At 37.8% G+C, this 144,179-nt stretch overlaps 1 protein-coding gene across 2 annotated transcripts; it reads right to left on the minus strand.

Moving 5' to 3' along the window:
* Window positions 1–13,453: 13,453 nt before the first annotated feature.
* Window positions 13,454–120,511, minus strand: nlgn4xa (neuroligin 4 X-linked a). Of its 2 annotated transcripts, XM_079852593.1 has the most exons (7): window positions 120,136–120,484; window positions 113,481–114,242; window positions 88,883–88,942; window positions 79,790–79,942; window positions 27,073–27,258; window positions 20,991–21,780; window positions 13,454–15,993 (listed from the first exon to the last, which is right to left on the minus strand). In XM_079852593.1, the coding sequence occupies exons 2-7, from the start codon at window positions 113,941–113,943 to the stop codon at window positions 15,105–15,107; spliced, it is 2,541 nt and encodes an 846-aa protein (XP_079708719.1). In that variant the 5' UTR covers window positions 113,944–114,242; window positions 120,136–120,484; the 3' UTR covers window positions 13,454–15,104. The 2 variants fall into 2 exon arrangements, with proteins under 2 accessions (XP_079708719.1, XP_079708720.1); XM_079852594.1 differs by lacking the exon at window positions 88,883–88,942 and having other exon boundaries at window positions 120,136–120,511.
* Window positions 120,512–144,179: the final 23,668 nt, after the last annotated feature.

The following is a 144,179-nucleotide window of genomic DNA, read 5'->3' on the forward strand; positions in this document are numbered from 1 at the left end:
TTTGGTTGTCAACATCCTGAATAGCCGTCTCATGAGGGCCTTCTTCAGGTGTCTGAGGTCCAGGATGGGCCTGAGGCTGCCATCCTTCTTTGGAACGAGGAAGAAGCGGCTGTAAAAGCCTGACTCACTCAGTGACAGGGGAACAGTTTCTACAGTCATAGACAGTCTACAGTCGCCTTTCACGTTTTAGCCACAGGGCGGGGCTGAGATTCCGGTGGCGCTGGCTTTGCTGGCTGAGAGCGTTTCGGCAAGAAGTGACAAATGGCCTGCGACGCCTTCTGTGCTTTGGTGAAGCGCTCGGAGAAGCCCTTCACAGCAGGACCAAAGAAGCCAGTGTTAGAGACTGGAGAGTCCAGAAAAGCAGTCTTGTCTGCGTTCTTAATCTCCGTCAGGTTTAGCCAGAGGTGGCACTCTAGCACAATCAAACTGGCCATACACCTTCCAATAGCCTGGGTGGTGGTTTTAGTGGCATGCAGGGCTAGATCAGTGGCACTGTGCAGGTCCCTAAAAGCCTTGGGGTTAGGTCCAGACTCGTCCATGGAGCGGAAGAGTTTAGCTTGGAACACCTGGAGGACCGTCACAGGGCCGATGCAGCTTGGCCAGGGGCGGTGTAAGCTCGGCCAGCGAGAGCTGAAGTGGCTCTGCAGGGTTTCGATGGATGAACTGCCTTGGATCTCCATCCAATAGCAGTGGGCAGGCAGAGGTGCATGGCCACTGCTTCCTCTGGAGGCAGGGCAGCTTCTCGTATACCTTCTCCTCAGCGCCGTCAACGGTGGAGAGCATTGCAGAGGTGGATGTTCTCAGGCGGGCCGAGCAGGGGGCGCGCCATGATTTAGTCAGCTCATCGTGTACCTCAGGAAAAAACGGTGCTGGTCTTTGACGAGAGGCCTGGTGGCGTCCCGGCAGGGACCATTCATCGGGCCGGCTCTTAGTGGGCTTCTGGGGCGAAGACCAATCGAGCCCGAGGTCTTCAACGGCTTTAGTGAGGAAGCGGAGGAGCTCTGAGTCCAAACATGCCCTCGCGCCTCCTTTACTGGACTGAGATGAGGGGGCGGGGTCAGCCGAGCCCACTCAATCCTCGCACTCAGATGTAGCCAAAGACAGGCTGTCATCTTCCTCCTCTTCTGATCCACCGAAAGAGACAAGGCCTGCCGCTCGCGGAGAGGGGCGCTGGTCCGTCTGAGTGAACAGAACAGGTGAAGGGGTTTCCGCTGGAGAGAGCAAGGCACGCGGGGACATGGCCAGCGTGGGCTCGCTCGTCTCAATTCGCTCAGGCATCCTCTGGCCCCGTTGTTTCTTCCTCTGCGGTTCGAGGAGGGCAGGAAACGGGAGAGCGCGAGGGGTGGGGTCGCCTTCTCTGAGAAGAGATCTAGCCGCGAGCACAGCATGGAGATCGGCATACTCTCACAGTGAGAGCAGCCGCCTTTGCAGAGGGGCTCTGCATGACGCACAATCCGGATGCGCCATTTGAAACAACGCCAGTGTTTTGAAATTTTTGTTCGTGGCAGCGAACACACTGTAAAATGCTTTAAAAAGATATAGGCTTCTCGCCGGATGGCCGCAGGTGAACGGCGAATCAGAAGAGGCGTCAAGTTCTAGCGTGTAGATTGTGAGGCCGTCGTCCGCTGAGCTGCTTGCTGCAGGTCGCTCGTTCCGCTGCTGGGGCTTGTCGACGGCGTTTCACACATACTCCGTTTGCAGTGCGTATGCAGTGCGTATTTTTTCCACACCTATTTTAACAGGTTAGAGCTTTCACACTGCACGCAGATGCGGTCCAGCGATCCGATCCAGGTGTGGTGCGTATACAGCAGTGCAGCGATCATTTCCACACCGAGCCTATTTTTGCTGTGCTGCATGCGCTGAATTAAAGTGACATGGTTCATGGTCAAAATGAACACAGATTGACATGAAAATATAATATTCTCACCATAAATGCATTTAATTAAATAAAATGTAGTAATCTTACCATAAATGTATTTAATTCTGCTATTTTACACAGTCATCTTTTTTACTTTAAGACCGGGGTAAAGCAAGGAAAACTACAATTTACCTCAACAAAGCGACATAATGAACAACACTCGTCTCATTCATGGAGGTGGAAAAACAAGTATTTGTGACATGCAAGATTTATTGTATTAAAATTTAAATGCAAAAGAAAAGGCACGAGAGTCGGCTATTTTTGTCAATTTTAAGTTTTAATTTAAAATATTTGCGATTTTAATATAAGTAGGCTACATGGTTAAATATTTTACTTTGCTTGAGCAACTTAATATATAAATCTATATAGAAGTAGCACAATAATATATTGTTTAATTTGTGTTTAAACATCTATTAAAGAGTGTATACGTGTACAAAGAGAATCGCAATGCTGACAAAACTTTTTTTAAATAAAAGTTGCTGATAACTTCTGGATCTGAAATACAAATAGTGAGTATGTTTTTGTGGTACCGCCATGGATCAGTTACGCACTGCAAATGCATCATATGTGAAAGCACTATAGCGTGTGCTGCTCCTGCACCGCATACGCACTGCAACACGCACCGCATACGCACTGCAACACGCACCGCATATGCACTGCACACGGAGTATGTGTGAAAAGGGCATTAGCAAGAGAAACAGCGAAGTGAAGAGTTCACTGAAGGAGATTAAATCTGAATCCTATGGCGAAATGGCCTGCTTATATAGCCAGAAGCCACACCCATTCTGGCAGGCTTCGGCGTGCAAAGCACCATGATTGGTTCATGCGCGTCAGCCACTTCGCCATAGGTTCGTGCAGTTCCCGCAGCACAGCCAATGAGTGCACTAGTCAGCTCTATGCTCGCTGTACTGCATTTTAAAATAAAGGCTTCAATATTCTTGAGAAAAGGAGTTTTACCATAGCGTATAGCAACGCAATACAAGAGACCGTTCTCTAAAGGGAACTGGAATCTAGTCCGTCACTAATCTGACGCAGATTTGCGGGAACATATAAATCTGTCTAATATATTTGGGGAAATTATTTCAGAATAAGTCAGAATAACTTCAAATGTAACGATTTATTGACCAGGTAATAAAACAATAATTCAAAGTCCAATTCATAGAATAACATCATTGGTCAATCATATACAATAGCAACAATTCGGAAACCGAGGAATTGTAGAAATATTTACCTGGCTATGAAAACTACACACAGCGATCGTGTGGGAAATCTACTTACAGACTCCTTGAACCTTTTGCCAAATTTCCTTATATACCCAGATAATTTAATATGCTTACCAAATAGTGGTGTCTGTCATTATAATTAGATTTTGGTCCCCTATTGGGGGGTTCACAACTGTGGGATCACAGTTTGTGATTTAATGGGTTCTTGATACCTGTATAAGAGAATACTTATTTACATACAGGAGGTAGTTTGAATGGAGGATCTGGGGGAGGGCACACCTTTTAAGGGGCACACAATATTTATCATATTCTAGAACTTCTTGGAGCTTTGTATTATAGCTGGGAGAATGAGACCATTTTACCAGGCACACTGAGACATGTTAAATGATACCAAACATGTATAGTGTAACGGTGGCTGTTTCAGTAAAGACAGGGCATTGTATCCAGGTGCAGACATGTTTTATTAACAAAACAGTCAGAATGTAAATCCAGACAGAGCATAACAAGAAAATAGGAAGAGAAAAAAATCCAAATAATCCAAACACAGGAAAATCCAGAAACTAAAATGACTCACACGGAACATCCAACAAAGGACAACACCAGACAAAGAACATGAGAAACACTTGGGTATATATACACTCAAGGGGAGATTGGCAAACAAGACACACTTGGGAACAATCATGAACTAATCAACAAGAAAAACTACAAAGGCCTACAAAACATGGCACAGAACAGGAAATAACACAAGTCTACACAAGACAGGAATCATGACAGTGACATGACATGAAAGTCTAGGAGGGTGGTGGAGCGGGGGAGGGAGACTGCGGTAGGACTGGAGGCCAGGGCGGATCAGGCTGTGCAGGCGACCAGGGCGGAGCACGCTGTGCAGGTGACCAGTGAACTCAGCAGGCACTGGGTGGAGCTCTGTGGCTGGAGCCGGCATTGGGCGAAGCTCTGGGGCTGGAGCCATCGCTGGAAACTGGTCAGGGGCTGGAACCGACGTGTGTGCAGCCCAAACACAAAAGATAGTTGTGGCCCATATGGAAGCTATATATGAAAAATTACAAAGGAGTACAAACATGGCACAGAACAGGAAATAACATAAGTCCACACAAGACAATGGGAACACAAGACAGGAATCATGAAATATAGTTACATATTGTATACACTTAACATTGCATAGGTTATTTGTCAGAAGAAACAGAGGATCCACGTGCAAAGGCAAGTTCTTGCAATAGTCTTTAATGAAGAATTAACATAGGCAGTCTGTCATGCAACGACACAGAACTGGAATAAACTCAAAGTCAGTGTACTTTAGAGTAGGTCAGCAGAAACGGAAGACTCCTGTCTTGGTGATAGTTTGCAGAGCTGGTAATTCACGTAGGGCAGTAACACAGTCCTTGTAAGTGGCCACAAAGCCGCAGAGAGAAGACTGGTAGAAGGCCACAAGCAGCAGGGTGACAGGGCAGATAAAGAACACAAGACGAGCACAACTCCTCTAGACTAGACAAGATAATACAAGGTAAATCTTCATGGAGATAACATATAACACAGGCATGACTCACATGCACACGTAATAATCCAACAAAGAACAAGGGGAACAAGCGCTAGAAGTAGAGAGAAAGTAATGAGACTAAAGTGAGGACAGGTATCACAGAGAAGCAGCGCAAGCGCTAATTGCAACGATGAACAGGTGGGAAAATAGACAGAGAGAGAGAGAGAGAGAGAGAGAGAGAGAGAGAGACAGAGAGAGGCTACGTTTACACGTGGCCGGCTATTTTCATAAACAGACATTTCACTCTCTCCGTTTTCAAAAATAACATTGTGCACACCTGTCAGTTTTCAGAAAAGTGTTTGTTTACACGAACCCGTGTATATATGCGGTCAAGAGCATGCCAAACCTGTAGGTGGCAGTGTAACGAGAAGCTCTAGCCCACGTTAGCCAATCAGAATCCCGAAAATAGCAACAACAGCAACGAATCACTTCCTCTTTCTGGTCGCACTTTTGAAGCAGGTGCAGGTTCTTTCGCATACTGTGACGTCAGCTGCCTAAAACTCAGTTTTTCTCAGTTTACATGAAAACGTGCAAACGAAGTTTTCCAAAATCTCCACTCTGGCCGGAGTTTTTGGAAAGAATCGTTTTCAGAGGCGAATTCTACGTTTGCGTATAAACGAAGGGCACAAACGAAGGGAAATGTCTCCGTTTTTCAAAATAGCCATGTACGTGTAAACAGAGAGAGAGAGAGAGAGAGAGAGAGAGAGAGAGAGAGAGAGAGAGAGAGAGAGAGAGAGAGAGAGCAAACCCAGCTCATGACAGTTTTTAGTGAGTTTTAGGTGAGGAGGAGAAGAGGGGGAGCAGGGGGAGATGATGAGACTGTAAAAGTGAAGTGTGAGCTGCACTTTGTGGTGTGTCTCGGATGTTGCTGTTACATATGCAAGAGAGAGTTCAAATGTTAATTCTCAGGAGAGTCTTTTGTTTTCTCGAGGGGTAGCCCAGACTTCTGGCATCCACCTTACAGTATCAATGGCACTAGGCCTAATGTACTCCATCTGTCTCAAGAATGTGAACCTCAATCAAGTTTCCCCAAAACTGTGTTTTCTTCAAAAGTTGTCTGCCTGTGGTGAATTTTATGAGAAATAAACATAAAAGGAAAATATCTCAATCCAGGACAGTCTCATAAGAAAAATATCACTCTTTTATCCTTCACATCATTGCTATTTTGACATTCTCACCTCAGTTTGGAGGATTCCATCAAAGCTTTGATAGTTTTCTGATATGATTTTGCATGATGCAAAACACAGACATTTAACTGCAATGTTTTACTATATTTATATGATATAGTGTAATTCAATTATATATAATTTTTTTTTTTTTTTTTTTTGAGTGAGAACCAATGCCATTTGACATCACTGACGTCAAACCTGAAGTAGCATAAATCATGCCTAGGTAAATCATACTTATGACAAAAATGTAATAGACATAGAAAACTCAAAATTATGATAAACTAAGTAATTAATATGAGATAATAAGTAAAAATAATTGTCTTCTTAAATGATGACTTGTTATCATTAGAGAAATTTATGAGATACAGTTTTTTTTTCATAATTATGAGATGATTACATTTTGTCATAATTATGACTTTATCTAAGAATTTTTACTCTTTACCTAATCATTTCAACTTTTTATCCCAAAATTGATTTACCAATTTAAAAAAAAAAAAAAAAAAATTTCTTTCTGATGTTGTGCAAATGGGCTTCCATACATAATGTTTCCTATCGAAGCATCATGTTAAAGTGAGTACAATATTGAAGTGTTATGCCAGAGGTTTGATTATCAGTGATAATGGACTTATGAACCTGCATATTCCTCACACAAAACTATTGTATTAATTCATAAGAATTAATTAATTAAAATAATAAAAATAATCAAAAAAAAATGAATAATCTGAAAGTTAACATTTTTATTTAAAGAGACTTACAAATGAAAGTGATTTATCCTAATAAGGCAGTAACACGAAAGTCCTTATTGAAGCCTCAGCTAAGAGTTTTACATGTCGTTCTACTGATGCCTGCATTGTAGTTTTCTGCTTCCTCTTCACTCTCCCGATGAATGATGCAGGCTGGATTTTTCCAACACACTCATATTCGCTAATGATCAGTGTTGATCAGTGGTGTCTTGTCTATTAAGATGGAGACTGACTTGCTTAAAAGACAAACTGCCTATTTTTGGGGCTTTCCTGTAGCTCAAACAGTAGAGCATTGGCGCTTGCAACACTAAGGTCATGGGTTTGATTCCCAGGGAAAGCAAGAATTGATAAGAATGTAAATGTGTACCTTGAAATGCAATGTAAGTCGCTTTGGATAAAAAGTGTCTGCCAAATGCATAAATGTAAATGTAATTGTTCATTGTTCTTTCTAGCACTACACTGGAGAAATTAGTCATCCATTTACGTAAAGAGAGACTGAGCACCAGTAAGAAATTCTCATCTCTGAAAAAGTTGATGATGTGGTTTTGATAGGAGGGAAAACAGGGAAAGGAAAACAGAGGAAAAAGTTTCTCTGTGCTTTATTCATTACTCAGGCAGGGCGGCACAGATGAGTGTTCCTCTCCACTTAACTGTTCAGCATATATATTGGCTCAGAAGATTTCATATTCATCTATTAAGGTCTTGCCACTGAGGGAGCAAAGGCAATCAGCTGAATTCGATGCAGAGGTATTTACCTGAATCTTAATTTGTGTTTAGAGAAGGAGAAGTGCAGAAAATGGAGGAAAGAGTGAGTTTTTTGGAGTGAGATAATAGGTGTGTAGAATTATTATTCTTCAAAAGTAAAATAAAAAATATATATTTCTTTGTTCATCTGTTTGCATACATTTTATTTGTGGATACACATGACGCTACATTCCCTTACCATACCCCAGGTCTCTTCCCTTCACACTCCTCCTCTTTGAATGGCTACCTTGTCACAGCTTGGATCGATATGCCACAGTAATGACTGCTTAGAAGGGCCCACGCATGAATGACAGACAGGGGGCAGGGAGAGTGATGGAATGCTGGAGCTGGCTTAATTAACTTCCAGTTGAGTCAAGAATATTCAGGCTCACTCACTCCTCCTTTCTCTTGCTGCTCTTGCCTCTGATAAACAATAAGCATGGTTTAAGGTTAGGGATTTGGTTGCCTAAATCTGAATACCTTCACGGATAATGGCTTCAAAACGAATAACGAATTCTACCGAATAATAGGAAAAATATTCCTCAGACACTCCTCGTGTTTGCTGTATAAAATTAAGAAATTATAAAAATCTTATAAAAATAAGATTTTCCATCTTAAAAATATATCTAAATTACGCCATATGCTCTCATTGACAAATGCGTTCATGACCTCAAGGTTAGATTATTGTAATGCTCTACTGGGTGGTTGCCCTGCACGCTTAATAAACAAACTACAGCTGGTTCAAAACGCAGCAGCTCGAGTTCTTACCAGAACCAGGAAGTATGACCATATTAGCCCGGTTCTGTCAAAACTGCACTGGCTCCCTATTAAACATCGCATCAATTTTAAAATATTGCTGATCACTTACAAAGCACTAAATGGTTTAGCTCCGCAGTACTTGAGCGAGCTCTCAACGCATTATAGTCCTTCACGTCTATTGCGGTCTCAAAATTCCGGCCAGTTGATAATACCTAGAATATCAAAATCGACTGCTGGCGGTAGATCCTTTTCCTATTTAGCACCAAAACTCTGGAACAGTCTTCCTACCATTGTCCGGGAAGCAGACACACTCTGTCAGTTCAAAGCCAGATTAAAGACACATCTCTTTGACCTAGCTTTCACATAATACATTATAGACTTCTATAATTTAATGTTAGGCTGCATATATTAGGTCAGCCGGAACCGGGAACACTTCCCAAAAATCCTGATGTACTCGTTACATCATGAGAAGAATGGCATCTACGCTAATTTTAGTGCCTGTGTTTATCCCGAGGTTTTCCTGCAGCCTGCCGGATCCAGGCCGTATCCAGATCTGACGAAGGACCTTCGCCTGGACCAATGACAACGCAGTGCTGAAGTGCCAACTAGTCTCTCCCTATGGAGGATCCCACTACCACTCTACAGATAAGGCGTTGTCGGGAAATTCGTTTCGTGTTCCTACCCCAAAGCAACAAAATAAAATAAAATTCTTTATCAAAATTTATAGGGAAAGACAAGTACTTTGTTTAGGCTTGGCTTGTAGGGAATTCCAAACCTGCGTATTTTCAAATGCACATAACTATAGAACCCATTCTAAATGCTCATGTGAACGCCATCAGTGTTTCTCACAGGTTCGCGTTTAAAGTCTGTGTAGAGGGAATGGTGTCGTCTTAGCGGCCCCTAATTTAATAACAAATGATCATTGCGACGGAAGCAAATCAATCAAAACTAACTTTAGATGGAAATAACTTAACTCTGCTGTAAAGCCGAAACAATCTCTGTTACCTTAAATTATACGCTTATCTCTGTAAAGCTGCTTTGAAACAATCTACATTGTTAAAAGCGCTATATAAATGAAGATGACTTGACTTGACTTGACTTATAACTCTTTCTAGGCCATTATTGGATTTTTCCATCATTTATGAGACAACGCTTCCCTGCCATTGACAGAATTTTCCAGCTTTCTGTGTTTTCACTGTTATGTGGTAGGGGGCACTATTAGGCATCTTCTGAAAGAGTACAGTATCTCCAGATCAAAACACAGGTGAAAAGAAGCAGAAACAATCAATAGCGTAAGCAGATTCATATGTTCATTCACATCTCTCTCTCTTCCTGTCACACTATAAATTATAGTTAATGTAATTTGGTGGAATTACAATGTAATTAAAATATAACTATGCAATTGCTGTGTAATTCTAAAGAAACTACACATACTTGATATCTAATTATTTGTAGCTGCTTATGATGTGTTGCACTTTAGTTTACAATACGCACACTTTATAGTGTACTTTCCTAAGAAAGTACTGGTTAATATAATGTAACGGGTTAAGGTTGGGGGTAGGTTCAGTGTTAGTTATTGTAATAACTAAAATAAGTATAGTATGTGCATGGGGAACATGACAATATATGTAATATCTGTTACAGGTACAGGAAAATACAGTAGTAGCTTGTCCGTTTAGTTTTTGAAAAGTATTTATTAAACAAGAAGTTCATTACAAAGGCACAAGGTGTCATAGCCTGCTATTTGCTGGTAGACTATGCCCTTAAACATGACTAGGTCCAAAGAATCCATTATATTCCAGTTCTGTCATGACAACTCTTAATGAGATTGACATGGTAATGTACATGGCAATGGTAATGTTTTGGTCTTGGTGGAATAGATCTACGTTGCTGCTGCTGCAGCAGAGCAAGTACAGGCTTGCTACTGCTAATACATTTGCAGACATGCTGATGTAAGCATCTAGATAGAACATCAACATACTGCTGCTGCACATTTAACATACATTAAATAACCCCTGTAGCAGATCTATACAGGCGGAGCTGGGGAAGGTAGAGGGTTTCTGAAGCATGCTGCAGACTACTAACAGCAAACAATGGCAAGTATTTGAATGTTGAGCAGCAAGCTCATTGGCTGCTGATGCAACAGCGACCAATCAGCCGCGCTATGTACTGTAGATAACGACATGATTGCTAATGAATTGAGTTAAGGACCTATCAGCCTGCGTCATCTAAAGTTTCATGACAAAGTTTCATGTTTTTAATACGCTTCATGACGAACCATGTGCAAATTTATTAGTCAACACCATTTGCTAAATATTTTCTCCAAAAACTGCAGTGAACCAAAGACAGTCTCAAAAACACGGTTTGAAATCACTGGTGTTTCTGACGTCACAAACTACCTTGTTACCAATCACGTCAACGTGATCGTCAACGAGTGGATCTCTTAGCTGGTGTGAGTGAGTGGAGGCGGGGCTAATTTGCATATTCATAGAACCATGTATACTAAATGAGGCAAGGGTGTTCCATTCAAGTTATTTTAAGGCATGAAGAAAACATTTTCAAGAAAAAAAAAAAAAAAATTAAATATATCATTTTGGTGATCAAAGATGAGTTTTAAGGGGTTACGTTTTTGACTACAGGGGGACTTTAAAGACTCGACATGGAATGTAGGGACATCTATCATGCCTGACAGCCTGAGTAACTGCAAATAACTATTTAAGCTTTTGATTTTTCTCCTGTCACTTCAGTTTTAAGTCAAAAGCTAATTTACTAACATTATTTTAGGAAAAATCAATAACAGCAATAAAAGTGAGTGGAAGAATTTCAGAGCAATTTATTGCACCTCAAGATGCACTCCATGCTGATTCCTACAGGGAAACATAGAAGGCTCAATTTGATGTATAGTGGCTTAAAGGTCCATATGTATAGTTTATTTATTTATTTATTTTTGTTGTTTTTTCTCAACCAGCTATCGTAACCAATCACAAAGTCTGTTGCTTTAACCACTCAATTTAGAATTAAATTTAGTGTTCTGAAGTTCCAATGGCTAGATTGCCAGAGTTGATAAACTCTTAGTTGAGAGCTCAATGAAGTAAGAACAGCGAGACTGATTTCTTCTCCCTTCACCCTGCTCTCCTTATTTAGGTGTTAATATATGGCATATACAACCATTAAGCAAGGAAATTAAACATGCTACAAAATAAAAGTCCCTGTTGAGAAACGGGTGATATTTGGGGTAATTAAATGATTAGATGGTTACCTCTGGTTTTTCCACATTTTAAATTAATCCGAGAAAGGGGGGATTTAAAAAACAACAACAACAACAACAACAACAACTGTTCACTTCTTGAAATCCACTCTAAAGCAGGGCTGGGGAATTCTGGCCCTTGAGATTCACTTTACCCAACCCTGATCAAGCTCGTCTGCCTGTAGATCTAGGCCGTGTTTGAGTCCAATATTGTGTGCCCTTCCCTCGCTAACTTCCCTCCTTCTCGTTCATGGGATGTACATCATTGCTTACATTGCATGAGTGCCCACTACTGGCGGAACCCTTGAAATGTGTTTAAATGGAACAAACTAAGCCCTTGATAACTTGGAATCTGCTATGGAGCTGATTTGTTATTTAGTTTATTTTGTCGTTATGAATTTGTTTCGTGCACCCTGTATGTATGCTAAGGCTGTTAATATATTTTAAATATTTATATTAACTATCAAATATAAAAAAAATACACAAAAAAATGATAACAATACAATAAACTATAACTTAATGTAGCTTAAGGTAGCTACAAGTATTAAATGCATTTAAATACCAAATAACTCCAATATCATACACTTGATTGTGTGGGGTCAGGCTAAATTAAGCGCAATCTGCTGTGATGTCACAATCATGGTGCATTGTGGTCTATGGATCTGTCTGAAGTCTTCATGTTTAATAGTCCCGCTGTCAACATTGAGGGGTCGAGGATATGTCCAAATAAATTTGACTAAGTTGAATGCACTTCAAAATGGTGGTAGGGATTCCCCCGAGGGGAAGTGGTTAGGGAAGTTTGCGAGTGTATGTCTAAAAGTGGAGTTAATCGCAGCCTAGTAATCTTGATTAGCTTGTTCAGGTGTGTTTGATTAGCGCTGAAGCTAAACTCTGAAGGAAAGTGGTTCTTGAGTGCCAGAGTTGCCCACCCCTGCTCTAAAAGCACCTGTGATGGTTATTCCATATTGACAGGTGATGCAACTAAGACACTACTGATGTAGCACTTTTCCGTTTTCCTTTACTATGCTACACACTTAATACTCCAATATCATATTTTGCTTTCAGCCACAATACATTCAGAAATGTTAAAAGAAAATGGAAGGCTCTACCAATTCATGTCCTTCTAAATCCCTCCTTATCTCAAAATCTGAGTTGGCTGTTGAACAAAAGGAAGTGCAAATTGGAAAATGAGGATTGCTCTGGCACATGAACAGATGAACTGGCAGTAGGAAAAAATATGTGTGGACTATGGGCAGCACAGCTGATCAGTCGTTTAAAAGTCGTTGTGCATCTAGCAATGTTATTCAAAAACTATAAGACAACTTCCTGATGAAAAAAATAAGACTTGACTGAAGCTGAAGGACAGGGGACAAGAACAGCAGAGCTGTTTGTATATTCATAGAATGTTAATGAGAAATATTGTTCACATCACTTGTCAAGACGGATAGGGGGAATGGAAATTGAATAACAGGCATTCACGTTTGTTTATTTGTTCTCAGCTGTCATAGTTTGATATAGGAGCAAATGGCTAAAGAATATGATTTTGTTTCGTGTGGGATGTTTTGGTAAGACAAGATTACACAGGACCTATGTCTCATTGAAAGGCTTTACTTCTTAAATGAGAATATGATAAGAGGGAAGATAAAGAAAGCAAGGGTTAGCATGAGTGAGTTTTCTCCCCCCTACTGCTGTCTAATTGATTCGGATTTGCTTGACATTATTGTGAACTTTTCAAAGAACAGAAGTCATCAGTTTATCTTATAACAACCACAAAAAAGGAATCATTTTCAAATATTGATCATCTAAAATTAACAAGTTGTGTTCTGGGATTAAAAATAAATAAATAATAAAAATCGAAGTGCTATAGCCTTTAGAATTGTAAATATCAAGTTAACCACAAGCTGTAATTTAAAACACAAAACAGAGTAGGATATAATTTGAATGGTCTTATCAATTATAAGAAGGCAAGTATATATATATATATTTTTTTTACTAATGCTAAAATGTGTGATTATTGTGAAAGGAAACAGCTTCACATTGTTATCGTCTTCCTGGGTGCAAAGTCAAATAAATCTGAAGACACGTTTTTAGAAAATACTGTGATATTTTATTAAAAATGCGGCAGAAAAATTTTATACAGGTGGCCAGCCAGAAATATCTATCACTTAAGGCAAAAACTGCAAACAATATAAGACAAACTATTATTTAGAATCCTACATTTGACCCTTGTACTGACAGTTCAAGAACCAAGGGTTAACATGTATCATGAACTGATATAATATACAAATGTAACTTTATGAACTAATTTATTCATTTATTTTTAAATTCTTTCCTGCGCTTTCAACATCTTTGTTATAGGATGCAGAACTGAAAAATATCAGGGTTATTTTTTTATTTTTTATTTTTATTTATAGTAATCATAATTATTTTTATGTACACTCATTCACTTGTGTTTTAACCCAAAATATCACAAGCCTGGCACAATACTTTACATATTGCTAGCATTTTACGAATAGAAATATCTAACACATACTTCTTTACAAACATATCCAACTAATATAGATACCCAAATCCACTGCCTGTGTTATTTATTTATAGATATTTTTAATTATACAATGCTGGTCACATCTGTAGCTCAGGCAGTGATGATACAGAATAATAATAATAACAAAAAAATAGATTTATGCAGTAAAACAAATGCATATGGGATGTGGGTAAAAGTTGCTCGATTTACATCCACCCTCCTTCATCAAACCCCCAAATGATTTAAAAAAAAAAAAAAAAAAAACCTTACAACCAGTCTCTGAACAGCTTAAATAGGCAAATTCACCCAGCTCTGTAATGTAATTAGATGCAGTCTTTCATTTTTAACATCTGTATGGGGTCACGGTATGAGGTTATCAAATGTAAAGTAGCAGTCAAACATGCAATATTCGTCAAACATCGGGACAAAGGAACACTCAAATGACTGAAATGGATATTTAGAGGCTTTGGAATAAGAATGCTGTCCTCTCTTTTATTTCTTTTTCAGGTGTAAAGGCTGTTTAGCACAGACATGATTTCAAAAAGAAAAAGAAAAGATAATGACTGATTTATTTACACGCACCTTAACGAAAGCGTAAGCTCATTAATAGTCATATTTTGAACTAAACAACAATAAAAGCTTTTGTAATTCTTTTAATATTTGTATTTGACTCACAAGTATTTACATGTTGTCACTTTTACAAATTTTGTCATTATTACATTTCAGGCTGGGATTTTTGAGATCAGTCCACATGTTCGGTATGTGACACTCTCAGAAAATAATATTAATGTGTTCGTCTGAAATATAATTCTCGCATAATATCATTGCTCTCATTGTTGCTCTTGGTATATGACACATGTTATGGCACATACAAAGCTTTGTTAGATCCTTTGACCTCTGTCGTTTGTGTGTATATTGTCTATGCAAGCAAAAAAGTCCTTCAGAAAGAGTTCTTGTCTTTTGGTGTAAAGTCCCCTGCCTTTAACAAGCTTGGCTCCAAATAAAGTATTACTTTAGTAACATTCATTTTTTTTCGCAAGTAGGTCATTTTTGACTTTGATATATTCTGCAAGAAGGCTTCATAGGAAAATAACATCTCATCCACCATGATACGTCTCAAAGTGGAACAAAGTCAGCACAGTTTGCCATGACAAACAAAGGTCCTTAACCACCAATGCCTTAGCAGACCGCGTCTTTAGTACTGAAAAGGATCTTTCAGAAGCTATACCCTGGTGGTGGAGTGCCCATGGGGTAGGTTGGTACTGTTCTGACTACCTCCAAAAGTGTTGAAATTGTGCAGGGGCTGCATTCCGGCCAGAGAGTTAGGAATCATTGTTATGGTACTTGGCGTCATCAGCGGGATGTCATCGGGCGAACGTCGCAGAGTAAGCGTATAATCGGCCGGGCAGGTGAGACGAAGTGTATCGTGGGCCTGTAGTGAATCACACTCATGATGGTGCTCATGTTCCATCTGCTGCTGTTTCATCTGAAGTGACATCAGCTCCTCGCTCTGCAAATGTGCTATGTCATTAGTGTTAGCCACCACATTAGCCGGAGCAGAGTTCCTCTGCGGGCTGGGCCCTCGTCGATTGGATTCGTGACGACGCTTATCCTTCTTGTAGTAAAGTGCTGCAAAGGCCAGAATGTTGAGGAAGAGGAGAGATGCACCCACTGCGATGGTCACACTGAGCTCAGTAGAGTAATCTCGCTTTGTCTCGATAACCACCGCTGAGTCGTCACCCAGATCATTCCCTTTACGCTGGTCTGTAGTTTGTTTGGTGTTGGCGGGAGGAACACCAGGATGACGAGTGGTGGACGGCCATGTTTTACCTAGTCTCTTAGTGTATGGGAATGGTGTAGTATCCTGAGGAGGTATCTTAGTCGTGGTCGAGACATATTGAAAAAGTTCATTGATGTTATGAAGATGAGGTACCAGCTCTAACCAGAAAGCAACCTTAGTTGCGCGATAGTGATCTCTCACCCTTGGCTTCAGCCCAATGTGTAAGTAGAGCTGGTCTTTGGGGTTGTATTTAGACCAGGCCACTTCCTCGAAACGGTTAGGCTTTGTGTGGATGAATTTGGTGTCCTGTGGAACTGGTTGATTTGGATCTCTAAAACGAGAATTAAAAAGAAAACATCAGTATTTGCCTGACAATTTAGAAGCAAAAAGTTTTTTAAATGCAGTGTGTGCTTTAACATTGCTGTGTTATAGAGTGATTGAAATCACCTTTATTTATATGGCGCTAATTGATTGTTTCAAAGCAGCTTCACAGTAATAAACAGGAACATAACCATCAAATGCAAACTTCATCATATATGAGACAAATTCCACTGTAAAGCAGCTCTACAGAAGACAATAGTGTTGTTATTCAGCTCAAGTCAGTTCAATAACAGTGTTGATGTTGCAAAATGTGTCAATCAAATTGTCTATAAGGCAGCTAGATCTACAGAAAACAGTGGTGTCATCATCCAGCTCAATTAGATTTGAGTTTTATTCTAATTCAATAGTGCCAGTGCAATGAATCAATAATATTACTTAATATTAAGTATCTGTTAAACCCCAACTAAGCAAGCCAAAAAGGACATCTCATCTGGCCAAATGTTGATCCTCTAATAAATGTTCATGAATAAATAAATAAATATATGATCATATTAAAATGTTTCATGACATTGACATGTTCTAGGTTATGATGCCTCTCCATCATTATGTTCATTCAGTTTCATAACAAACTGAATTCTGCTCAATACAATTTCATAACTGACACACTTGAACTAAAAAATACAGCATTGGTCTGTATTTGAACAGACATTACTGGTATAGCTTTCCCAGCTACAAAAAAGAACATACCTAGAAAAGTTTTACCCGGAAAGCCAATTTACCACTCCTACACATTATTCAGTCTGGGAGTAGCAGACAACCTAGCCGGGCATAAAAGGTTTCTAAATATGGAGATGAGGTGGTAAAAAATGAGCCAGCGTTTCTCTCTGAGTGCATTAGCACTGTCAAGGATTGTTTCTGAAGCAATAGCTTCACTTATCCACAGATTTTGCTCAACATTTGTTTGTTTATAAAATTGGCCTCAGTAGTCATCTTTTGTCATTGGGCTTTTTACATAGCTTTGCAGAGCACAAATATTTTAACAACAATTTGGTATGACAGAAAGAAAAATAAGTTGACTTTGCAGTGGTTTTAAAGGTATTGAGAAACATGGTTTTGAATGCATGAACTTAAACTTATGAGGGGAAATTTACCTTTATACTATAATTTGCTTCAATATGAATGTGGAGACAATAGAAATAATAAATACAAAATTAGCAAGAAACATGTAGCACAAGCAGGGGATTTTAGAAACTATACAACCCCATATGTGGCCATTTATGCCCTCCCGAATGTGGTCATACCCTGGACATGGTGCCCCTGAACACATGCCCAAATGCGCATATGGTTAATCCAACCATGGCAGGCCAGGCAGCGAGGTGGAACGCACGTCTGACAGAGCAGTGTGGTGTCCCATAGAGAACAGTGCCACTCTGGGTGAATATGGCGACTCCAGCAGTATTATTTTTTTTTTTTTTTACTATTTAGTATTTTTATTATTTGTACTATTTAGTTAGTACATTCAAAGAAAAGAGTCAGGCCATATTCACACAGCAGCGTAATTCAGTTGTCAGTCATGTATTTGAGTCCTTAATACAGTTACGTTCATACACAGTTCAGTTATTTACAGGAGTGTAACACCCGTAAATTTTCAGGACTTACAACCACATTCTCAAAAAAAAAACAGCGTAGTGTGAACAGACGCGACTCGACGACTAGTTGTCTGTTAGTTCATTCAGTTTAATTCTTAATATAATTAAGAATTATGTTCACATAACTTTTCTATTAAGTGCAATGAGTAATGCTTAAGTGAAATGAACTCATTTGACTATGATAATTTATGATCATAGAGCTTTGTCATGATGTAGGCTAGTGAACTGTCATTTCATTACATTTCATGAGTTCACACTTACAAATAAGTCAGATAGAATAAATGCGTATTTGGCGTGCTGTCCGAGGAGAGGGCTCCGGGCTCGGTATTTGGCCCGAACCCAGAGTACTCCCCCCGTATTCCTGACTGTGAAAGAACAAGCCAAGAGTGAGGAGTCAGGGTGGTGGAGGGATGCTGAAAACTGTCAAGGAAGTTAGGTGAGTTGACAGAGTGAATATATATATGCTTCCTCTCATGCTGATAGGGTAGACATGGTAATTGTTTGATGAGTTGATTGATTGAATGATTGATTGCTTGATTATTTGAACGTGCTCCTCCCGAACTTTGTTAATAAAACATCATTTAAAGGTGTTGAAAAATATGCATGAGATATTAAATATTATATATATAATATTATATATTGTTATTATTTTGATTATTTATTTATTTATTTCAGCCACTATGACAGCCACTATTTTAACAGCTGAAAGGTTGGGAACATAATTGTATAATTTGAAAACAGAGACTTACTTTTTTCATTCAGCCCATATTTTTATTTATTTTTATTTTTTTATGTTGGAACAGCTTAAAACTGTTCTGAATGGACATGTGGTCAACCAACAGTTCTGATATTTAGTACATTACTGTGATGCTTCATTGTTTGTATCACTCCATTTGTCTGTGTTTGCAGCATTCCAAACAAGCTGTCAGTCTGTGTTGCTTGGCGACATCAAAAACTTTTACATACTGCATGGCCTCGTGCATCACAGCCAAGCTGATATTCAATAAAACAGCGCTGCTCATATTATTTAATTATTGCCTGCAGTATACAGTCTTCACAGGCTTATATTCAAATTGTTCACATTCTAGCCAATATGATACTTCCTTTTGAATACAAAAAACATTTCCATGGTTAAATCCACTGTATCCTTAGACAGCATGAGGGAATGTTATGCTTTATTTTCAGTGAGTATACTTGTAATGCCTGATATCCATATTGATTTTCACTTTCATTAACAGATTTGACTCTCCCAGCCAGAATTTGGCAAACGGCGTGATTCCACAATGCATAAATATTTACTTAAAGATACACTTAATGGTGTGTGCAAAATATAACTGGGAATAGTCATTTTTCCACATTTTATTTTATGCTTCTTGGAACTAATATCTGTGTAGGGCCATTATCATCATTTGTAATGTAATGCACAATATTGACAATATTTCATTGCTTGTAAAGCTAACTGCTGTGTTAACCAGTAACAATAAACAACTGAATTGCACAAGCATTCAGTCTGGAAGTGGCAAATAAAGAGTCATTTACATCACCTCTTATATCGTATTACTCCTCTAAAACACTCAGTGGAAGTATTCTGCCTCCAGTGAGAGACAGACCTCTTCTGAGGTTTCACTGTCAATGATGCGCTATTATTTCAACCCAAATGCTTGGTTGAGGGTAAGTCTTTGGGTTATTTTTTTTTTCCATTGTTGGGTATGTTTTGTGTTACCCAGCCGTTGGGTAAGTGGCTGGGTCATTCTCACTGACAGTTGGAACAATACACTCCTCCAACACCCTCCGACAAAACAAGCCAGCGGCGGAGTTACTAGAACACAGCTGTTGAGTTACAGAGCTTTTTGTATCTTCTTCAGGAGAGAGCAGTTCTCTGTGCCGAAAAATTTGTGCATGTCCTCTGTGAAATAAAGGTTTGTATACATATTATTTAATCTATAAAAAAGGTGAAAATAGCCCTTGGTTGTGTTTGCTCATGTTTGATTGAGCCATGGGATGCAAAACAACCTAAATTGGGTTTCTTTCAACTAACATTTTAGTTTTTTCCTTCTTTCAAGGAAAGGTTCATCCCAAAATTAAAATTATGTCATTAGAATGTACCCTCAGGTTGTTTAAAAAATGTATGACTTTTATGTTCTTCAGAATAAAGAAATAGGCCTATACCAAATTAATTTTTTTTTTTTTTTTTTTTGTGGACATAAACAGTTGTGAACTTTTTTCAAAATATTTGCTTTTGTGTTCCTCAGAAAAAAAAGTCTGTTGTTGGTGTAATAAAATGTATGTGTACAATATATACAACACATCAAATCCACAAAGCCAGCATTGCAAAAAGATGTGTCCACTTGACATCCCGAGTACCAGTGCATGTTCATTTTCCTCATTAATGACCCATGTTGCTCTCTCCAGTCTGAGCATCAGAGCTTGACAGTCATTGCAACAAAGGAAGGTTTACAAATGAGACATTACGTTCTGCACATTTTCCTCGACGGTATTTATTCACCCTGTTTTTTTGGAAACACTCAGAGAGGCTGATATCATCAACACTGGAGTGTTTACCAGAGTCTGGAGTGACTCTCTTGCAAAGCGAGCATTCTCCAAGTGCTGCTGAAATTGCTTTCGTTTTTCCTCCTCTGTTTTAAAGTACTCGCGCTGAGAGAAACACTTAGCCAGCGAAGGAAGAGCAGCCTGACGTGAGGTACTGATGAGCCTGCCAATCTATCTCCTGACACATAGGTATCAGCTGGAGTGGTGCCAAACAGCAGAGGCTGTTCTGCCTATAAACTGTGAATGGAGCCCTGAAAGTGTGAGTAGGCCCCAGTCACTTATATCTGGAGGAGGTTTGGGATGAATTGGGCTTGCACTGAGTACAGTGATGCTGTAGGGAACGAAAGCAGATAAAGTACCCCATAACTCATGGCTACTTAAGAGCTGGTCTGATAGCATAAAAAAAAAAAAAAAAAAATGATATGAGTGACAATGTTGAGTCTTTAAATTGTGATATGCAAGGAGACCGCAAAGGCCTCTGAAGATTGTGATCTGTGGCTATGGCAATTAACAACAACAATTCTTTACAATAAGAATCTTAAGATATCTTAATGGACATTTAAACAGAGTTATAATGCTAAGGAAAAGCAGAAAAAAAACAAAAACATTTTCAATATATGTACGAGTTCATATTTTTCTTCTTATGAAGAAAAAAGAAAAAGAAAAATGTGTATAATGTTACTGACCTTAATAACAAATGAAAAAGATTACAAATAATTTTTCTGCAAACTTTTGATTGGAGCCTTAGTTCAGCTATGCAGTGTATATGTTTAATTAACAGAACAGAAAAATAAAGGCTTTAACTTACCCCGTTTTAGCGAAATTCGTCCAATAAGTCATTACCACCGCTGAAAGCATGACATCGTTTTTGGAAAAATTGCAGTTAAAGAGATCAGTGGGGCCAATCATAGGAATTCCAAACACATAAGGCACCTCGTCTCCATGTGCTGAATCAGACCAGCTAGGTTTCATTTCACTCTGACAATGGTGGTAGAATGCATAAAAGTACGTTGGAGATCCGTACTGAGCATGAAGGTCTGCCGTAGCTACCGCTGGTGCCACCCATTGGTGATCGGTGAAGAGTGCAACCAGAGTCTTTCGTCTGGTCTCCGGATTCTCTTTGTCAGCCCAGTCGGTATACATGAACTTGATGGTTTCTCGGAGCGTATCCTTGCCCTCCGGATAACCATAGAGGTGGTCCACAAAATCAGACACAGCAAAGTCAAAATCGTTTGCAGAGACACCATCCTCACTGTCCACGATGCCATCCACAAATTTAAAACCCTCACCCTGGTTGACGCCAAGCATGATGTCATAGTTGAGGAACTCTCCCTGCTCCATCAGAATTTGGGGGTCATCGGGGATGACGTCACCATCGATAACTGGACCAAAAGCAATGTGGTACTTGGCCTGTGTAATGTACTGTTCGATCAGCTCCTTGTAGTTTTTGTTCTGTAGACATTCCACCAGATCTATAGTATCTAGCATGTTGCAGCCCACCTTCTCAGCTAGAATGCGGGTGTATTTGGCTGGCTGGTAGTTGACGGCCCAGCTTGATAGAGCAGTCCCACTCTGGATAATGGCTTTCTGAAACAAATCTGAAAATAAAAATAAACAGAAAGAAACAGCAATTAATATAAAAAAATTAAAAAAAACAATTTGCCCAAAAATTTGAATTACTTGACGTGCGAGAAACAAGTGAGGTTTGTTTCTTATGTGTCACACAAGCACGATTATGCTTCCATATGAGATGTGCTTTATGCATGTGCATTGATCAATGTTTTATGCAAATAAAAGCCTAAATTAAATCTGATAATGAATCAATCATGTCTTTTTAGAAGACTTGGATTAAACTACTTGATTCATATGGATTACTTTTACAATGTCTTTTAATCAATTTTTATAAGCATAGTTTTGGGTGAAAGGACTTTTAAAGGAAGGAACATAAATCTATCAGGTGTAATTAAAAATATCTTCATTTGTATTTTAAAGGTGAATGAAAGTTTCATGGGTTTGAAATGACATGAGAGTGAGCAAATGACACATTTTTCATTTTTAACTATTCAAAGTGAGAACTGAAGGAAAACAATGATCACAACAATAGTAAAATTGAAAAAAACAAATATCAAGGTGTTTGTTTATTTCATATTTTATAATACAATGTCTCATTGGAGACTTCAGTTGGAAATGAAAGAGCATGTAGAAAATAATGCTTTGTAATGAGGCCTGGGATTTTTGTCCCGTCTTATTGTTATGGGTAAGTAATATCAGTCAGACGCCAACTAATATGCATGTGTCTTGTAGCTGTACCTTTGTCAGCTCAGCCAGGCGTGGCCATAACACGTTGACACAGATTGTGTCCTAGAAAATAGCAATACCTCAGGGCACGGACCTCACTAGGCTGAACCAAGGCTTCTGACGCACTGACACTGAGAGAAAAATAGCCTTCACTCAAGTTTATAATGTCAAAAATATGAAAATATATCAAGAGAAAAAAGTCAGTACTGTCTAGAGCTTTTTAAAATATTGGGCATTAAAAATATTAATATCAATGCCCAGACAGTGGGGTTTAGCAGACCCTTCCCATAAAGCAAAGACTTATAATATGTTTTAAACTGTAAAAGTAAGTCCAAATCAAGCCCAGGTCTATCATGGGTTTGTCATGCACATTGAGATGTACATGTGGAATCTTAACATAATGGCAAGAATAAAAATAGGAAATATCTGCATTTTCTTTTTGTTTTAAAATAAGCTTTTTGTAGATCAGAAAATGGTTTGATATCCTGAGGAATGTATGTTTAATTTTCTTCTTCGTCTTCTTATAAGTAGTATCAAGCATAAAATTAAAGTTGGTTACATTTACTTATTGCATATTGCAAGATGCATTGCAAAAAATGCTAATGGATGAACATCTATGTCATATGGCAAACATAAAAAAGCTCAAGGCATTTTCTTATGGTATACCATTATACTCTTTAGAGTGCCTGACATGTATCTGAAGACAAAGGGCTCAGATGAACAGCAGGAGTAACAAGTGAAAATAAATGCCTTTGCTTATTTCACAATTTACATCATGTAATTCATTCATAAATCATGGCCGACCTTTTAGACCGGAACACCAGGAGAGAACTGTACATCTTGTCCTGTTATTTTGATCAAATATGGCACTTCCTTATTTGGTGTTGTGTTAGTGCAAGAGTAACTGTAGCCAGAGGTCATTTGATCCATTACTAGATTTCGTCTGCTATCTAGCCAGGCTGGACATTGAATGTAAAATCTATTTTTATAGTGGAACAATTGAGTTTCAGATGAATGCCTTGTAGGGGTTGATGTTACAATGAAAATGGCATGCAGCCAGGCACATTGGGACAGAAGATTCTACCTCAAAGAAAGAGAGAAACAAATCGAAACACTTTACAAAAAGGTCTCATTAGTTAACGTTAAGGATTGCATTAACTAAAAATGAGTAATACATCTGTTACAGAATTATTATTTGTTGTTAATGTTAGTTAATAAAAATTCAATTGTTCATTGTCAGTTCATGTTAGCTCATGTACATTAATATGAACAGATATTACATTTTATTTTATAATGTATTAGTAAATGTTAAAATTAACATTAACTAAGATTACCAAATGCTTTATAAGTGTTTTTCATTGTTAGTTCATATCACCTAATATAGTTAACTAATGTTAACAGATGGAACCTTTTACCAAAAGATAATTGCAATTTAGGATATTTTCATAACTTTTTGTTTGTTCGTTTTTTTGTTTGTTTTTATTTTCAAAGCATGGATTAAAAGGGTTAAAGTGTTTTTTTTTTTTTTTTGGGTTTGGTTTTCTTTAACAAGGCAACATGCATAAATGGACTAAAACAGGAGTGTCCAAACTCGGTCCTGGAGACCAACTGTCCTGCAGAGTTTAGCTCCATCTTGCCTCAACACACCTGCCTGGAACTTTCTGGAATGCCTATCAAGACCTCAATTAGCTGGTTCAGGTGTGTTTAATTAGGGTTGGAGCTAAACATTCCAGGGCTGAATCCAAAATTCCCCCCTAATACCTCCATTAATATTCCCTACTTTAGTCCACTAATACAGTTCACTTGAAGGAGTGAATAAAAAAGAGTGAGCGAATTCGGACAGCCGTTGAAAGTACATCAGCTGTACACCTGTTATTGTGGTGCAACACCAATGGCTTTCCCCACAAATTATGCCAGTTTGGACACCCTTGGACTAAAATGTATTAATGCAAGTCACAAGTGAGTTAATGGCTCTCTCATTGGTCATAAGTGCTCTGTTTATGTTTGGGGGTTTCTCTCATAGTGGGACAACAATTCGTTGTTTTTTTTTTTTTGTTTTTTTCTAAAAATCATTACTTATATGTATTAATGAGTCTGGACAAAAATTACAGCAATGTTTCAATGCACCTATTAGCAGAAGAGCAATTAGATGGTATTTTCAGATAAATATGTGCATATTGATTGATTTGCAATGACGTCCTAGTGCACATATTTTACCTCATCTTTGCTCCAGTTTATCTGATTCGTTCTTGCTAGCGAAACAAACAAACAGTGTTGTATGTAATACAGTAAAGTTCATGCATAAAGAAATTGGTTCTTTCATCTGCTGAGTCAGACTGCTATCTCACCAAATGTGAACCGCTCCAAAATTTGTCTTCAGCCGGACTGAGATCACCTGAAGAATTGTTTGATCCAGATCTGAATTTGATTGTCATCTTAAATGAACAAAACTATGAGAGAAAACGCATCATGTTCCGAAACAAATGCTCAAAACGATCCACGTGTGATATTAGTCTTAATATCTCTTATTAAATGGCTCTCTGAAATGCTTTATTCTGATTGATCAGCCATGACATTCCAGGATCTGTTATTCCCCGATTGTGACCATCGTCAATATACGCTGTATAATGACCACTTGTCCCGGTATTTGAGGCCAGCTCTTCTTTCATGTTTCTCTTATCATACCATAGACTCACTATCTCTCTTTTCATTCAGCTGATGCCATCATGTGCCTCAGTTAATGACAGTATTTACTGTAAATGAAACTGTATTTTGTAGTGTCCGTCTTGTTTTCAGTACGATTATGTGCACTGTAATGGATTATGAGGTAATAAACAGGTACAATTTTAAACTGGCTTCACAGGGAAAATCCAGGAAACTGGGTCAGAACCATTACACTGGAAACCAAAGAGAGCACTCAGACATGCTGTGTGACACTTACAAGACTTCGCAATGAATGAGTGAATACACAGGGCTTACAGGCAGTTAACAAGGGTATTGACACACAGGTGAAAGTCCGGACAATGGATTTTGGGAAATTCAGTCCATGATGAAATAACAAAAACAGAGGGAGTGCCCTCTGGTGGCTATCATAGGCACTCAGGCTGGCAGGTGTGACAACAAGAAAATAGGTAACACTTTACAATAAGGTTTAATTTGTTAGAAGATCAAGATCAAATGTTGTATTCGTTAACATTAGTTAATGCACTGTGAATTAACATGAACTTTTTTTTATTTACTAACATTAAAAATGTTAATAAATGCTGTAAGAATATATTGCTCATTGTTAGTTTATGTTAGTTAATGCATTAACTAATGTTAACAAATGAGACCTCATGTTAAAGTGTTACCAGGAAATATGTATTTATTTGTGATAACAACGGGCTAGATGTTGTCACGGCGGTGTGTAGACAGACTGAAGAAGCAGGCAGATGATGAAGTATAAACGCAAACTTTAATAATAATCCACAGATAATCCACATACGGGACAAGAAAACACATCCTACCATTAACGTGACCAGAAATAGAATGAGCGTGAGGGTACATTTTAGGGGCTGTTTGCACGACACTGTTTCAAATAAAAACTTAAAACTTTGTATGCGTTTTGGCCGTTAATTTACATGACAACAGTCTTTTGGGTGCCTGAAAACGCAAGTTTTTGAAAACGGTCTCCATGTAAACAACAAAGAACGCAAATCTGTGGAAACGATGACGTCATGCACATGCATATAACGTGTTTAGCCTATAGTGTTTCATCGCCATCTAATGGTCTGGCAGCAGAACACAGGGTTTTTAGACGTTTTCGCGGATTCGTCTTAATGGGGATCATTTTGACAATGATGTCGTCTATCTATACGCAGAAAACTCTCCGTTTTAAGCATATCGTTGTCATGTAAACGCACCCTCAAATAGGAATTCAAACAAGATTATTAATTCAACACGGTGAACGTGATTTCACCAAGTACCACATGTTCCTGGATCAACATCTTTGTTGATCCTGGAACAACTTTCCAATCACCCAATCAGATTTGAGGAACACGTTTACAGTTTATGTCAAGTTTAGGCTTAAAACCAGGGTGAGGTGCTTCAACATCAGTGTTATTCACCTATCATTTCCCTCTGATTTTAGGGAAAAGTTTGGGTAGGGTTAGGTTTAGGGGTTAGGATAGGGTTAGGACTAAATTTTGGGGCAGGAATGTTATTCCAGGATCAACAAAATATGTTGACATGTCTTACTTGGCAAAATCACGGTGACCAATTGAACACAGCTGAAGTAAACAAACTCATAATGACCGAAACCATAGCAACCAGAAAGTGCGGGAATATAAACAAAGGAAAACAGGAACTGAAGAAATACTAACTGAACAAAGTCCATGAACTAACCTAAACTGAACATAATGGTGACACATGTACATTATCCCATCAATTCTGACGTTATATCTCACAATGTGACTTCATTATTATTTTATCTCACAATTACCCATTTTATTGTTTTGCTCCAGGTCAGAAATGGGTTTGATGGTTTGATAACAAAATGGTTTAATAACATTGTACTATGTCTAATTGTCAGTTTATTACAAAATGCTTTTTACCTTCTGAATAGTGTGACAGGGTCAGCAAGCTTACACAGGATGCCCCAGCTCCTGATCCAAATATAGTCACCCTTTTTGGGTCGCCTTTGAAAGCCTGGATATTCTCTTTGATCCACCTGAGTGCTTGGATCTGGTCCAATAGCCCATAATTCCCTTTGGCTGCCTGGTCACCTGTACTCAGGAACCCTAGTGAGACAACAAACATACAAAATAACAATTATTTATTTTCAGAAAAAAAAAAAAAAAAAACAGCAGAAAAAGCTTTTAAATGTTTTACGTTCAATTAATGCATTGTATATTTTCATCCATTATTTAAATAAAAAAAATTGTTTTTCCCCTCTCCTTTTTTTTTTTCCTTTTATTTCTCAGGGTTCTGTAGGCCATTTGATTAAAACTTGTTTTCATTCTAATTGTCTTTCACTTGGCACCTTCCCTCCCACTCAGAAACACATGTACACACAAGAATCACCACACTTGACATCTGAATAGGCCAAGCACAGAATTCTAAAAAGAGACCCTTAATGGCATGCCATGGTTACTTCATGTTAAGGGCACTAATGGGTGCCCTCGAAATTGTCTCATTATTTACCTCTGGACCCAATCTGTCCCACTACCCTTTCACTAAAGTCATCATTGTGAAGAAAGAATCAAAAAGACACCACTTTGGGTGCAAGAGACATGCTGTTAAGGAACAGAGGGTATAGTTCAAGGTTGCATTTTAGACTCTAATAGGGTTATTTGACTGCCTTTATGGAAAATGCTGAGGTTACTTCCATGTTAATTGATACAATTTATCTGCTCATTCAAAGTTGAATGTGGAGGTGCCTATATTTACATTGGGTTAAGGGTAATTCACTCAAATGACTTACAGTACAGGCTTGATGCCATTTTTGCGGAAATCTCTGTGTGGATGAAAGCAAGATTCTAATCAAAATTGGCATTTGGATTGCTAAAGGAGGGCAGTCCCTTCTAATTAAATGGTGATTTGTCTTTAGGCTTTGTTTGACAAAATCACTCCTTATTTGAAGAGACACGACATCAAAGTGACAACATACAGCAACAGATATTTCCTCAAAGACGTTTAAATAAACCAAATTGCTCCGATCAGCTTACAGTATGCATGACAACCTCTTTTAACAGGCTTGTCAATGTGTACAAAATCACAAACAGGTTGACAAATTAGCTGACTGTCTTAAACCCATTAGCAAGACCCAGAAAAGCCTCAATGGTCTCAATTCTGTTCCTTTGCCCGGTCTTGGATCTCCGATCCTGGCCTTTGGCAAAGGCACTTTCCTCGCAGACCCGCTTAGGGGCTGGTCCCAGACAGCTCTGGACAAATAGGATGAGAAGCATAGGAAGCAAAACTAGCCACTGTAGCTTTTTGATAGAGGGACAGATCCAGTTGGTCATGCCTACACAGAAGGGGCTTGATGTGGTAGAGGGATTACAAAGCCCTGAACAGTGTGGGTACTGTAGCTCAACTGGATAACCCAAGGCAATGGTCACATACATAATGTCAAAATGACAGTGAGAAAAGAATAAATAAAAAAATCAGAAGAATTAATCTTACTGTACACCTTTATAGAAATAGTCTGGTAAGAATTGGAAAACACAGTATGTCAGTGTGCAGATTATAAAGAATCTTTCCTCAATACAATCATCATGATCCTACAGCTAGCCCTCATTCAGTTTCATGATTCCAGTGAATTTGCCAACAAAATGGAATGATGCTGGCAATATGATGAGGCACACCTGGTGCACACTGCACCTTGTCCACTATTGTGTCTCTCCTAATTTCAACCAGATTTCACAACAGTCTATTCATGTGTTACTCAAGACCACCTCTAAGCCTGAGTCTTTGAACAGACATCATAATGCCTGGATAAGTAAGGACGCTATCACTAGACTGAATGCATACTGAAAAGGACCACAAAGGAGATAGTGAGATACATCATGAAAATTGTATTTTCTTTGAACATCTGAAATGAAGTTTGATGAACTAAGGGATACAGTTATTTTAACAAATCAAAATGTTCTACCTAGCATAAAAATGAAATTTATTTTGTATATATAAAAAAGGAAAAATTAAAAGGTTGGAAGCCTTTGTTAATTAAAAAAAATAGTTTAGGGTTCAATTCTCACTATTAACTAGCTATTAACTATGACCTTTGTGTCAATAAACTCCTAATTACTGATTATAAGGTAGTTGATAAGTTTAGGTACTGGGTAGGATTAAGGGATGTATAATGTGGTCATGCAGAATAAAGCATTAATATGTGCTTTATAAGCACTAATATGTAGTCAATATCCTAGTAATATGCATGCTAATGAGCAACTTTAAATATAGTGAAATATAAATGGCAAGAATTGCACCCTAAACTAAAGTGTTACCGTATACAACATTAATTCCATAATGACTATATATAAATCAATCAATTCTATTTATTTTTCAATTGATTTGTGGTATCTGTCAGGAGTTAGTAAGCAGCAATAAAGCTACGGGACAGGAGTAGTGAACTTCATTCATCTAGTTTACTCGTAACTTCTGTTCTCCATATGTTAAGTCATTACACAACAGTTCAGACTTCCTTTCAAAACAGTAGTCCACAACACAATTCACTTATAAACCCGCCATAATTGTTTTAATCTAAAGTATTAATAGGCCTAGTATTTGTATTAATGACAGCAGATTAAAGATTTCATTTTTTTTTTTTTTTACATTAAAATATATCTGTCTTCTAATTTAAATTGTAATAAACTTATTATCTAAAACACAGTTAATTGTGACTAGATTAAAGTGTGACCCTGTATACTAAAATATACAGTATATTTTCCCCAATAGTTCTTACACAGTAATAGGACAGAACATAATGTCACTTTGTCTATTAATGTGATTAAAGAAGGAATTTACTAAGGAAACAGAGAGAAAAATGAATCATGGTGGTGATTAATTGATTTCAAAAAGGATGTTCAAGTCTTCATTTTATTTGTGAGGAAACATTTTAAAATTACATTTGTAGTGAACTGAGAAATAAAACAGTATGTCACAGCATGGTGCGCAATAATAAGAGCCGTGATTCAAGGCATTCAATGGAAAACTGCAATAAAAATGCTGACAATAAGAATGGGACAGTCGACTGGCATGTCAATTCTGCACTTTTGTGTTGATCTCCAAAAATGTTTTCATTGAACTTGTATCTTCTGCAATGTGTTTTGCTGCAGACATCACAGACATAAGAAAGTCAGGAGCTTTTCAAAGGGCCAGAAATACTGAATATTACATAAAGGTCAACAAGCGCAACATGCACCTGTTCATTGAAGGAGCCCTACTGGCAGTCCCTGACTTGGTGCCCTACGTGAGATAAAACCAGGTTGGGGAAAGGAAAATAACATAATAATTAATGATGACTTAGTAGTTAATATATATATATATATCAGTGGCCGTGCACTTCACACCTAGGTCTGCAGTGGTGTCCTACCTAAATGAATAACTTTTAATAGTGTAGCAGCGCACAGACTCTCTATGTTGTGAAATTGCTGTTTTTATTTTGCACCGGCAGTTAGAGGGGTTAATGCGGTGAGTTGGTGTAACACATGCTGGGGTAAGTTGTAACAATACACAAAAGAAGTAAAAATGGATGCCATACCATATGATATTGTTCAAAAACAGATTTATTGAAATAAATGTCTTTGTCTCTCAATAACAGACTATGTCTGTTTGACTTGCATGTGTGTGTGTGTGTGTGTGTGTGTGTGTGTGTGTGTGTGTTTAAATTTGTCTACTAGAAAAAAACATACTTAACAGTACACTTAATAATAACACTAGGCTACTACAATGTACCTAATTAAATAACATCTTTGTACATCTTAAGGTCTAACAACAACAACAACAACAACAAAAAACCTGTCTGTGTGTGTAAATTAATCTACTAAACAAACGTACTTAATGGTATGCTTAAAAAAACACTACTACAATGTACCAGATTAAAGTGGTGGTATAATGCCCTTTTCACAAGATGTAAAATAAGTCTCCGATGTTCCCAGAGTGTATATGTGAAGTTTTAGCTCAAAATACCCCACAGATATTTTTATATAGCATGTTAAAATTGTCACTTTTTGAGGTTGAGCAAAAACGCACCATTTTTGTGTCTGTCCCTTTAAATGCAAATGAGCTGCTGCTCATAGCACAGAAGGCGTAGCTTCAATAGCTTGCACTCAAACAGACATGCACTGAACATTTCTAAAACTTTTAGCCTTTTATGTTCAAACTGGCGTCAGACAATGATGGAGAGACTCAAGAAGAAGTGACAACATGTAGAATCCAACAGGGCATTTCTGAATGGTTAGTTGATGAATTTATGTAGCTTATGTGGTTATTTTCTAGTCATTGATTAGCATATTCTGTCTTGATAATCTATAAATCGCATTCCCGGGGGTGGGTTTATGCAAATTTTAGGGTTAGTGATGTCACTAACCTGGGAGGAATGTCATATAGTCCCTACCAGCCGTTTGTTGTAGTCCTAAAAAAGCAATTTCTTTAAAAGAGAATATCTCCCTTTGCTTTGAACTTTGAGCATTGTAACTTTGCAGATCTTGTTTATGCTCAAACAGCAACATGGCACAATAAATAAAGTTAGAAAAGTGAAATCATAATCAACAAAAGAACATCTTTGTACATCTTTAAGTCTAACAAAAAATAACGTCAATGTGCGTGTGTGTCTATGTGTGAATATTCTTAATCAGAGTCACAGTTCTGACAGATGAATGATGCTGGTAATCCTAGTATATATATATATATATATATATATATATATATATATATATATATATATATATATATATATATATATACACACAGTATATATTATTAGGAACACCTGTTCAATTTCTCATTAATGCAATTATCTAATCAACCAATCACATGGCAGTTGCTTCAATGCATTTAGGGGTGTGGTCCTGGTCAAGACAATCTCCTGAACTCCAAACTGAATGTCAGAATGGGAAAGAAAGGTGATTTAAGCAATTTTGAGCGTGGCATGGTTGATGGTGCCAGACGGGCCGGTCTGAGTAATTCACAATCTGCTCAGTTACTGGGATTTTCACGCACAACCATTTCTAGGGTTTACAAAGAATGGTGTTAAAAGGGAAAAACATCCAGTATACGGCAGTCCTGTGGGCGAAAATGCCCAGAGGTCAGAGGAGAATGGGCCGACTGATTCAAGCTGATAGAAGAGCAACTTTGACTGAAATAACCACTCGTTACAACCGAGGTATGCAGCAAAGCATTTGTGAAGCCACAACACGCACAACCTTGAGGCGGATGGGCAACAACAGCAGAAGACCCCACCGGGTACCACTCATCTCCACTACAAATAGGAAAAAGAGGCTACAATTTGCACGAGCTCACCAAAATTGGACAGTTGAAGACTGGAAAAATGTTGCCTGGTCTGATGAGTCTCGATTTCTGTTGAGACATTCAGATGGTAGAGTCAGAATTTGGCGTAAACAGAATGAGAACATGGATCCATCATGCCTTGTTACCACTGTGCAGGCTGGTGGTGGTGGTGTAATGGTGTGGGGGATGTTTTCTTGGCACACTTTAGGCCCCTTAGTGCCAATTGGGCATCGTTTAAATGCCACGGCCTACCTGAGCATTGTTTCTGACCATGCCCATCCCTTTATGACCACCTCTGATGGCTACTTCCAGCAGGATAATGCACCGTGTCACAAAGCTCGAATCAATTCAAATTGGTTTCTTGAACATGACAATGAGTTCACTGTACTAAAATGGCCCCCACAGTCACCAGATCTCAACCCAATAGAGCATCTTTGGGATGTGGTGGAACGGGAGCTTCGTGCCCTGGATGTGCATCCCACAAATCTCCATCAACTGCAGGATGCTATCCTATCAATATGGGCCAACATTTCTAAAGAATGCTTTCAGCACCTTGTTGAATCAATGCCACGTAGAATTAAGGCAGTTCTGAAGGCGAAAGGGGGTCAAATACAGTATTAGTATGGTGTTCCTAATAATCCTTTAGGTGAGTGTATATATATATATATATATATACAGTAGAGAGAGAGAGAGAGAGAGAGAGAGAGAGAGAGAGAGAGAGAGAGAGAGAGAGAGAGAGAGCTAGAGAGAGAGATGTATAGAGCTCATTCTAAAGCTTAATGTGACATTATTTTCTTTCTTTTATTTTTCCCCTTTACAAAGTATTACATTAATACTTGGCCACATGTTCTGGACAGTTTTGTATTAGTGTTTGGATAGACACTACGTAACATTCAACAAGGATTGATGCAGTTCCCGGTATATTGTTCAAAGTAAGACCCTCACTAATCCTTTGCTGTATTAAATGGTGAAGCCAGTGAGAACTGCACGCTGAAATGTAGGTCACCTCTCCAAATACTATGGAGAGATCAGAAGGCTGAGCGACAGTAATAAAAAGATCTTGCCAGACTCACAGCAAGCTGCTGTCGCTAAAACACTTCCAAATGTATTCCAAACACACCTCAGCAGGACGTATGGAAGGAAAGGAAGCTCACGCTGATGTCACCACTGCGATGTAAGCAGAACAATTATACACTATAACAACAATTCCCAAATATGTCTGCAATGACAGTTATGACTTATAGGGGGGCAGTAAAGTAAACAGGAAACCTAAGAGCATGAGAACGTAGTTACTTGATAAGAGTAGTAAAAAAAAAAAAAAAAAAAAAAAAAAAAAAATCTTAGGATAGAAGTGCTTGTTTATTTGGTAGAATACAAAGCAGACATTAAAGAGATAGTCCACCCCAAAATTAAAATTCTGTCATCATTTATTCACCCTCATGTCGTTCCAAACCTGTGCATGCATTCATTTTGCTGCATAACGCAAAAGAAGATATTTTGAAGAATGTTGGTAACAGTTTCAGTTCCTATTGACTTCCATTCTTATTTTTTTATTTTTTTGTCCATACAATTGAAGTCAATGGGACCCAAAATTGTTTTGTTAACATTCTTCAAAATATAATATTTTACATTCTACAGAAGATCATCTCCTTGTTCCATGAAAGAGTGAAGATCATATAGGATTGAAGTAAATTATGACAGAATTTTATTTTTTTGGATGAATGATTCCTAATACACCAAAGCAGAGCCGATCAGCCCTATACGCACACAACGCAAGTTATGTCAAAGCGATCAAACTTTACAACATCGATGAGAAAATTAAGCGAAAATTTCCTTCTGGTCAAGAAAGAGAGGTATAAAAATACAATAAGAGTGGATTGTGGGAACAGCAATAAGATAGACTTGTGTTCTCTCCTCTCCAAGTTTGATGTCAGCAAAGAACAGTACATTTAAGTAGATGTGCATCTCTCTCTAGTCTGTCTGTCTGTCTAACCCAGCTGGGCATTGTCTTGCTTGCTAATGCCGGCCACTTCCAGGGCTGTGTTCTGTGACTTTGTGCCTGACAAAAAAAAAAAAAAAGTGAGAGTGAAATACAACTATTTATTACATTTGATAAATGACAAAGTGCAACGGTATTTGTTTATAAACTGCAGCTCGGAAAAGATAACCGCGCATTGCGCGTTAACATGCATTCATATGCGCGTGCACAAAATAAAACGTGCACTTTCCAGCAGAAACATCTGTGGGGACCAATACAAGATGGTACTCCTTATTATAGGTGCACATACTTTTAAAACAAGACAATGATAATCTAGTCTCCAAGTCAGTTTAGTTACAACTCTGCAATAAAGCAAGATGGAAAGCAATGTATAGACACTGACTATTGATTTATAGGCTATATTACATTTAAAATGTTGATTGGCTGGACATACTGGTCAATATGGATGCACATCCCTCAGTAAATAATAACCATCAAGTATAAAGTATTGCTTTTATCATTTAAAGCACAGTGGCATGCTATGGCAAGCCATTTTAGCTTTTATTCATTCACAGGATGCATTTTTGATCTCAATAATTAAATTTGTAATATTTAAAATGTGAATTCTTGATATTAAGAATGTACTTTTTCTAGAAACAATGTCTATTTCTGATATCAGGAATTACATTTTCATTAGTACTAGTTAAAGGAGGGAGGATTGTAGTGGGGGCACTGGGCTGTCAGGTGTGACTGTGTGGCAATGGCAAATGGTTTACATGGCTCATGGGTCAGGTAGGAGGGCCCCTTAACATAATTTTGCTTAGGGCCCCAGGAAGGTCAGGATCGGCTCTGCACCAAAGTTAACAAAGGATTAAACTATTGTGTGAAAAATAAACAACAACAGCTTTGGCTCAAGCAATCAGCCAAAACTAAAACCTCAGGAATTTATTGTAACACAGTCACATCATCTTTTATGTACCTTTTATACTGGCCTGTAAGAGGATGGAGGATATAAGCAACCATAAACTATACAGATAAAACTCAGGGGAGGAGGAGGAGAAAGGATAAGAATAGTAGTAATCTCGAGGCTGAATCAAAAGTTACACATTCTATGTGAATGTATTGGATAATATTTGTTTTCTGTTATAGGATGTTACTGCCATACTTGGAAACAAAAGGGACTGTACATAATCTCTATTTATTTATTTATTTTTAATAAATATTTATTTCTGTACACATACAGGTATATCGAAAACCAGCTATTGCTTTTGTCCTTTAGATTTTTAATGACTTTGGGAGCTAAAACATGAATCGAAAACACCTTGTAGCTAAATCTTAAAAACCTGACAGCTCAGAACTTTGTACACATTTATTGAAAAGTTTCTGCAATATGTAATAGCTCTGTTTACTTCGTGGCTTGCCAATGACCTGTGACATTTATGACTATGAGTTTCATAAACATAGCTTTAATCAAGACACAATCATGCTAGAACTTGAATGCTTTCTATCTTAACTACATCATATTCAAGAGAATAACTGTGAGAAAAATAATGTATATTGATTTCATTTCTCTGTGATGACACCCTCTAACATAATGACTGAATAATAACAGCCACAATCATCAAAACTTGTCTTTAATGTCAAATCCTCATTTTGTCTTCAATACGTACATTCAGCAGCAGTCATTAACTAATGTTTTTTAATCAAAATATGCAAAAGAGGGGAGAGAATGGAAGGATAAAGGAAAAGAAAGCCTGTATTCTGACAGGCTGATGGTAATAGTGTCTAATTGTGCTCACTGTCAGGAATCCCTTTGGCTCTCAGATGAAATGTTAATTTTCTAAGAAGGAGAAGTGAAAGGAGCGTTCTGGGTTAGCTCAATTGAGGTCAGGTCACGCACATACACAATAGCAAGAAGTTTATTCAAGGATTTATTGGTTACTGTCTTTGTTTCAGAATGACATATGAAGAGCGGTAATAAAGTCTGGTACAGGATATCTAAGGTGCAGGTGCCGGTTATAATGATCACTATTAGGGCTGATGGAACATTAACCTCGGTCCATCAACTTCTATCAGTACATTCACACTAGACCTCAATCTCCAATTGAGATTATATTTATTGGGATAATTATTGCAAAAAGTGTTCTCAGTGAAATAAGAGAGAATAACCAATGCTTGTTTGACTATACTGTGGAACACAAAAGATGAATAAAAAATATATATATTTGGATACTTTTTTCAGTGTGATGAAAGTGAATGTAGTTATTTTGTTTATGGGAGAAGTAGTTATGACTGTTTTGTGAATGAATAGTGCTTTTGAGTCAGAGGAATCAATGAATCAGTTGATCCAGTTCACAAAAACGGTCTGACTAATTAGTTCACAAAATGGAATGTTACGGTTCTCAAGTTCAATTCACTGACTCAATGATACGGTCACAGTGATTACAAACCCAGATTCTGAGTGAATAAAGACTTAAAGGAATAGTTAATCAAAAATGAAAATTCTCTCTTCATTTATTCACACTTCCATTCAGAACCAGTTTTTTTTTTTTTTTTTTTTTTTCTGTATAATATAAAATATATTTTTACTCATTTTGAACAAATAACTAATCTAAATAACTAAATAATGACAGAATATTCATTTTGGGGTGAATAATCCCTTTAACTCTTTCCCTGCCTGATTTTTATTTATTTATTTATTATTATTTTTTATAAGTTGCCAGCCAGCGCCAGCATTTTTGGTCATTTTCAAAAGACTTTCTTGGCGCCCAGAATATTTTGTTGTATGAATGTCTGAACAAGCAATATGTCAAAAGAATGAACAGAATGTCTGCTTTTAAAACATTTTAAATGTGGGTAATTTCATTAAAAAAGCTATATTTCGAACAAAATCACTTTTTTTTTTTTTTGTCATATAGACTACATGGGATTCAGAACGATGATCAAGGAAGGGGGAAGAGTGGAATGTCATGCAAAGCTATTGTATGGCTTCAGAAGACTTTATTAAACTTTTATGGTACTTTTGTGTGTTTTTTTACTCTTGAAAGTTCCAGTCCCGATTTAGTGTAATCGCATGTACAATAACAACACCCAGCACTTTACCCAAATGTATCATTTTGTGTTAAGGTCCTTGCACACTGAGTCCGGAATTTTTAGCCGAAATGTTCGCACATTAAAAAATAAATACGACCTCATGTTGTGTTAATCACCTTTTCACACTGCCTCCAAAACTTTCGTCAGTCATAAAACAATAAAGCACTTTGAGAGGTGTTTTGACATTTCAGAGCCACCGAATAACGAATATGAAAAAACGCATATGAAAATTTGTGCAAGTACATTTAGAAAGAAATCCCACCACATGACTATGAATGATTGTATTATTTCCTTTGTTCTTTTTGTTGCTGAACTACACCTATAATTGGAAAAAAGATAGTTGGAAAACTATTAAAGGGGTGGTTGATTATGATTTCACTTTTAACTTTAGTTAGTGTGTAATGTTGCTGTTTGAGCATTAACAACATCTGAAAAGTTACAATGCTCAAAGTTCAAAGCAAAAAAGAGATATTTGCTTTTAAATAAATCACTTTTTAAGGGCTACAACAAACGGCTGGTAGGGACTATACGACATTCTTCCCGGGTTAGTGACATCACTAACCCGAAAATTTACATAAACCCACCCCCAGGAACGCGATTTATAGATTATCAAGACAGAATATGCTAATCAATGACTAGAAGATAACTAAACATAAGCTACACAAATTAATCAACTAACCATTCAGAAATGTCCTGTTGCTTCTACATGTTGTCACCTCTTCTTGAGTCTCTCCATCATTTCCGATTCCGATTTGAACATAAAAGGCTAAAAGTTTTTGACATTTTCAGTGCATGTCGGTGTGAGGTAAAAGGGCATGAGCTCTCTGTTTGAGTGCAAGCTGTTGTAGCTCCGCCCTCTGTGCTGGGAGCAGTAGCTCATTTGCATTTAAAGGAACAGACACAAAACTGTGCGTTTTTGCTCACCCTCAAAAAGTGACAATTTTAACATGCTATATAAAAATATCTGTGGGGTATTTTGAGCTAAATCTTCACATACACACTCTGGGGACATCAGAGATTTATTTGACATCTTGTGAAAAGGGCAGTATACCACCCCTTTAAATAATCTCTGATTCACTAGACCGGTGTTTCCCAACCCTGCTCCTGGAGGCACACCAACAGTGCACATTTTGGATGTCTCCCTTATCTGACCCATATATTTCTGGTCTTGGAGTCTCTACTAATGAGCTGATGAGTTGATTCAGGTGTGATCAATTAGGAAGAGTTGGAAAATGTGTAGTGTTGGTGTGCCTCCAGGAACAGGGTTGGGAAACACTGCACTAGACGCATGTCAAGAAATAGTTTGCTATTAGTGAACAGCACATTAAATCAATGTATTTTTTTATTTTTTTTTATTCCACAATGATTGTGATCGAATGGCTTATAAAACTGATAAAAAGACTGACAATGTGTTACTTTGAGATCCATATTGCTCCTTACATAAATATATAAAAAATAATATCTCTGTTCAATGTGCATTTATGTTTCAGCACAGATATGCATGAGTAAATCATGTCTGGTAGATTATTTGTTATTCATGTAGAGTCTCAAGCAAACAAAGCGATAAACACTTGGCTTTTACAGAAATCCTTTTTTTTGTCTGTTTGATAAAGAAGCGCCTTAAAGGGTTTATTTGACATTGCTGCTTAGTTTCTTTATCTGTGTATTTGAAGCCTTAACAAAGCCCATCTTTTGTGCACAGATACTGGGAGAAAGATGAGCAAGATCATAAACAAATAAATAAATAAATAGTACATTAATTTGTATGTATACTTGTTTCTTACAGCTCAAACAAAGTATCTTAATCTTCTCAAACCTTTAGCATAATCATAATGCAAGACAAAATCTATTTAATGTCAAATCTGCCAAGAGAAACAGTAAACAATCATTCATTATGTACTGGCCACAGATATCATTGCTGAGTGGATTACTATTAATACTCACATATTTTTTCAACATTACTGTAAGACTACCGTGAGAAAACCAAAGGACTGGTGTCAAAGAAAAAGAAGAAAATAAAATAAAAGAAAAGAAAAAGCATTGGATATCTCAGTGGGTGTATTTAACATATAGCAAGCTGCTATTTACAGCTTTGGGGAAGCTTTCAAATTGCACATAGTGAAATCTGCATGTATTAGGACATTGGTACAATGAAAGCTGGATTACAGTTCACACTCCAAATGGAAAAGTTAAAACAACACTGTAAAAAATCTGTCATTTTTACTCAAGACAAATGGCAGCTGTGGTTCTGTAAAATAATACAGTAAACAGATTTACAGAACAACCTGTCATTTTTAACATTTAAAACTGTAATTTACAACAAAAAAAAAACAGTATATGAAACACATTTTCTGCTGAATTAGAAAGGCCATTCTGCTACTAAAATCCGTTTTGTACTTTTAACATATACTGACATCCACCATAATGACACTAGTGGTAGAGAGAAAACCACATGGTCAATCAAAGTTCATCACAAGTAGCTTTTCCACAATATGAGGGAAATATAGAAGTTGCAAACAGTGTAATGCAGACAAATACAAAACACCATCATGGTAACAAATATGACACTAAAATAATGCAATAAACATCAACATCATAAGATGTGACAGAACCTAAATGTAACTGATAAGAAAAAAACAAAAAACAAAGAAGAAACATATTTATTGAAGGTGTCCTATATGTCCTTTTACGATGTCTTGATTTTGTTTTGGGGGTGTACTGAGATATGCTTTCATGGTTGATTGTTCAAAAAACACATTATTTTTACAGCACATCTCTCCCCTATCTGGACCGAACGCGCCATTCTGAAATATGAAATGTGCTGTGATTGGTTAGCTGGCCCAGTGTGTTGTGATTGGCAACGCTTACACGTGTGTTCGGGAAATGTCACGCCCCTTACCATAACCGCGAGCTCTACTCAGATATAAAAATAAAGCATGGTGTCAATTTCAAACCAATTCAGGCCTGATTCAGACTTAAGAATGCTAATAAACAAGAGGATCGTCCAGAACAGATTTCCTGCACGGACTTTGCAAGCACGAATTTCTCAGACGTTTTAGAGTGGTATGTTTATATATATATATATATATATATATATATATATATATATATATACAGGTGCTGGTCATAAAATTAGAATATCATCAAAAAGTTGATTTATTTCAAGAATTCAACTTAACAGGTGAAACTAATATATTATATAGACTCATTACATGCAAAGTGAGATATTTCAAGCCTTTATTTGTTATAATTTTGATGATTATGGCTTACAGCTTATGAAACCCATGAAATCAAAATCCCAGAAAATTAGAATATTACATGAAATCACACAGTAATTACACAGTAATCCCATGGTCACTGAACCAGGTTTTGGTTCTTTTGGCAGTGTGGGCAGGTGTAAATCCTGCTGGAAAATGAAGTCAGCATCTCCATAAAGCTTGTCTGCTGAAGGAAGCATGAAGTGCTCTGGACATGTCCTGGTAGACGGCTGCGTTGAGTGGACAGCACAGTGGACCAACACTAGCCGATGACATGGCTCCCCAAACCAACACAGACTGTGGAAACTTCACACTGGACTTCAAGCATCTTGGATTGTGTGCCTCTCCATTCTTCCTCCAGACTCTGGGACCTTGGTTTCCAAATGAGATGCAAAATTAGCTCTTATCAGAAAAGAGGACTTTGGTCCACTGTGCTTTATTAAATCTAGAGTCAACGCAGACGTCTACCAGGACATTTTCAGAGCACTTCATGCTTCCTTCATTTTCCAGCAGGATTTGCATCTGCCCTCACCACCGAAAGAACCAAAACCTGGTTCAATGACCATGGTATCACTGTGTAATTACTGTGTGATTTCATGTAATATTCAAATTTTCTGGGATTTTAATTTCGTGGGTTTCATAAACTGTAAGCCATAATCATCAAAATTATAACAAATAAAGGCTTGAAATATCTCACTTCGCATGTAATGAGTCTATATAATATATTAGTTTCACCTGTTAAGTTGAATTCTTGAAATAAATCAACTTTTTGATATTCTAATTTTATGACCAGCACCTGTATATTCATTTCTAAATGTATACATTTTAGATACATTATATACAACTGAATCATGAAATTTGTCAGACTATGAACTATGATAATACAAACAGTAATCGATCCCAAAACCATGGTTAATTTTCCTAAGAGGGGGTGAACAGTCTTACAAAAGCGAGAGCTTACAAACGCTACAGTGAACACTATATCGACACAATATAAGTGGATCGGAGGCAAAGCTTTGTCCTTTGTTTACATCATAGCAACTACATAAAACATACAATAGGAACTGTTAATAGAAAACACAGCTACAAATAATAAGACATACTTACAATGCCTGCATTGTACTCATCATAGGCTCATCATAAGCTGTTCTCCTTAAAATGTGCAGCACACAGATAAACGCTGGGGTTATAATGTTCAGGAACAGTGTTTAAAATCAATTTTAACCACTCTCGTCAGCCTTAGGAAGGTCAAACAAATTTTTGGAAAGGGGGTGGACAAAGCAGCATCTCTTTGACTTGCAACACTGTCTTCTCTAATGCAGCTCAGCCAGGTCTCGTCCCCCTTTTTGCATATTCCATGGGCGTGGATTATTTAAATGAGTAACATTATGACTTCACAAAGCCCGAAAAATTAAAACACGTTGTAGTCCAAACAAGTCGATCGTTGTAGTTCTTGGAAAGTGGATTCTGTTAAATAAAATATCTCCCTTTGGAGTGCACTTTGAGCTTTGAAATCTTGCAGACCTTTTTTATGCTCAAAAAGCAACATTCCAGACTAACTAAAGTTGAACATCAAATGTAATGTGTCACACAGGGAATTCACGGAATGTCAGTTTACAGTTTACAGTTTGAACATTATAAGTTGATTAGCTCTTTTTACCTCAAAAAACAGTGCCTTTTTACCTTTTAACAGTGCTTTCCTGTAATGTAAGTTTTTTCTTACTGTTTTTCTCCGTATATAGTACATGAATTGTTAATCACTTAACAGGTTTTAACGGTCACATTTTTACAGTCTTTTACAGTTAAAATTACAACTTTTTTTACAGTGAAGTCTCTGACCAATCTTCTTCCCACTCATTGCGATTACGTAAACTGCAGTCTGGCACATTATTTGGTGAATGTTTATATAATTTTTTTAATCAAATGGTTTACGCCACTGGCTCTGAATAAACAACAGGATACAGACTGTCACTTTGGACTTAATGTAGAACTGTGCCATCAGCCTGAGGTCCTATTCTGATGATACGCTTGCAGGATGTCAGACTGCATGATTTAAATAATTTATGACTCTCTGTCTCAAATGAGAAATTCAGATTTTTTTTGGCAAGAAAAAAAGCACAGGCTATACCATTCCTGTTACTTGTTTTACAAAGAAGTACGCCACTTATGGTAATTGTCTAGCCGCAAGTGTTTCTGAGCCTTCCTTTTTGTTATTTACATTTCAGTATTACAGAGCATCATCTTCCCTGACTCAGTTGCAATTGAGTCACTCTGTCACAATGTTTCATCAAGACTAATCTGGACCAACATCTTTGTTAGTGTATCGTGATTCGTGACCATTAAAGATTTGTCTGCATATCATAATTGTCTAAACAAAAAAACAAACAAAAAAAAAAAAGGTTTTATGAAGATGTAAATGTCAGTTGAATGGTGTAACAGGAAAAAAAATAGAGCTCCATCACACCTACTGCGTGAAAGAGGCACAGTGATTAAAATGAGCATGTGTAATTATCAGTGAGTCTGTCTGATGTGTAGTGAAAGTACCATCTGTTCTTTATTTAGTGAGAATTGTGCAGTTCAGAAAGTGTCTATTTCTCTACCACCAGTGCTGCTGTCTGTCTGCTGTATAAACGTTTATGATTTTGCAGGAAATATGCTCCATTTCTTCTCCACAGCTATGCTGCATCTATATACAAGGATTGAACAGTCTTAGACATCCACTGAAAATGCTTCCATGTTGCTTGTTTCTACATTAATCCAATTTCATTACAAATTATATTATAAGTATAATAGTTTGAGTAATTACAACAATAATAATAATTTGTTACACTTTTCTTGGCACTCAAAGTATGGAACATATGGAATGGGGAATTGCCTCAACCACCACCACTGTGCAGCATCCACCTGAATGATGCAACGGCAACCATACTGTGCCAAAACGCTATAACCACACACTAGCTTATTGGTACATCCCTGCTCTTTCCGAAAGACATCCTAGGATTTTTAATGACAACAGAGAAATTCGGTCTTCTCATAATGTTAATATTTGTATGCTTTGCTTTAATGACAGAAGCATTCGAGCAGGCATAGCCTTCACAAGTTTATGTAAAACCTGATGATCATCCTTTCCAGAATGATGAGCAAATGATCCAAAGAACATCTTCTGCTTTCATTTTCACTGTGTTCTGTTCCTGTTTGCTTATATTCCCTTTGCTAGGTTGTCTCCATGGTTATTGAGTTATGCATTCTGGTTACCTTACTTATCTCTGTGTATTTAAACCCTCATTCTGATTATTTGTCCAGTATTGTCTTTATGTGGTTGTGTAATACTCTTACTTCTGAAATCTCCTACGTGTTCTTGTTGGATTTATTGAAAGCCACACCTGATAGGTGCCAGACGTTTGGACACCACTGTATTCCTCAATTATATATAGACAAAGGGATATATAATAAAGTAGTACCTTGAGCATCAAAGTACCATGAAACAAAATCCCGGTTCACTGATCATATTACATTATTAATCGTGAAGCCTGGCACACTATATAGTGAACTGCCTGCATTTTAGATGAGTGCACCTGGCTGGCTGCCCTCCTGAAGTTATTCAAGGTCCATATAAGCAAGGATTCCTGCCTTTCACAGGCCATCTAGACCCAGGAAGCGGTATAGGACTGTGTAAGGTTTGGGGGTATTGATGGACGCGATCTACTCCGCCTATGTTTTAATCATCGTTCTGAATCCGATCCAGTCGTATTCTTTGACAAAAATGTGATTTTCTCAGAAATGGTCTATAAAATGTTGTGGAAAGCATCTTGATTTTTAATATGACCTCATGGTATAGTAACCTGAGTATTGTAAATAGAGCCAAGCTGTCCAGGATTGTGAATGAGGCAAGTAAGATAATGAGGCAAGATGCAGAGACATTTGAATGATCTCTATAGACGTAAAGTCAAGTAAAAGGCTTTAAAGATAGTTGAGGATGGGTCTCACCCTCTTCATGGCGAGTTTCAATTGTTGCCATAAGGGAGATGCTATAGGCAACCACGAGCGACAAGGAACGTTTACCAAGTTTATGCTTTGTGTCCAGTGCTGTAAAATTTTTAAATGTTAGTGACTGATTGATTTTTTTTTTTATTTATTTTTTTTTATTGCATGTTTTTCTTATGTGTATTTATGTGGTGATATCTATATGTACTGTGAAGCCAGAGACAATTATCCACAACATGGATAATAATAAAGTAAAGTAAATAAAGTTGCATGAAGCTGATTATTTTATTTTAATTTTTTTAAGGAGAGGCTCTGTGCTTTCTTTTGACATATTGCATGTTCAGATATTCATAAAACAAAATATTCTGGGGGCCTAAACATACACGTTTTGTGAAAATTATTAAAATGCTGGCACTGGCTGTCAACCTTTTTTTTTTTTTTTACGCTGGCGGGGAAAGAATTAAAAACCTATTTCATTGTTACTGCTTGAGGCAATTTTTTTTTTTTTTTTTTTTTTTTTTTTTAGTTGCACATCCATTGTGGTCCAATTATGACAATAACTGTATTTAATATTGATAAGTTCTAAATTTTCTCTAAAATGTCATACATAGGTTGACAGCAAAAATCAAAAATTGCTATCAAAAATGCAAAATAAATAAATAAATACAATATTCCTTATGCAATACAAATATTTAATAGCACAATATAACAATACTTTTAGTCAGTGTGTGTCTTTAAAGTGACTCTAGAAAAAGAAAAAAAAATTGAGACAAAACTCAAATGCCATAAGGTCTAAAAACTGCATGTTATCAGTCTGCCCTTCCTGAAAGTCTTTTTTTTTATATATATATATAGAAAGGGAAGGAACATGATATGTTTCCATACTGTAGAGTGTTAAGTAGAGAGTCCTATGAGCAGTCAGATCCTGGCCATTTCAGAAGAGAGAAAAACTACAGACGGCGGGGAACTGCAGTGCCCTTCCCCACTTAGAGCATGACATATGCCTGCCAATTTCTCTTTCTTTCTTTTTCTGAGTAAAATCCTCATAGACTTTCATTGGGTTTAAAAGGATATAGTGAGGTAATACATACAGAAGGTCTCGTGTGAAGTGAGTCCTCCAGCTCCTCTAGTCCCTCTGAACCGTGACGAGTGCAATTGGTTACACATCCTTGGAGCCAGGCTATGCCTCCCATGATCCATTAGCGTATGTTCATTTAATTCTGTTGAGGTAATTAGAATCTATTTGACACTCCTAACAGAAGGACTGCAAGGCTTGCAGGATCCTAAGGTAAAAAATAGCTCTAAAGCTGAGGGAATGTACAGTGCATAACTCTTAATAAGTTCTCATGCAAGTTCAGGCAGAAGTTTATGTTTGTGTGTGTGCGAAAGTCTGAGTTAAGAGGTGGTTAGACCTCAGACTGCACTCACTTGGACCAATTTGTGGTACGAATGTAATTGGATTCATAAATTTATGAACTAATTTCCATAGACGGTTATACAATTAGCCACTGCAAGATGTTGAATCTTTACCCCTCATGGGTAGGTGTTTTATCTTTGGCCCCTGAGGCACAAATAAGTAAGTCTTTAATATATGACTCTATTAGACTAAGTTCTGGCAGCATTGTGTGAGAGTAGGATAAGCTTCAGGGGCATGATGTTGTAGAGGACAAAATATTCCCCATCTATCAGCAAAAACCTCAGCGGTAATTGATGGAGTCCTCTTTCTGCTCCACTTGCTGCCATTCTGCCATTGTCAGATAGACATATTTTGATGGATGATGTCTTTTTCTGGACCATGATATATTTTTAACATACTCTCTTTTTTTCTTCCTTTCACTCTATTTTCTCACACTGAATGTGGTTATTCTCAAGACGTCTAAGGTAAAATACATCTAATGCATACCTGTATGAATCCTCAATGTGCTATTTACTGTCGTTTGTTCAGAAATAATACATATATTATTATTCAAAAGTTTGGGATCGGTAAGATTTTTGCTCATCAAGGGGACTGTCACGGCTGCCATGTAGTTTAAATCCCAAGGAAAGTCTGTGATGCAGATTGACAAAAGAACAATACTTTTAATAAACTCCAAACGACTAGAAAGTCAACACAACAAACCATAACCTTTAAAGCAAGACAGTGAACTGAAGAAAATGAGGGCTTCTGTGTTGAAAAGCCTGTAACACCTTTGGTGTTCCCAGTCAAAAATGACTGGCCTTTTAAAAAAGTGTCTTTAAAGGGGTGGTATAATACCCCTTTTTACAATATGTAAAATAAGTCTCTGTTGACCCCAGAGGGTGAAGTTTTAGCTCAAAATATCCCACAGATAATTTTTTACAGCATGTTAAAATTGTCCCTTTTTGAGGGTCAGTAAAAACACATCGTTTCATGTGTGTCCCTTTACATGCCAATGAACTGCTGCTCCCAGCACAGAGGGCGTAGCTTCAAGAGCTTGTGTGTGTTAGCAGCTCCGATTACCTCATGCAGGCACGCACTAAAATGTCAGAGACTGTTCTGCCTTTTATGTTTAAACTGGAGTCGGAAAATGATGGAGAGACTCAAGAAGAAGTGACAATGTAGAATGCAACAGGACGTTTCTGAATGGTTAGTTGATGAATTTATGTTGCTGATGTGGAGTATTTTCAGTTAGCATATTCTGTCATGATAATCTATAAAATCGCTTGTGTGTGAACTGTTGTAAGATGCCTACAGAGTGACATGCTACTGCATTTGTGTTACGTACTGTATTGCATGTGAAAAGATGGATGCGACAGCTTGAGCAGATCCACAAACGTGCTCTACTACAACAACTCTTCCTCTTCTCAACATGGCCTGCATGTTCCCGGGGGTGGGGTTTATGTAAATTTTAGGGTTAGTTATGTCACTAACCTGGTAGGAATGTTGTGTAGTCCCTACCAGCCGTTTGTTGTAGTCCTTATATATATCTTCTATTGCTTTGAATTTTGAGCGTTGTAACTTTGCAGATGTTGTTTATGCTCAAACAGCAAAAGTACACACTAACTAAAGTTAGAAAAGTGAAATCATAATCAACCAGCCCTTTTAATTGCTCGTTATGCTATATTTTCACCAAATACAAAATAATGAAAACGTGTGTGAAATGTTATGAATTGAAATATTCACATCTTAAATATACAACCATGTTGAATTCCAGCCCATAAAAATGCAAGCCCTAAAAATACAATGCATTAAAATGCAAGCAGGATTAATGCAATACATATTTTTTCAAGTAGTGCAGTCCCGCCAGTCCTCTGTAAACTACAACGGCAGCAAGTTTAAAAAAAAAAAAATTGTATCCAACCTTATCGTGAGATGCGGGGCGGAGCACACGAGAACAACGGAGTCTTGTAGCTGCTCGCTTAAAAGATCTTGCTCACCTCAATCGTCCAACGGTTAAGCACTGCCGAATACACTCAAATGAGATCGACTCAGACAAGACATCAATAAATGTACACGCGTGTCACCTGTACATCTTCTTTGTTGCATGCGCAAATTATGATCACTAATACAAAATAAAACATTTTATTCACAAAAATGTCTCTATTTGTACAAATTGCTAAATTTTGCATGCATAAGTTGAAAGCAATTTGTTTGTGGATAGTAGCCTAAAACATATCAAAATAATGAGATATTTATGTTGAAATAACGAGATATTATGTCGAAATAACAACTTAATATCTCGAAATAACGAGATACGTTTTTTTTCTTCCGTAATAAGAACGCTAAATGTGACTTAATGCATATTAGAATGACCCCTTATTATGTTGAAATAGCGAGTTATGTTGAAATAATGAGATATTTATGTCGAAATAGCGAGATATTATGTCAAAATAACGACTTATGTCGAAATAATGAGATATTAGGCTATGTCAAAATAACGACTTATGTCGAAATAACGACTTATTATGTCAGAATAACGAGATATTATGTCGAAAAAAATGTCGAAATAACGACTTATGTCGGAATAACGAGATATGTCGAAAAAAACGACTTATGTCGAAATAACGACTTATGTCGGAATAACGAGATATTATGTCGAAATAATGACTTATGTCGAAATAACGACATATCAAAATAATGAGATATGTCGAAATAAAAAGATATTTATGCTGAAATAACGAGATATGTCGAAATAGCGACTTATGTCGAAATAACGAGATATTATGTCGAAATAACGACTTCTTATATAAATAACGGGATAAGTTTTCTTTTTTTACCTTGCAGTTCAGGGCTTCCGTACAAGGCATGACGGGGTGAGAGGAAGGAGAAACAGGCATGAGGGGGTGAGAAAAAGGAGAAACAATGATAAACCATTTACAGCTGGCATGATGGGGTGAGGGGATAGAGAAATGGGGAACAGAGAAATATGGGAATGAAGACCACCTCTCATGTAGCCTTATTCTTCTATGCCTGTTTCTCTTGTATGTCTGAGACATGTATAAAAATAATAAATAAGAAATCTCTTGGCAAAGTAACTGGTGTAGCTTCCTTGATTCAACAATAATGGGGAAAAGCATGATTTTTAAATCTACAATACTGATTTCATTTGATTGGTAACATACCTATTGTGTCTTATTTTTATAAATTAATTTGATTACATTTATGAAATTGACACAAAAGATGATGCATGCATATAATTAGGTTTTAAAAAAATGGCTTTATAAAGGTAAAAAGGCCCACATTTGGTAAAAATCAATTGAAACATATTGGAAAAAATAATTTCTGTCACTGCTGTGAACTGACCACCACACAGAGTATGAAGAATAGCAAAAGCTTTTGGAGTTGGCTGTCCATGACAGTCCTAAACCTGCTAAAGTACCAACACAATAAACACACTCAGCAAAATATCATCTAATAATCGTTATCGAGAAAATCCCAGAAAATATCGAGATATAATTGTTTGTCAATATCGTACACCCCAGTTGATGCTAATCCAATACCTTTGCCAAAAATACAGAGCAAAAAGACATTTTGGGTGAAATGTGGTGCATTTAGTATTTTCTATGAACATTTTTAGTACTGACTAAATACACTTATTATTTTCCTCAGAGTTTTTGTCCTTTTCATCTTGAATAAAATGCATTCTGGCATTGCCTTATCTATGAAGATACATGTGATGTCGCTTTAGAGTCTGGCCAAAATTATATGTTAAAAGGCAGCATAATTTTTGCTACCTACAGTTTCAAACAGTATCTGAGTCAGGAGAGTGCCTATTATGTCTTAAATGCCACCTAGGTTGGCAGCTCAGCTGGTTATGAAATAGAGCTGTTGTTAGAACTTGAACATCATAATCTGCTCAAACACACATTCTTGAACAGGATTGAGCATCTTAGACAGACCTTTAGCACTCTTTCTGACTGCTAACTGCTCACAAAAAAACGGTTATGATTTTAATGGTAACAACCATACAAAAAGAACAGGGTCTGCATGTGTCATGGGAATTAAGAAGAAAACGTAATTTTCATTATACCTGAAAGAGTTCGCTTAACAAAGAAAATTCTATCATCACTTACTCATCCCCAATGGAATTCCAAACCTATGCATTTCACGGGTTCACACTTACAAATAATCAGATAAAGTAAAGAGTAAAGAGTAAACTCTCAGTAAAGAATATGCAATTTTTGCGTGCTGTCTGAGGAGAGGGCTCCAAGTTCTGAATTTGGCCCGAACCCAGAGTACCACACACACACACACACACACACACACACTTACAGTATTCTGAGGGGGATTCAAATCACCATCATCCAGAATGGAGAGGGGCAAGCTAACAAGGATGCTAAGGGACGCAGCCTTTTAGCGTCAGTCCCTAATGCACCTCTTGAGGCCAGGGAAGTGAGGTTCGCCATTACAGCTCAGTTAGCCTTTTACACTCACCTCCCTAAACTGCACTTCTGTCCGGGTCACAACACCAATGTACTGTAACTGGTCCTACTCACACCATGAGCGGGATTCATATCACCATCAACCTATACATGGGATGAGGGCACACTATCAAGGATGCTAAAGGGCACAACCTCTATAATCAGTTGTTATATGCCTCTTGAGACCAGTGGAGTGAGACACAACTCTTTCTAGCTGGCCTCCGTTTACACTCAACTCCCTAAACCCCACTCCCACCTGGGTCACGGCAGCAATATAACCGGTACTCTTGAGTAGGATTCAAACCGCACTGGTACTCTGAGCAGGATTCAAACCGCATCAGCCCGCAGGCATGTGAGGCGGGCATGCTAGTAGGACGCTGAAGACTGCAGCTTTTCCTAGCTAGCCTCCATTAGACAATAAAAGTCAGTGGTGTTCAATATTGTTTGATTTGGGCCCCACTGACTTTCAGTGAATGGCCAAAATCAATTGATTAGCCAGGAGAAAGAAATTGATAAGGGTTCAGAGCGGAATGACCTGGATGAATTTTTAATTTTGGGCTAAAGTTTTCTTTTAAAACTTTCCTGTCCTATTCTCTGGGCTCAACGCTAAGGATTTTTTTTTCTACTGGCCCGGTTCAAATTTTTACTTTCCCTGCCAAACTTAAATAAATAAAATAAAATAGCCCTAGTTATTGTTTTCACTGTTTTTGACCCATAACCTTAATAAATAAGGTTATGATGACACCAAAAACTACTAGCCTAACTCAAATAAATGTCAAATATTGTTAAAAACAAGTAAACCGTCAGTGATAAAAAAGAACAAATAATTAAATTATGAGCAGTAGCACAAATAAATACAAACATACATATGAAACAGTGCTTTTCATATTTTTAGTTTCCTGGTAGAGAAATTGAATAATCAAATGTAAAATAGCATTGCTTAATCTTCACTGTATAAATTAAATATAGATGAATCCTTATTAAAGTTACAAAAGTTATTCAGTCAAGAGCAGTGAGGTTTATTAGGTCAATCACGCCTGTCAATTTAAGAGCTGCACAAATCCAATACACTGTTACACATGTGTTTTACTAAGTGAACTGTTTATGTTCACTCTAGACATAACAGACTATGTTTACGAGGATACGGGCATTTTGTTATAATTTTGTGTGAATATGTCCGCTTAAGATGTGAAGAAGACATGAAAGAGATTTCATTTCAGTATTCGCGAGCTGTCTAAGATGCAGATTTCTGGGCATGCGCTTTGGATGTGTGTTATTCACACAAAACGTATCACACAGCGAGAACTGAATTTGAGTTATCTTTCCCGCCTTCTTGCACTTGAAATTTAAAATTGGCACGGCATAAAAACCCGTGCAAATGCTAAACGTTCATGACGATGCAGCACTGGCCCGAACGGGCAGTCCTTATTGTCGAGCCCTGCTATTTCTCTTATTGTCTTTGCTCTTTTTTGTCTTCTGTTAGACAGCACATCCTTACCCATAGGCCCCTACCTATCATCTTTAGTCTGCTTTCAGTCTGTCTCATACTTCATACTAAGACAGGTGTCCAGTCTACTCAGTTTGACTGAACAAGGATCAACAGTGAGTGGGAGACTGATGAAGAGCCCTTTGGGTGATGGAGTCCAGACACTCTCTGCTCATGAAGGTCTTTCCTGCTCTGATGTATCGTTAAACTGTCACACAGGAATCAAGGCTGTGTCTGGGGGGTGGAGGGTATTCAAAATGACAGGTCACTCAGGTGAAGGGCACCTGTGTTTTTACAGTTGAACAGTGACAGCTCAGCTGAAGAATAGACATGTGACACTGATGGAAAGGAAAGGGGGATATAGTGCATGTTTGAGCTATACATCTTTATTTCTCTCTTGAAGTTGCTCTACTAGCTCAAAATACTTCCCCTCATCACTTGTCATAGGAACGGTCAGAAATCCAGACACGAGTCTGATTCCTCATCCTACACATAAATAAAACACGGCCTGCACTGCATGTTGTCCCAAAGCATAAATGTGAATTCTGATCAAAACTTTATACTCAGGTTTCATCAGTATCTCTGAGTCAAGAGAGCTACAGATGAAACTCTGCAGTGAAAGCTGATTTCCCAAAACACATGAGGGATTTTGTATTTTTTTTTAATGTCTAATAAAATGTGAATTTGCCCTTGGCCAGAACCTGCAAGGAAGAACAGAGGGAAACAGGCCTCCATAAATACTCTGGGATTGAACAGAGGAGAAAAACACATATATCACAGTAGAAAAGAACACATTGTCATCCCCAGGATTCCAACAACCTCGGACAGGGGAAAATGTGGAGACTGCTTAACCGAGATCAGGGTCAGAGAGAATTAAATCCCCCTGTTGTCAATGCATACACACACACACACACACACACACACACACACACACACACACACACACACACACACACACACACACGCACACACATCACCTCAACACAAGCCATCTGTCCTCCAAAAGCATGGCAATCAGATCCATCAGGGTCTTCCAGGTCGCTATCCGCAGGGCAGCAAAGCCCACGTGCCCATGCCATCTGACAAACACACTGTGCTCTTACTAACACCCAACTCTCTGCAAGAGCTGGCAGACAACAGGCCAGATTCTCCAATGTCTGCATATAGAGTACAGCATTATTAACTAGGGTTGTTGCTAGCAGCCAGATCTATGCTGATCTATAAGGACTGAGCCTAGAGAGAAAATGCTGCAGTATACTGTACAGTAAATTAGAACTAGAGTTGGGGTTTATCTAACTAATAGTATAGTGACACTAAAAATAGATACATTTCCAGTAACCTGGCTGTAGCTAAGCGCTTTTTATTATATACAATATATCTCCAGTTACAAGCTACTTTTGCAAAGTATTAGAATAGCAAGACTCACTGATTCATTTTATTATTTTTTTTAGCAAATATTTAACACTAGAAGTGCCAGAATTCCATAACTACTAGAACTGCCGCAAGCGGTCATTTTGACCGCTAGATTCCAAACTCTATATCTTTAATGATAAATACCCAATTGAGAGATTAATGCATTTATTGTATTAATATGTCTTTTAAAAACAAAACAACACCAAACTGTACATTTAAACAAGTTTAATTATACATTTATAAATAAATAATATCCGTAGATGTCCTGAACAAAATGACGGAGTAGCCTATGTTTTCATGTTTACACTGTTCGATCGCGCCCGCGCCCGCCGACACACACACACACACACACACACACACACACACACACACACACCAACCATATTCAAGCATTGCAATCTTGACATTGCAGCCTGTTCATTATAGCCACAATAAAATATAATAATAAAATAGTCAACCTAACATAGAAAAATTCCACTGCTCTGTTTGTAGCCTAGTAGGCCTACAATTCGTACCATTTTGTGCGTGTGAAGAGGATGATTTTTTTTCCGTCGATATTGGAACGTGAGTGAAGTACAAAGCCTGTAATAAAGAATAGTTTACCATCCAAATACATCGCAAATGTTGAAACATTTTGATTCTAATTAGAAAGGCACGTGAGCCTAACGCCGCTTACTTTCACTTTCGCTTATAAAGTATTTCATTTTGGCTTGTTTATAGTTATTTTTTCATTCTTGCTCTGTTCTGAATATCATTACATTTAAATGATTTGTTGTTGAATATGTTTAGTTTATTTTTAACCACATTTTATTGTTGTGTATATTGGTATAGCCTATAATAATACCGCGAAATTCCGTGCGGTCAATATGACCGTCTATGGCCGAAATAGGTAAATATGTTCATTTGTTTTTTTGCTCATTGTGTAATTTATATTAAAAATTGTAGAATATGTTCATTGTGTAATTTATATTAAAAACATTTTAAATGAAAATACAGACATTTTTAGGAAAAGTCAGGTACCAGCAGAATTGTATTTATTTTTTCAACAAAGTTACTGCAGATATAAAATTCAAAACGGTCAAAATGACCGCCATGGCAGTTCTAGTGTTAATCAAATCCTGCTGTTCATGCAATTTTTTTTAATGTAATTATATATTTAGTAGAAATGATATCCATAACAAAGGTATAAGAAAGAAAGAAAGAAAGAAAGAAAGAAAGAAAGAAAGAAAGAAAGAAAGAAAGAAAGAAAGAAATTCAGACATCTTGCAACTCTTCAAGTGTAATGCTGAAACCTAATTGAGATCCTCAATGGTTTTGTAATGGAAAAATACTGCTTGGTTGCAAAATTATGAATTATGTAATACTTTGTATACTTTTTACAGTTTCCAGGTATGTTCCTCATCACTTCCTCATCCAGGTAGCTTCAGTACATCTGCTATCATGGACAAATTAAAGCAAATGGTTGACAGAGTTGGGGAAAGTTACTTTTAAAAGTAATGCGTTATGGCGTTACAAAAAAAATCCTTTCAATTATAATTTGATGACATGTTTTATTCATATCAGATACGCATTGTGCAGGTAACTATAAAATTTACTCTATTCTTCTCCTAGTTCAGTGGCCACTTAATTTCATGTATTTCAGGAGAAATAGATGAATTTACGCGTTATTAACATGGCAATGTCCATCGTGTTTTAGAGATCAACTAACATGATCATTAGAATGGTGTTCAAATGACAAAACGCATTCACTTAAACAAATTAAGTCATTTCGCAACCCCTTTGGAAGTTTGCCGAAGTTCTGGTTGAGACCCACTGGTCTGAATTAATAGACAGTGTGGAAGGTAAAACTAAATTATTGTAGACAGAGACACAGATCAACATACAACACACAACAGAAAGTGGATATATCCAGTCCTTTAACCTCTAGCCAATCCTTAAGACCAACAAAGACTATCAAAATAACTTTCAGTTCTGAACTTCAGGCATCGTCAGTTCACTCCATCATACATTTAGACGCTTTCAGGGGTGAGAGTACAGTCCCTCAGCACTTTAGTGGTAACCACACAGGTCCATGATGAAGTCTGCTGTCCCTTACAGGCCACTATCCTTCACTCACAAGATGAACATCACGCCTGGGAAATGCTTTTCTGTCAGTGTCGATGATGGATGTCAGAGACAGTTGTACTCATTAAGACAGGTGGTCTTCACCTCAAGGCTCAGAAGAACCTAAGGGCATGATGCATTTCTCCTTCACCTTTGACATGAAGCATTAGTCAGGCAGTGACAAAGGCAGTGTGAAGATGGTGTACAGTGACATTTAAGTTACATAACATGTTAACATGCCATGAGCATTATTACTCTGGTGTTAGAGGATGTTAAATGGAGGGCCCTATGATTCCAGTGATGCTGAAAATGCGGGCAGAATTCAGTCATTGAAGTGGAATGTACTGTATAGTGGTGTCACAGAATTAGAAATTTGGGATTTGCATCTTTTTGACTGAATTTCCACTTAATGAGAATTTCATAAATTCATTTGATAAAAAAACTGTTGTCAAATACAACACAGACATTCAAAGGTCTTTAATACAAAACACCAACATAGAAATATATAATTGATATTTAATTAACACACACACACACATATATATCTATATATATATATTAAATATTATTATCCCATTGAATAGTATAATGCACTTCTCAAAGTAATAATTCAGTTAATATATTGAGATTATATATAAAAGTATATCATTATAATTTATATATATTTATATAAGTTTGATTATCTGGGTGAAAATCAACAGCTGGCTTCATGTTGCTTTGCAAAGAAATAAAGTTTTATTGTTCCACCAAAATCTAAGCTAAAGAGCAACTTTAATGGCCCAGTATGGATCCACTAATATAAAAGATGGCACCAATTAGTGATGGCATTTAGCCTCATTTTGTCTCTAATTCATTTGTCTGGCAGAAGGTCCTTGATAAAGTTCATTCTAAGAATAAAGTACTTGGCTGCTAAGACTCTTTGTTGTGCCATATAAGCGGTTTATGCAGCCCTGGGTAGGGAGTGAGAAGGACACATTAGTGATAGATCAATACTAAGTAAATATATAACAATGTCAAAACACAAACAAATCCTCTTCATCAACAAGCTGGAGTTCTTTACAAAGGCAAAGATCCACACAAAACACAATCACCGAATGATGCAGACATGTTTCAGTGAGTCACGGCAATAGCACAAATGTGTATTCTTTGTAGAATATATTGAATTCCCTCAGCTGCAACATCTAGGTAGACTCTTGAGGCTCAATATGCATCTCGGCAGCATCATTCGACACTTTAATGACAGTGTTGTTGCTAATTGCCTCGTTTTTCACATCACTATGACCATGGTTGCTGAACAACTAATTAAAATGAACTAGGTTGTATTAACACACTTAAATTTAAGCACTGATATGAAAATAGGAGGAACACCATGGATCCAAATCCAAGCATCTAACATTTTTAAAATGTGGCTGTTGAAATTTTAAATAGAGATTATTTTTTACTAGAGCTGGCTTGAGTACTACAGGTGCAGTATAATCATTGTAAAAATGACCTTTTTATCAAACAAATTGTTTTCTTCCATAATGCAACCTGACAATCATGGATGAAGGGCATTATGCTTTTACTCAGTGAGGATAAATACAAATAAATCTTTGTTGTCATGACAACACATATAGCTGTTTCTCCCGATGTGCATTTTAATAATGTACTTTTGCACGGTCAAATAAAACAGACTAATTGCAGTTTAGAGAGCTACAGTAACTGCGATGAATACAATATGGAAGAAAGGCTAAATTTTTAAAAATTTAGGGGCAAATCAAACATTTCACATGTGCACTCAATGTCTAAAATGACTCTTCTTAGAGTATGTGACTTTCGCTGTCACATTATTTTGTCTTTGTGATCTTATTACAAAGAACATACGTTTCCGTTGGTCATCCTTTCAGTTTTATATGTGCTCATCATTAATTAGAATTCACAAAGTCAGTGATCACAGAATAGATGACATGATAAAAAAAAAAAAAAAACTGATTAATAATCCTACAAATGACGAACATGATTCCACATCAAAGTCTTTACAGTTGTTTACTGTGACATTCATTGGTGAATATGCAAATCATCCTTTATATTAAAGCATTAGGGGGAATCTACAGCTATATGCACATTAATTTACATGTCCTCTTAATTAGATAGAGTATACATTTCTTCTCTCTTGTGCACTTATATAAGACCTGTTTCATATTGCGTGTATATACTGCGTGCAAACAAAGTAACTACAACAGCAGATTCATGCTGCTTTCTAAAAATTATCGCTTTCTGAAATGAATGATAAACAAATTTCATCTAGAGGAAACTTTTGGTACTGCTCCCAAACAAACTCTTACTAAAGGCATTTTTTGAGATATCAAGCTCAAATTTGGAGCACAACTTGTTTACATTTATGGCTTTGATTTTCTAGCAGTTTTAGAGTAATAGTGTTAATAATAATAATCATAATAATAATAATAATAATAATAATTATATATATATATATATATATATATATATATATATATATATATATATATATATCCTATAAAAAAATTCATAACAATAAACGTAAAATTCTGTTTTTTTTTTACTTTAGCAATAATCTGCCAATTGTCGTCTTTAAAAAGAGACCAAACCTAGTGAATAAATGGATTATAACTACAGCATAAATATAACCAAATAGCATAAAATACCCTAAAAATACAAAATATTAAATAAATAAAAACATTATCACATTAAAATATAGTACATTCATTTTTTTTTTTTTTTTTAAAAGGTCACTTTTGACTGCCAAGCAAAGAACACCAGAAGGTTAAAACCAATGCCGAACTCACAATTGAACAAATTTCAAATCAGCAACAAAATCTGACATGAACTGTCCCATAAATTATGTTTATTATGCTCAAATTGTGTTGAGTTGTGTTGCATGTGCAGTCCAAATTGCGCGTCTGAGAACACCGACTGTTTTTATAATCAGAGCTTAGAAGAACTAACAGCATCGATTGGCTTTTTTTGTTTTTTTTAGAAGGTAGGACTTGTTCCGCATATTACGCGTAGCACTTTCTCCCATTCATAAGTAATGGGAGTGCACCGTCTTTCTATATATAAAGTATTTTATTATTCTTTCCCTGTGTATGATAAAATATATTCAAAATTAAATATCTATGAATAAAATTTGACTTGATTATAAGACCATGTGATTTGCATACATGTAGTTTCAGTTGTTCCTACATTTTTGCATGAATTTAGAATACATTATAGTACAAAAGATATTGGTGAATCATGGTTTGTACATGAAAACATTTGTACGCAGATTCCATGCACAAATGCTCAGTGAATGAGACCCTTTAATCTTTCACCAGCTTTAATCTTCAAAAAAAAATCTATTCCTTAGAAGAGATGCAAATTAACTTGTTTTTGTTTTTCAAATACTGTGCCCATTTTCTGAAGATACCAAAACATCCATAGACATGACATCAGTTTTTAGATGGAAGCTTGTTAAATGTCAAAGCGTCAGTTCCTACTGCCGAAAACGCTTCTCAGTATGCACAGCATAAGACATGCATGATCTTTAAATATAAATACATCGTGACACATGAAGAAAACTTGTTGATGGGCATCAATTCCTTTTTTACGTGTTCAGACATCATATGTTATAAAATCTAGTAAGAGAGTAAAGGATTTGTGACATGGAGGGTTTAGACTTTGCTCTCTTTCAGCTTGAGTTGCTAGAAAGCTCCACGTTCCACTAGATTCTGTTTTCCTTCCTTCTTTATCTAAGATTTGCAATGGATGGACGACATCTGCTCTGACAGGTCTCAGTTTCAGCTCCTCGGGCAGATACCTGCTTCAGTGAACAGCTTGGTATCAAATGTAATTCAAGCATTCATTCTGAAGGATCCACAAAGTGCCCTTGGCCTAAAAAAAAAACACTCAGCAGATGGATTAACTAAACACTACGCCAAAACTGAGCAATGGTGTGACCCTAAGCATTGTCCCTGCAAAAAAAACAACAAAAAAAAAATCTCATGGCTTGTAAATTAGATCTTGTGTCTTTCATCACAGCATGGTGGATGAAATTTTGTTCATGTGTATCATTTGGATGAAGCCGAAATAGGGAAAGGCATGCTATTACAGGATTTCCTTAGTTTCTTCTAGACATAATCCGGAGAACAGCTGTGGCACAAAATCAACTCATACGTACAATTACAGACAGTAATAAGTGCTCATCTAACAGTATGGTCTTTGATCAAAGTCTGATATAAAATACTCTATCAAGATTAATTTTAGAGTAGGTTACACTTTAAGATGTGTACCAATATGGTGAATATGCATATTTAAGAATTTCTAAAGCCTTTGATCTGTCACTTGCAAAATAAGCAACATCAAAAAACAGCTGTGCAGAAGATCAGGAAAATCCACACAACAGCACTAAATTCATAGGGAAACTTTTAGGGTTTTCTCTATTCAGTAACTTAAAACTCCAGACCCCCTCTGTAATCTCTAAACTGTCATTTAAACACATTGCATTGCACATTGTAAATTCGGTATATTTGGAGGAGCTTATTATATGCGCTGCTCATGTTGACAGTCTGAATATTGACTTATAGTGAAGGCCTTAATCGGATACAAGCTCATGTAATTAAAATCATTCTCAGCAGGGATCATCCAGTAATTAGTGTCAAGCCATTAACGTCCCTTTATATGTCTGTTAACAGCATATTTAAAACATTTTTCAGGAATTCTAATCAGACCACCACATCAAAACAGTATGCATAATCTAAAATTAGCCATAAGTGTTAGACAGGAAATGAATAGGAAAAAGGGGATCTAAATGATGATTATGTTGATAAGGTAAGTAATGGCAAAGGGGACAGTCATGACAATCATTCAAATTAGAGTGAAAACAGCAGTATCTTTGGAACCTTTAACCTCAAGTACTAATTTGAATCGTGAAAAAAGCACGTCTTTCAGCAAATCAAGAAGCAGCTTTACTTGTGACATTTTTTTTTTACATTTCTATTTGGTTTAAGCAGCATTTTTGCATATTAACACTCCTTTTATATCTCAATACATCTAATAGCATAATCCATTTTAATCTGCTTTATGCATATCAGGCCAATAGGCTAATGGAGAATTTAAATCGAGACAAAATGAAAATCTGCCACTGTAATTTCCCAAATCTTAAACATCTGCTTCAGAGTACATTCTTAATGCTCCGAAATAACTATATATTTCACTATGCAACACAATATAATAAGTGCCTCCTTGTAGTGTTACAACCTTATATGTACAGCAAGAACAATTCATGGTAATATCACCTAATTCAAAGTGAATACTCATATTTCATAAAGTCAAATTGTTCCAGTAATCCCCCTTTCACAACATTGCATGTTTTCAGTTCATGGTGTGATCACATGACTATACAGCAGCCAAGTGCTGCTAAACCCATCACATTTCCCTCTACCTTTATTTCCATAACACCAACAGTATGTACAGTACAAATGTGAGCATGTCTTGATAAGAGCATTTAAGTAATGTCCTCTGACAGAGGCTTAAGTGTCTGTATTGGATAAAGGGAGTAACCTTTGATGTAAAAGTGGTAGGCATCTGAAGCTACACAAGATATCCTGTGGAAAGATACGGCTCTTAACACAGCCTGGTCCTCATTCAAAAGTAAATGAAGTGAGAAGTTGCAGGGTTTGTAGGAAGGAGAAGGGGGAAAAAAGGTGTTGCATTTTGAATATCATGCAAACTAAGCTTTTGCTTTCATAGGAAGGGAAAATGTGCAATATTGTGCAACAGTACATTTGGCACTACATTACACTGTTGCTATTGTCCCTCCTTCTCTGGGAAAACAAAGAGGATCTTTTTTCACATAATTAGCCAAATGCAGTTTATTTAACACTTGGCACTAATTTAACACTTGGCACACTTTAGCAGCTATTAGGACTGCTTGTTTGGCAAGCTGTGTGCTTGCAAAATTAACATTATTGCAGGTATTTTCACAAGAAAGAGACAATAACCAATTCTGACAACGATAAGTGACCAATGTCGAGTGTTGTAACCATCAGTTAGCCATCAAGTAATAAATAATAAAATATTTTCTTTACACATTAAATATGTGAGTGTATATCCTTATCACTACTTTTGAAAAAATATTAAAAACATGAATTTTTATATATAAATATAATGTATTAATTAATTACCACATGACATCTTAATATGACATCCTGAACTAAACTTGACTTATCATAAAAAGGTAAAATAATATATAGTATGTCAAGAGTCTGCAGAGGACCTCACTATGATGTAATTTCCTGTTTTACATTTTTGGTTCTATCACACAATTTTATTGGCCGAACTATATGGCTTAGATTTTTTTATACAAAATAAATAAAAATAAAAATAAAGTTCTAATTATATATATATATATATATATATATATATATATATATATATATATATATATATATGAATTCATGTATTTTTCTTCTTTATGAAACAGGACAGTTATATCACACTGGCATTTATGGACTTTACATAAAAAAAATTAATATAAAAAAAAAAAACATCAAAATACATCTTAATCAGGGTGCACACAACTATTTCGGCAAGATTTTACACAAATTCTGTGAATTCTAAAATATTCCTCTTATCCTAGGCCAACATCTGTAGTTTGTACGTTTGTATTAGTTTGACATGTTCACCAACAACCGATTAATGCGATCACACTACCTCCAATAAAATTCTAGCAGTTTCAGAAGTTTAAAGGCCCAGTCCTGCAGTGTGACTTCTCCTATGACAACCGTCAAATCAAAAATCAATAGGAGTGCAGAATCTGATAACAATTAGTGACAACAACAAATCACTTGCTCCACATACATTGTCCTTGTTTTTTTTTGTTTGTTTTTTTTCTTGTTTTTTTTTTCAGGACAAACCATTATCAAAATTAACGCTGACTGTATTTGTTTGCAAGCCATCATTTCAATCCCGCATGTAAATGCAGCTCACCATCACCGAAGGTGTCATGGACTGATGATGTAATATGCAGGACAAGTCTTCTTACGTGCATCTGTTTGAATGAATCTTGACTGTTAAACAGTCTGACATTAAAGTGAACTGAGATCCCACAGTGTGACATGGCTTACATCGGGGGATCATGTCTGACAAGCAACAATCGTAAAGGAACATTATAAATCCAGAACATGTTCATCATAGACAATGTTTATTCAAGTCACTGTATGTATGAATTGCATCTTAAAAAAAAAATGGCAATAATATATAAGACAAGATTTAGTTATTAACCCTAATATTAATAATGTCTACTCAAAATCCATGAGAATAAAGATCAGGCCTTCTTTCGGCTAGAGCAAAGTTAGAAAAGATTAAGTATTTACATTACAGCCTTGCTGAGCAAAGCAACAGCATTGCCAAGGCAGTTACATTTTCATCATCACCATGACACAAAGGCTTTTCCTTCAGTCAGATTGTTTCTAGCCCATTCTGCTGTTGGTGTTCATGCACTATACATTTTCTGCATACTGATGCAGATGTTTGGATAAGTTCAAGCTATCAAACCCAGTATGTATTGATATTGGGGTTGTGGGTAATGACAGTATCATGTGTGATAGAAATGTGACAAGCAACATGACAATGATGATCTGCATTTAAATGGGTTTTGCATTTTGATTTCCTGTTCCTGGTCCTTTCTCAGTAAGCTGACATCCTGTCACCTGTTCCCTCAGTCTCTTTCATGTTCTATTTATCTGTCAGTTTTATAACATCTGAATCAATGCTGTATAGTAAGACACTTTACACAGGGTTCACAAAGTATCCATAGCATAAATATAAATGTGGCGCTTTCACTGAATCTGCTAACTTACCTCTACTGCTAGAGGTTAGTATAGTCATAATGAGTATGTTTGAGTGCACTGCAGATGACATAGATCCCCTCCGGTGGGATTGGGGTGGAATCTATGTAATGATTCACAAGTCAGCTGTTATCATGTGATGTAGAGCAAATACTTTATTTTGGAGCTCCATTCGAGAATCTTTGCTGTTAAAGTGCCCCTATGTTTTTTTCGAATATTCCCTTTCATGCCGTGCTGTGTAATATAGCTGTGTGTGAATGTGAATATATTCTGCAAAGTTTAAGTGTAAGTTAACTGGCGAACTCACGTTATTACTGTCTTACAGAAATCCTTCTGCTAAGCAGCTGTGGGCCACTATTACCTAAAACTGTCTATTAAAGCATATTGTCTGTCATTCTTACTAATTTGTGTAAAGATAAAGGATGGAGCAAGATTTGTTTGACAAACGTTTGTTACATCAGTCATTTACGTTAGTGCTGGGCGAACATATCATATGCACCGTTATTGATACATGCATATAAATCCAATAAAAAACACTTTGAAAGGTAATGGTATTGATCCTGTGTCGATCTTTTCTCGTTCTCATGTCACTATTCACTAACGCGCCAGTGGGCAGCGCCAAAGACGTGGTGATGTAGACGTAGGCGTTGGTATTCTGCTCTGTGACATCATAAGTCTCCACTTTTTAGATCCTGTCGTTTTCTGCCCTTGGTTTCAATAAAAGCAATTTTTGGAATAACAAGGAAGTTTTGAGTTGTGACAATTACAGTATATCGTATAATGAACTCTTAACTGTCTAAAGTTCAAGGAAAATTTGAATCCTCAGTTCATTAATTATATATTATATATAATATATATATATTTATATATACATATACAGTGTCACATGGTCCTTCAGAAATCACTCTCATTCTGATATGCCCTTTTGGCCCTTTCTGATTGACAGGTAAAACTGTTTTTTTTTTTTTTTTTTTTGTTAAAACCATGATACATACGCATTTCTTTTTCTTCAGGATTTGTTGATGTATAGAAATTTCAAAAGTACATTTATTTGGTGTTGTTTGTAAATATGTAAATGTATGTAGCCTACTGTCACATTTTATTGATTTAATGCATCCTTGCTGAATATAAGTATTAATTACTTATATCAAATAAATAAATAAATAAATAAATAATCCCTGCCTTTGATCCCACGATTTTCTGACCCAAAACTTTTGAATGTTAGCAAATGTATTGCTTTTTACACCACATAACCATATATTTGACCACTCAAACAAACAAAGTGGTTAATGGGTGGAGAGTCAGACAAAGAAAACCAATTTTTAACTGGCTGCATGTAGCTTGCAGGTGAGAGCCCTCTTTAACCTTGTCACTGGTTCCAGTGCACTTGCCCCAAGAACTGACACAAACAAAACAATTTAATGTCCCAAAATTGTTCATGTCAAGGTCATGTCGTTGCATGTTTACATGCCTTTTCCTGTTCTGCCTCATTATCTTTCTCCCTAGTTCTTTTTTTGTGAACACTCTCAATGTGATTGTAATTTCAAGATTTAATGTCCTCTGCAATTACATCCTCCATCCCGTGGCACTGCTGCACCACAGCTCAAAACAAAAACAAGCAAACAACACATTAGCATCCGAACGTATGCAGGGCAAAGAGTTCCGCATTCTCCCCCGGCACAGCAGCTCAAAACAGGGTAAGCGTGACAGAACACGAGGCTTGCACCAGTCAGAGAGGCAGCAGCCAGATTCATATTAACCCTTTGCCCTCTTATGCCCCAGCACACTGCATCCCTGAGCGACAAGCTGCCATCCACAGCACTTTAGACAGTTTTTATAGGATTAACCAATCAACACAGTGAGGTCTCCTCCTCTCAAAGGGACCAGGCCATCTGGAGTTATGGGTAAAAACAAGGCCAGATCTCTCCAGTACAGCTGGTTCTTGAAGAAGGACCACTCTGAGGTCAAACGGAGCTCCCTATTTCTGTGTGGAGATATGATGATGCCAGACTGCACATATCTGAGGAGGAGGAATGTTTACTGATGTCTGCAGGTCTGTAAACGGCAATAAACATTTGTTTGATCGAGTTTCTAGTTATTGCAGGGATAGACAAAACTCAGAATGAAAGAACTGGCTCACTTGCAATCCAAGAGTAATTTGAATCGAATTAGCAGTGCACCACAGAACTGCATCTGAGCCATTTCCATGAACTGCATTGTGATTTGGAATTTACTGAATTGCATTCAACGAAATTCAACACAGAAAATGTCATTCTATTCATCCATTCCTCTATCCAGTAATCCATTTGCAAGACCCATTAACCTCTAAACTTAAGACTTGTAATCGAGCAAGGCCTTGACAAGAGTTTGTCTTGAAATATTTAGCTTTTTTAGTTAAAATGTTTAATGTTTTAGTTTTAGTTAGTGACACTTATCTATTAATTATAAGTAGTAATCAATTATAGGTATAGTCATAATTAAAAGTACTTTAAATACACAACTGTACAAAAGTTTGAGATTGTTTAAAAATAAATTAATACTCTTATTCAGCAATGACACAATTCAAATAAAAGTGAAAATTCAGTTTAAAGTGTCAGGAAGGGCTACATTGTTATTTTTTTCTGAATTCAGTTCTTTCGAACTTTCTTTTCTTAAGAAAGAATTGTGTAAAAAATATATATTTTTTGCACAAAAAAAGATCAAGCGACAACTGTTTTCAACATTAATAATAATAAGAAGAAGAACTGTTACGTGAGCATCAAATTAGCATATTAGAATGATCTCTGAAGGTTCATGTGACACTGAAGGCTGGAGTAAATAAAGACTGAAAATTCAGCTAAAATACAAAAAAATACGACATGACAATATGACAACAATGACCTTTTATGAGAGAAGCTAAGCTACCAAACTTTAAGGGCAAACTAGAGGCTGGACATTTCAGTCTGTGTTCTTTAAAGGTTCTTAAGACAAAAAGCTATTGTAAAAGCTAAATGTTTATGAGCAATAAAAATGCAGTAAGCTTATTTAATGTTGGAAAGATTAGTGTGCTACAAGGTAAAATTCCAAAATCGAGGAATTTCAACAAGGGTCTCTCAAGGTAGCCTTCCTTATCAGAGTTGCCAGACCCTCTCACGGGGCCACGGTGATTCAAAATGTCTGAATAATCACTACAAGAGGGCTTGCATCATCCTGAGAGAATTGTGTTCATTTATATAAATCCTTGAGGTTTGCGTTTCTAAAATCCATTAGAGGTGTGTATGTGTTAAAAGGAAATATCAGCTGGGGCTTGATCTGTCTTTAATTAGGTTTTGTTTTTATTCTTTTGGTACAGACAAATCAGCTCTCTCACCCGCCTTGGGCATCAGTGCCATTCGAAGGAGCTTGTTTGCTTATTGTTTGTGTTCTGAGCTGATTGTAATGGGAAGATGTTAACCAGCACTGTATGTGCTTCATGTGTCACGCTTTGAAGACTCCCCTTAAAAAGTCAGCTCAGTTTCTCAACCTAAACCTCCTTCCTCATTCATCCTGTCCTTTGTGTGATGAATAAACACACAAACAAAACAAAAAAAACCTACTAATATTGATCAATAGAGTAGAGAAATATGGAGCCCCTAATGGGACGTGGTGAAGGAAATTAATATGAGATAGGAGGAAAACGATTCATTCATAAATATCATTAAGGTTTTAATTAGTTGAGGACATTTTACAACCTGAACTAACCTTGCCTCATCATGAAAAGGTAAAATTATCTGACATTTAATAAAAAAAAAAAATTGACATTGACACACAGTCATGAGGGTCTGCAGGAACATTATTATCGTGCCATATTAGCTGCCAATTTACAAAATTAGTTCAATTAATAGAAAAATAAATCTTTATTATTACCATTATTACCCCGACTGCTATGTAAATGTCTACATTACAAATATTTTTTAATAGTAATACAATTATCATTAATAGTATTACTATTAGTTATTATAAGTATACTTTTTTTACATTTAAGCTTATTAATACCATTACTTTCCATGCTAAAGAAATAGTGAAAGGAGACATTTAAAACTTTAGAGCCATATTTAACTATGATCATCTCAATGCAACATTAGTAACAAAAGAATGAATATTTTAATTTGGATTTGCCCATCTTTAAAGAGCACAATTCAGGCTGAACTACTTCTCTGTAGTTCAACAGTGTCTCTATCGCTAGACCACAGCTCCAATGTCCTTTACAATTTATTTACCTGTTTCTCTGTTCTATTCCCTATTTCCCATGTCGACTCTCCTCTTAACTTCTCTGGCAGCCTCTTCTGCATGAAGATTCAGCCCTTCATCTCCATGTGTGTTGACATGTTATCTTTAATCTACTCAATAGTCTCTAATACCTCACTCCTGTCCACTCTCAACTCTCAACACATTTACCTGGACCAGTCCTCCACTGAACTCTCCTGCCGTTACCTTACATCACCTCTCCTCTCTGTTTTTGTGTAAAAGAAAGCAGTCATTAGAGCAACCACGAGACAACAACAAACATCTCTGCCTTTCGGCAGTTGAGGACAGCATGACTTGCCCAAAGACACTCAAGCACATTCTCACCAATATTACTGTGGCGTTATATTGCTATTGCTTAAAATGTGACCCAAAAAGCCCTGTTTCTCATTGTCTGTCGCTCCTAATCTCTCTATTTCACTTCGTCCCCCATGAAGCCATTTCAGTCCAATCGGCCTTCCTCCCCTGGGCTGTGCCTGTCCTTGCCCTGTTGTGGAGACTTTACTCACAGACCTCCAGTAAACCGCAGGAGCCTTCCAGGCAGTGGCGGGAGACAGCCTGACAGAGACAGAAGTGAATAGGATAAAGGCTCTGTGGAGATTGAGCCACTGCAGAGGGGTCTATTAGAGTAAGCTACTGCCTGTTAAACGACTGAGAGGGTGATTTGGGAAGGTTTTTTGAATACCTTGTTTGATAAAAGCCAAAGTGCAATTCTGCTGGACTCTCTGCAGTTCAATTTTATGGTTATAGACTGAAAAATCTCAAGAAGCAGATTTGCATGTCTACTTGAGGTTCTCTCTGGCGCAGCAAGAAATTAGTTGTACAGCTTTAATCTGATTGGCTACATTGACAGTGTCACGGATTTGGAATGAGAGCCGTATTTATCAACATATGTGAATATCAAATTGCCCCGTTTATACTTACAGTCGCAAATAATGCCTATAAAGATAGTGACAATGAATTAAGTCAAAGATGCTGGCTTCTTATTAAACAAAATCAACACAATACTATTTAAAGGGATAGTTCACCCAGAAATGAAAATTCTGTCATCATTTTCTCACCTTCAAGTTGTTCCAAACCGGTATGATTTCCTTTCTTCTGCTGAACACAAAAGAAGAGATTTTAAAGAAGGTTGGTAAATAAACAGTTGCTGGTCCCCATTGACTTCCATAGTATTTTATTTATTTTTTTCCTACTATGGAAGTCAATGGGGTCCATCAGTCATTTGGTTACCGACTTTCTTCAAAATATCTTCTTTTGTGTTCAGCAGAAGAAAGAAAGTCATACAGGTTTGGAACAACTTGAGGAAGAGTAAATGATGACAGCATTTTCATTTTTGGGTGAACTATCCCTTTAATATTAGTAATAAACACACACACACACACACACACACACACACAAACCACAAACGCACACACACACACACACACACACGCGCGCACACACAGACACAATTTCATCCCCCAAAAATATATTGTACATCATCCCAACCACAAAGAAGTTATATTTAAATAATTACCATACCCTTTTGTCTAGGTTTACAGTATACAACATAATTATGGAAAACAAAAAAACATTGAAAATGATTAAAAAAAATATATATACACTGCCATTTATTTTGTATTATATTAGTATTAAAGAAATTAATAGTTTTAGTTAGCAAGGATGCCTTAAACTGAACAAAAAGTGAAATGACAGACATGTATAATGTTACAAGAAACAACTATTTCAAATGAATGCTGTTCTTTTGAACTTTTATTCAAGAAAGAATCACCCCCAAAAATGTATTGCGGTCTTTATTTAAAAAGAAATACAAATAAATAAGTGACTAAATACATTATAATATCAAAGCTAAATATGTGTCAAAATAAACATTTTCCCTTTGTGTTTTCAATTACCATGCTAATAGCTGTGATAGTGCTAATTGTTAAAGAGATGGCCAGAACAAGAATATTGAAACATTTAAAGGGATAGTTCACTACAAAAAAATAGTAATAATTTAGAAAAATAGGTTTGGTTTGTCTTTCCAAACCTCTCTGTGTAACACTGTGTGTGTAACTCTATGTGTAACACTACTCAGGAACAGGCTGAAGACTCAAAAGATGAAATTCAAACAACACTTTAATAGTAACACTCAAGAATCATATAACAGGCAGGGAAACTCACGTTAACACGGTGTAGGTATTACAGCGACCAGGCAAGGAGTGCAGGAGAAGGAACAACTTAAGTAGTGAATATAACATCTCAATTTCATATGCAACCCTCGTTCCCTGAAGGAGGGAACGTAGACGTAGTCGACGTCGACTGAATGTGATCACGCTAGGGAGCCTGTCATCTTCGAGTACTATTGAATGAGCCAATACAATTGGCGTGCGTGATTCGCATCACACACTCCGCCCCCACGGCGTGGGTATAAATACGGAAGTGGATGCACGCACTAGTTGCTTTTCGCTGAGGAGCCGAGAGTAACTCGGAGTCAGCGGTGGTCCAGCTATAGTGGCTAAGGGACTACGTCTCCGTTCCCTTCTTCAGGGAACGGGGGTTGCATACGCAACCGAGACGTTCCCTTTCAGTCGTTCACGTTTGACGTAGTCGACATCGACTGAATAGGATCTGCTATGGAAAGCGCCACTAGAGCTGCCACCTTCCAGTGCCTGGACAAAAGCCTCCAGACCACCCGCAATTTTGAGGCGGAGAAGGGCAAGGCTTAGGCCAGGGAAGTCAACTGCTGTTCCACAGAACCACTGGGAAGCGTACCCTATCAAGGAAGGAAGGGACACTGCGGGAACCACATCCTGCCCGAAGGGAGGCAACGTGGAGAATACACATATGGACTGGGCATATAACTGGGCAGTACGACATATGGAATGTCACTGGGATGACTCCAGCCTAAACAGAGGGGAGGATCAACCGACAGTGACGGCAGAGCGGACTCTGCCGAGGGAAGACACGGGCTTGCCGCAGGGAGCCGTACCGTGGAAGAATACACATACGGGATCGCCTTAGGGATCACAACATATGGACCCAGCCTAACACAGGTTCCACCAGTGCATACGAGTGATAGGCCTAGCTCCGGACGTTCCGCCACGTCCGTTGCCGAAGGGTATGGAGGAATTCGACAGGGTTCGGCTAATAAGGGGAACTCACTGGAACAAGAATTATGAACTGTGCTTACAGTGAAACTGGCTTCATGTGAAGGGAGCCCACGGGAAGCAATGGTTCGACACATAGGCTAGTTCTCTAGCGAACGTGTATAGGTGTTGCCCAGCCCCCAACTCTATTTAACATCTGTTCAGCGAGGCACTCTGTATCAACACCTAGGAGGAGCTCACCGCCCAGTTGGGCACATGCATCTTGGGAAACTTTCTTACCAAGATGAAGGCAACCACATGTAATGGGCCAACCTTTGCTTGGAAACAGCCTTCCATTCTGCTGGTTTCCGTACAGACAGAGCTGGTCTAAGGTCTAGGCTTTGCATTCTGATCACGTATAACCGCACTGGAGCGGACGGACAGAGAAAAAGCCAGGGCTGGGTCTGCCTCCTCCGGGGCAGCGCTTGCAGGCTCACCACCTGGTCCCGTAGGAGAGTTAGGAACCTTGGGCACATATCCAGGCCGGGGTCTCATGTGTCATGAGAATTAGCCGGCCTGAACTCCAGGCATGATTCGTTGACCCAAAATGCTGGCCCTACCCTCTAGATAGAGACCAAACAAGCAGGAGAACTGTTTCTTTAAAAACTGAATTTTTAACTCACTGCCTGTAGGGCTCAAGGGAGGTCTCTGTAGTGCAGTAGCACAAGAGATAAGTCCCAAAAGGGTAAAGAGGGGACGCAAGGCGGTTATTCAGTCTCCTTGCTCCCTTCAGGAACCTGGCGATCAAGTCGCACTTCCCACGGATTTCTATCCACTGCATCATGATATGCGTCAATACAGAGGCCACAACATTTTGAGGTGGAGGAGACAGCCCTCACTCCAACCATTAGCAGGAAGGAAGCACTGAAGTGATCGAACACCTTCGGGATCTCCTCACGGAGAGAAGACTCAATCAATGAATAGGTTCCACTTCTAAGGGGGAGCGAGCCTCTTTTTGAGAGGGTGCTCTCTCAGAAGTGATGGTCTCTATGGCATAAAAATTCTTGCGGTAGGAACCAGAACCTCCGCGTCCCGTTCTTTTTAGAACCAGATCTGGAACTCTTCAAGGTCTAGACGCGGGTGCCATCATGTCCCATCCCTTAGAATGTACTCTGAGGAAGGAGTCAGGAAGGCTGTCGAGAGGAGAGGTCGGTTGGGCCAATAAGGGGCAACTAGCAAGACCTACTCCATCTCTTCCTGATTTAACAACTGGAGGAGGGACGAGTCTGGAGGGCAACAGATGTAACTGTGTGGCCCTGAAGTGGTCCCAAACAGCAGGCCAGCTGGGGATGGAGTCTCCTCTCTCTCTGGGCCAGAGGCTGTCGTGAGGCTTGTCAGCGCCACGATTGAGCAGGCCAGCAGTAATAAGTGGAATGAAGCGACCTTAGAAGCTTCTGACTCCAAGGAGGAGGTGGCGGGCAAGTTGCAACATGTGAGGGGAGCATAGCTCAATGGTCGTAACGTTGTCTTTTCAGACCGGTCCATGCTCGCAGAACAGCGGTGTCTCAAAGCGAGGAAATTGTAAGCAACTCGAGGCAATAGATGCCAATGCAGTCGGAGGGCGCCCAGACCTCTGTTACTGCATGCTCTTTATACGTGGCCCCTCATCCGGTATTAGTGGACCCTCATTCTAGGAGCCATTGGCCCGGGGAAACGAAAGGTCTGTTTACAGGCTGAGGGTTTGGCGACAGGCCAGGGTGTTTATCACATGCCCCAGGAGCCTCTGAAAAAGTTTCAGTAGGACCCTTTCTCACTTCCTGAATAGCACTGAGCTGACACACCTCTACCTGAGAGATGCGCTGAACCGAGACCATCTCCATACTAGAAAAGAGATCCTCAACCCTTGGGCGAGTTTACTCTTTCCCAGTTGACCTGAAGACCCAACTGGCTATGGAGCACTCGAAGGGTAGGACCATGTACTGATACTTCGTACCTTCGAATTAAAGAACACAGGAGGCTTGTGGAGCGGAAGAATAGAGATCTGAAGTACATGTCTTTCAGGTCGAACACTGCAGACCAAGCTTGGGGATGGGGCATTTTTGAAAATGCATCTCTGTGTTTAACAAGTAAATGGAGGCTTTCGAAAAAGGGCCCATTTCAGTTGACACAGATCCAAGATGGTCGTAACCCACCACACATTTAGGGTACAATGAAGTACGGGCTCATGGAAGCCAGAAATCATATCGGCTGGAGGGAACGGCTAGTTCGCGTCCTTCACCAGTAGGACTGCGACGTACACACACAGAACAGGAACATTGCTCAATTTGTGAATCTCACAAATTTTTAGGAGCATCTCTGCTCAACACCTAGGAATGTTGAATATCACTGAGCCTGAGCGGAAGCTGAGCGAAATGAATCGCAAGCCGAGTCTGAAGGGACCGTTTGGGGCCAGGCTGGACCGGTTGGAAGCATTTTAGGCTTCCATAAAACCGGGGCAGGGAACCACAGACATACCCGAGGTGGGGCACCGAGGTGGAGGACAGGGACCCGGCTCGAGAGGCCCGAAGGCAGCCCGAAGGCGGGGTCTGAGTGTGCAGTGCAACACTTTCCTGTCTCCACGAGACGGCCAGGGATGCGTGAGAAGGCGGATGACCGGGTCCTCGAACCGCACCCAGCTGCCGTGCTGGCGAACAAGAGGGGGCTGAGGGGTGCAAGGCTTTACAGGGTCACACACCGCCAGACTTTCCCTCTTGGGACCCAGGAACAGAGGAATTTGCTCTTTCTTTGAAGTGCGGGTACCGCTTGCTCCGCATTTTTTGGGAGCCAGCGGTGGAAGAAACACACACACAAATAAAGACTCAACCCGGGCCTCATCCGGGGGGAGGGAGTGGATCAGTGACCAACTCCAAAATCACCGTCCTCCATCCCTGAGCGGCCTACTCAGGAATGCTTTCGCTGTCGCTTGCCACCTGGCTTGGCAGCGCCTAGAGCGGGTTGGGCGTCCCTACTGCGGCCGGCTCTATGCTGAGGCCTGGCTGGAGGCTGCTGTGGAGGCCCAGCGGGAGCGGTGGTAGGGGAACACCCTCGGCGACGAGCAGGCGGAGGAACTGCCACCGGTGGAGGGGTGGAGGCAGTAGCGGGCTGCCGGGGCAGGATGTGCCGGATGGCTTCCGTCTGGGCGCAGTTCTCCGCCACATCACCGACCAGCCCAACCTGGGAAATTGGGGAGACCAGGAACCGGACCTTGTCCGCATCCGCCATAAAAACCAGGCTGAGGCAACGATGGCGCTCCTGGACCACTAATGTGGACATTGCCAGACCGTACACGCACACCACAACACTCGTGCCCCAGAGGGCGAGGTTGGATGTGTTGCGGAGCTCACCTATGAGCACACGGTCTGGGCTATCCTCGTGCATGTCCATGAGTGCCCTGGCCTGATAGACCTGTACTGCCCTACTAAGGCAAAAGACCTTAACTCACCAGAGTGTGAAACTGAGAAAAATGACTTTAAAGTTATCTTAATGTCCTGGCAATTGAGTTATAGGTATAATATTGTAATTTTCACATGTTGTAGTGTATACCTTTATTAACCCATCTACAAAAAAATGTTGAACTCAAATCTGACCTTTGACCCTTTTTCGGAAGTTACTGTATTCTGCCTTAGCATTGCCCACAAAATGACAATCGGTCATACCAAGGCAAAAGACCTTAACTTCTATTTTATAGCCAATGTTATGCTTAAAATGTAAGCAATATTAAAATTGGACTCACTATGATAAAAATGGCTTTACATGTATCAACAAGAAGTTAAAGTAGTGAGAATAGTTGGAAAAGTATGAATGGTTTTAATTAACATGAATTTCATAAAACAAAGTTGATTAACATCACTAAAGTATAAAAGATGTGGAACATTTAAAGTTTTTTTTTGAAAAACTGACTCTAAAACTGAAGTGTGTGTGTGTGTGTGTGTGCGTGTGCGTGTGTGTCGAACAGTGGGATCGCGTCCGCGCCTCTCTCTCTCTCTTTCTCACGCACGCACGCACACACGCGCACACACACACACACACACTTCAGTTTTAGAGCCGGTAGCAAGTTTTAAAAACTTGTGGTGGATGTAATGGATTTGCCTTCTCGTCGGTTGTTTGACATGGATTTTAACCAAGGTTCAACAAAAGGTAGGCTCTAAATTATTCCTGTTGCTGGTGTATATGGGTGTGTCGTTGCGGCTCCAACCAACCAACTCGCGTAGTTTTCAGTCAGTGGACTGTCATTGGCAGGCGAGAGCTAGCTATGAAGCATATTTTATTTCAGTTGTACATGTAGCTTTGTATTACGGGCTGTGAATTAAGATATCATACAAGCCTGCTCTATTCAGCGCTTGTTACTGGATAAATTGTTGATTATGGCTCGAAAAGTGTTTGTGTCTAGTTTGTGAAGTAGTATCGCTAGCTTAAGGCTACCGCTAGCTATTATTGGATGTTAAAGATTCAAAGCCATCTCCACCATCATTTTCCCCCGAGAGTATGCCATTCTTCAAACCTAACAAAAGCAATCACTGTGAAAAATGTACGTGTGTGTCTGAGGTGATTTAATTGCTACATCATAACCCCGTAACTCCAGCGCGGCAATACTTTGATGGTCGGTTAGAACAAGGCAGAGTGCCGTAACTTCACGGCAGTGCACCCGTAACTTCATTCGAGTGTTCAGGAGCAGCGAGAAACGAAGGCATAAAGCCGTAACTGACGTTACGGGCTTCTACCATAGTTTCCCCTTGGCTTTTTGAAGTTACGGCAAAAACATAATCTTATTCCACCCAAAAAACAATCGAATTGAAACTTGATGTTTGTCTACATGATAAAACTTATGTTTATTGTCCTAAAAATTACAATAACTCATTTTCGCCAAAAATTGAAGTTACGACCTTTTGCCATGGCACGCAAGAGGAGGTGGCTTGCCCACAGGCTTTACAGTCAGAACGGGCGAGAACTCACAGGCTTTAGGGGGGAGATGAGGGGCCCCGTCCAAAAAGCAGCGGCCGCCGGACACAGGTGCACCTGTGAATGAATGAAACGGCTGGTCGGTCCGGGACCAGCGCGCTCAACGGGGGGCTTCACCGGCTGCGATGTGATAGAGGAGTGAGGGGCCCACAGGGATTGGTTACCGGGCGGGGAAGCCTCACTATGATCCTCTGATCACCCATCCCACACAGCGCCATAGCAGGGCGTTGTAATGGGGACTATTCATATACTACATGCATTAAGGCAAGTCTCGATCTCAACACTGCGATAGTCATATCCTCGCAATGAGAACACAGACTATCTACAAAAGCTGCCTCAACGTGCTGCATATATACACATACATTATATACACATATATATTATACATTACACATTCTACAAACACGTGATACAACTATTGTGACCGTCCATTTGGGGGAACAAGTAACGATCGCATCCAGAAATGCACGGGTGGAATGGCATCTTGAAAAAGACGCAAACACACTCTTTCAGGAAATGGGACCCATCACCAGTGCCGGAGCACACAGGGGAATGATCGCGGCAACACTGAACAGTGAACTGAAACAGTGAAGGACTCATTTTTCCGCCCTCTAACCAGCTGTCAACAAACACAGAAATTTGATGCTGTTAAAACAGCAGTTGAGAGCTCAAAGCTTGTGATCACCGCTGCACTCGCACTGTAGAACCACCAGCAACTGGGAGAGTCTTCCTAGAAGAACACCGAGGATAATTACTAAACAAAGCTGACGCACATGAACTAATAATGGCGGTAACCAAGGAGATGGATGAGTAGCAGGAAATTGAACAAACAAACATGTGACAGATGAAAACACACTCAAAGTCCATGAACAAAACTAAACTGAACGTGACAGTATGACTTTCTTTCTTTCTGACTTTCTGACTTTCTGATATTTTGAAAAAAAAAATAGAAGTCAAAGGTTACCAAAACTGTTACCAATGTTCTTCAAAATATCTTCTTCTGTGTTCCAAAAAAAAAAAAAAGTCATACAGGTTGTAACAACATGAGGGTGAGTAAATGATACATTTTTATTTTTTGGTTGAACTATAGGGGTACAAATTATGTAATCAGAGAGTTGATTTGAATGCAGTTGCCACTCTCATTCATAACCAAATTGTGTGTGAACATAACTGTATTTAGCACTCAAAAACTGGCTTAGAGACTTAGAATCAGAAAGACCACATTTTTCAAATTAAAAGCGCGAGGCACACCGCACTGCCTTTTTTTGGTTTACTTTTTTTAGCTTAGAAAAGAGCAGTGTGGCGTGTTTTTTATGTTGCTAGGCAACCACTGAATCAGCTATCCTGTCAGTCTAATCATAGATTATAGCGCGAGCGCTCTAGAATCTTTGGTTTACTGTTAAGTAAACTGTAAAAATCTCTGTTGCCACACTAACTTGCCTCCAGGCCTGCTGCTTTTTGTTAACATTGTGGTATTTGTGGTTCGTGAAGTCATACAGCTCCGTATAACTCGCGACAGCCACCACAACGGAAGGCTCGCCTCTCCATTCCTTCGATTGGACAATTTAAAAAAAATGCTAATGACGTTGGCCACTTTTCTGCTCAGAGTTGATTTTTTTTTTTCATTTTCAGGCACTCAGAGCGCTCTAACAAAAACACAAGGCGCAGCAGGCTGCTAAAACGCGAGCCGCTTGGGGCGCATAAAAAAAGAGCAAAACGCTCAATGCCAATAGAAAACGATTTTAAAAAGACGCCTCTTACTAAAAAAAACGCGTTCTGTCTGATCGGGGCCTTATGCTGCTGTGTGAACATAGCCATTGTGATTCTTCATTTAGTGCTGCATACATAAATACCTCATTATGCCAAATTGGAATTGAGTTTCCCACAATGCACTGTGATGACATGTTAAGTGCAGAAACAGACTCGTTCTGCTGTATTATGAGACACATCGGCAGTCTGCTCACGTTGCCATGAAAGAGAGAGAGAGAGAGAGTCATGTGCCAGTAACACATCTCAGTTCATTCTTACAGCTTCTATTGGATCATTGGCAGGCCACATGTGCCCCACTGCAGATGGTGCAATTACTATGAAAGCACACACAGTTACAGATGCAAATTTGACAGAAACATTTTACACATACATGCCCATGTAGCCTATACAAAATGATTATAGATGAATACCCATGCAGTCGTAATGATTCCCGCATGATTATCCCACAAATAACCCTGTTATGCATACCACATAATGCATAACATGTCGCTATATCTATCTCAAATATGTTTGCATATGTTCAGCAGCAATTTTTACTCTCCAACAAGCTAATTCCAGAGAAGAGTGCATGGCTTTCTGCAAATAGTATTTCCACACCGGAATGCTCCTCTCACCCTTGGCTAATCAGTGAGCATGTGTCTAAAAGCTAGATTAAGCTATAACAACACTAGGTCTAAAAACAGCTGAGAAGAAATATGTCTCACTGGTGGCGGACTGGGCATGGGCCAACTAGAGAGCAGTCTGTGCAGTGCCACAGACACACACACACACACACACACACGCTGCCACCAAGATACCTCAGAGGTGTTAAAATATTACTTTTGTTGTGGAGAAAGAGCTATCGCTCTGTGAAAAGGGGGTACAAAACGGACACGATCCTGCAATTTTATATGCTTGGGAACATGTTCCAATCTCACTTTGCCCTCTCTCTATAGGGCTCTGCTTTTTACTGCCACCACGCTTCAAACTGCTCTCCGTAAAGCCAGAGACAGCCAGACACTTTAGACTATCTCCATCACCTTCATGCTGAGCGATGTCAGGCAGAGAAGCAGAAACACATTTAACAAAGGCCTCGCTTGCACTCTCTCACTCCTGTCCTCGGTCTTTCTGCCACTTTCTTTGCTTCCCCCAACTGCTGTCTTTTCCCGCAGTGCATACTTTTCCAGTAGGCCTTTTCCTATACCTATTCCCCTTGGCTCCAACACATCTAAATATAACCAGCCTCAGAGAGAGCTGTAGCTGATAACGAGTTGTAAGAACAGCCGAAGTGGAAGACTGTGAATGATCCCTTTTCAATATTTACCTACCAAAGCCTAGATTCTTAAACTAAATTTAATCATCCTACATCCTACTGAGGCATAACTGTCCTGCAACGAAAGATGAAAGAAGAGTATGAAATCCAAAGTGGACTTTAAAACTTATTAGACAGCACAAATTCTGTGAAATTTAATGACCAGCGGTGGTGTAGCAACATTCACCTCTCACTTTTAGAAAGTACCAAATTTGCCCTTCCCTACTTTATGGGAGAAAATCATTATGTTTATGGGGTCAGTTATTAAAAATAATTTCTGTTAATTCAAATAACGCTGAAATTAAGTAAAATATAAGTATTAAATGCCTGAATGTATAACTTAAATAAAATAAGTTTAATTAGCAGTATTAAATGTACTAAAAGTAAAACCGAAAAAAATTTAAGCTAAATATAAATAATAATAATTAAAAAAATGACAAGAACTTAAGCTAAAATTTAAATGAAAACTGAGAATATAAAAATAAAAGCTAATTCAAAATACAAATTAAAACTGTATAATATATCAATAATAGTAAAATAACACTGAAGCACAACCGGCCAAGAAACTGAACTCAACTCCAACAGGAAAAATAATTATAAGTAAATAATAGATGCTATGTTTGCATTGTATGACCATAACAGAAGAATTGAAACTAAAAAACTAAACTAAAACATATTACATAACAGTCCATCCAGATCTTCTTGAAATCTTCATTTTAAATTATGTGACTTTTAAGCCTATGGACCCTCAGCTATTCCAAGATCATGTGCCTCTTTAAACCATGTGTATATCTTTTTTACATGTGTAGGAGGCTGAATATAAAACAGGAGGTCATAAAGATATTCTGTAATCAAAACCATCCACCATTTAATGAAAAATGAACGACTTACCCAGCACTCCCAGCCTATAATTCAGGGTCACCACAATGACATTTCCATAGCTGGCCAGAATGCTGCCGTCAATCATATTCCCTGTTCCTTCCATGTAGGACCCACCATGGATGTACACCATCACAGGTCTCAGCCCATTCTCATCATGGATGTCTGCAAGAAGAAAAAACTAAAATCATCTGGACATACTATAAACATTTTATTTCTGTGGGATGACTGAACAACTTTTTTTTGTCCAACTCATAGTGACAGTTTTTCTCAGTAAACAGACATCAGTAGAACACATAGGCTTTACATGTTGACAAGAAAATCCAATAGGACGATCCCAAATGAGAAGATCAGACAAATATTTAAAATTAAATTGCTTCTTTATACCATTACCAAGCTGCATTTTCATTGAAACTAATCCCACCTCAGCAAGATTCACCTCAAGATGTGGCTCATGCACAGGGAAGTCCGTAATTGCTGCGGATGAATTGGTTATTTGTGGGGTTCTCTTGTTCTGATTAAAGCCCCTGATTAGTACACATGTAGGAGGCTGATTATAAAACAGGAGACATGAAGCCCAAGGATGAGGAAGTCTTTGATAGCAATTCACAAATTGCAGGCAGGCTTACCCAGACTATAGATTTTTCCCATCAGATATTTACTGGTCTTGAACAGGACAGCAAATATAGATGCAGATGTGTCCCTGTGTTTAGTCACAATAAAAACACATTGAGAGTTTCTAGACAATTGTGCTTACTGCATAGGCTGAACATTAATATCAATGCATGTATACTAATGGAAGTTGTAAACAACAAAAGATACAAATGTTTCTCTTCAACTTAGGCCACTTTTTTGTCACAGCGGTTGATGTTGATGTAAAACATATTTATATTTTTTGGTCATATAAGAGTTTTATATAAGAGTCCAATTCTCACTATTAACTATGACTTTTGCCTCAACAAACTCCTAATTACTGCTTATTAATAGTTAGTAAGGTAGTTGTTAAGTTTAGGTATTGGGTAGGATTAGTGATGTAGAATATGGTCATGCAGAATAAGGTATTAATATGTGCTTTATAAGTAATAATAAGCAGTAACATCCTAGAAATATGCATGCTAATAAGCAAATAGTTTATAATATATAAAAAAAATTAATTAATTTTCTTATTCAACACCATAGTGTTACACTTATTTAGTCGTGTTTGTTCTTAGTTTCGATTCACTGTGCACAGTTGAAGAAACACCCATTTATATACTTAACAACTTACAATTGATTCAAAGCTTCCTCAAATAAATACTACTACTACTAATAATAATAATTACTGATAACAAACAAGCCTTAACATAGTTTTTTTGAGGGAGAATAATCAGTGTGCATCTTTAATTAAGTGTGTTTTAATGCTCTGTGGTTTGCAGTGTTGGTTATTAGAGCAATGTGTTTACCGTACTAATATTTCATCAAATAGTTTCCTCAGCCCGCTCAAAACAGCTGATGGAATGAGAGCTAATGGCATCAAAAAGGGGTTATGACATTCGGTATGTGTGCCTGCGTCTGTTAGCATCCACCTCTGTAAACATACTCACTGCAAACAGCCTCCTCTCAGTGGGAGTGGTATATCTGCATTAGGAACGCCCTGGTTGGCTTCTCAGACTGGAGTGGAGTCCAACAGGGGACAGCGTAAGTAATTGGTATTCAGCCAAAGCCACCTCACTGTACTTTGATTATTGGTTTCTGTTGCATATGGCTTCATTAACTGCGTAGAGGTGGTGCTCAAACACAAACACACAGACACAGACACAAACACACACACACACACACACACACACACACACACACACACACACACACACACACACACACACAGCGTGGTCTGCTGCAGAGCTGGCACAATCCTACAGCGCCTGTGGGCAGGCGAGCAGAATTAACGGCAAGTCTGTGTATCGTTCTCCCCGCAAAGGAAAACAGGGAGAACAAGAGAGAGGGGAACAGTGAGAGAGAGAAAAAGAGAGGGAGAGGTGGAAAACAACCCGTCGTGACAGGTGATTAATCTCGGTCGGGTTCTGAGTGGGCGCCAGGCAGTGCACTAATGCGAGTGCATCTATTTTGCAGCTCTTTGCTGGTGTACAACTTTCAGCGTTGCAGCGCCTTTATTGCGCTGGACCATCAGCAAGGGCAGAACCTCCAGTCTAAAATTCTGCCTCTCAACCAGGCAGACTAATAGCTGCGCACGGGATTCTAGTTTAGTGGAGATGTTACACAAGCTTTGTGTTGATGTTTTACCCTTTTACACTGGTCTAGGATTACCTATCCTGACCCGAAATCGCAAGCAATCGCAAGCAAACCCATTACTACCATCGCAGGCAAGAGCATACCACCCACAAACTTGGAAACCTCTATTATGGTGAATCTTAACTGGCAAACTTGAGCCAGTAGAAGTAGTTTAGGTACTAATTTCATGGGCTCTTTCCAAGAAAACAATTTAAATCATTCATCTCCACAGCTATTGGAAGGAGAACAATCCAGAAACACATTACGAGAATGGAGTGCTGCCATGAACTTGTCTAGAGTAGATGCCGATACACATCTTAAGGCTCTTCACAGCAAACTCATAGATCAAGGAGACATATTGGATGGGCTGTTACTGTAGCTGAGAAGGAAGCACATCTATGCACATTTTGCGTCCCAGGTGTGTTGAAGCTCAACTGGCATTGGACATTTGCGAAGTTGGCAAACATTTGGGCTCTTGTGAATGATGAAGAGGAAAGAGTTACGGGCCGTTCACAGAACGTTAACACTCAGGTTGTTAATGTAGTGCTATTCAATTTGAGCAACACTTTTAGCTTGTACATTCTCATGACAATCCATATGAGATGTCTAATGAAAAGCTGATCATTTCATACAACTTTTACTGTTGTATGGACTTTTACTACAACTTTGAGTCTAACTTTTATAACTTTTAGTATTGCAAGTCTACAGAAAATTTTCAGTCTTCAAAAATGCATAAATAAATCATACAAGTAATCCATATAGACATAGAGGTTGCATAGCGGATGTCAGTAAATAACAAATAATATTTTATTTATTTGTTTAATGTGGAATAAGTTTTTCCTCTTATTAGTTTTAGAGAAACAACAGTTTATTTCTATTAGACAACTTAACTCTGCCACAATTTAATCATGCTGATTTTATGCATCTTATGCACTTTATTTCATTATCCAGTAACTAACACAACTACTAAATGAATACCAGGAATAATCTTTTTGTTAATAAAATGTATTTTATTACAATTTTGTTTTCCTTGTGTTGACACAGTAGTAATAGTAATAATACAGTAAGTATTAATACATACAAATTATCCGATATGTCACAAATGCTTCAGATTGGTCATCTGACTATGTGAGCTTGTTTCCACCACTGAATAAAACATAAAAAAAGGTAATTGCGACTTTTTAAATCTCGCAATTCTGACTTTTTTTTTTCTCAGAATTGCATAATATAAACTCACAATTGTGACTTATGAAGTCAAAATTGCATGATATAAAGTCACAATTGAGTCAGTATTGTATCATCAGAATTGGACTGTATAACTTGCAAATTGCAAGTTTATATCTCACAATTCTGAAAAAAAGAAGTCAGAATTGCAAGGTTTAAACTCGCAAATGTGAGAAAAAAGTCTGAATTGCAAGAAAAAAAGGCAGAATTGCAAGTCATAATGAAATGCTTAAGAGTATATACCTCACAATTCTGACATTACAACTCGCAATTGCGAATTTATATCTTGCAATTCTGAGAAAAAAGTCAGAATTTTGAGATAAAAAGTGACAATTATCTTTCTTTTTTTTTTATTCTGTGGCAGAAACAAGCTTACCTGACAGCTCCCTCCAATTAACATCAGTTGTATTTATTCAACAGTTCTCCTTGATTGTTCTTTACTGTTAAGGTAAATTAACTGGTGCCCCGTGGTTAAAGGCGTGTAAGGGTCATCTGCCATACTAACCTTAAGTAACATGCAACCAAAACCTCACAATATTAATGTGGTGCCACGTGTGAGAACCATAAGACAGAGTTGGCAAGATGCCACATAATCGCTGAAGACATCCTTCTAAACAGGCACTTGCACAGATAGACCTTAAGTGGTGCTCAAGCACATGAACCTTTTGGCCTCTAACAATATAAGGGCCCTTTTTTTACAGATTTTTTTTGTTTTAATTGTTGAATTGGCCTGTTGAATTAATTATAATTTTTCAATCAATTCTCACCGTGTCCCCGACAACTTATTCTTCTGCGAGACCGCACAAGCACCTCCCACTCACCAAAGCACCAAAGCACTCTGCAGAGCAGGCGAGCAGCATCCACGTCTCCCGGACCTGCCTTTATTGGTGACAGCCATTTAACAATTGTGTTTTCCCTAAACTTTGTCACTGTTTGTCACCTCTGTGAAATTAAACCACTATTAAAACAATACAGCCAGCCTAACTTGTTAAACTTAACAACGAGCAAGCTAGTCTGGCGTTGACGTAAAATAGCATTGTGCAAGGTCGGAATTGTCACCAAAATTTATAAAAAAATGCCACAAAATTTCAAGATATTAATTTGCTCTTGTATGAGTTCTTGTATGTTGTGTTTATAACATAATATAGTTAAGCAATATCACACGAGCAAGAGTGCTATTTTCTCAAATAGCCTATCAGCACGATTACAAAATGTGATACTCATTTTATACAACAGTTCAATAAACAATAAGTTAATTATATGAATTGACTATTTTTAGACACAAAATTGACAATTTTGATTGTTTTTGCTCTTTTTTTGCCAGTGAAAATAGTTCCAAACAAAGAAGAAATGTTGCGTCTCCCAGAAGCCTATCTGCAATGTTTCATTATTGAATGATTCACTGTTTTTGAATGAATCAGGTGAGTCAATGATTCAACGACCCATTCAAAAAGTTGCTTCTTTCATGAATGCTGAATGGAAAATCAGCTGGTTTTAACGAATCAGTTGAATGAATGATTCTCTGTTATAGTTTCATATATAATAGTATCATTTCATTTTGTTTCCAATATTTCTAATATTCAAAATGTTATTTTTAGATATTATAAATAAATCTCATACAATTTTTAGGAAATTGCAGTGTAAATGGATTTTGATAAATGGTAAGATGTATTTTGTTGATACTGATATCATTTAATTGGTTTAAAATGTATAGTGTTAAATAGTATAATTAATCAAAAGAGGATCAACATGTAACTTTACTTTTTTTTCATAAATAATTATGAGGGGTGCCCTTTTTTTCTTGAGTACCTGCCCCCCAAAATGTGTGCACAGCCCAGGTAAATGCAAGAACATTTCCTGTTTGATCGGCCTTTTATGCATCCGCTCTGACGCATCCTGGCCAGAGTTTCGCCACTTAGACGTTATAAAAGTTCCCTTTCTGGTTTTATCTGTAGAACTGTGCTGTGACAAGGAAAGGCAGGATAAGACAATGAGAGAACATGAAAGACAGAAATAAAATTAAAGGGAACGATAGAGAGAGAGAGAGAGAGAGAGAGAGAGAGAGAGAGAGAGAGAGAGAGAGAGAGAGAGAGAGAGCGAGAGAGAGAGAGAGTGTCAGGGAGGGAGGATGGAACGAAAGGAGAGAGTGAGTGGGGGTGACTCCGCAGTGCACACACCCTGGACATTCATCATTGCCAGGACAGGCCGAGGAGGATAATATATTCCCTCATGTGCTGCACAGCACTGCACACATTACTCATCTTTATACAGAGCACGCAAGAGAGAGAGAAATAGCTGAATTCTTCATTAGACTCAACAGTTCTTATTAAAGAAATAGTTCACCCAAAAAAGAAAATTATGTCATAATTTACTCACCCTCATGTCTTCCTAAACCTGTATGACTTCTGTGCAACACATAAGGTGATATTTAGCAGAATGTACTATTCACTGTTTTCCACAAAGCTTCTACCGAGCTTTCAGGCTTCAAAATGGACACAAAAGCACTATACTGTGTATATATATCTATATATATATCTATATATATATCTATATATATATATATATATATATATATATATATATATATATATATATATATATATATATATATGGGGTTTTTTATTTATTTTTTTATCAAATATATTATTTTCTTAACATATATTTTTTTTAAAAAAGAGAAACAAAGAGTCATACTGGTTTCAAAAGGTAAGACAATAATGACAGAATCTTTTTTTCTAGATAATCTATTCAAGTGTTAGTAGGGTAAGATGGCTGTTAATGACCATGCAGTCTGTACAATGCTGAGCTGTTCAGTCAGTCTGTTCAGCTGTAACACAGATTTGTAATGCACAGCAATACCGGGTAGGCACGCAAGCAAAAACTTGGCTGTAATATATCATTAAAGACAATTGTATGCCAATTATTGGCCTCACATCAAGCTGAAGTCAACTGTGGCTTCTGGACATGTACCGTATTTGATATTCATGTACTGCTACTGGGTCTCAAATGTAAGCTTTCAACATCAACCTTTAATAAAGCTGTTAAAGTAATGCCGTAGGCCCTCTATTCAGAGCCCATGTTAACCAATTAAGGTATGGTTGACAAGTAATATTCTTTCACTCATTCATTTCAAAACAAAAGCTTTTTTTTTTTCTCTGTACAGACCTAGTCTAAAGAGTGTCATCCTTTTAATGGGACTACAGATAGAGAGAGCAGCTTTCTCTTTCATTTTTATGCATTTAAAGATTCTTTCTGGGTGAGTTTCAAAGGTGTCAGGAAATTGCGGAGGCTGGTGCATTGCTGTAGGGTGATTTTGCAGGGGAGTCTTATGGCATAGCTACAACCTTAAGGGAGCCAAGAAGAGTAATTCATCGCCACTGCAGATGTTCATACAGACAGAGAGCATCGATCCTGCCCTTCTGAAAACACCATCTTCGTCTCTTCAGCACAAGAAGTGTTTGGTGGAGGTACTTACAAGACTCAAGACTTTTTAAAGTAGCCTGATTTAAAAATGCAATGCGTATGTTAATATCCCATCTGGACAACTCAGTCCAAAGTCCAAGGCTATTTATAATATAGTTGATATTTTTATTATTATACATTTTCCTTTAATTACCAGTTCAATATTTGTCACCAGATGAGAAACATTTTTCTGTCTATATATATATATATATATATATATATATATATATATATATATATATATATATAAAAGTTACCATAATTCCATAACATTGTAACAAGTTTAAGTTATACAGCACATGAGGACATTATAATCTTTAGAAAGTTAAAAGGATTGTTCACCCCAAATTGAAAATTTTGTCATTCATTTACTCAAACTTATGTTGTTCCAAACCTTAATATAAAGATGTTTTGAGAAATATCACAATGTCTCTTTTTTTCTTCTTCTTCTTCTTCTTCTCCATATATTGAAAGTCAATGGAATCCAAAACGTGTGTTTCACGAGTTCACACATACAAAAAATCAGATCAGAGTAAAGTAGTATGCGTATTTGGCGTGCTGTAGGAGGACAGGGCTCCGAGCTCGGAATTTGGCCCGAACCCAGAGTACTACCCCCGTATTTCTGTTTAGGAAAGTAACCAGACGAGTGTGAGGAGACAGGGTGGTGGAGGGATGCTGAAAACTGTCGAGGAACACAGGTGAGTGGACTATGTATATATATAGGCCTCCGCTCATTTGCTGATTGGGTAGACATGTTGATTACTGATTGTTGACAGCAGGTTGGAATGACGTGATAATTGGATTGATGATTATTGGAATGACGTGATGATTGGATAGATGATTTGAACGTGTTCCTCCTGAACTTTGTTAATAAAACATCATATGTGTGTTCCTCAGAAGAAAGAAAGTCAAATAAGTTTAAAATGACATGAGAGTGAGTGAATTATGACATAAATTTTATTTTTGGGTGAACCATCCCTTTGAGTTAACTCAACTTAGACAGCCCAAAAAGTACTAAAATTAAAATTTGCTTTGGAACCCTATATTTGGCGGACCGATGTCACACTGTCCACAGATTTTACTGTTAACATTATGTGATTACACAGGTCACAGAAGGAGTAACAGCTATATATTTCAACAAAATTTGTGAGCAATAGTATTCAGATAACTTAACTTGGAAAAAGAGCAAAAATAAGATCTTCGAAAATGTTTCTTGTAGTATTTCCCCAGCTATCTACAGACACGTGTTTGCTCTCTTCCATACTAATACAGGTATCAGAGGGCAATCAAAAAGTACAACATGTCTGGACAGCAGCAATCAATGATCGTACACATCACTCAAAGATCATGACAGCTGACTCCTCGCCAGCCACAAACCACAGTGAGATCCACTGCAGCAATTTATCAGTCGTGTCAAGAGCAACCTGAAGAGAACAACACATCCTGTGCCCAATATATATCAATTAAATTACCATATGCTCTGTGTTGATTATATGACGTATATAACATACTTCACTGCTTTCATTCGCACGGCTCAGCATTTCAATGCATCATGTCTTAAAGTGCTATTTGTCCAAGTCTAATGGGATGCAAAAGAGCAAGCTATTAATATTACAGTAGGAAGAGTTTCTTCAACCCAGCATCTAACAGGAGTTACAAATGAACAGATTTCCACTGTCAAAACAACACAGGTTAGTGTTCATGCTTCACCGGGCAATGAAGGAAAAACAATAGCAAAACTGAGAAAAAACATGACTGTTTAATAATTTCTTTGCGGAGAAGAGGAAAAAAAGCATGCAGGCTTTCGTCAACCGTCTTTCACTTTGCAGCACTGGGAGAAAGTAATGTTTATGAGAGAACAAGTGTTATTTTATGGATGTTATTGAATTTTCTGCACAGGCAAATGTTAGCCTTTTCACACAGCCCTTCAGCTCTGTGCTAGGAATCTCCAAAGAGGAAAGAGGTGTCAAAAGGGGTCCAAGGTGTGCTTTATGATGGTGTGCTTCAATGGCCAAAAAAGTTAAGAACAAAATTAAATTGAAGAATTCATTACAGAAAAAAAAGGGGAAAAAAAATGCTTTCATGCAAGCTTCAGGCTGGAGTCTCTATTGTTTGTCTTAAAAATAATGGGGAAAAGATGGGGGAAAATACCTTTATTTTCGCCACCCTCATTATTGGTGAAATCATCGCCTTTGACTGTGTTGGCTCCTACTGTCAACAACAGGGGAAAGGTAAAGAGGATAAATGGGGGAACAGCAGTTTTAAAACAGCAGCTTAAATAGTAAACGAAAATCATTATTATATAAATCTGGTAGAACAACTGCTCTAAAACATTGAATATTAATCATTGGGGCTTTCTAAATGAATAAATACTGTACTTTTTTAGATAATTACAAACATTATTTTCCTATTATAACATAAAAACAATACTTATTGAATTTTGGTGTGCAAATGAGGGGGAAGAATAAAGTGTCTATGCCACAAAAATATATATAAAAAAAAAAAAAAAACTTTTCTCAAAATTGTATCAAATGCAAATTGAGCATCCGTTGTTTCTGTAAATGACCTTGGCTCATTACATATACAGCACTGTGTGTTAACATTGGCTCACACTGAGAGATCATGCAGGTTCCAATATTTCTTCTGTTAACAGAGGATTGTGGGATGTCAAGCTGTATAAACAAAAGCAAGTAGCATGTAAATCACTAGAGTGTGAACAACACACCCACCATGCTGGGTCATAAGCATTACACCACAGGGATTATGAGGTTGGACTGTAGAACATCACATGTAATAACTTTGCCAAGAGGTGATTACGGTACAGATACTGAATAATTATACACTTCTTCTGTCATATATATATATTTTTTTTCTTTTTGTCTTAGTTTGTGTTTTGCACAAAATATGTTTTTAATAATGCACCACAGTACTTTTTTCAGCTGATTGGATTTTTTATTATTATTATTTATATTTTTAGATAAAAAATTATGAATAAATAAAACCTGTGAAATGTAGTGCTGAATTTAAGAACAGGATTTCCTGGCATGATACAGTTGGATGCCAAATGATTAGCTACTTTGCTAATCTGCATTTTCAATATCCTTTCCTCTATGAATGATGACCCTAACAGTAAATGCCAAGTATTAAAAGAGAGAGAGAAAGTTGTTTTCCTGCAAAGATGTGAGTTCACAAAGTTTGTGCTTTTACAAAATTAGAAATCCTACAGTAGAATTTGATTTAAGTATATACTCAAAATGTGTTGCACATGTCAATCCCCACATTTAGATATTTTATTTAGGTTATGTGACATGGGATTGGAATCATTGTTTTGCTTTAAGAAAATTCAGTTTTATATCAAATTGAATGATATTCTCTTGCATTATTTCTCTGCATTGTGCCTTCCATTTTTCGTTCTTGTAATAAGATGTTTTGTTCCTGCTGATGAAAAGTAGCCCTACAGCATGATGCTTCCACCACCATATTTCATTGTAGATGTAGTGTGTATTGTTAGGTTTGCACCACAGAGATCTATTTGACTTCTAGCTAAACAGCTCTGTACTGGACTCTAAATCTTTCCCATCACCACTTCATCACTGTTATGAATTTTGGCAAACTCCAGAGATCCCTTTACATGGTTCTTTCTGAGTAACGACTTATTTTGTACCACCCTCCTAAAGAGGCTTGTATTATACAAAGCTCTGCTATGGTGCAGCTTTATATGTTCCCTGCAGCCACAAAAGTGAACGTTGTATGGCTTCAGAATAACAAATGACAGCTTTGCTATCTGAGCCAAATTCTACACAGATAGGGGTTGGGAATGGGTTAATATGAGTAGATGTACAGTACATTCACTTATATTAACAACAGTAACATCTGCGGATGCCGAGAGAGCTCAACGCGCTGCAACTGTAGAAAACATGCAAATAGAAAAAACACCAGCAAATTAAGAAAACATATTCATCAGTTTGACAACATGTGCTGCAAATACTCACAATGTAACCAAATACAGAAACGTGCTGTAAATAATCGAAACGCAAATACGATCAGTAAAATAAAATAAAATAAAATAAAAAATCAAAGTTCGTCACTTTGTGGTAACCTTGAAACATTTCAGTTGTGGTCTGTGCTATTTTCTGTGCGTTTTAATGAATTTGGTTGCATTAAGCATTTGCACATTTGGACATGTGCTGTCTAACTGATGAAGATGTTTTCTTAATTTGTTGATGTTTTTTTTTTTTTCTATTTGCATAACTGTCATAGGCCAGTAAGAACTGTGTGTGTAAACCTCACTCCCCTAATCAGAGGAGGCGCTCACCTAAATTTTTTGCCAGTACTGAGACTCGAACATGTGACCTTCGGGTAACAAGTCCAACTCTCTAATTTGGTTGTGTTATGAGTATTTGCAGCACATATGTTGTCTAACTGATGAAGATGTTTTCTGAATTTGCTGGGTTTTTTTCTATTTGTATGTGTTTTCTTCAGTTGCAGTGCATTGAGTTCTCTCGGCCACCGTGTACGTCTGTAAAATGTGTAAAAAACAATTTTTGAACAGATAAACATTTTAAAACATTTAAAAGCCCTTGTAACCCTCTACAGCTTACTTTGTATTTATTTAGTCGCAGCCTATTTTGTATTTATTTAGTCACTGTCAGGAAGAAACCTCATATCTCTATATTGTGTCCTTTTTTTCATACATCATTACTATTGATCACCGTTTACGTCTGTCTGTGGGTATTGCAAATATTTAATCAATGAAAAGCAACTTCAAACTGTCGGTAAAACCCTATAAGTGTCTCTGCATGTTTAATGCAATGCAAGGGTAGCTTAAATAAAGAAAATGTTTCAATACGTACAGAATTTTCTTTACTCAAGAAACACACACACACACACACACACACACACACACACACACACACACACACACACACACACATATTTTGTATGTGTTTGGGGAAAGGAGAAGAGTGTCTTAGTCTAGTATTTGTCATTGAGTCATAGCCAGTGCTGTCTTAAAGGGGACATATCATGCTAAATCCACTTTTTTAGCCCTTAAATGCATTTTGTTGTATATTTGGAGTGTTTAGAAGTACAGAAAAGTTGAAATTATTCTCTTCAGGTGCTTCGTTGATATCTTTATATTCTGTTTTGGCCTTATTTTTCAACCTGTTCCGAATTTTCTGTTATCTATGACGTTTTGTGAACTATTACGTCACAGTATTTGCAGCAGAACTGCCAAATAAGGACATTGACTTCCAGCCCAACACTTCGAGCAATCCGCCATTTTTATTTCTCGCTGCAATTTTGTAGTCCAAGCTAAAAGATGCAGAAGTTACGAGAAGGTAAGTTAAAATGTTCGGTTGTTGGATGTAGTAACCCACACGCTTCATTACACCGTCTAATGTAGATGAACTGCCGCGCTTGTAACAGTGCGCATGTTAAACTGAAAGAACGAGCAGAGAGAGAGAGACCCGGTCGCGCGCACGCACTCTCTCTCTATCTTCGGAGCCAGGCGAAAATGTAAACAAGACACCGTCTCCAAACTAGACGCGGTCTTGCTCTCTCTCCCTCGCACATATTAATCAAAATAAATCGACACGGTGGTAAAAGGTCGGAAGACCAAAGTTTCATGTGTAAATACAGTAACACACCATTGCGATACATCCATATGAAGACGTTGTTCTGCAGGTTTGTCGTCTTCATTTTCATCTCGCTCCGGCTCCGACTCTGGCTCGAACATGTAAGGCTGGCTGGACAAGTCTTCCGTTGTTGACATTTTGTTAATAACGTGTGAATAAAAAGTTTCTGTGCCGCTAGATAATCGTATCTCTGCTATCAAACTACAAAAATGGCCGAACGGGGTGGAGTTGAACCGAGTGTCACCTCTGCAACCTGGAGAGGGGGCGGGGTATGAAGTGTCTCAATTGTATTTAAAGAGACCGCACCAAAACGAGTTGCTCTCAGACGCACATCAGAAAAGGAGTAGAAAAGGGGCCTGTGGAGCTACAATAATGAGGAATTCAGACCCAAGCATGGCAGTTCCGCTTTATATAGACTACAAATGTATGATTTATATGTAAAAAGGAACGATTTAAAAGCATGATATGTCTCCTTTAAATAGACTGTGTGTAGTACTTCATCTTTTATAACATTAGATTTTGGCCAAATGACAGAAAAAACGAAGTGCCCACAAAGCTACAATAAACTTTGAAACTTTATGAAAGTGTCTGACCAAATAAAGCCACAATATAAAATTTGTCAACACAGTATTTCATTATTTAAAAAATGCTGTTTTTTATATTCACTGAAAAGTAGCGGTTTTGGACATACAAGGTTTCCGCCCGACAGCAACTATTTGCACTTATTGAAGTTCACCATTGTTCTTTCATTGTATCTATATGTTTGTGGATCATGGTATCAATACCATGCTAAAAAGTGAACTGTTGAGTAAAGATTAAGCATGGAGCAAGATGTGTTTTAACAACGTTTATGTTATATCAGTCATTCACGCTAGAGCTTGGCTAACGTATGCGTTATTGATACAGTTCCATCACGTTCACTGCAAAAAATTAGAAAAAATACTCGGTAAATACATAAGTACAAGTAAAATAATCGATTTGTTGATAGACATATATTTGTTAATGCTGATGGTGAGAAATTACAGTTGCAACATCTCATAATGTACCTCAAACAGTGTATCACTGAGAAACGTCTCGGTTACATATGGTAACCCTCATTCCTTGACGGAGGGAACAGAGATGTACGTAGTGACAGACTGATAGGAATCTCGCTAGAGAGGCCAATCTACTTCGAGTGAAACTAAAACGAGCCAATAGACATTGGCATGCAATCATTTGCATCAGCTGTTCAGCCTCGCTGCGCCGGTATATAATGAGAAGGAGGTGCGAATGCATTTCAGTTTTTTGCTTCGGAGCCAAGCCTGATAAACTGGCCGCCCCGGCGGGCAGCAGCAGCAGATGTCGCGATGGGACGTACGTCTCCGTTCCCTCCCTCAGGGAACGAGGGTTACCATACGTAACCGAGACATTCCCTTATCGGTCGGTCACTTCTATGTACGTTGTGACCAACTAATAGGAATCCCTACCAAAGCCTCTTTAAGCAGCTCAGTGCGAGACGTACTGATAGCAACTCGAGGCAGTTGATGTGCCAATGCAGTTGGGGGGTCTGTCGACACCCCTGACACTGCATGCCCATTGTACGTGGCACCCCAGCCAATGGCAGAGGCATCTGTGAATACCACAGCATGCCTGGACACCTCTTCAGCAGGGGCTGAAGGTCTGGTGGCACGCCGGTGTGATTGTCACCCGGTGAGTGCCGTGATGCCACGCCCATCTCGGGACTCAGCCGTGAAGACAATGCTGAAGCGGTCTCATATGGAGCAGCCCGAGCGGGGTTACCGCTGCTGCTGCTGCCATATGCCCCAAGAGCCTCTGAAAAAATTTCAGCGGGACCGCCATCCTGCCTTTGAACGTGTTCAAGCAGTTCAGCACCGACTGAGCGCGTTGCCCTGAAAGTATGCGTCCTTCAGGTCGATCGCTGCAAACCAATCTTGAGGACAGATGCATTCGAAAATGCATTTCTTCATGAGTATTTTGGATGGTAGCTTGTGGAGACTCCCAATCAAAACTCGCAGGTCCAAGATCAGTCGTAACGTACCAACTTTCTTGGGTACAATAAAGTAGGGACTGTAATGCTCTGACCTCATATCGGCTGGAGGGACTGGCTCTATCGTGTCCTTCGCCAGTAGGACTGCGATCTTCACCCGCAAGACATGGGCATCGGCTGCTCTCACAGTAGTGGAGTGGATGTCCCGAAACTTGGGGGGGACGCCGGGCGAACTGAATCGCATAGCCGAGCCTGATGGTCCGAATGAGCCAGCGAGACGGACTGGGGAGCGCTAACCAGGCTCGCAGAGACCGTACAAGCCGGAAAACAAAGGGACCGTAGGCGTACCTGGAGTGGGATAGCGAGGTGGAACACAGGGACTCGGCTCGGGAGGCTCTCTCTAGGGGGCGGCCCGTGGCGGAGTCTGAGTGTGCCGTGCAACACATACCTGGTTCCACGGGGCAGGAGGTGCAGGAGGCGGCCTGGCTGCGTTCTCAAACCGCACACTGCTGCCCGCTGGCGATAGAAGGGTGAGAGTGGTGAGGATTCTCTCCTCCCACTATTCTCCGGGCCCTCTTCGGACCCAGAGATGGAAGAAACTGCTTTTTTATTGAGAATTTGGGTACCGCTGGTTTTGAGGCCCGCGGCGGAACACAAATAAAAGGAAACTGAAGATTTTCCACCCGGCCCTCTTCCGGGGGAGGGAGCAGTGCAATCACCGTCTCCCGAAGAGCAGTCCTGTCCATCTCTGGGTCGCCTGGGGGGGCCTGCCTGCGACTGGCTCCACAGCGCCGTTTAGGTGGAGGCTGCTGCTGCGGCGCGGGAGCGAGGGCAGACACAGGAGGTCGCCACCGGCGACGAGCAGACTGAGGAGCACGACGCACGATGCGTGAGGTCCGTTGTGGCACGAAGTTCCTGGAGAACTTCATGACCACCCTCGTGCAGTTCCTTCAGTGGCTTGGCCTGATGGACCTGCAGCAACGCCATGGCGTGCACGGCAAAGACGGCTTCCCCACAGGCCTTGTAAGTCTTGCTGGTTAGGTCCGATGAGTACTTACAGGCTCAGGAAGGAAGACACGGTTCTCCGCACTAAGTGGAGTTAGGGCACAGCTGCATAGCAACGGCCTGCTCCACTGGCGGGATACGCGTGTATCCCTTAGTCGCCCCGCCATCAAGGGTGGTGAGGGAGGAGGAGCCACCGGAACGGTTTCTGGCAGTAAAAGGTGCCGCCCACATCTCCGTGAGCTCCTCGTGCACCTCTGGGAAGAAAGGCACTTGGGTGGGTTGCTGAGAACCAGCACGCGCCACCCCGAGATACCAATCATCCATCCTCGCGGGCTCAGGACACGGGGGAGGGTTCCACACGAGCCCGATCCTGTTGGCGGCCCGGGAAAGCATGGCCATCATCTCCGGGTCCGTCTCGGGCACCATTGACACACTCGATGGAGGTAACGGTGCCGAGTCGTCGTCCTTGGAGAAGTCTGACCCTCCCTCCAATGCAGCGATCGACATCTGTTCATCGCGGGGAGCACAGAAGGAAACGTCTGGTACACATCTCGAGAATGGTTCAGCGCGTTCCAATGGCGGCTCTGCTGGCTGCGGAGCGTGAGAGGGATGAGGGTTCCTAAGGGGGTTGGTTCCCCGAAGGAAGCGCGCTCACCGTGATCCTTAGGTCTCCCGTGTCAGAGCACGAAGCAACCCTCTGAGGAGGGTTAGATCAAGGGCAGGCACGGGGACTCCGCCACTTTGCAGGAATGAGAGTCTCGTTCTTCCCACAATGGGTACATGACTCATCCACGAAGGCTGCCTCAGCGTGTTCGAGGCCCAGACACACGAGGCAGGTCCCAGGATCCCAGGTAACGACCGCATCCAGACACACACAGAAAGAAGGTTAATTTTTTTTTTTTTTTTTTTTTTAAGACGCGCTCTATCTGTGTAAGCTCTTTTAGGGACTGCTCTCACTGGTGCTGAGGCACACAGGGGAACGGTCACCGCGAACACAGACAGGAATGTGCACCTGTCTTACCAGCCGTGAAAACGGCTGTTGAGCGCTCTCACTGTGCACCTTACCAGCTGTGACAACAGCTTTTTGTTTGCTCAAGTCAAAACAAAAAAGAGAGAAGAAGACCGCTCTCGCTGCTGTGCCGTCACACCCGCACCAAAGTGGAGAGGTCAGAGAAAAAAGCTTGCTCGAAGTTTCACAATCTCCTGGGAGTTTGTAGAAAGCATCGAAGTGCTTGGCTCAGAAGCAAAAAGCTGAAATGCAATCGCACCTGCTGCTCATTATATACCCACGCTGCGAGGCTGAACAGCTGATGCAAATGTTTGCATGCCAATGTGTATTGGCTCGTTTTAGTTTCACTCGAAGTAGATTGGCCTCTCTAGCGAGATTCCTATCAGTCGGTCACTACGTACGTAGAAGAGACTGACCGATAAGGGAACGTCCTGCTAGAGTCGTCCTTGCGATGGAGGTTCAGGTTGAATGACTTTTCAGTGTTTCATCATCGGACTCACGCTCGCCTCGGATTGATATGGTCAAATTTACGCCATTTAGTGTTTAGTTTACGGTGTACAATCACTGAGCTGTAGGAACCATCAGGAGTCAGGACAGAGCTGACGTTGTTATGGCAATGGGTGTTTTTGTTTTCGACATGCGCGCTGTACGCGGTAGACCAATCATAACAGACTGAGCTGTCTGGCCAATCAGAGCAGAGTAGCTCGCGGAAAGGAGGAATTTAGAGAGACTGATTCATCTGATGAGTCGTTTGAGAATCATTGAAAAATGTGGTGATGTGCAAATGTATATTATGAGAAAATGAAACTGTTTTTTGATCTTTGATGCAGGTACACATGTTGTAGGAGAATCCAAAACAACATTAGGAAACTTTAAAATAGCATAATGGGGCACTTTGATATAAATCTATGGTATTTGTAAAACAGTAGCCTAAAAACATTTAGTAAAAATAAAAATGCAAAAAACTACAATAACTTCATATCAAAAATGTATTATATTCCCTTACTTGAATGTATTAAATGTATTATATTCCCTTATGCTATACATTTAATACAATACACAGGACTGTTCTAATATTACATTATTCAATATACACATAATCTTTGGCGAACTCAATGGTTACAGTTATTGTTATTACAGTAAATGTTGGTGATTTTTGCCATGCCAGTGCTTTAGAGCATGTCTGTTTCATCTGGCTTTAAACTAGTTTAAATCACAGCGACATTTGGGGTTCATAACATATAATTCTGCACCAAATCGATTCTCACTGAATCTCAAAGCGCTGCTTAATATTGCCTTTATGTGAGCAAACCACAGGAGTAAACACATCTGCTATGAGTTGAATTTGGCCTCTTATTTTCACCTTTTCTTTGTATTTGTTCAGGGGGGTTATGGTGCAACCTTAAAATTGAACTGACACTAAACAAAAATAACCAAATGCATAATTCAAAAACTGTACATAAATTAATTTATATTCATTCCCATGTTTAATGCTAAACCTTTAAATGTGAGGTTACTATAATTTTTAAGAATAGTTTTTAAGAAACAAAAAATGCCAGACTGACATAAATAATTTTGAGATTAATGATCAGAAATATCCAGTGTTCACTTATTTTTATTCAGTAAAATGAGAGAATAAATGTAATGCAGTGCTGCCTAAATCCTGCCAAATATTGATTTCTTTTAAGAAGTTCAAAATAATCTGTTAAATATAAATAATCTGTAAATGTTAATTGTAAAGTAGATTCACAATGCAAACGTAAAATCTTCAGCATAAAAGATTGAATGCTGTCAAATTCATTTTTCATTTGAATCACACAGAGAGTTCAATCATAACAAGTCTGTACATGGCATTAATTATATTAGATAATTGTCAAATGTAATCTGGCAACACTTCAGAACTGATATAAAAAATTGCAATACTTAATTTCATTACTTAATTTAGTCTACATTCATGTTTTGATTTACACATTTTCAGATCATATTGTGACATACATTAACTGATCTGTCAGCATCAAAAGTGTGTTAATGACCAACTAAACATAAATATTATGAAGTGGTATTATCTTGTTGTGACTTCTGGCTAGGTATCATGGGCTGAAATATTACTGATTGAAATTAATAGTAATAATACTTCTTATTTTGACACTGAAATATTAAACCAAGCATGCCATTGCTAACTATGATATTTTCGTCAACTTCAGGTCCTCATGGAATTTAATTGACATGTAAAGGAGGCAGTTTGTTTGTGCTGCACAATTTAAAATGACGTGCCATTTCTAGTGACAAGGGACTGTGTCAAGGACATAACTAAATATACAAGATTCCAGGAGATGAAATGTTAAAGAAGAATAATCAATCATAAAACCCATATTCTTCATTAAATCTAAATACTGGGATAGATTTGTCAGCTCATAGTTACGGCGCAGGACTGTGCCTTGAATAAGACAAGTCTCTCTCATTTTTTTGTTTATAACCTCCTCATTAAAGGAAGAGAAAAGGCAGATTTTTAATAAAGCAAGCCCAAGGGTTTTGCACCTGTAGTGCCCTGGTGGCTCAGTAATTAAGTTGAAGGCTAACTGTCTATGTCAATATGTACCTGGTGGAAAAGAAATTGATGATGGGCCATGGTTATTAATGTGAATCAAAGGATAAATAATTAAAGATTTTCTAATAATTAAACTGATTAAGTAATAATGCATTATTAAAGGTCCACAGAAATGCCTTTGCACCCAATATAAGCCCTGCATTATTCAAGTTTTTCTGTGTTAAAACATGTCAAACCTTGATTGCATGAAAAATATCCCAAAGCTTATCTAATAATATAGTTTACCCAGAACTGTTGTACATCAGTAATAAAACGTTTTGATGCACACTAAATATGTAATCTATATAGTCTCCATAAAAAGGCCAAAACACAGAACCATGCAAATAGATTAAATTGCACCCATCTGGAAGACTGCAAGTCATTCTAGTTTGTTATTTGTGAATTCAGGCTATATTGTATTAAGCTCCACAACCTTTCTAAAACTGATTCAAGATTGTCATACACAAGTACTGTATCACATTCAATTATTTGGCATGTATGTGACAATCATAAAATTTGTCATACTAAAAGTTTGCATATGGTTTGCACATTTATATATATAATGTATACACACACACACACTACAGCCTAAACACAAATAGCAAGAGCATTACATTTAGCATTCAAGTCAAGATTATCTTTTATAGCGCTTTTTACAATTCAGATTCAATGTGAATTTTACATAAAACTTTGCTATTTTTAATAAACCTGTATATAAATATCATTACTAATTTTGGCAAATAAATTTTAAAAATGCCACATATACCCCCCAAAACTGCACAACTGTAGAGTAAAACATTAATTAAAAAAAGTGATAAAAAATGCGTCTAAAAACTGACATGATTGTTACAAAATCACACTGTCTGGGGCCTCTGGAGAACTCAGAACAACTGCTAGCATAAAGTTTAAGGTAAAAATAACTGCCATTAAATAATAGTATCTTACTACATATGCAATTATAAACTGTTCATTCACTACATCACTTTACCTCTGTCTTTATCCCCTTTTATCCTCTTCTCTTCTTTTTGGCACTGTATCTATAGCAGACTATGCTAATTTAAAATGTGTCATGTAAATTCGGCCATTCGTCACAATCAGGTAACTTTCACCGTGTCTATACCTGGCACGAGCTGCCAGGCCCGTTTCTACAAGGGAGCCTGAGTGTCCTCAAAACAAACAAACAAAACAAACGCCCTCAAACAAAAGCAATGCTGTCTACATTGGATGCGGCGAGGGGCGACGCTACACAACACATTACCAACAACTGATCGCGCGCACGCTCTGTTTCTGACACACTTCAAGCACTCGCTGGGCAAGGGAAGATTGATGTGCCAGACCAGAGTCGGGAGAGGGTTTTTTGAGTTTTTTTTTTTTTTTTTTTTTTGCTTTATTTGGTAGTATTTCGAATTAATGGTTTTAAAATAGTATTATAAAAATAAAAAAATAATTAAAAAAAATATTCACTCGTTCACTCATTTTGGCACCCCTATGGATGAGTGGCGCCCCTAGCATTTGCCTATTCCGCCTATGCCGCGGGCCGGCCCTGATAACATTTGGCATTATTGCATGCAACATTATTTAATTATGAGTTTAATAATTATAATTTAATTTGTGTGCAATTGTTATTAGTACATCACCAGCAATATGCCCATAAAGCTTACACACAATCTGTTTGACTGTACAAGTGATTTAGCACACTTGATCTTAGTACATCAGAGCCATGTAAATAGGTAATGCAGATAAAAATATACAAAAGAGGTCACATGCACATGTGCATATATATGTGTGTAATTGGGTAAAAAATATTAATATATATTGACATGTGAGTGTGTATGAATGTGTCTATGAACACATGACCCCACATGTTGTGTCGCCCAGTGGTGAAGTTCTATGGTTCAATGGCTCCACATACACTTACCCCGGTCTTTCCACTCATCTGACTTCCTACCAGAGGAGGGAGATCCACTGCCCTACACACTGCTGTGTAATTGCTCGGACACATTCCACCAACTGAAGTGTTGTGCTCTTAGCTAAAACTGGAGCACCAACGTTCCTTTCACAGATATTTTACACATTAACCTGAATTCCACAGCCAGACTGAATAGTTATACGCTTAAAAATTAAATCATGAAAACTCTGAATAGTTTAGCATGTTATTGAATATGGCAGCATTGATGTATTTTCTCTTGGCGGACTAGATCTGATATACGCTGTTGTTGCTGCTGTTGATTCTAATAGATACACATACATACTGCTGTGAGCATATAAGATATGCTGCTGCTCCATAAATAGACATAACAATGGCAGATCTAGGCAGGTGGAGCTGAGGGAGGTGGAAGGTTTCAGAGGAACTCTGATAATGCGCTGCAGGGTTAGTTTACAGAAAACAATGAACCAGACTATTTAAATCACATTGGCAGCAGGATCAACAGGGGCCAATCAGCTTGTGCCATGTGGTAATGATGTGCCTGCGCCCTCTAGAGTTTGATGAATAAACTAGATTGTCACATTGACGCTAAATGGAACGCCTTGGGGTTGTGTAGTAAAGCAAGCTCACCTTGCTTTTCAGGAGTGGGTCCAACCTCAGTTTAGACCACTCCAGTCCTAAATAATAGCCACCAGTGCCAGGCTTAACCTGATGCCAGACAGACATAATTAATGTCAAGACTGAGAATTTCATTCAGAGGTAGCAAAAGCAATTTTAACAGCTAAATGTTCATATCTATAATTTTGAAATGCTGTCAACCAAATAAAAGATTCCACACAAAACAAGACATGTCCCATTTCATAACTGGAAATCCTACTTTTGTGTCACAGAAGGATTTTCAGTGCTATTCAAGATTTTTCCTGAATAGGTCTACCAATGCCAACATAATGTGGTGAACTACAACTACAACCTATGGCCAGCAAAATAGTTAGAGGTGTCCATTCTTATGTATATATAGTTAGTTTTTACACTGTATCACATGTCAACATACTATTCTAATTCTAATACTTCTAAAACACAATATACCAACAAAAAATATGAATGAACATTAAAATATGAGTTGGGTCAAATACATAATACCCTGACATATCTTCCTTAATAATACCTTTAAAAAAAAATAAAGGTGCACAGAAAATTACCCGAAGGCGACTCTAACTAAGTGCTTAAAGTACACAAAATATTCTAGAAATGTGTATTCACTATGCTAGAGTCTTTCAGCATTAGCCTTACATAAATGACTGTATAAGTGATGTTATGGTTACATTGGCTTAGACAGATTAGCTTGATGTGCTTACATAAAATTATTTAATTAATGTCAAGACTGAGGAGAATTTCATTCAGAGGTCGCAAAAGCATTTTTAACAGCTAAATATTCATATCTATGATTTTGAAATGCTGTCAACTAAATGAAAGATACCACACAAAATAAGACATGTCCGATTTCATAATTGGAAATCCTACTTTTGTGTCACAGAAGGATTTTCAGTGCTATTCAAGATTTTCCTGAATAGGTCTACCAAAGCCAACAGAATGTTTTAAATAGTCCATTCTTCCGATCTGAAATGTCGAAACCCCTATACCTGCTGTCTCTGGTATCATTTTTCATTCTCGGTAGGATGAAATAACAGGGAAGGAAATTAATATTTGTCGTTGCAAACTGATTTGCACATGCTTTCATTCATAGAATTTCTTTTCAAATCAGCTTGCAATGTATTTGGTTGCCATGATAATAACATAACACACTTACTGCTGTTTTCTCTCAATTTTTTAGTGTTAATGCCATTTGAACATCATTTAAATTCCACATTCAACCTGCTGTGATCTGCACCTTGCTGACCGTGTGCATCTCTTTATGGCCATTGTCTACCCATTTTCTGATTGTTCATTCCAACGGAAAAACATGCCATGTCACAGAGAATGATGTCATTGAGTTTAGTTTAAAATGGTCTCCTGGAAACGGCATGAATGTGCAGCTGACAAATTTGGAGCGAATGTGGGATGCTCTCATGTCTGTTTAGACCATAATCTCCAAGGAAAGTTTCTAGCACCATGCTGTTTAATTGAAATTTGTTGAGGATTTAAACCATGAATGAAATTACATTTGGAAACATGGCACAATGGATTCTGCATGATGCAATTTTTATATATTACAAGTAATGGAATGTTATTTTTGGAATTCTATTTTATGGTTTTAAATTCCAATTTTATGAAATTTTTGTTTGATATTACAATATTAAAATGATTTAACTGTATTTCACAAGTAAATGTCATAATCTATAGAACAAATACATTTGATATTAATTTTATGATATTTACATTTGATTGTTTAGAATGAATAAAATAATAATTTACATAATTTGGTGTTATATATATATATATATATATATATATATATATATATATATATATATATATATATATATATATATTAGAGGTGGGCATAGATTATTTTTTTTAATCTAGATTAATCTAGATTAATTTTGAAATTAATCTAGATTAATCTAGATTAAAATGGCTCATTTGAATTCTGCCGAAGGCATTCAGAATATGTGTGCTACCCAAATAATGACTATAAAAGTAAGTCTTTGAGAACGGGTTTCTGGGCGATGGGCGATATGGCCTAAAATCCATATTGTGATATACATTGCAGCCTCTTGTGATAACGATATATATTATAATTTTTCATTTAATTTCGTTTATTTGGTTTATCACTAACAAATATACAATAACAAATATTCAACTCATCATATACATAACTTTTGATTAAACCAAAGGGTATAGGCTGAAGCTCAAGGCTTATTAACGCCTATCCCTCTCAATTTTCACAAACAGTCAAACAGTGCTCAATTCTCTTCTTGCAAACATTTGAAACAACAAAGTCATAGAAATTGATTACCCGAAACTTATCTATATGAAAGTATCATCTTCTTTCTTAGGAGCCTTTTAAATCCACTTATTGTTTGTGTTAATTTAAGGTCTATATGCAAACAATTCCATAAATTCACTCCTTTTACAGAGATAGTTCTGCATCTAATATTTGTTCGTACCTTCAGTTTTTTAAACAAACATGTTCCTTTTAACTCATACTTACAATAACGTTTCTCAAACATACTCAAAATTTTATCAGGCAGCATTTTATAATATGCTTTATACATTGTCAATGTAACCTTGTAATCCACTAAATCATAGAATTTTAAAATGTTTAATTTTAAGCTGCAGAGACTTAAGTAGGTCTAATGTTTATTATGGCTTGGAGCTTATGAAACCCCCAATTTAAAATTAGAATATTGTCTAACTGATGTCTTTTCAGTTAAAAAGAAACACAACAACGATTCTTAAAATCGGGCGCAGACAGAGATTATGTGCTACACCACTAAGATATATTGGGAATAATACGCGCGCGCTGGTATTCGTGATATGTTTCGTTTTGAATTTCGTTTTGAATAAGCTGCAGAGACTTAAGTAGGTCTAATGTTTATTATGGCTTGGAGCTTATGAAACCCCCAATTTAAAATTAGAATATTGTCTAACTGATGTCTTTTCAGTTAAAAAGAAACACAACAACGATTCTTAAAATCGGGCGCAGACAGAGATTATGTGCTACACCACTAAGATATATTGGGAATAATACGCGCGCGCTGGTATTCGTGATATGTTTCGTTTTGAATTTGAGGTGGTAGAACGGATTAGTCGTGTGTTAACTTACCGAACTGTGACCCCACACACTCTGTCTATATAGTTTGCTGCTGCTCGTTGGACGGCTTAAATCCAAACCTTTCTTTCACTTTCAAAACCAAAGCTTTCACTTTCAGCAGTTTACTTAAGATGACGACGAATTATGATGCGTTGCAGCCGGGTTTACCTCGCGGCCGCGGGTAGGTTGCGTCATCATAGCTTGTGTAGTATAGAGGCAGCTCCCAACCCAACTTTGAGAATAGATTAACGGCGATATTTTTTTTTATCGCGCGATAAGAGTCTCGCGTTAACGCAGCACGTTAACGCCGATAACGGCCCACCACTAATATATATATATATATATATATATAGTGAGGAAAATAAGTATTTGAACACCCTGCTATTTTGCAAGTTCTCCCACTTGGAAATCATGGAGGGGTCTGAAATTGTCATCGTAGGTGCATGTCCACTGTGAGAGACATAATCTAAAAAAATAAAAAATCCAGAAATCACAATATATGATTTTTTAACTATTTATTTGTATGATACAGCTGCAAATAAATATTTTAACACCTGTCTATCAGCTAGAATTCTGACCCTCAAAGACCTGTTAGTCTGCCTTTAAAATGTCCACCTCCACTCCATTTATTATCCTAAATTAAATGCACCTGTTTGAGGTCGTTAGCTGCATAAAGACACCTGTCCACCCCATACAATCAGTAAGAATCCAACTACTAACATGGCCAAGACCAAAGAGCTGTCCAAAGACACTAGAGACAAAATTGTACACCTCCACAAGGCTGGAAAGGGCTACGGGGAAATTGCCAAGCAGCTTGGTGAAAAAAGTTCCACTGTTGGGGCAATCATTAGAAAATGGAAGAAGCTAAACATGACTGTCAATCTCCCTCGGACTGGGGCTCCATGCAAGATCTCACCTCGTGGGGTCTCAATGATCCTAAGAAAGGTGAGAAATCAGCCCAGAACTACATGGGAGGAGCTGGTCAATGACCTGAAAAGAGCTGGGACCACCGTTTCCAAGGTTACTGTTGGTAATACACTAAGACGTCATGGTTTGAAATCATGCATGGCACGGAAGGTTCCCCTGCTTAAACCAGCACATGTCAAGGCCCGTCTTAAGTTTGCCAATGACCATTTGGATGATCCAGAGGAGTCATGGGAGAAAGTCATGTGGTCAGATGAGACCAAAATAGAACTTTTTGGTCATAATTCCACTAAACGTGTTTGGAGGAAGAAGAATGATGAGTACCATCCCAAGAACACCATCCCTACTGTGAAGCATGGGGGTGGTAACATCATGCTTTGGGGGTGTTTTTCTGCACATGGGACAGGGCGACTGCACTGTATTAAGGAGAGGATGACCGGGGCCATGTATTGCGAGATTTTGGGGAACAACCTCCTTCCCTCAGTTAGAGCATTGAAGATGGGTCGAGGCTGGGTCTTCCAACATGACAATGACCCGAAGCACACAGCCAGGATAACCAAGGAGTGGCTCTGTTAGAAGCAAACAAGGTTCTGGCGTGGCCTAGCCAGTCTCCAGACCTAAACCCAATAGAGAATCTTTGGAGGGAGCTCAAACTCCGTGTTTCTCAGCGACAGCCCAGAAACCTGACTGATCTAGAGAAGATCTGTGTGGAGGAGTGGGCCAAAATCCCTCCTGCAGTGTGTGCAAACCTGGTGAAAAACTACAGGGAACGTTTGACCTCTGTAATTGCAAACAAAGGCTACTGTACCAAATATTAACATTGATTTTCTCAGGTGTTCAAATACTTATTTGCAGCTGTATCATACAAATAAATAGTTAAACAAGTAATAAAAACTCAGTGAGTGTTTTAGCGCAATTTTCTGACGTCATGGGATCACAACACTAAGAGATAGTAAATCTTTTTATGTTTTTTTTTTTTTTTTTTTTTTTTTTTTGTGTGCGTTCCCGAGATTAGACCTTCCTTAACATAATGCCGAAAACCCGAAGTCTCTAGGTGGTCTGGTTGAGGAGGAGATAGAAGTGCAAGATTGGTGCGCACAGACAGAACAGAAATCATGAGTTAACAATCGCAATTTTGTCCGTAGGAAAATTGCGCTAAAAATCATACATTGTGATTTCTGGATTTTTTTTTTTTTAGATTATGTCTCTCACAGTGGACATGCACCTACAATGACAATTTCAGACCCCTCCATGATTTCTAAGTGGGAGAACTTGCAAAATAGCAGGGTGTTCAAATACTTATTTTCCTCACTGTATATATATATATATATATATATATATATATATTGTTTATATCGTTTTGTATACTTCTTTTTCTATGTAACTATATATTTAAAATAATCAATGCAGTAACCTTTTTTTGTACAAAAAACCTAACTTTATTTAAAAAATAACTAATTAATAATTAATGAAACAGGAATGTCTTCAGGAAGAGTGTTGAACTTTGACACTAATTATATGCATACCACAAACAATAGGGATACCCTCCACCCCTATATGCCCAGGTTTGACACTTCCAAATCATAGTGTATTAATCTACTTTTTCTTCTTCTCCTGAGCACAGGTTGAATCTGTATTTTTAGCATGTACGAAGCACATTTATTAATCCCTTAGTTCAGAAGCTCATTACATTTTATTCATTAATAATTCAACCTGAAGAATATGAAGAACTAAGTTAAACTAGCTTTGAACACTTTTTTTGGCTGAACATTAAAGGACATCTCATCATTACCCAGCGGCCGATACTATCCCCACAGCTCAAATAAAGGTTTCACACAAAACACATTAACCAAAAGAAATGGCCAATTATTCAGAGGTGATTGACAGCAACAAATGAATAGCCACAGTGGGGGCACAAAATGAGAGATGATCATGTGTGATTGTTTTACAGGTACCTAAAAAATCACCATGAAAAATAAAAAAATAAAAAAATAACATGTTGCTAAATGTAATTTCATTCATGTTTTAGATCCTCAACAAATAAGACAGCAATCACGATATATATATATATATATATATATATATATATATATATATATATATATATATATATATCACCTAAAGGATTATTAGGAACACCATACTAATACTGTGTTTGACCCCCTTTCGCCTTCAGAACTGCCTTAATTCTACGTGGCATTGATTCAACAAGGTGCTGAAAGCATTCTTTAGAAATGTTGGCCCATATTGATAGGATAGCATCTTGCAGTTGATGGAGATTTGTGGGATGCACATCCAGGGCACGAAGCTCCCGTACCACCACATCTCAAAGATGCTCTATTGGGTTGAGATCTGGTGACTGTGGGGGCCATTTTAGTACAGTGAACTCATTGTCATGTTCAAGAAACCAATTTGAAATGATTCGAGCTTTGTGACATGGTGCATTATCCTGCTGGAAGTAGCCATCAGAGGATGGGTACATGGTGGTCATAAAGGGATGGACATGGTCAGAAACAATGCTCAGGTAGGCCGTGGCATTTAAACGATGCCCAATTGGCACTAAGGGGCCTAAAGTGTGCCAAGAAATCATCCCCCACACCATTACACCACCACCACCAGCCTGCATAGTGGTAACAAGGCATGATGGATCCATGTTCTCATTCTGTTTACGCCAAATTCTGACTCTACCATCTGAATGTCTCAACAGAAATCGAGACTCATCAGACCAGGCAACATTTTTCCAGTCTTCAACTGTCCAATTTTGGTGAGCTCGTGCAAATTGTAGCCTCTTTTTCCTATTTGTAATGGAGATGAGTGGTACCCGGTGGGGTCTTCTGCTGTTGTAGCCCATCCGCCTCAAGGTTGTGCGTGTTGTGGCTTCACAAATGCTTTGCTGCATACCTCGGTTGTAACGAGTGGTTATTTCAGTCAAAGTTGCTCTTCTATCAGCTTGAATCAGTCAGCCCATTCTCTTCTGACCTCTAGCATCAACAAGGCATTTTCGCCCCCAGGACTGCCACATGTTTTTCCCTTTTCATACCATTCTTTGTAAACCCTAGAAATGGTTGTGCGTGAAAATCCCAGAGCAGATTGTGAAATACTCAGACCGGCCCGTCTGGCACCAACAACCATGCCATGCTCAAAATTGCTTAAATCACCTTTCTTTCCCATTCTGACATTCAGTTTGGAGTTCAGGAGATTGTCTTGACCAGGACCACACCCCTAAATGCATTGAAACAACTGCCATGTGATTGGTTGATTAGATAATTGCATTAATGAGAAATTGAACAGGTGTTCCTAATAATCCTTTAGGTGAGTGTATATATATATATATATATATATATATATATATATATATACTGCCCTACAAAGCAAAAAGGCAGTAACTACGCAGAGTGCAGAACTGAGAAAAATGACTTTAAAGTTATTCTGTCATCCAGCCTAAGTACTTGTAGGTAGATTATTGGACATGTGGCTGTTTTGTTACTTTATATTAGCTTACTCTTTGTACATATCAATCCTCATATTTAATTTGATATTTTACCCCTATTTTGCAGTTACTGTATTCTTGCTTTGTACATTTGCTTTGTATTACTTACCAAAAACGTGGCACCATACCAAGGAAAAAGGCAGTAACTACAGATTCTCCAAAAACTATTACCATTTTTCTCCAAAACGACACACATTTGAGATAAGATGTTTTGTCACATAACAAAGGATGCCTTGAATGTCATGAAAATGATAATAACTCATTTTTGACCAAAAATGCAGTTACTGCCTTTTTGCTTTGTAGGGCAGTATATATATATATATATATATATATATTTTTTTTTTTAATCACAATTATATTTTAATCACATGCATATAAATTATATTATTCACATTGGCCACATTATTAGGTGAACCTTTAATGGAATGGATTCAACAAGGTTGTAAAAACAATCTGAAAGTATGGTCCAAACTGACATGAGAGCATCACGCATTCGCTCCAAATTGGTCAGCTTCACATTCATGCCGTTCCCAGGAGACCATTGTAACCAAAACTCAATGACATCACCAGTCTTTGTGACATGGCATGTTATCCTGCTGAGGACTCAGAAAATGGGTAGACTCTTGCCATAAAGAGATGCACACAGTCAACAAGGTTGCAGATCACAGCAGGTTGAATGTGAAATAAATGATGCTCAAATAACATTAAGGGATGGATCCATGGATTTACGTGGTTAACCAAATTCTGACTCTACCATCTGCATCGCATCAGAAATCATGATTCATCAGACAAAGGGATGGGCTTTTTTTTCCAATCATCTAATGTCCAGTTTGGCAAGCATATGCCCACTGTAGCTTCAGCCTCCTGTTCTTGGCTGACAGAGGAAAATATTGTGTTTGCCTGCTGTTGCCGCCAACCAGTTAAAGGTTCAAAGTGTTCATTCAGAGATGTTTTTCGGAATAGCACTGTTGTAATACCTTGTTATTTTAGTTATTGCCACCTTCCTGACAGCTTGAACCGTTCAAGCCATTCTCCTCCAAACCCTCTCATTAACGAAGCAATTTCACCAGCATCACCATCAACTGCTGTTTTCTTTCTTCCTTTCTTTTTTGTACTCTCAAAACTCTAGAGACTGTTGTGTGTGACAATCCCAGGAGATCAGCAGTTTCTGAGATGTATTCTGAGATATATTTAGTGGCGTGAAAGAGAATGAGATGAGATTGAAAGTCTAGGATTCAAAAAACGACTTCAATGTGAAAATAAAGTTTAGTGATACCAAAAAAGATATATATATATATATATATATATATATATATATATATATATATGTGTGTGTGTGTGTGTGTGTGTGTGTGTTACAGCTTTATATAAATAAGAAATACTTATGATACTTCACTTTTTACTTATCAAATAAGCACATTTGACAAAATCTGAACACTTTGGTAAAAAAAAGGGTCAGATTTCGTTGCTTTGAAGTTATTTGGAACATTCTCAAATGATGGAATCAGCACATACATGTAAAGTAGGACATAAGACTAAGACTAATAATTACTATGACTAGTATTTCTAGTAACATACTAAGATTTTACCATATCACTGTGGCTATATATTGCTATTATAAATGTTTTACTATATACAGTGCTATGCATAAGTTTAGACACCCATGCTAAAGTTGACTAAAAAGAGGAATAAAAAATCATCTTTTGGAAATTGAACTTAATGCCTTAATTTAAAAAAATGAGGAAAAATCCAACCTTTAAGGACACCAATTTTCTTTGTGAATGAGTAATGTATGGTAAATAAATAAATGTTCTTCCTTAAAATACAGGGTGCATAAGTTTGGACACCCCTATGTTAAATTCCCATAGAGGCAGGCAGATTTTTATTTTTAAAGGCCAGTTACTTCATGGATCCAGGATACTATGCATCCTGATAAAGTTCCCTTGGCCTTTGGAATTAAAATAGCCCCACATCATCACATAGCCTTCACCATACCTGGAGATTGGCATGGTTTTATTTCAGTTAGCCTAATAGCTAGTTTGATTTGCATTGAGAGATGATCTTATGGAAAGTACTCCATGCCAGTCTCTAGGTATGGTGAAGGCTATGTGATGATGTGGGGCTATTTTAATTCCAAAGGCCAAGGGAACTTTATCAGGATGCATAGTATCCTGGATCCATGAAGTAACTGGCCTTTAAAAATAAAAATCTGCCTGCCTCTATGGGAATTTAACATAGGGGTGTCCAAACTTATGCACCCTGTATTTTAAGGAAGACCATTTATTTATTTACCATACATTATTCATTCACAAAGAAAATTGGTGTCCTTAAAGGTTGGATTTTTCCTCATTTTTTAAATTAAGGCATTAAGTTCAATTTCCAAAAGATGATTTGTTATTCCTCTTTTTAGTCAACTTTAGCATGGGTGTCTAAACGTATGCATAGCACTGTAATTGTTTAATGTTTTTGTTGATTTTTTTTTTTTTTTGAAAATCCAAAAATAAATCTCTAAATAAATAAATTACAATTAATAAATAATTAACAAGTATCCGCAAGAATAAAAAGTGTGTAAATTATTGTCTGGTCATATAATTTATATATAGGCTGTGGAATAGCAGGGAGTGGGATTAATTACAGTACATGATCACAGTTGTCAGTTACCCATTTGCAATCTACATGTAGATCTCCATTACCTTTAAAACAAGACTGTATTTCAGATGTTAGGTTAAAGAAGTCCACCCATTGAGATAAGCAATGAGGGTTTACAAGCACTGATTTGTCATGACTGCCTCTTTTCAACGTCTTTCTTTTTCTCTGAATGGGTTTTTTTGAATAGTCCAATAGAAATTAAATTGGTTAGCTTTCCCAATTAAAGAGTGGAAGGGAGCCTGCATTGTCTCTTCACCAAGACCGTCCCTTCAGGCTGAGGCATTCATTGTGATTAATTCACAACAAAACAGGATGCCACCTCCACAGCCTTCACTCGTAACACTGAGAGATAAAGCTGACTCCGTCACTAACAGACTGCAGTCTCTTTTGTGCGTCTAGCTAACAAAAGATGCAGGAAACTAAAACAGAGAATTTATGTCTCTAACCTGTTTTCTACAGATCAGGAAGAGGTGATCCAGGTTTTCCCATTCTAGCCCTGAACATCATGCTTTTTTCTTTTGATATGGCACAAAAGGGCTTTTTTTATATATATCTGTCATCCTCTTTCAACAGTGGCACAACTTCAGAGCAAGTCCCTCTTTGAGTCAAAATACCAGGATGTTCCCATATCACACAGGATTTTGAAAAGGGCAATTTGGAGAGCCAAGGCATAATGGGCGGTAAGCGTTTGAAAGCTAACAGGGGATGACCATCTTCTTCAGTATGACACAAAAGAGGATTGAATTTCAACATCACAGTAGGGACTTTTTTAAAGCACAACTGTGAGATGTCACAATTTTCTGACACATTCTGTTGGACATTTACTGCATTGCAACAGTCATGAATACATAGGAATATAGTAACTTTGATTTCAGGTCATAATCATTGATAATATTCCTAATTATTCCAGTTATTCCAAATTTCAATATGGATTCCAGAATTCAGGTTCCAATACATACTTCTGTTTATCAAAGGTTATATTTATAAATAAAGTTAAAAAACATTATGTAATAAAGAGCAAGATTCATAGCTTCCCTATCCTCTCCCCAAATGACTGACTAATCACATCCATGGCTAAATATCATGATGATGTTATAGTAATGAAACACACACACACACACACACACACACACACACACACACACACACACACACACACACACATATATATATATATATATATATATATATATATGTATATATATATATATATATATATATATATATATATATATATATATATATATATATATATATTCCACAGGCCCTATATATATATATTAGGTATATATCTCACGGAGGTTAATTAGAACTGCAGTTAACTTTCAACTGAACTTCAGGTTGCATAACAACAAATTTACATCTGGGAGAAGTCTCTAACAGAGGTTAATTAGCCACGTTTGTATCTTCAAATTATATATATATAATTTGAAGATACAAACGTGGTTTTGTATCTTCAACAGACAGAAAATTGTGACATCTTCAAATTATAGGGCAATTAAAAGTCTATATATATATATATATATTTCAGAGTTTCAGCAACAAACACGCAAAAAGCCATTTGGGAATTCTCAACTTGCTGAGTTTGGAAAATCTTCAAAGGTCGCATTGTGATGATGCTAACTAAACAGACGGTGCTGTAAAACAACCGAGATGATCTATCACAACTAAAAAGATGTAATATATACAACCTAATTAGCAAACAAACATTGATGAAACTTGTTGAGAAGAAAAAATTAAAGACATACATCACATTATGTTATGGTAATGAAATTACATACCATCCTCGGTGGGAACATAAATGTTTAAGTATAGGCAGTCTTCGCTTTGATCTTGTACGTAGGTTACAACGGTATCCAAGTTGGCGGTGAACCATACAGGTAACATATCATTAAGTAAAAACCGATCTTCCAGAAACTGAGGACAAACGGGAGCAAACTGTGTGGCATTTCGAATCCCAGGCCAGGACATGGGGGGCTCAGGGGGTTGAAACCTTCTCTCCCCCGTGGGCGGGAGGGCATAGGGAATCCCCAGATACTGTTCCACAGGCCCTAAAATCTCATTGGGCAGAGATGTTTTCAAGCCTCTTAGCTTGCCGTAGTTTGTCGTGACAATAGGTTGCTGCTGGCCCTGTGTAATGGCTAGCCAAGCAGCCGCAAGCACAATCCAGGAAAAAAGGCGGAGAGTAGCCAGCGGACGAACCATGGTGAGTGTTATCCATGGAGTTCCTCTGAGCCGTGACATGGTCCAGCTGCGGTTGGCAGAGTTATTTGAATTCACAGTCCTACACTCCTCCCTTCTCCCACAGCCAAGGTGAAACCTGCCTTCAGGCTGCAACGGACAGATGATTGACAGCACTCCCACCAATCAAATCAACAATCACGGCATTCCCCGTAGCCATGAGGGTGATTCTGGATCTCAGTTGTATTTCTGTCGTTCTTTAACTGCTATCCTTTTGACGAGAAACAAAATGTGGCTTTTTTCCCTGAGCTGTCCTCTGGTGTAATTACTCCCTCCTTTCAATTCCTCCTTTATTGGTTTGCCTGTGGGAAAGAAAAAACAGCCCGTAAATTTTCATTCATTGTCATAAACAAAAACAAAGGAATTCCATTTCCTTTATTAATGTGTATGCTTTGCATTAAGCATTGGAGATGCCAAGGTAACCTTGCACTGAAAGAGGAAAAAAAAATACATGAATAGACTCAAATAACAAATAAATGCTAACACTTAGACATCATTATACTCTAGATTCAAACAATGAAATATGACTCTACGTTTCCATTGACTGGGCCACGATTTATAAAGTAAGTGGTCTGGTAAATTGATAGGCTCAAATAACTGTTAGCATTGCATTGTTGCGTAAACACAAAATATATTATATCCATTCATGTATGAGGTTAGTTGTACTGAAAACGTATGCTTGGAATATATTGATCTATTTGCCTAGAAACTGTCTATCTGTGACTGAAACATGCTGTATGATTGAGCAATTCTGTCCAATCTATACATTATTCTCCTTCTCATTACTTAAATGGATAGTTCACCCAAAAAAGTTGTTCCAAACCTGTATGAATTTCTTTCTTCTGCTGAACACAAAATAAGATAATTTCAAAGAATGTAGGTAACCAAACAGTTGATGGGCCATAACTTCCATAACATTTATTTCCCTTACTATGCAAGTCAATGGGGCCCATAAATTGTTTGGTAACCATTTTCAAAATATCTTCTTTTGTGTTCAGCAGAAAAAAAGGAAATTCATACAGGTTTGGAACAACTTGAGGGTGAATAAATTATTAATTTTGGGGTGAACTATCCATTTAATGTAGGAAAGACCAATCTAAGACTTTGAAGTTTTTTGATCGCTTGATCTAGTAATGAATGCTATTAGTTTTCATTCTGATATTCCAAATCCTGAAATATGGATGTGTGTTGTTTTTTGTCATGTTTACATTTATTTATTTGAAAGAAACATTTATCCAAAGCAACTTACATTGCATTCAAAGCAAACATGTTATCAGTCCAGGCATTTCCTTGGATTTGAACCCATGACATTTTCATTGCACTACCACCATGCTCAGCTGTTTGAGCTACAGGATACTCTTCAGAATCACCATCAATAATAGCCTGATATATAAAGGCAATGAGCATACTCAGAGAGTAGAATTCATCATGTCTCTGGCTGAGTCATCTACAAATCTAAACAGATTTATCCATTATCCGTTGACTCTGATATGTTGTTCAAGTACAAATTTGGGAATTTAGCAATAGGAAACCATTCGTACAGGATTACAGAAGAATAAATGACATGAAAGATATTGGTTTGAGACGCCTCTTGCTGTGGAAACACTAAAGGTCGCAGTGTTTTCACAAATCTTTCCAGGAAGGTCCTCTGGAATAAATCAAAAAGCATTTAAAAGAAATTTCCTTAGAGACATATATATTGGAGTAGATGTGAATACAAATTTGCCACTGATTTAAATATGCGAATAGTAAAACGGTATGTCTGCATCACATTTATTGGCTGAAAAAACGATAATCTTTCCACCTGAATGAACAAACAGAAGAAGCACACAAAGCTGAGAGCAGATTATGCACAAGAAATGCTATCGTGCGAGAGAATTTGAATAATGAATGCTCTATGCATTTCATCCACATTCAAGAAAGAGGAAGAGAGTGGGTGTGAAAAGAATTGAGAAGATCCTCATCAGTTGGTGCTTTTGATACTCTTGAACTTCAACACAGTTGTACAACACACACCACAGCTCTGATTTGTTTAGCTTTATATAAGGTTCAAGATCATCTTATGGATTGTTCATGCACATTTGCCTCAAATTACTGAGCTGGACTCCTTGGAGCCTCTGGAGGGAAACTTTAATGACTTAAGTCCTGAGTAAAACTACAAGTGATGAACTCTTTCGTTCGCTCTGATCCCTCCATTAATAGCTCTGTCAGTGAAACCAGAGTAGGGAAGCTTCATATGAGATTGTTCTTGGATCAGTACCTCTTATTTAAATTGAAATCCTCAACATATAAAAAGGCATAATTTTGCCAACAGCTTCAAAATATGGTGTGTTCAACAGATGTCACCCAGCTTTATCTACATTGTAATTTTCAAAGCCTTTCTAAATAATTCTTCAAGAATCTAAGATTGATTGATATAACTTTTTCCATTTCCTCATATCAAAAAGCAATTTCAGCAGAGATCAGATAGTAGATAGTATAACCCATGGAAAGTTAATTGTGCGAACAAAGCAGTGATGATATAATAGACTCATTGAGACAGTCACATTAACTTAAATTGGTGTTGAGCAATGCTAAATTACAAAAGGATTAGGGTTATCTCTACTTCTCCACTTCATAACAGAACACTTTACAACAGCAGGATGTTTTAAAGCACTGACGGTCACAAGAGAAAACATGAAAGCACAATAAAACAAACAACAAAGACGCATTATCTCCTTTATACAATGCAGAAAACATCCCCTGATATGGTAAATGACTGTAAAATATTATTCTGCTTAACATTTACAGGGATTTAAGAGCATTTGAAAGGTGATATTCCTCTAAGGCAGAATCTAATGAAGGAGTGAGAATTTCATAAGGATTGAGTCCCTGTACACATTACACATGGTATGCTTTAAAAGATCTTTATTGGTGGTCTGATAAAGACCCATCTCGTGACACCTTGGGGTTTGAAGTCCACTCTATTTTGTTTTTATTTTATTAAAACCATAATTTAGCCCAGACATCAAGGCTTGTGTTGTACATGCTGCAGTGGGTTCATTATGAACTATACAAAAAAAAGAAAAAAAAATTAATAGACTGGTAAACAATTAAGAATTAAGATAGCATTTTCCATCAAGAGGCCTTTGTAGACCTATAGTCCTACTAATTTATAAGCCCTTGTTTTCTTTGCCTGTGACCATCAAATATCCTGACATTGAGTTGGGCATTTCAGAAAACCTTTCACGTACATATTTGTCCTCTGAAGCAGATGGGTCTGAATGTCTGAATGTCTGGCCGGCAATTTAATTTCCAACGCAGACAAAAAGCCATGTAACATCCACCAGTTTGTATGCGCTCTTCATCTGGTGTCCAAGTTAGATCAGCCAAGAGGGATTTATTCAATAACTTTACGCCAATATTGCTACATCCTCAAGCAATGCTTAAATTCAAGAGGCTCAGTTTGGAGGCACTTTCTTCCAAAATACCCTATTGCAACAACCAAGTACAAAGAATGTAAGCCCAAAGGGATAGTTCAAACAAAAAGAAAGGTTCCTTTGGTTTACTCACCCTCATTGTTCAGAACCTGTATGAAGAGTTTTTGTCCACACAATAAAAGAGTCATTGGGGTCCAAAACAACATTGGACCTCATTGTCTGGTGGAAATAATAATAATAATAATAATAACAAAACTTAAAGTGACATATTTCAAAATATCTTCTTTTACGCTCCACAGAAGAAAGAAAGTCATATAATTTTTGAGCATCAAAAAATTAGTTTAATTTGGGGTGAACTCTTCCTTCACTGCCATCAAGTAAATGTGATATATTGTTTTAAATGTTAATGTAAGTAAATGAATAAATACAGTAAATAACATTTACAAATATTCAATCAGTTTAGTGATGTTCTCAATTGACTAATTATAAAAACCTCTCCCATGTTCTAGTATTAAATGCATAACATTTTAAATTCATAATTTCCCCCACGGCCACATCTGTCTAAGCTACATTTAGATAAAGGTGATTGGTTGGAATTTTAATATTTTTTTGGGTGAGTCTGAAAAATAAAAAGAAGGAAGAAATGACACCAAGGAGAATAAAAGGAGAGAAAATAGAATCACTGCCTGTGTGATCACTGAAGATAACTCACGCGAATCTCAATGAAGGTGCCGGGTCTCTCTCTGCATTTTAATTATAATAAATGATCTACTTGAAGAAGGCTCTAACAATTGCACTGTTCAAAGAGTGACTCATGATGCAAAGGAGATAGTATTGATTCGGTCCAAACGATAGACCAAGAAATAAAGCATAGAAACCACTGTGACCTTTGGGTGAACTTCGGATAAACGTGGTGCGATTCCGCTGCAAATGCACCTGCTATGACTTATTCTACATGGCGTCTGGACTAGCAAGTCAGCTGGAATTTGTTTTCTCAAGCTGTATTCTCTCTTTCTATCTTTCTGTCAGTTGACTGAGTGTGGACAGGAACCCCAGTAAGCAAAGAGAGAGAGTGAAAATGTATTCAAAGGCAAACCACTGATCCTATGAGCTAGTGAGAGAGAAAGGGAAACAGTAAGGGAAATACTGAACTGCACCTCTAAATGACTAGGACCAGAATAAATATTGCTCTTAAAAGCAGCAGCCTATTTTTAAATTAGAATATATATTCAATTCATGTGATTAAACACTCAAAGGTAGCTTCATCACATTCTATTTGTACATAGCTTATTTAATTCAACAGTGAAAGAAAAAAAAAGAAAAAAAGAAAAAAGGTTCTCAAGCTCATGATCAGTCCAGGCCTCTTCCTATCAACATCCTATTACACCACAGAAGCCTGCAATATATAGCTACCTGCCCAAAATTGAATAAAACATAACACCAAGATCCCATAATACCACAAGAGCAAAGTAGCCGAAAATGGTGCATTTTTAGGTGCATGTAGGCCTACTATAGATACAAAGAAAGTTGTCCCAAGATTTTGTTCAAAACTTTTATTAGTAGCCTAAGTTACAGGTCAAAGTATTCAGGGACAGATTTACATAGGCCTACCTAAAGCTAATTAACGTATTTCGGGTAGAATGACTGAAGCTGTTTGCACTTCCTTAAGTATGAACATTATTTCACCGCAGTCTGACATGATGTCACGCAGTTGCCGCGCATCCTGACAGAAGTGAAGGTTAAAATGTTGTACAGTGCGAATGTTCGAGAGGCGGCCCACTCCATCCCCAAAACACGCATACAGGAGATGTCCACAGTACCACCTTGTGGCTCACCGCTGCATGAGCGGAATAGCTTGGGCTGAAACAGTGGTCCCTGTGATGAAAGTCCGGGGTCACCGCATCTTTTGAGGAGAATGTAGTTCGTCTGTAGTCAACAGCAAAGCTAGGCGAGAGTTATGTTACAAAACAAACCATATCGCTAAACCAAATCTTCTTCATGGGCGCACCTTAAGTGTCCCGTCTCAGACTGATCATGTATTTTATCATATTATGTGTTTTAAGTAGCTAATCTAACCTCGCCTTTTTCAAAGCTTGATCCAATATTATGGCTCTCGAGAAATTTCGAACGATTTATCGCCACCACATCTTTAGCCGAATGTCTGATTAACACGCATATGGATGTGCACTAGGAAAACAATCATTTATCATATCTCACTGTACCGAGCTTTGGTTAGCCACAGGTAAGTAGTACTATAGCCTACTGAAACACTTAGTTCTGCCACACGATTCCCCTTCTAAAGCCATTTCCCCTCATATGCTGACTGTCCAAGTGCGTACATTTTGCCTATTTCCCATGACGCATATGAAAGACTCTTTCGTGCAATATACTTGCTTTTCAACTCTAAATGTAGATAGCAATAATATCGGAAAGCAGAATACAAGGGTTTTATTGATCATACTTATAATTTCGATGACGAAAAAATCGAAACGCAAAATGTATTGCCCAAAAAACTACTGAAACAGGTTGTACGGTCAGCCTTTTTCATGCAAATCATGCAGCGCGTGTAGCCGGCGCGAATTAAACACTCAGAGCAAAATTGTTGCATAGTCCGGATGGATGAAGCTTTCAGAGAGCGAGAGAAAGAGGGGAACAATCTTGTGAAGCAGCGGGAAATAACCGTGTACGGCACGCGGCGTCAGACAAACAGTTCAACTGTGTAAGCACAAAATAGAGATGCGCTACTTTAACTTCCACGGCTGCTCGTGTGTCTTACCTTTGCAGTATCTGCATTGTACTGCTTCTGTCCTGCCGCCCGACTTCCTGAGGTACGGTCAAAATGTATGTGCCACACAAGGGAAAAAATCTAACTCCGTTCTGCCCCTGTTAAAATCCAACGTGATGCTGCCGTCCGAAAGAGAGGTGGCTCACCGGAGACTGTTCAACAGAGACGCGGCAACATATCTGATGTAAATGACCCAGATAGATTAAGGTAATTCGTTGAAATCACTGCAGAGACACAGTAAATTGTAGAGAATCTGATTGTCTCCATAGAAAGAGGCATCACTGACTGAAAAAAAAAGATTAAAGGGAAAGAGACTGAGGCTGTATCAGGCGTCTCTCTCTCTCTCTCTCTCTCTCTCTCTCTCTCTAGTTGCCATTGGACTGCACTGAATGAAATGTACATTGCCTACAACCAATAGATTGCCGCATTCACTTTATCACCCTTTAAACAGCTGCTATTACCTTTATAATTGCTAGGTGTTTGTGGTTAAGTTGTTTCAATGTATATTAAGATCTATGTTAAGATGTATATGAGTGCTGTTACTGAATATCAAAATGGCAGTATGGTCATGATGCCACACTCAACCAGTTAATATCATGTAGTTTACTTTTCAAACAAAAAAATGCCATTTATTTTGTATATTTCTCATTTACCAATGAAAATAGTTACAAAAGAAAAAATTGCATATCGGCAAGCAATGTATAGATTGGAAAGCAGAGAGATTTAGAGAGATACAGAGATTTCCCTCCTCTACTCAAACTGTTCTGTTATCACTTAGCTCGAGCTCCACACTAGGTTTTCCATGTTTCTCTTCCTGTAGAGAGAAACCCCACTCCAAACATTCATGAAGTGGGAACATTTACAGATGCTCTGACTTTCAACATACTGTTTAAAAGCACAGCGTTTTCTGCATGAGAAATTCTAAAGGTTCAATCACATTTACCATTGTTCAGCAATTTTTTATTGTGTCAAATCCAGTTATTTCAATAGGAACCCACGCATTCGTGATTTTCACCTAAGGGAGAACGTTAATTTTAGTCAACTTTTTGAAGGGGACCATCAAAATAAACTGTTACCCTGATCCCTTTTTCTGGCAAATAGACACTGTACATTACATTTACGATGACCATACTTCATATAATGAGTTTGGCGTTAAACTTTTAGGATGACAAGGAACACTCTCAATTTCAGGAGGGCTATCTCTATTTCTCAGAAAAGCTTTTGTCATTTATCAACTTTTTATGATTTTATTATTATCATAATTACTGATTGCGGCTGTAATTGTATGTTTAGATGCACTTTGGTGCTGTGGTTATAGTGTAAATTAGCGAGAATGCCCAAGTGCTTCGGATTGCAAAGATACAATCACGCACGAGAGACTTAGATCAAAGACATTGACGTTCATTTCTCTAGGCGTTCAAACTCCCGGCACAGATGAAGCTTGTTGCCTCAGGGCAACAAATAGATTCATATGGCAGCCGAGGGCCCACGCAAGTTTAATGTGAGTGGATCCCTGCCACTGTTTACTCCCTATTCTTCATATCTCTTAAAAAAAAACAGTACTTTTAAAAGATAATCATATACCATATACTTTATAGTTTTGTCTCCCCAGCGAAAGCCTGAGGAAATAAATATTTCCAGCCTCTGGCTGAGACTGAAAAAGACTTTTCAAAGAGATTGTGTCAATACAACAACAACTAAAAAACTTCACGATATAGGCTACAGATTGTTTGTTTTTTTTGTTTTTTTGAGGGAGTTCATAAATCTGATGTTAAATGTTATTTGACAAAACACTCTCACTAGATTCCAAGTCAGTGCTGAGGCTCCAGCCCATTCGTCCACTCTCTGACTATTATATTTAAGTAACCCAGCAACGGCATTCAGCTTCTTCTCTTCTGAGAAACTTTTCCACGTCTCTCATTTCTCATATTTTTTCAGTCAATGCAGCTCATTTTGCCTCACTGTCTCCCTCCTCTTGGTCTAATAGCAGGGATCTGTCTAGTGCCCGCTGACCCCAAACTTAGTTACACATTTAATCTGGCCACATCCTGCAGTCACGTAACAATTGCTACGTCTCTAGTGGAAAGCCTGTGATGTATCGGACTTGACACCCGCATCAATGGCTGCTGAGAGCTGGCCAAGTGCTATGGGCAGTATGTAATGGCATATCAGCTTTTACACCTGAAGTGTGCCTGTCAGAACGAATATGAGTAAGAGAGAGACTGAGACGACTGTTCTTTAATAATTTATGTTCTGTATTTGACATTTAGCACTCTATGTATTGATTTGATATTACTTATTACATTTGGCTGTGGTATAGAGAAAAAAAGTGCACTGTTAGAGAGCATAACTATGAAAGGTTCAAGGGTGAGAGTTTAAATACACAACATCATTGTTTAGTTTTAAATGGGGCCAGTAAGAAAATAGGTAGAAAAAAAAGTACAATATTTATATACAAGATTTTTTTCTTTTTTTAAGATGATTGAGCGAGAGATGAAGTTAAGCATGTGCTTGTGTATGTTTTCAAGATAAATTACTCCCCTATCTCTAATCTACTTTATCTGATAAATATGGATTCTTGTCTCAATGAATATTAATGTGGCAGTTAAATATTGATGTATGCATGAATAAATAATAATTTATTAATTTCCTCTGACCTGATACATTTCTACAAGATTTGTTTTTTCTGAGAACAAATTCCTCAACAAATTTCTTTATGAATTGAACTAGAGGTAAATTGTAAAAACTATGTGACAAGTCATTGATATGACTTGATGAGATGATTTTCAAGTTTCAATTTCAAGAAAATTCCATTATTGTAAAATGAGACAGCAGAATGTAATTTGATGAAATGTCACAGCCTCATTATGAAAGATCACATCGGTTGTCTTTTGTATCTTTGTCCTGTTCACCATTCAACATTATAAGGTTTCAACAGCTCTCTGCATCAGGGTAATTGAAAAATGTGGGGGGTGGAGGGGTTTAAGCTATTTAATAAAATGAAATAAAGTATAATATGTCTGTGACTGTGAGGTGAGTGTGATAGATCACCTCACAGTCACTCACATGGGCATAAGGAGTTAAAAAAGGGGCAATGCAAGGTGCAAAATGACACACAGAGGATACAATCTTTCCCACACCGAACATCCTTGCCCAGACACTGACCACAGGGTCTAAATCTTCCCAGATCAGACAGAAGCACTCCACATTGCACTTCCATGCACACACTTTGATATGAATCCTCGGTGACATCTGCCAGTCTCTCAAGGGCTGATGGACAGATTGAGTGGTCCAATTCTAAAGGATCTTCATATTCAGAGAGCAGCTAAAATAAGCACTGGAGTGTTCCTGTCCTTCAGAGGCAACAGATACGGAAGGCAAAGTGGGGAAAAGATCAATGTCAAAACGGAACGTGTTGATGGATAAGGATGATGTGGTTTGACCTGAGCCATTAATAATTTACAGACTGATGAAATTATTTGTGTTCAAAAGTGCCTCTTTCCTTATAATGGTATGAATAATTGCATCCCTGCATTCCTTTTCTATCAGTCTGTCTATCTGCTTATTGATGATTTAATAAGATATTTAAAGATGGTGAATGAGCTATGAATTCAGAAAAAAGGTAACTCCATGTCTATTTAACTGCGTATCATAGTTTGCATGTTTAACATTTTTGAGATCAAATTTGTATTCACTGACTCTCATGTGAATTTGTTGACACAGTTCAATCAGGCATATCAGATGAAAATAAATAAAACATTCTTGTGTAACACTTCCACAGTGAAGCATTCATATTTGCTATTCTCATTTGACCTGGGTGCAATTTTTTTTTTTTTTTTTTGCCTTCAGGCAAATATGCAACAATATTAACTTACATTGGCAAATGAGATGGCTAACAGCTTATTGAACGAATCTACCTTCTTATAACCAAATTATTATCTTGAAGGTGATGCAAATACTATTTTGGTAATAGCATTTATTTTGATATTATGACTGATTTTAAGGAATACATAGTAGGCTATTGTGTGCCAGTTGTATAATTGAGATTTTGTATTTGCTTCTTGTTTTTTGAGGTCAGGAGAGTACGTTCCACTTTCTTGGAAAAAATGGTGCTGGATGATTATAGGTGCTATAGAACTCTTTCAGGTTTCCTCAAGGGGAGCTTCAGAGACTGACCTGCTTGCAGATGTGGTGATTCTGGCTCCCCACATACCTGACAAAGACACTCACAGAGACTCATGCACTCACACCAAAAGCATAAACACACTTGCATCTTTAATGCAAGATTATCCTCTCAGGCAAAAAAAAAACAAAAAAACATTATCTGCACATTGGTAGTCACACATACGCTCACAGGTATGAAGACATGTGCACGCATAAACAATTGCATGTGAACATAAAAATAGGTTTTCATCCAGTGCTTCATGGCAAAATTATTATGTAGCTGTTTAACTCAGCTGAGCCTCAAAGCAGTAAATATAAACAATTTTATTTCTCACTGTGATCATTTTAATTCAAGTGTAAAAAAAGGTATTTTTTAGAAACATTTTTAAAAGAATTAACTCTAAATTATTGTTCAAAATTGACATATCCCCTCCATAAAAGTAATGTACAGAATATTTTTCGCAGTTAAATAATGCAACGACAAATTTAACTTTTAAATACATACATTTTACATAGCTATTTATATCAATCTCTGCTTAAACATTAGTTAATAATATATACAGTATATACAGTAAAATATAGTTTTATAATTGTTACTGGTTCAGAGCAGGCATTAATACAGAAATAGAAAGTTAATCAAATCATACTTTTTCTGTCATTCCTGTTATTGATCTCACAAAATCTTTTACAGAAGAAGCATTACAACTATTTTCACTCAGATGCACCATTTCTCAGTGCAATAACTGCAAATGACGTTAATAATAAAGAAAAAAAAATCATGGCAAAAGTTTGAACTGTTTTTGGGATGGAGAAAAATGTATGGTTTGATTACAGGAACAGTACTATTGATATTGCTTTGAATGCACAAGAACAATGGTTTTGAAGAGAACTGGAGAAAGACACCACATGGCTTGAAGCACCAGCTAATGGTAGCGAGAGTAGGAACTCAAGTCCCCAAAACCAGACAAACCAAATTAAGCTCAGCCCAGATTAACTAAAGGGAAGCAAGTGACTCATGCCACACAGATCCTTGAAGGCCTGGCACTATAGGGAAACACTTCGGACCTTCATCAGGAACTCATGTAGGATAATCCTAAAGGCCAAATCAAGATCACCAAATGGCGACTTCACAAGGTGTTAGGGCTACCAAGCCAATTCTGATCTGGATAGTAGGGCTGGCAACTTTAGTCGTTTAGTCGACTAATCGGTCGATGCCGTCTTGGTCGACTGACATTCTCATTGGTCGACCAGTTGCATTTTTTTTTTTTTTTTTTTTTTCCACCAATAAAGAAATTTTCATTGATTTACTCCTTGATATTTATTCCTTTATAAGCAGTTATATATTACTGTATTCTAAATATAATTAGCCTATGTTCTATCCCCAACTTTAAATGCTTTAATTTAGCGCATCACGTAGAACACTCGGGAACCGCACCTGTGGCTGGCTGCACTGCTGCTTCGCGCTCAGTAAGGAATATAGGTAGTTTTGCTGTATTCATTCAGTTAGAACCAGTGCTTAATTTGTAAAGTGGGAGGTCCCGGAGCGCAAAGGAAGGGTGGATCCGGCGATTTAAAACGGGGGTTGGAGGTAACGGAACAAGTAAGGAATAATTGACGACAGGCCGTTGAATTATTAGAGAAATAATGCACACCCGAGGTGGTAATGCGGTCACGACGCGAAGCGGAGTTATTAAATTGTTTAAATTATTATTAAATTGAACAAGCGCAACATTCAGCATTCAATCAAATAATTTAAAAGATGTAGGCTAGGCTATTATTAATAATGTTATTTCAACATATCTCGTTATTTCGACATAATAATGTGCGTGCAACAAGCAAGATGTGCATAAATCCGGTGACGAGTGCATTGATTTTTATTAATAAACTAGTGTTTTCTGACAGTGTCGGCTGCAAATATGAAGTTGACGATCGCCATCTCCGTAGTGAACGAGCCTACAGAGAGAAATGCACATAATGGATCATAATCAGAGAGTAGCCTATTTCTTTTTTCTTTTTGAATTATTTCGTTTAAAGACATTTCAAGCTTTGTGTATTTGATTTATTTCTCATGTCTGTGTGAGGCATACACTTAGTTTCGTTAAAGGGGACCTATTATGCAAAATTCACTTTTGTATGGTGTTTGGACATAAATGTGTGTTGGCAGTGTGTGTACACAACCACCCTACAGTGATAAAAATCCACTCACTCCTTTTTTTTTAATCCCCATAAATCAAAAGCAGTCTCTCCAAACGACCCGTTTTCAGAATGTGGCTTTAGTGACATCACTAAAGCCACAGGCCCCGCCCCTGAGTGTTGACTGACACTGCCGTTATAACTTAGACACGCCCTGATCGAGTTCACTGCGAGTTGTACACATCAGCCATTGCTGCAGCAATGCACTCACGAGAAGCATCGAAGCATCTCCCAAGCGTTGAAGGTGTTGTAGCTGGATGTATTCATTTACATAGCTCTCTCTATTTACTCTTGAAATCTGCTAGCCAGTGAAGACGAGGTGGATTCATTTTGTTTTCAAAGAAAATCCTCCCTCAACTCAACAGAAACTTATGTAAGTTACTTATGCACTTCTTATACTGTTTACTCAGCTCTAACAGTGATTTTCTGAAGAAAAACTGATGCTTCATCTTTTGTGTGACATACAGTAAACTTTATTAAACTCATCAGTATATTTTGTGTCATCATTCAGACAATTAGATCGTCAGACGGAGTCCTACAGCAGGCTTGCATTAATAGTGTATACAAGCAATGCCAAATAGGTTATAATCGTAATTAAACTAAACTATACCTTTTCCAACTCCATACAGCATATATTCTCTGACTCTGTAGGCATTTTTATGGTCGAAATGAACACCATTACTGTGACTGTCTGTTTTATTATTATCATCTTTGCTGTTCTCTGGCTCTGATCGCGGCTGCTTAGGCTCCGCCCCCTGTGCCGTGAACCAGCAGCTCATTAGCATTTAAAGGAGAAGCACTAAAACAGTGCGTTTTTCACAGACCCAAAAAATGATGTTTTAAACGTGCTGTAAATAAAATTCTGTTGGGTATTTTGAGCTAAAACTTCACATACACACTCTGGGGACATCAGAGAATTATTTTACATCTTGTGAAAAGGGGCATAATAGGTCCCCTTTAAGTTAGGATGAGATGCGCTCCAGTTAACGTGCAATGTGACCGCGCGGGCGCCCGATTATATTGTCTGTTATACCGTAGCCTATTTGCTTCTTATTTATTACAAAACAAAACGAAAATAAACCTATAGGCCTTCCTTCTATACAGCCTATTATTAGGATTGTTTTTAGGCTATTTGGGGTTTTTGTGTGTTTGTTTTAAAACGCCTAGATCGGCTGGACAAAAGTTAACCCAGCTTTGAAAGTAAAGAAGAATATAAGTTACAGCCTGTATAAACGAGAGCTTTTGTTAGTTTTTTTCATTATTTGGCAATTTTAGCAGTTATATTTTTTGTAGCGTGTGGTGTGGTCAGGTGCGCGATTGTGACTGTCACTATAGGACAGAGCTCCTCACTTTGCAGTTAAAAAAAATCACTTAATTTTCAAAGAATTGTATAGTTTTATGTATTATTGATTTTTTTTCGTTGTTGTTTTATAAATGCTCTATGACAATTGTTTAATAAATGGGGTTTTTTTAATTAATGTTTAATAAATGTCAAAACATGCGTCTTTTTTTTTTTTTTGTCGACTAATCGTTTTGCAGGACATGACTTTGGTCGACTAAGCATTTCTTTGGTTGACTACAGCCCTACTGGATAGACACGAAACCCTTCAGGCACATCTTCACTAATGGATAGGCTCAAGACTACATGGCAAGTGCTTTTATCCATTGCAATTCAAGATAGACCTATACATTTTATCAGTTTATGCATTCCCTGTGAGTCAAACCCATGACCTTGATGTTGCTAACACCATGCTCTACTTTTTGAGCTACAGGAACAATTTATATGTCCTGCCAGTCATATTACCATAATAAGCTGAACAAGAGAATAACTGAAAGAAGTCAACATTAAGACAGAAATTCCGCCTAGCAGAAAGAAATGTGCACTGCACCAGAAGTATCAAGAAGCTTCATACAAGTTGAAAAGAACAAGTGACAGGATTTATGGTGTCCAAGGCCAGTAAAGGATGAAATACAAAGCCTATATGAATACATCATGGATACCTTCATGAAAGCACTAGATCAATAGAGAAAAAAGACCTAAAGTGCAGACTGTGCAAGGAGGCCTTCAGCTCCTAATGCAACATTAACAGCATTCACTGATTAGAAACCAAGAGGTCAATGAGATGGATCACCTAAAGTACTAAGGACACAGCCTGAAGTCTAAATGGGAAGCTCCATAGAAAGTGATGAAAACAACAAGGCAGATCAGTGCAAGATGTACCAGGCAGTGAAGGAGGAGCTAGAAAAAAATGTGGCAGGTCAAGCACAAGGTTGTTCGGAGGGTGATAGGTGCTCTCAGGGCTATGACACAGCAGCTAAACAAATGGTTTCAGTAATTCCAAGGTAAAGCATCTCAATAAATCTCTCACTCTCTCATTTTCTCTGTCTCACTCTCCCGTTCTCACTTTCAGGTGCAATTTAAAAGTTTGGGGTCAGTAAAAAAAAAAAACAAACAAAAAAAAACACATCACTATTGTAAAATAATATTACAATTAAATATAACTATTATTTGTAATAGAAATATTTTGTAACATTATAAACACGGTTTACTGTCATTGTTTATTAAATTATTGTGTCATTTCTGAATAAAAATAGCAATTTATATGATAGACAGACAGACAGATAGACAGATAGACAGATAGATAGATAGATAGATAGATAGATAGATAGATAGATAGATAGATAGATAGATAGATAGATAGATAGATAGATAGATAGATGATCGCACTGTCTCTGTTGTTCTGTTTATATTTATACCATACACATTTAGACTTAATATAAATGCCTAACCCAAATGCATTTACCGGTAGTCTAAACAAATGCTTTAATCAATACAAAATACTAAAGCAAGTCAGAGCTGACTTTAAATGCAATTTTATCGTCATCTATGCACTGATCAACCTTGGCCGAACCAGAATTCCACAAATACAATAATGCTCATTCATCAGAACCCCGGTGGTCTTTAAACTATACTGGTCTTCTGCTATGTTAGCTAGCCAGACAGTATAGAAGTGTATACAGTAAATGAATTCTGTCACAGCAGAAATGAAAAGCACTGTGAGAATGTTGATCTCATGATCTATTTGTCCTCTCATGAACATGACAGACCATAGTCTTTTGTTGCTCTAGGTACAAGTTGCCCTTTCATCTTATCCAGGACCATCCTCCTCCTCCTCGTTGCTTGGGGATTCCAGACTGAAAGGTTATTAAAGAGCTTAGAAAACTGGTCTCAGATCAGCACAATGGGGCAGCTACTGCTGAAACCCCATGAACTAAATATCATTACAGACAGAAAAATGTTACATGCTCAGAGAGTGTCTTTTTGACCCATACAAGTGCCAGGGTTTGGATTTACACACTGAGGTCTTAGGGGTTCAGGAATAATTCCAAATGTGCACAGTATGAATCTTCTAATCTGCCCTTTGAAGGACAGAAATTTGGGGGGAAGGTCTGTGGAGCAACAGACAGCATTCTGACTCACATTCTGTTTCCCTTTCATCTCACAGTGCGGAGGGATAGAACTAACTCTGACAAGCTTGCTTGCTGGGACAGTGTGTGTGTGTGTGTGTGTGTGTGTGTGTGTGTGTGTGTGTGTGTGTGTGGTCCTGTAAAGCCTTATGGAGACAAAATGTCCCCACAAAGATGGCAATATCCGAAATCCTTGTCCTTGTGGGGAATTTATTTTGTCCCCATGAGGAAAACAGCTTGTAAATCATACTAAATGATGTATTTTAAAAATGTACAAATGCAGAAAGTTTTCTATAAGGTTTGTGTTTAGGAGTACAGTTTATATAAATTATGTCTATGGAATGTCCCCATGAAACATGCAAATCGAACATGTGATTCAGAACTTTGGACAAGGCACAATGTGGCAGTGAATGCACAAAGACGATGTGCAAAGACCTGTCTTGTTTTCTCATGGGTGTTATATACTGTACTGTGATTTATTTCAGTCTTTTTAAAAAATTACCTTTGCCCAAATTATTCTTAGAAATGCGTCACGTTCTGTATTGATTTAGTTCTAGTTTCTGTACCTGTTTCCTTTGTTCCCATTTTCCTGCCACTAGTTTGTTTCTTTGGTTACTGATTTGAGTTCCACACCTGTTTTCTGTTTCTGTTGATTACTCCCAGTCTTCAGTTCTCCAATTTATTTTTTAAGGGGTATATTTATTTTAATGTAAATATAAAGGGTCTCCAGCAATTTTTATAGCTTGAAGAGAACATTTTGTGATTTTTAATGGTCTCTATAATAATTAACTACTGTACATGTTCTGACTTAAGGGTAAGGATTAGGGTGTGGTTTAGGGTTAGTTCCATGTAATTATGCACAATTTAGTCATTACTGCAGTAACCACATGGAACTGTAAAATAAAGTGTTACTGCAATTTCTGAGTGAAAATTGTTTCAAAGTTAATCATACACTTTTTTTTCACTGTGGCCTACAGTGTTATATTTCTAAGTACTGAGTAATATGAAATATCAGCATGTGTTTTATATAGGGATAGGTTTTGGTTTAGTGTTAGTTGCTTGTAACTAATTTACTGTTATTACAATAGTAAGTAAGAGGACACTGTAAAATTAAGTATTACTGAGTTCACATAATTAAAAGACTAATTATTACATGCCATTGCTCACTAAAATACACTTTGGGGGTTTTAAAAAGAATTATTGAAGCATATGTTGTGTTCTTCATCACTGACAACCTCCTATGAATCAGACCATCTAAAAAGAATTGATCCTTCGGTAAGCTCCGCCTCCCCTGGTAAGCTTTTATAGAATGCCTGCAGTGACTACTATTCATTATAGAGGCCAATGCTTCTCATAGCCAACTGAAAAGAGAAAAGCCACATTTCAAAGTGATAACATTAGTGTAAGGTATACAGAACTGTTTCTACAACACATTACTGTGAACTTTGTCACTTAGTCACTATTGACATTACAATTACCTGAATCGATAAGTAAATGAAATGGTGTTTAATCATTAAAATGAATTTACCTTGGAGACCGTGTAGTGCCCTTCTGATGTTATATGTTTGAAAGAGGGCTGTTTAATTCACAGCATGTATTTCTAAAGATTTATTTACCACATTTAAGAGTTTTATCATTTATAATTTACATAAAATTGCATTTAACACAATAAAAACACACAGATCCCTCAAAGACTTACATTAGAAAAAGACCTTAAGCTTGTCTGAGAAACGGTGGATGGCAGCATATAAAGTAGGATTGCTCAGTAATGTGTTTGAGGCGGGGCTTAGCAAAGGGTCAATTCAGGGCCACTCTGTCAGATGTAAAACATTAGCATCTGATTAGGACACATCAGGGAATATTAGACTGCAACTTCGGCCTCCAAAAGGATGAGACAGACTCATCAGTTAAAGGAGGGAGAGACGTGCTCTATACTGATGTCCAGGATGCTGAATCCATGGGACATTTTCTTGGAATGACTTGATGAGTTTTTGGGTTCGATCAATAGGCGACCTGCAGCCCATCTATAACACTGTGCTCAGTGCATTCCCCACGTCACAAACCCATGCATTTCTCCAGACAGCAGTGTTCACAAGAGCAATACTCCTTGTCTGTGAGGACAACTTCCTCTTACAGGAGTGGAAGGAAAGATTAGGAGGGTAGACTGAAAGAGGGTTTGAGAAAGAAAGAGAAGGAGCATAGGAAAGAAAGAAAATAGTAAGAAAAAGTAAAAGCATGGGGAGAAAGAAGGAGAAATAGATAGAGAGACAGTGAGAAAGGGAGAGCGAGACAGATATTGAGGTTCTTAATCAAAAAGCTATCCGCGCCCTGCAATCGATTTGCGAATCAGCGCTTACAGATTGCAGCATGCTACGCAGCAGGACTGAAAACAACCTCCCTTTTTCAAGACAGCAAAACATCCTTGTATCTCATTATGGCAATTTTATGTAATTTGTTTGTTTCCCGACAATAATGGATTTGTTCAATTGTACAAGAGAGAGTTATTTTTCACACATTGTAACCTTGTTGTACTTGAGATAAGAAAAGCAATGACTTGCCATTGCATGGAAAAGAGCAAGGTCAGTGGTTGGCAGTGTGCCTCTTGTAAAATATGAAATATTGAGAACCATTTCATTACAGAAATTTAGACAATTTGATGGGAAGCAATTATTGTTTTCTCCATGGTGACCCTCCCAAAATGTAACCATATTTTAGCCAATATGGTAAGATATAAAGAGATGTGTTCACCAAGAAAGAAAACATGCTGGAAAATAAATAGGTATTTATCTTGTGTAGAATGTTGATGTAGCCTTAGCACTTTAGGCCTTCTATAATCCAAATAGGGAAGACCGGAGCAAGTAAAACCTCCAGTTCAACCAATTAGAAATAATGCATAGGCCTATACAGGTATGTCATACATAATCACTACCTGCTTAAGGTGACAGTAGCAGTAAGTCTGTTTACAAATGTGAAGATTGTGTATTTCTTTAAAAAGATTAACATTTCACTTCTCATAGTAGTGGGTTATAATGTATCATCTGAATCAGCAGATTTTCAAGTTTAACATGATATATAACTCATGACATATGTTTTTGGACTGACACAGGCTTCATTTATACAAATATTCCTCAGTCAGTGGATAAAAAGTGAAGTGTTAGAACTCTCACTATACTATTACTAACTATTACAGTGACAGCTCTATAAGAGCAAAACTTGAGGGAAAACTATACAAGAAAAATGTTGCTCTCTTTCCCCTCGCTCTCAACTGTGTCCTCGTTATTGGCTGCACATAAATATTAATGTCTAAAGAGACTGAGACTATGAGAAACAATGTTTGAGTTTTTAGCTATTAACACACAGTGTCTGTGACTGCATGTACAGAATGCAGAACCTGATTTCACCAAGTGCAATATGTTCCTGGATTATCATCTTTGTGGATCCTGGAACAACATTCCAATCAACCAATCAGGGGTGTGTTTTCCGTACAATGACGTAGCCTGCTTCATATAGCTACCATAGTACGAGGCATCATTGAAGAAATCAACTAGCTAGTCAAGACTGTTTCCCGAAACCGTATTGTCTGAAATTTATCATTCAACTGTTGGTTATTGATGTCACGCATGTGAAGGAGTGATAACTTATTTTAATATATCCATTTGAGATTGAATTAATGATATATTATTTGCTATACATTACACATGGCATCTAATAAAGACTATTTCAATTTTTTGTCAGTTATTTTGCTATATTTCCAGATTAAATCGCTTGTTCTTACTACAGCATATGCTCATGCACATTCTTCAGAAACGGTGCTTTAAATCTCTTGACAAACTAAAAGATGTTACTGACAAGGTATATAGTTGAAATGCACATCCAATCGACATTTTACTCTCCTATAGCTGTGAATAGCAGTGAAACGATGCAATTGAAGCCATAAGTCATGTGACAATGACAATATGGATGAAGGATGAGAATGTAGTATGTCCAGATTTAATATATATTACACACATTCATACTATATAGAACAAACTTTTTTAATAGCAAAGTAAGTTCTGAGTCAAATCTAGTACCTACTTGGACGGTCTTGTTGGCTTGGATAGTCTTTTTTATCTTATCACATTGAAGCGCCGCTGCAGAAAAGCAGTCCAGGAAACACTACATGCATTTATATTTTATACGTTGGGATACCAAATGCTGAGGTGGCAGATGACTTTTCTTAAGGGGGTCCTGGTAGATCCTCCCTTGTTTTCTAATAGTGTTGCAATCCACCCCATTAATTTGTACAGTTTAGAAATGTTGTAGAATAAAGTAACAAAACAAAAAAAAAAACCTTTAATTTACAGCAGATGAATTTAAGGAAATTACAGCAAAGTTTGATATATATATATATCTATCTATATATATATCTATATAGATAGATAGATAGATAGATCCCCTATATATATGCAATGGAGGAATCATAACTTTAAACTCAAAAGATTGCTGAAAAAAGGGTAGTACTGGACTACACACCAAAATCTGTAGTTTTTTTTTTTTTTCTCTGAGTCTACATTACACTTGACTGACACTTAATAAACATTACTCTGCCACAGATATTTCTCACTACAGCCTTTTTAACAGATAAAGCTAATCAGATTACATAACTTCCGGGAAGGAAGCAGCAGTAAACTAGTGTTAGCATGAGTCAATGCATGATTTCCACAATACCATTCTGAAATAAATTTTGTCCTAAATTTACATTCCCCAAGTAGTATCTTACATAATTCTCACTTGAGTCAGTATCTTACGAATGGCATCCTCTGTAACATGAATTTGGAAGAAATTTGGCCTAAACCCTGCATGCTGAAGAAGAAGAAACAGCATCTTCAACCGAAAGATGTTGATTTTGGAAGGCTAAATCAGCTGAACACCACCTTGAAAAGACCACCGAGATCAGGGGTGTCCAGGACTAACTAAGACCACCAAACCATTTTTTTTTTTTTTTTTCAGGAGGGAATTCACGATAATCAGCTAAAATTATCTTCTATGACTTTTGATGTTTGATTGAGTCTGTTAAATGCTGTCAGTTCCATTTAATATATTGCTATCTTAATATATAAGCATCAAATAATCGAACACCTTCTTGACTGATCTGTCAGACTCAGCATTAGTGTCCAGGGTTAAATTAGTTATCGAATGCCCCAAGGCTAATATCATATATTTCCTTGCAGCTGTTGCATAAATCACAAATTCAAATCTATTTCAGGTCAAATACCAGCTCCTCTGCTACTCGAATTCGTCTGAAGGATAGGGTAAGACAGTGAAGCTGTTTGTTTTCTCAGTGACATGGTTTAAATGCAATTTTAAGTGCTCTGAGATGCAAGAAAAAAAAAATCCCTTGCTTAAAGTTTCCATTGTACCACTTTTCAACTTCAACATTGTATAATACCTCTTAGTCAAAGTGAAGTGTCCTCACATTTTTTCAGTGGCAGCCGAAAGTAGACTAGGCTTTGCCCAAAAGTCATTGTTTAAATGACTCTTCTGTGTGCTCATGCTCATTGCTATAAGTAGAACACAATCAGCTCTGCTGTCTTCACATCACTAATTAACTACTAGAAAATAGTTTAATATATTAGAGAGTTGAACTGTACCCAAAGCCAAACATATTATCGAGAAGCACATGAACAACAAAAACTCCAAAATTAAAGAAAACATTATTGGGACTGGTGATCTAACCACAAGACATGTACAGCGATATCAATATATTACATATTCTTTATATTACAGTACAACAAATTTGATCTGTTGCTATGTCAATAACATGGAAGTCTGTGAATAACTGAAGGTAACAATCTATCCTAATGAGAAATACAGTGTGTGATTTTATGGAAAAATAGGACGGCTGTACACATTTCTCAGAAAACCTTTAAGAACATACAAATTAGGAAGCTTTAAACTACATCAGTAATATTTTCCATGTTTTATTCCATAGAACCAAATACATGTGTGATGAGTGGCAGGGCTGCTCATTGTAGTGTGAATATTAGAAGATCTAAACGAATAACGTTGTCATAGCAACTTTGTAAAATATTTGAATGTGGATATTCATAGTTTGCATATTCTTTTGAATGGTTGATTTGAAATTTTTGTAACTGTCATGCATATTGGAAATAAGTCTTACTTTAATAGTGCTTAAACTTTGTATCAGTTTGTTAACTTGTTTACTCCCTTGTCATCTATGGAACTGGCAGTAAGATATACTGTATTTCTCTCTCTCTCTCTCTCTCTCTCTCACACACACACACACACACACACACACACACACACACACACACACACACACACACAATTGTACATGAGTCATAACCCCCACATATACAGGTGAAACTCGAAAAATTTTAATATCATGCCAAAGTTATAATTTTGATGATTATGGCTTGCAGTTTATGAACCCCAAATTCAAAATCTCAGAGAAAAAAAAAAAAAAAAAAAAAAAAAAAAAAAAAGATTTTAAATACAGAAATGTCAGCCCTCTGAAAAGTATAATCATGCATATGTATATAGTTATATATACAAAAATATATTAGTTTCACCTTTTAATTTGAATTACTGAAATACACAAACTTTTGCACGATTTTCTAATTTTTCGAGTTTCACCTGTACACAGAGTTTGTGGTTTTGGTTCTTGGCATGTTTAAATAAATTAGTTTTTCTTCATAGACATTTACTGTTAAACCTGACATTCCATTTTTTATTAAGGCTGTTCATAGAAAACCTCAGAATTGTTGTCAGGCACATTCCATGGACAAGGGTACAACATAGGGCCTGATACTCTTACAAAGAGTTACCCCCATTTTTGCAAAGCAAAGTTGTTTACCAAAATGAATAGAATATATATTCAACAGAGAATGCAAGAACTGTGACATTGTATGATTTTATTTGTTGTGTACTGTATGGTCATCATGACCTTGTTGGTGGGACAGGCCAAAATCATTATTTAAAAAAATAAACATTCATGCTCTCTTAATTTTATTTTATCTTTGAGTTTATACATATTTATCATTTACGTAGTTCTCAGAACAGGATAGAAACATGGAATTTATGCCTCTAATGCTTTTAACAAATGTCAGTGGTCAACAAAATGTGCTCTATTCTTAGGATATGTACTTTGCAGACTGCTGAGGGAGCACAATCCACAGCAGTCAAACGTCTTTCCATTAGTGAAAAGAAAAACAGGAATATTTGGGATTATTTTAGTTCACAAAATAAAAATCATTGTCCACTGCATAGACACATCATGGTGACTTCCAAAATAAACCTGTCAAATTCATTACTTTGGTATTGTGCCATAATCTACTGTTAAACATAGAGAAACAGACTAAATTCTATATCAATCCTACACCCCATAAAAACCCGTACATTTTCAATACTGCCATGGTTATCTAAGCTGTATGTACTGCAATGAAATCTAATTGGAACTTGATTGCTGTTGATCATGTGCCACCCTGTAGTTTGAAAATTAATTCCTGCAGTTTGCATGCAGCCTTCAGCCAGCACCCCTCAATTTACATAAACTAACAACCATATTTGTTTGGTGTAGCATTAACACTTCAATTCAATTACAAAAACAATCTGCTTTATGAAGTGAAACTGTCTCATGTGCCCCCTGACATCACTGTGGTTTTAGTCCACCATCTTTGCCTTCTCTCCTCATAAATCTGACTTATCAGCTTAGTGTAAACAACATCTTCAAACAAAGACTTAGTCTGTAGAACAGGGATTCGTAGACATGAGGCTTCATGGTGGCAGCTGCATCTCTGAGAATAAAACTCTATAGTATATCTGAACTTAAGAAGTGGTTGTTGAGTTGGAATTTAAAGTGGAATGACAGGAATTGGAATAATTGCAATTCAAAGTATCTTTTATAAAAAAATAAAATAAAAAAATTATAAAAATAAAGGGATACTTCACTGCTGGAAAAATGGGCTTTCAATAAAACTTGACAGCCTGTACAGTAGAAATGCCAAACAAAAAAATAAAAACACTTAAATCAGTGGTACTTGACTAGATAAAATAGAGTAAAAAGGCCTTCCCTTTTGCCAAATAGGTAGGACAACTTCAATACCCATAATGCAATAAGCATGTTGCCATCCAAGGCCATCACATCACTCTGCTATGGATATGCTTAACCGCTGAGTCAAGTACCACCTTGGGATTCAAAAATGTGAAAGTATAATCTGATATTTTCACAAAAGACCTGGGGCCTCATGTATCAATCTTGCGTACGCACAAAAACTTTGCGTACGGGAGCTTTCACGCTCACGGTCGGATGTACTAACAGTGAAATTAACGCGAGAATGTGCGTTCCTCCACGCCAATTTCATGTCTGGCGTACGTACATTTCTCATTGTTTTTGTCCGTTGGCGACTCTTACAGGCAATGAAGTGAAGTTGCAAACATTACACAACGAATTGTTCTACAAGTCTATCGCACCACCAACCGTGGAAAGCATTGCTATTAATTTGCAATTTATAAAATAATTTACATATATTGTCACACGAGCCTTATGGGAATATTATATCACTTATTCAATTAAAGGGTAACTAAACCCTAAACCAACTTTTTTTAGTTAATGATCTGTAAGAATGGGGCTTTATCAGTGCTGTTCATTGATTCGAGTAACTTTTTTGACATTTGGGTATAAAGTGTTTCAATTCTACAATATATGGTGTAAAAACGTCTGAGTGCTGCCCTCTTCAGGTTGAACGGTGGCTACTGCAGTTGAATTTTCCTATTGGATGTTGCGGTACTGCGTGACGCAAGCGGTACTGCGTGACGTAAGCAGGTTCCAGCTCACCACGCCCTCCCTTGGTACGAGCTCACCACGCCCTTGGATGAGCTAGCGTAGATTTATCTGTATTTTAGTACAGTGGTAGGTGTAGTGTTGCTAGTGGCAACAGCACTGCTGGACTGCATAGCTTTCCTTCAGACTTGGAAATTAGGCGCCAGTGTTTGCATGCACTTGGCCTGGAAGACCGTGAGTGTGAAACCTGCATTTTACGCGGAAATGCTTTTCCAACGCAATAGAGGTGAAAATGGGCTTCTCCACACAGCTCGCGCTGAAAAGCGACGCAGTGCCAAACGCTGCTCCTCCTGCATGGACTCCACCACTGCAGCGGCGTCTTGATGTGAGTGATCATATATATTTTAATCACAATTTATGGTTAGGCTAAAGTTAATCCTCTGGGGTCGACAAACGCGGCAGCGCATTTTGCTGGATTTTTTCACATAGCGGCAAAATATGAAAATGCCTATAGAGAGCGCGCGCTATTGACATCAACTCGATAAAACTCATCAGATGCATGTACTTTACGTCGTCTTGCGACCCTGTGAGTCACTCTCCATTTTAGAGAGTCTGACAGCAGGTCTCAGGTGCACGCCCCCTCCCGCTCACGGTTCGTCCCCTCTATCTCCGCTGGGGTCTGCCCACTTTTCTAGCATTTTTCAAATATTACCAGTGGGTGGAGTCAGGCTCTCACCAGGGGTTTAGTTACCCTTTAAGTAAGAACATATAAAAGCATATGCAAATTGATACAACCCTTAGTCTATAAATAAAATAAAATATAAAATAAAATAATATCAAATATAATATAATATAATATAATATTATATGATATAATATAATATAATATTAATAAAAATATTAATTAATATGTATATATATATATATAAAATAAAATATTATAATATAATGTATTATAATAATATATATAATAATATAATAATAATATATAATAATAATAATAATAATAATAATACCGCATTGACGGCATCAGCCAAACTCTCCCGCTCATATTTTTTCCTTTTGTTATTAATGTCCTCTTTTGTTATTAGAGAACAAAGTTCCAAATAAAATACATTTTTCTCATTTCTACCTTCGATAGTAGCACCTCCAATTCACTTTCTGTAAAGTTTTGTTTCTTGCCGCTTGCTTTAGCCATTGTCTTACTGCTTTCTTTTGCCAAAGTGGACTCATTACCATATTTAAATTGACTTAATTAAGGGAGGAGACTGGGTGGGGCGTTGTGCTCATGCATGTGCGCTCAATTTTACATTAATTGGGATGTACAAAGAGAATATGCGTGGGATCCTTCGTACAGAGATTCATACATCTGGGGGTTTTTGTGCGTACGCATATTTACAGCTTTGTCCGTACGCAATGTTTTAGTATGAATTCAACGCAAGTCTTTGTACATGAGGCCCCTGAAGCTGTCAAAAGTCCTCCAGATGACGCTGTCACAAACTGCTCTGAGACACAAAGGTTGAGGATCCAAATACAGTATTTATTGAACAAGGTAATCCAAAGATGTAATCCAAAGTACAGGCAAGGTCAAACAGGCATGCAGTCCGTACAAACAAACACAACAAGGCAGGGAACACGGGCAAAAGAGTAATCCACGGAACAGGCAAGAAATCCAAAAACCAAGAGACATGAAACCAGGGAGAATGCTCAGAATTGCAGTGTAACACTAAACAAGACTTTGCAGATAATAAATGCGAAAACCAAGCTTATATGGGGTGAGCTAAACAAGATAATGAGACACAGGTGAATGTGATAATGTATGAAGAGTCCAGGCAGTGAGTTATGGGAAATGTAGTTTGTGAGGAAATGACAATAGTCTGATGTGGAGAGCCCTCTGGTGGCTCTCCATGGCACTCCAGCTGGTGACCGCTACAGACACGTTTTGCTGACAAATAAACATGAATTTCTCAGTCCAGGTAACAGAGAACTAGTAAACATTGTTCATTTACATACTACCAAGATTTTAACAATACAAAGCGGGTTAAAAGTCGTCTTTAATAATAAAAACTACACTTACAGCAGTTGAATGAATGAATTCCATTCCTAATTCCACTTTAATTCTACTTCCTTAAATCAGATTACAAATGAAATTCTGCATCCTGTTTACTACCTCAATTCAAATTGAAGAATTTAACTGTAATTGAAGATTGAATCGAATTGAATAGAAATTTCAGTTCAATTCAGTTTAAATGGCTGTCCACCAGCACACACTGATTTATGACATCAGACACCTCTGATGCATCTCCGATGCATTACATTCCAAAAGTAGTTAGAAATGTACTGTAATGTGGCCAGTTATGAGAGAGAGAGAGAGAGAGAGAGAGAGAGAGAGAGAGAGAGAGAGAGAGAGAGAGAGAGAGAGAGAGAGAGAGAGAGAGAGAGAGAGAGAGAGAGAGAGAGTGTATTACATTCATAAAGCACCATGTCATTTTCAATCCCCTGCTCCATTTTTGTTATACCACAGCAACATGTCCTTGGCTTTGCAAGGTGCTGATAAAATGTTGCGTTCTGGAACAAAGGCTTTGCCATGGTGACGCATCAGAGTCATATCTGAGGATGTGAATGACATTTTAAAGGCTCCGCAAGAGATGTCACTGGTACAGCAGCTCTCGCCATATCCTTCAACTCCAACGACAATAGACTGACAGGGATCTCTGTGCTTTGCAGAAGTAATTTAGTTCAGGACCATACACATGCCTTGGTATGATTGCTGTCCGTGCCTCTTTGGACTAAGTATTGATGAATTACGCACATTGCTGGGACTGCAGAGGCTGCTAACAAGGCGTGACAGTGAAGAAATTAGTTATTGCGACACTGTAGTACAGCATATTGTTTAAGCACTTTTCACTTGTATGTAGTTTCCACTGGAGGAATAGTGGTCGACAAGTGCAGTTTTCTATTTGCAAATCTAAAAATCTAATCTTTAAATAAACTCAATTTTGGACTAAAAGCCCTAATGGATGTTGTTCACTCTGTAACCATTCTAATCATAAATAATGGTCAAATACCAAAGCTACAGTCCAGAATTCATCTACTGATATAAATACAACAATCTATAGCCACCCTTTCTTAGTTTTTTTTTGTTTTGTTTTTTGGTTACACTTTATTTTAAGGTGTCGTTGTTACAGTGTAATTATATGTAAATACTGAGTTAATTAACTACATGTACTTACTATAGGGTTAGGGTAGGATTAGGATTTGGTTGAGGGTTAGTTGCAGCAATTATGCATGATTTACTGTTATTACTATGGTAAGTACATGCAACATATGTAACAAGGACACTGTAAAATAAAGTGTTACCTGTTTGTTTTTTTTTTGTTTTTTTTATTGATGTTGGTTTATTTTGTTGTTGTTATTCTTTATACCATTTATGCCGTTTACATTATATTTTTTTGGAAGGTTTCAATGTAATGGCTCTAAAAATTCAGATCTTAGCGTAGCCATGATGATCAGGGGTCCTCTTTCTTTCTCTCTTTGTAAGAAACAATAATAAAACATAATTTGTGTATAATAAAAAAGCTTTCTTTCAAAGCATAATTTTTTATGAAGTTTTTTATTTTACTTTATTTTCTTCATTATGCTATCGGTATAGGTGTATCACCATGACACTTTTGACCCTACACTGAAATTTCTAAATATAAATATTATACAGATCAGATCAGATCCCCAAGTGCTGGATAATGCACATTACAACTTAGTGCTAATACTAAAAGATAGGCTAATTGATGCTGCACAAGCAGGCCTGCTGTAATGGGGCGGCACACTATGCCATGTTCAAGCACAGCGCTCATCGAGACTGGTCTTTCACAAATAGTGCAGAAACTATTAATAATAATAATAATAATAATAAAAAAACGTTCTCCCAAAAAGAGCTAAATTCAGCTAGAACCACCCTGTTCTTCCCTATTCAAATGTTGCACTTGCAATTTAATAATCCAGCAGAGAGTGTCAAGCAAAGCTATTCTCTGTCAGGCTTAATGAACACCAATGGGCTTTCTGTTTTACACTCTGAGAATTCCCAGTGGAAATGTATCTTAACAAATCTCTGCACACAGGGATGAGTTTTGTGGGCCACAAATGTCTGCATTTTAATGTGTACATTCCTACAGCTCTAGCTCCATTTTTACATGAACACTTACACAGCAATACAAAAAAAAAAAAAAAAAAGAGTAGTTACTGTAGCCCCTAGCATTTGCATCAAACGTGTTTTCATGCATGCATGCAGACAGAAAAGTTACATATCAGTGGCTTGTATGGACTTTAGTGTTATTGATCCCAGCTGTCTTCCCATTGTGATGGCTATTTATTTTCAACCTTATTTTCACAGTCATACAAAATCAGGTTGGTGCTCTGGCTGCACATGAAATAAGTCGGTTGAAGTTTCCTATTCACGCTGTCTCTGATCCAAAACCTGTTGTTCTTGTTCTCCTCTCACCATGAAGGTAAGATTTACTCAGGGGAAGCCGTTCCTAAATCAGCTTGAAAGGACAAGCTCTACCCAGAGGAACAGACAGCATGATATGCCTCTCAAAGAGACGCCGCTCCCATTCCCTCACAATCCTGCTGACCTTTAGAGAGGTATACAGTATTCAGACTTCACTGCATTCATCTGCAAATCATTCCACTACTAAAGCCGTTACAAAACACTCATATATATGGCTCAAAGAGCTTGACAGAACTTTACTGTAAAAAATATGGTTGCAACATTTTAGGTTCTAAAGAACATATATTTAATTAACTGATACAATATTATTATATTCCATCCTACAGAAGTACTCAAATCTAAGGGTGCTCCGATTAGGATTTTTGTGGCCAATCACTGATTACCGATCACTGGAAGCAGTATTGGCCGATATCACCGATACCATTCACCGAAATAACTAATCTTAACAACAATGCATTTTAAGTATAAAAAAAGAGATGGGAAAGTATCATGAATTGACAACTCTTTATTTATCGGCAAGCAACATTTCCTCTATTAGAGGTAATTTGGAACAACTTTAAACGGTTTAAATATTTAAAAACAGGTTTAAATATTCCGGTGTGATCGTAATTTCGAAGGTTTAATAGGCATGGTGGAATCATTGTCATTTAGGAATAAGATTGTGTGTGTTTGAATCAAGATCGCAATCTTTTAATGATTAATCGTGCAAACACACGCCCCAGGTTTCACAGACAAGGCTTAAGCTGGTCCCAGACTAAAATGCCTGTTTGAGCTGTTTTAACTGAAAGCAACGTGCACTGACATATCTAAAAATATGTGACCCGTGCTGGCAAAATGAGTTGCAATGAGCAAATTTTACCTCAAAATCTCGTTCTCTATGAAACCTTCAAAATGGTGTATGCTTTTTTGGAATCAGACCAATCT

The sequence above is a fragment of the Squalius cephalus genome, assembly GCF_949319135.1.
Source record: "Squalius cephalus genome assembly, chromosome: 2".
Lineage (NCBI taxonomy): Eukaryota > Metazoa > Chordata > Actinopteri > Cypriniformes > Leuciscidae > Squalius > Squalius cephalus.

Coding starts and splice junctions, on each gene's coding strand:
- nlgn4xa (XM_079852593.1), bottom strand. CDS start 113,943: ATGTCACGGCTCAGAGGAACTCCATGGATAACACTCACCATGGTTCGT. Junction 27,259..79,789: donor TTATAGGCTGGGAGTGCTGG/GTAAGTCGTTCA, acceptor TTGTCTCACTAG/GGTTCCTGAGTACAGGTGAC. Junction 21,781..27,072: donor CCTGTCACACTATTCAGAAG/GTAAAAAGCATT, acceptor TTTTATTTTCAG/ATTTGTTTCAGAAAGCCATT.